The 134714-nt window shown below is 52.3% G+C and overlaps 1 protein-coding gene and 1 pseudogene across 1 annotated transcript; one reads left to right on the top strand and one right to left on the bottom strand.

The window, feature by feature from the left end:
- Nucleotides 1–51240: 51240 nt before the first annotated feature.
- On the bottom strand, nucleotides 51241–114380 carry UMODL1 (uromodulin like 1). Its single transcript, XM_059064248.2, has 23 exons — nucleotides 114305–114380; nucleotides 110345–110587; nucleotides 103062–103223; nucleotides 102150–102271; nucleotides 99345–99531; nucleotides 97507–97647; nucleotides 91108–91362; nucleotides 88225–88337; nucleotides 86287–86506; nucleotides 80319–80456; nucleotides 78980–79228; nucleotides 78632–78838; nucleotides 77294–77551; nucleotides 75357–75469; nucleotides 72560–72773; nucleotides 69814–69951; nucleotides 68350–68669; nucleotides 61548–61693; nucleotides 60809–61045; nucleotides 60377–60536; nucleotides 58506–58590; nucleotides 53681–53881; nucleotides 51241–52059 (listed from the first exon to the last, which is right to left on the bottom strand). Exons 1-22 carry the CDS (start codon nucleotides 114378–114380, stop codon nucleotides 53700–53702), a joined length of 3966 nt encoding a protein of 1321 aa, XP_058920231.1. The 3' UTR covers nucleotides 51241–52059; nucleotides 53681–53699.
- On the top strand, nucleotides 61854–63308 carry LOC136794306 (ubiquitin carboxyl-terminal hydrolase 1 pseudogene; annotated as a pseudogene).
- Nucleotides 114381–134714: the final 20334 nt, after the last annotated feature.

Below are 134714 nucleotides of genomic sequence, written 5' to 3'. Positions count from 1 at the left end.
GAGAAAAAAGGTCTAAACCTCATATCCAACAAAGAACTAGTATCTAGAATGTATAAAGCACTCTCAAAACTCAACAGTGAAAAAACCCAAACAATCCAATTTGGAAATGGGCAAAAGACGTGAATAGACTTTTCACCCCAAAAGATATACATATAGCAAATAAGCACATGAACAGAAGTTCAGCATCATTAACCATTAAAGAAATGCAAGTTAAAATCACAATTAGAGGACACGACACGCCTATAGGAATGGCTAAGATAAAAAATGGTGCAACACCACCAAATTGGAGTATGTAGATAAGCTGGATCACTAGTACCTTACGTTGGTGGGAACTTAAAATATACAGCCACTCTGGAAAGCAGTCTGGTAGTTTCTTCAAAAACTGAGCATGCAACTACCATTCGACCCAGCCATTGCACTACTGGACATTTATCCCAGAGACACAAAAACTTACATTCACACAAAAGTCTGTACACAGATGTTTACAGCAGTTTTATGTGTAATAACCAAAACCTGCCAACGACCCAGACGTCCTTCAACAGGTGAATAGTTAAACCAAGTGTGGTCCATCCACACCATGGAACATTACTCAGCCATAAAAAGGAATCAACTATTGATACATGCAACAACCCGGATGGCTCACCAGAGAATTCTCATGGAAAAGCCAATCCCAAGAGGTTATATGTGTGGGGTTCCACCGATGTAAGATTCTTGAAATGACAAAGTCATACAAATAGGGAAGAGGTTAGTGACTGTCAGAGGCTAAGGAGGGGATGGAGCGGAAGGACAGACGATGTGACTGTAAGGGGCCATAGGAGGCACCTTTGCGGGCACGGAATGTTCTGTATCTGGGCTGTGTATCAAGGTCAGCATCCCGGTTGTGAGAGAACTGTGCTACAGTATTACAAGTGTTAACCATTGGGGGAAACAAGGTAAAGGCTACATGGGATCTCTCTGTGTTCTTTCTTACAACTACAACTGTCTCAAAGAACAAACATTAATTTTTCAAGCCACAGGACCATCCTGAGTGAGGCCACTCTGGCAGCGGGGGGAGTTACATGGAGAGTCAGGAGCAAGAAAGTGCGCGGAGGAGCCTTGGAGATGAACAGGGAGAGCACCCAGAAGGAGAGGGCTTCAGCTCACCCCAGAGCCAGACAACTGGGCTGCAGGGCAAGGGCCTGTTTGCGACCATTCTTTGTCAACTGCCAACTTGAGAAGGTGAAGATCAGGGATGATGCTCTTCCCCTGACTAGAACTCTGAGTGTGCGTGTGTGCGTGCGTGTGTGCGTGCGTGTGTGTGTGTGTGTGTGTGTGCGTGTGTGTGTGCGTGCGTGTGTGCATGTGTGTGTGTGTGCGCGCGCACACCCACGCCCAGGCATCTGCAGGCAGGCAGTGGTGGGTGGGGTGGCAGCCCCATCACTGGCCGTCTGTGGTGCTGAGCTGGTCCCTAACCTCTCAAAGCCTTAAACTTCACCGGTAAAATGGGAATAAAAAGAGAACCACTGTGGTGGTTGAATAAGACAGGGTAGTTAAGGTGCCTGGGCGCCGAGAAGAGAGGCTGTTGTATGCGTCTAACATTTTCCACATCTTGAGACCCTGACCCTCTGTCTCCCCACCTCCTCCATTGCTTTCACTGCTCACCATCTGGCCAAGTGGCTTTATTCTTCTTTGCCTCCTCTGATGGACTGCTGTGCGGGATACCCTGCAAAGAAAGAATATGTGCATAAATGTACGAAGGAACATTGTCACCAACCTCAGAATGATGCATTTCAGTATTAAATATGAAGACATCGATATGGTGGACAAAGGTAAAACCTTCCAGTTGTAAGATAAATAAGTCCTGGGGATGTAGTGTACAGCATGGTGACTAGAGTTAATAATACTGTATATTGTATATTTGAAAATTGATAAGAGAATAAATCTTAAAAGGTCTCATCACAAGAAAAAAACATCTGTAACTGTGTGAGGTGACTGATGTTAACGAAACTTATTGTGGTGACCATATTGCAATCTATACCTGTATCAAATCATTATCTTGTTCACCTTAAACTAATATAATGTTATATATCAATGATTTCTCAATACAACTGGAAAAAAATACTTTTGCTGACTCTTAACTCATCTGAATTTACACATTTGTTCTGTCCCCCACTAGTCTCTGGATCCAGAGGATGGAGTCATCTGACTGGTTCTCACTGGTCCCCAACATCTAGCAGGTACCTGCCTCCTAGGAGGCTCTCCAATATTTGTTGACTGGCTGACTTAAGTCACAAACACTCTACATCAAAGTTTAAATTCCAAATTCCTGTTGGCTACGTGTACTAGGAGACATGACGTATTTTCCCTGATACGCATCTAGTTAGTTACATTTACTCCATTAATTTATATTAAAAATTTTTTCATAAAATGCATTTTGTCAGTGACTTACCCACAGCTTAGATATAAACACTTCCCAAGAAGCCCTTCTGCTGCAAAACAGACCCCTCTGAGGTGAAGTATATTTATTTTGCAACTAATAAAGGGAAGAAGTCCCTGCCTTATGTAGGGCAGGTTTCAGCTGTCACCACTGTAGACATGTGAAAAACCCCAAACCCCAAACCATGATTCAGTTTCTGTTTCATACTACAAGGAGAATTATTATAAAATAGGCATGATGCAATCATATGTGTAATAATATTGCCCAGTGTAACTGTTACTGTAGAAACCAGGAAGCGAGTGAGGTTACTAAAGGAGAGTTTTGCTCCCTCCCAGGTTACTGGCATAAAAAAGCACCCACTACCTGTATGTCTACAGACTGACCAGGTGTAAAATCTAGGTATTTCCCACGTTTAGTCAGATGATAGATTTTGCATTTGTGAACATGGTGGAATTTTTTATAACACTGAACACAATTGCAGCAAAAACTGTAATTCATCAAGGTCTACAGGATAATAATAAAAGTAAATGGAGTAAAGACACCTGGAGTAGCAATTCTCATACCAGACAAAATAGACTTTAAAATAGAGACTATTACAAGAGACAAAGAAGGACACTACATAGTGATCAAGGGATCAATCCAAGAAGAAGATATAGCGATTGTAAATATTTATGCACCCAACATAGGAGCACCTCAATACATAAGGCAAATGCTAACAGCCATAAAAGGGGAAATCGACAGCAACACAATCATAGTAGGGGACTTTAACACCCCACTTTCACCAATGGACAGATCATCCGAAATGAAAATAAATAAGGAAACACAAGCTTTAAATGATACATTACACAAGATGGACTTCATTGATATTTACAGGACATTCCATCCAAAAACAACAGAATACACATTTTTCTCAAGTGCTCATGGAACATTCTCCAGGATAGATCATATATTGGATCACAAATCAAGCCTTGGTAAATTTAAGAAAATTGAAATCATATCAAGTATCTTTTCCGACCACAATGCTATGAGACTACATGTCAATTACAGGGAAAAATAATCTGTAAAAAATACAAACTGTCCATCGAGAGATGAATGGATAAAGAAGACGTGGAACATGAATACAATGGAATATTACTCAGCCATAAAAAGAAAGGAAATTGAGTTATTTGTAGTTTGGTGGATGGACCTGAAGTCTGTCATACAGAGTGAAGTAAGTCAGAAAGAGAAAAACGAATACCGTATGCTAACACATATATATGGAATCTAAAAAAAAGAAAATGGTTCTGATGAACCTAGGGGCAGGACAGGAATAAAGACGCAGACATAGCGAATAGACTTGAGGACACGGGGAGGGGGAAGGGTAAGCTGGGACGAAGTGAGAGAGTGGCATGGACGTATATACACTACCAAACATAGAGTGGATAGCTAGTGGGAAGCAGCCGCATAGCACAGGGAGATCAGCTCCGTGTTTTGTGACCACCTAGAGGGGTGGGATAGGGAGGGTGGGATGGAGACGCAAGAGGGAGGAGATATGGGGATACATGTAAATGTATAGCTGATTCACTTTGTTATACAGCAGAAACTAACACACCATTGAAAAGCAATTATACTCCAATAAAGATGTTAAATAAAAAAGTAAATGGAGTATTTCCTAGTAGAAGGTCTAGAATAACTTATATAGTATCATATCATGATAGTTCTAGCCAATGATTATCGCTGCAAAGTGGAGAGAAAGTGAGCTGGGGAAGTATCTGAGACCCAGGAGCTTGAAAAGAGCTTAGCTGCCCCCTGGTAACAAGTACTACCAGCCTTGGAGGCCGTACTAGGTGCCTAGCACCATGTTTTGAAATTTAGAGCCATTAATTCACTTAATCCTCATCAAAACTTCATGAGCCAGACACTATTATTATTCACAATGGGGAAATAAGGCACAGAGAGCTTATGTAACTCGCCTGGGGTCACACAGCAAAAAAGTACCAATCTCAGACCCAAAATAGTCAGGTATGGTTCCAGAAATTGCACATTTTTTTTTCCTATAAGAAAGATTTTTTTCTTTTCTGTTTTTAAGTAAAGCACACAAATTTCAATGTAAACCTTGGTGAATTTTACATATCTATTGACTTGTATTCACATATCTATACACCTGTATACTCACCAACCACGAAATAGAACATTTCCAACCTATGAAAATGTTTCTTGTGCCCTTTCCCAATCAATTCCTGTCTTTGGAGGTAAACGGTATTCTGGCTTCGATCACCATAGATTAGATTTGTTTATTCTTGATCTTCGTATAATTGGAATACAGTACATACTACTAGGTGTACTCCTTTCACTCAACATTATGTTTTTGAAACTCACCTATGTTGTACGTACACATAGTTCATTCCTTTATGCCACAGTTTACTTTTCCATATTCCTACTGATGGACAGTCGTGTTGTTTCCAGTTTGGGGCTATTATAAATAAAGATGTTATCAACATTTTTGTAAATGTATCTTGGTGGACATAAATATTCATTTCTCTGGAGAATATACGTAGCAGTGAAATTGACAGGTTAGGGGACAAGAACACGGTTAACTTGCGTAGAGGTTACCAACCAGTTTTCCAAATGTATATACTAGTTTCTATTCCCACCAGCAATGTGAGAGCTCCAGCTGGTCCACGTCCTTGCCATCACTTTGCATTTTCAGGTTTTTTTTTTAAACGTGGCTATTCTCATGGGTGTTTTTTTCCTCTCTGTGATTCATTTTGTATATTTTCTCTTGATCTGTTTTCAGACATACTAATCTTGTGTCCAGCTGTATTCAGTCTGCTGTCAAAGCCATCTGAAATACCTTCATTTCACACATTTATTTGCACTTCCAAAAAGTCCATTTGATGATTTTTGTAGATTCTAATTCTCCAATGAAACGCTCGCTCTTTGCATCCAACCTTGTCTATGTTTTACTCTATTTTTTAACATATTTTTCAGAGTTATTTGGAAGTCCTTGACTGCTAACTCTCTTCTCTGGTCATCCTCTGAAGTTTGGCCTCTACACATACCAGCCGTTTCCACAGACAAGAAATGAAACGCGTCCCCTGACTTCTGTGCTCTGGCTGTTGCGTTTGTCACCTCTCACCTACCAGTTTGGGTGTCTGGGTTGGTTTGCCTAGAGTCTATGACCGCACCCCCAGGAACCAGGCCAGGGGTGCACACACTGCAGTAACACCACCAATGCAATAACCCAGACCATGTTGAGTCACCAGGCATCAGGAGGCATTTTTCCCTCCCCGAAACTATTGGGGAAGCTGTCTTGGGCAACACAGGGTCTAGAGACTAAAACCACTTTCACCATGTTCCTTGAACTGGCCCAGCCACACTGAGGACATTGTCACTGCACCCAGTTACAACCCACTATCTGAGTAAAATGTTCTTTTTCAAAAAGTCCTAAAATTGACGCTCATGGCAATTTAGTTAAAATAGCACGCTGTGCACGTTACAAACCCTGTTCTCTTAAAAACAGGGTTACCTCATGGTTCCCATAACTGGTTCACTGGGGTTTGGTCTGCTTCTGCTGATGGAGGATTTTGAGGGATTCTGTAAAGGCTCGTGATTAGTTAGAGACAAGCACCCACGTGGGCACTGAGATTTGTGTGATAAATATCTCACGTGGAAAACTCGAGGGTGTTTCGGTTTTTACGTCTCAGTTGCTGCACAGTTGAGAGTTTGACACAATGCAGATACTTTATCATTTCAGTTGTACCAAGTTTTCAACTCTTAACCACACAAGAGATTAGAAGCGCTATGTGGGCTGTCAGCCAGCAGTGCTTGGTAGGGAGTAGAGGGGGAAACCATGCCGGGCGAGGATTCAAACCTGCAACCGAGGCCATGAGCACTGTGCTGAGGGCGCCGGGGACCCGGGGACTGCCTGAGGTTTGCTCTGTGATATCCACTGTCCCTGGGGCCTTTCTGGCGCCATCTTACTCAGTCAACGCCATCCCCACCAGGCTGGCCCCCTGCTGGCCAGGCACCAGCATCCCGTCACCCTCGGGCCACCCTTCATGTCTCCAGCCTCAACACCCTTCGTCTGTCCCTCACCCGATACGGGCTCCAGATGTGCTGGGGTTCCGAGGCGTCTTGTAAGAAGTCGTGCCCACATCACGCCCCCTGCGAATATAGTGTCGTCGTGAATTCTGCCCCGGAGGTGAGCTTGCGGACGCCTTTCCCTGCTGTGTCATTGGTACATAAACCTCCAGCCTCCCCACTCCTCATAACCAGGATGACCAGGCCTCCTGTCCCCACTCACAGCGTACTGAGTCGCGCCCAAAACAGGCCGCCCAGAAGAATCTCCTGGAGGAGGGGCTGTTAGAAAACAGTAGTGCCTCCAGGTCGCCCCAGACTCGTGAATCAGGACCTCTGGCTGCGATTCAGGAAAGAGAGCTCTGATGGCCACACCTCAGAGCCCGTCCTGAGCCATGAGCGGCCCAGGCGGGCGGAGGGCTGGAGGCCCCCGACACCCCATCTTTCTCACAGCCCTTTGCCAGTTCCCCACTCACACCCCTGGTAGCTTTGCACCCCTGCTGGAGGTGGCTGTCCTCCTCCCCTCACCTGGTCAGTTGGCCTAAGTCTGTCCGGTTGCCTGTCCCACGTGGCCATGTGGTCTGTGGTCACTCACTCCAGGGCAGGACTGTGGTGTGTGGGCTCAGGCCCATGAGGACATGAGGATGAGGATGGTTCTTTTCCTGATGAACCACAGGATAAGAAATGAGAAGTAAAGCATGAGCCCCAGTCAACTGCCAGATTTGCAATTCCAAAAAAAAATGTCCGGAGTATGTCCTCTATGTACCAAAGGTTAAATGGCATAGAACTCCTGGCACCAGAATAAGAAGACAAAGAAAGTTGGGGGCAGGGCCTTTTACTCCCGACCTGGAACGAGGGATCCTAAGACGCTCCCGGGGCCGAGCAGCAGGTTCTTATAGCCACCTCTCTCCATGGAAGCACTCTGAACGTGGAAACTGGAAAACCACATAAGAATATCTCACACAGTTGGGATTGAAAAATAGACAGGTGATAGATAGCTAGATACATACAAACATACATACATACGTACACACATGCATGCCCAGGTTGGGGGCTGTGAGTTGATATAAATCACAAGCATGTTGGTCAAACCTCACATCCGCTCACCAGGACAGCCTGGGTCCTGCCCGCTTGGCCGGGACAATCCCGGGGGCCGTGGGGACGGCTGTCTGTGACCCTGGAGCCAAGAGGAAAGACAAAAGCAAAGCTAGCAAGTACCTCCCCCGGGCCAGAGGACTTTGAGGGCAGGAGGGTCGGGCGGCTGGGGTCTGCACAGCTGCGCTTCTCCTAACGCGCCGCCAGCCCCCGCGCGGTCGCCATCAAATGTGGGTGGGGTTTGCCGCAGTTGGGTCTCTGGGCGATGACAAAGGGGTCTGGCTGTGGGAAGCTGGGCCGGGTGGAGCAGGGGTGTGCCAGGTGACCTCGAGCATGGGCCGACTTGTGGACGGGGCCACAGAAGCATCACGCAATGTCTGGAGCCCGTGAGAACCAGCCCTGACCGCTGACCAGATGAGAAAATTCCATCCAGCAGTAAGCAGGCTTCTTCCGACAGAGCTGAAAGGGCAGCCGAGGGGTAACAGTGTGATTCAACGTCAGCCCCCCTGTGCCCCGGGCGTGCTCTTTACGTCACCCTGGACCCAGAACGAAAATGTGCCCTCGTTACCAGGACATCAACTTCCAAAGGCTTTTTGCCTTTTGGAATCATAGAAATCCCCACTTAAAGATTTTGAATCTTAGACTCTCTTTACAAAGTCCTGCTGCAGCCCGGAGTGCTGGCAGCCCCAGGCAGGGCGTGCCAGGGCTTTCTCCGGCTTATTGTTGAGCCTTGCAAACGCATTTTCCCATAGACAAGGGGTTAGGTTCCCAGGCCCGTCCATAAAAGCCCGTTTTTGTTTCATTTGTATATAAATTGCATCACTGCAATTCTTCACGGTACTGAAATGTGGAACCCTCCGTATAGAGAGCTCTACAACACTGCGTTCGTCAGAAAATGTCCCCAATTCAGCCTCAGCCTCCGGGAGGTGTGGTTCAGTGATGCAGGTCCTGGGGCACCCACCTGGTGCAGGTGGGGGTCAGTGCATGGGCACGGTGGCCAGCATTACCCAGAAGGTGGTCCAAGGCTATGGCGTCAACCCCAGGGCCAGGGAGGAGAACCGGGGAAGGAAAAGATGGGAAGAGCTGAGCCCCAGACTGAGGCAACCTTTCCTACATTAAGGATATCAGCTGGTCCAGCAATTTCTGCAGGGGGAGCCTTACATGTCCTGCTAAATTTTCTGATACCTCGCACAAGCAAGGGTGGATGAAGTGAATCCAGCCAGACCTCCCTATCAGGACAAAGGGTTTAACCTGGAGAAGGGCAGTTAGGGCTCATCCCACAGGTTGAGTTGGATCAATCAGTAAAGTTATCATTACCTTAATCCGCGTCATGCTATGTCCAGGTTCAGCAAGCCTGGTGCCCTGATCGATTAGTGATGTCTGCGAAGGCAAGGGGCAGGGACAGTCTACCATGAGGGCTACCCCCACCCTGGGAAAGTCAGTACCTGCCATATTTCTAGAATTCACCCTGGAAAGATGTGCTCTTACATACAAGCGGACACTTGGATCTTTTTCAGAAGTCCATAATAGAAGCATTACTTGTCAAAGATTATACACTTGGGCACAGAAATCGAAAAACGTTCTACACCAAATGATGTCTATGCAATGTAAAGAAAGTGGTCACGTTCTGGGGGAAAGGCGTTGCTTTTGGGTACACAAAATTTAGTGTAACCTGGATAACTGATATCAGTACTGTTGAAAATTGTATGTTTCTTTCTTCAGTATCCAGAAAAACTTAGTTATGTAGTGCATTTGTGGCCACTGTGTATTGTACCTGAATTTGTACTGTAATTTTACTTTACATACTTTATGCTCCTTCAAATGTGTATGTTAATATATTGGGGGAAGTAAAATACTATTTTATTGATTGTTCTGCAACATAATGTAAATGATGCCTTATCTCTAAAATGCTAAAATTCTATTACTGTGGCTTTAAAATGCTTTTCACCTGCAATCACCCCCTCATACGGTAGGTTTCCGTGTAGGCTCAGGACCTTCTCCCGATGTCGTGTTTACACTATGTAGGTGATTACAGGCCTCAAGGGGAGCATGGCATCAGTCGTGGGATAGCAGAGGCTCCTTGGGAGATTTCAATATTCATGATGCTCCACTGAGAGAGTTTGCTCCAGCACAGCCCAGGGACTGTTGACCTATGGGCAATCATATGGTCCGTGACCAGGCCCTCCAGCAGAGTTGCGCATGCTGGGCCCAGAGCTTCCTCCGGTGGGAAGTGCTGGCTAGTTCCCTGACCCTTGCAGAGGTCAGCGCTCCGCTGAAATCCACTGCAAATCTTTCATGCTTTTTAAATTAAAAAGATACCTTTTTATTAATGTAAGTGAGTGCAACTCATATGAAGCAATCACATTCAGGACACCTTTCTGAATGAATGAATGAAAGATATAGATAGACAGATAGATGATATAGATATGGATGTATGATAAAGGCAGAGATGATAGATAGATAGATAGATAGATACTTAGTTGCACAGAGGTAAATATGATAGTTGGAAGGTAAGACAAATATTTTTAAATGAGTAAACACACAGCTCAGTCCCTTTTGCCAATCTTTGTTTGACTTCTGCTCTGAGGTCTGAATTCTGGGCTGAAGACAAAGCTCTTCCTGGTCACAGATTTGTTCTGCATATTCTGGAGCCACTGATGCAGGACTGGCTGCCCTGCTCCTCCTCCTCGCTGCCAGGTTGTTAGGGCCTCAGCTGAGAGGGTTGATCGCAGTAAATACCCTGGTTTCTCTTTTTGGCCTTGTTGCTAAGGCTCCTGCAGCGCCTCTCTACCTGGGGGAGAAGGATGCAGGCAGTCAGGCCCCCGAGCCCTCCGGCAGCCCGGTGGTGTCAGACTGCAGATGACTGGGCAGGTGGTCCTCCTGGAGTATTGTCACCGCTGCATCGACCCCCGTTACAGCTGCTGTGTGTAAAATAGGCTTGGCGGTACTCACCCCGAAGGCGGGTGGGGGAGTGGGCCCTGGTCCCCAGCTGGACACTGGCCTGCAGAGTAAAGTAAACTATAAACATATAAACATGCACTTCTGATCAGCTGGCTTGTTTATAATCCCTAATCTGTTGGGTACACTCGACTTGAATATTTCACACTTTCCCTCAAGTAGAAGATGTTTGCTGTTTCCATTATTATGCAGATAATAATTTCTTTTTCCCAAGTGTCTTACACATGCCTGGCACTTCTTGGGCTGGTTCCATGTTTCCTGCACTTCACTCTTTAGGACAACCTACAGTTGGGGTATTATTTAGGGTGAGCAGCTGTCAGGTTTTTCCAGGACTGGGGGAGGACAGCAGAGGAGTTCCTGGGACGTGGGACTTTCAGTGCTAAAAACAGCATGACTTGATCGCCCTGTATTAGCCTCATTTTATGGACGCGGCAGCCGAGGCTCAGAGGAGCCCCTGGCTTGTGCAGGGCGCACAGCGTGTGGGGCAGCTGGGTCCTCACCCTGTTGCCCCCCGGGCCACGGCCTGTGTTCCTGGCCGCCCACCACAGGCATGTGCTTATTTATACAGAACCATCAAGACATCTTTCCTAACGACTTAGACTCAGAGTGGGCTGAGAATGTCTGTTTCCAAGCCTTAAATTAATCCTGAAGACACAGGAGCAGAAAGTGGGATGGACTTGCATGGAGCAAAGCTGCACGTGCAGCCTCCCACTCCGGGGACACTCCCACACCTGGCTCTGGCCCCCACGCCCCACGCCATATGCCTCCCACCCCGGGGACACTCCCGCACCTGGCTCTGGCCCCCACGCCCCACACCATGCCTCCCACCCCGGGGACACTCCCGCACCTGGCTCTGGCCCCCACGCCCCACACCATGCCTCCCACCCCGGGGATGGGGGCCCTTGTCCTGCTCAAGCCCCAGCCCCTCCTTCTGAACCCTGGCACTGTCCCCACTCCAGGGAGCCTGCCCTGCTCAGCCCACCGGAGGACTTTAGGACAGAATTTTTCAGAAGGGGAAAGGAAGAGGAAGACCTGCTTTTAAAACTAAGACAAAGTATACATACTTATTATAACAAAATAGCGATTGGTGAACAAATATTTATCCCCTCTTTACCTCCATCACACACACGAGACACCAGTGTAAAAAGGTTGGTGTATACCTGCTACGGGCTGAATTGTGTCCCCTCTACATTCGTATGTTGAAACCCTAACCCCCATGTGATGGTTTTGGAGGTGAGGGCTTTGGGAGGGAACTAGGTCATGGGGGCGGGGTGCCCATAGTAACATTAGTGCCCTTGTAAGAAAATACCCCAGAGAGGTTTTTCCTTTCTATCTGCCTCTCAGTCTCTCTCCCTCTCTCCTGGGGGGACACAGTGAGAAGATGCCATCTGCAAACCAGAAGAGGGCTCTCATCAGAACCCGACCATGCCAGCACCCTGGTCCTGGGTTTCCAGCCTCTAGAACTGTGAGAAATAAATTTCTCTTCTTTATAAGCCACTCAGTCTGTGGTATTTTGTTACAGCAGCCTGAGCAGACCAAGACAATATCCTTCCATAACTCTCTCTTTAGTCATAAAATAAGCAGTTGTCTGTGTGCACCTGTGTATATGATTTATGTAAAGTATTTGTTTGCTTTGAAATAGATATGGAACTATACTAGACACATTACTTTTTTCCTCACATGGAAGTATTCCATGGCAATATATAGATATCTCCTCAAAGCTTATGCTATAAAAAAAGGAGAGGCTAACATGATAATAAAGTGTTTCCAACATAAGAGATTAGAAAAAGAACAAGCAAATAAACCAAAGGAACACAGAAGGAAGGAACGAATAAATGCAGAACAGACATTAATAAATCAGAAGACAAATTGCATCAGATGCCTTACGCACAGCTCAGTTCAGCCTGGACTCTGTCTGATGCCAGCTGTGGCCTCAGCTTCCGGTTGACGGCCCTCACCTCATCCCTTCCCAGACCTACACCTCTTGTGTCTTCTCTGATGCCACCAGGATCCTACTCGGCACTCATCTTGGAAGCGCAGGAGGCTACCGCCCCATGGAGTAATTTCCCCCGTGGGAAGCAGGAGTCACAGGCCTTCATTTCTTGGGCAGAAAATGATGGGACTGGGAACAAGTAAGAGGTTCCCTCCCCGGCTGCATCTCTAAGGGGAGGTAAGCTGGGTTGAGGGTAGGGGTGTGTCCAGGTGGTCAGCCGGAGGGGTGGCTTAGGTGATTTGCCCACCTCTTTGGTGGTGTTGAGTGCAGTGGTGGCCATGCCCAGTACCTTGTTTTTGCTTCCTGCTCTTCAGAAGTGGCAGTTGGGGTTTTTTGGTCTTTTTGTATCTTTTATCCAGAATTTGCCCCCAACTGCACATTACACAGTTATTTTTAGTCCCATAATGTTTCTTTGTATTTTGTTGCTGGAGGAGACGTTTGTCCAGGTACAAGCATTGCAGCAAAGAGTCCCGGGTCCCAGCCTGTCTCAAAAAGTCTGGGAGAATTCTACAACAGGTCCCAGATGGGCCAAGCCCCAGTTGCCCATAGCAGTGGCCAGCAGAAAATGTTCATTCCTTCAAGTGCACATGGAACTAGGTTAATTAACAATAAGTGGTTTTTGTTTTTTCTTTAAGTTTCAACAGGTTTTTAACATTGCCATCATCCAGAGAACATTCTTAGACCTCAATGCAATTAAATTACAAATCAACAATGCAAACACTTCAAAAATGTTTAGAAAATTTCAGTGTTCTCCTAAATGACTCGAGTTAGGAAATTATAATAGACATTGTAAGACACTGGCTCCACTCGAATGGACGGCTAGCAAGAACACATGATTTCATCATGTTATCCAGTCCAAGCTCATACTGCTAACCAATAAATCTAGAGACGAGGTGTTGGGGCAGGAATAGTGACTTTGTTTGGAAAGCCAGCAGACCGAGAAGATGGTGGACTTGTGTCCCAAAGAGCCACCTTACCAGAGTGGAGTTAGAATTCAGGCCTCTTTTAAAATAAAATAGGAGAGAGTGTGGTTAATTGTTGCAGACTTCGCTGCGTCAGAATCCTCTGTTCTTGCAGCTGTTCAGGTAGCTCTGGTTGTGATGTTTCTATAAGCCTCCAAGGAGACCAGTGTTATTCTCTGCTCTGCAACTTTTCATCTCTATGTGAACAGAAAAGTGTTATACTCTTAAAGGTCAGATCCTTTAGAATGGTCTACCCTGTGTATTCCAGGCTCTAGGCAACATTCTTAACTTGTAGCAAAAGCAATAGAATACAAAGGTTAAAGTAAAAGAAACGTGTCCAGTATGGAGTCAGATTTGTTCTTGCCTATTACAATAACAGTCAAATAACCCTAGAAGCAACAACAGCAAATCAACAAACTTAAAAGTGAGTTCTTTGTAAAAACTAAGAAAACAGAGAAACCTATAGCCAGAATGCTATAGAAGAGGAGGTGAGGGAGGGAGGGGGGAGGAGAAGCAATTATGACTCATAAGAATTAAAAGTGGGATTTAATTGCAGTGCAAATTAAAAACACATTTAAGAGATACTATGAATAACTTTATCCCATGAATCTGAAAACAGCAATAAAATGGATAATCTTTAGAAAAGCAAAAATCACCAAAATTGAATCAAGAAGAAAACAAAAGCCTGAATAAACCTATAAACTCTTTCATAGATTTGAGGCAGTAGTTACATTTTCCCACCTTCCCAGGTGTCCCAGACAAATTTTTCAGGTGAATTTTATCAAATAGTCAAGAACTAGATCATCTTCACCTTATACAAATTGTTTCAAACAATAGAAAAAGAGGGAGTGCTATACAGTTCATTTTAAGATGCTGATACAAGTTTGATAAAAATCACACTAGGAAAATACATATGTGCAACTCAACCACAAAGCGCACGTGGACTAGATAAAGAAATCCTACAAACTAACAGCAAAAAAACTCCAAACAATCTAACATTTAAAATGTGCAAAGTAGATGAACAAGAAATTCACAGAAGAAACTCAAGCATCAGATAAACATACGAAAAGATGCTCAAATTTGACAGCCGACATGGAACTAGAAAGTAAAACAATGAAATACCATTTCACACTCGTCAGACTGGCAAATGTTTTAAGTCTTTAGATAACAAGTGTCCCTAAGCGTGTGGGAAAACAGGATTTCTAGCACATTTTCACGGGGGTATAAAATGCTACAACCACTTTGCAGGGCGAATTGGCAGCATTTGGTGAATTTGAAGATGCCTGTCCTCTACAACATGGCTCTTTTAAAGCTACAGGTCCAGGTACATGGTCAGCTCAGGGCAGGTCCAGGCTCTGTCCATCAGACCATCTGACTCTCACATCAGGCGGTTCCTCCTGTGTGGTGATCAATCAGTGTCTAATAGCACTTGGACATTTTAATAAGGTAAGGTTTTTGCTCACTCTAACCATGTCTCATAACTTTAAAAGAAACAATCAAACAAAAAACAACCACTTCCAAAGTGTTTAATCCAAACTGAAGATCTAACCATCAAATGCCATAGTGTGTCAATATAAAGGATGTCAAAATTGCAACTGGAGAAAAAAAAAAAACAACAGTGGGTGTAGTTTTAGCTTTAATGCTGACAGGAAGCATCCAGTGCAACCATGTGAAAATGTTTCCAAGAACATTTTAACCCCTTCAAAAAATGGCCTGTTTTCTCAAAGGAAACCAAGGCTGTTTTGCTGGAGGAGATCCATGTTTCTAAGAAACCGAATTGCATTTTGGGTGAAGGGCATCACATAAGGGGCAGCTTTTAGGAATCATCTTCCCAGATCCTGCGCTCTTGAGAGTCAGGCTTTTTAGCTGGACGGAAGGTGGGGCGCCTCTGGCCCGGGCTCTTTATCTTACAGACAAGGAACATCGCTGAGGCATCTCTCCTGCTTCACTGTGAGTTCCTGGGGAGACTTTGGAGAGCCTCCCCGGCTGCCTGGTCACCTTTCTCTACTTGGGGGGAGCATAGTGTCCCTGGGAGGAAAGGCACCAGTAACCCTGAGCTCTTCCAGAGACGCCTGGATACCCCACCGTCCTTGGGTTTTGTACGTTCAGATGTTGGACCTTGAAGTCGGCGCCACATCGAGGTTCCAGAAAGAATCACGAAAGCGGTTCCATCGTTGCCCCCCTGTGCCTGTGCGGCTCTGGGGGCTGAGAGGGCATGAGAGCAAACCTGATGAATGGGGCCTGCGGGCTCTGATCCGGCACGGTGACCCGCGGAGCGGGGAAACACAACCTGGGAAGGAAAAGACACATTAGTAAATGCTGAAATAGGTCTTGAGTTCGTTTAGAAGCACTTCTCAGGCACCGGCTCAGATGTAAGCTGTCTTCCAAGGCGGCACTGTGAGGGTACTGAGCTGCGGATGCTTGGTCCCCAGCCTGGGGTTTTACAAGCTCACTGACAGTTACCCTCCCCAAACGCGTGACAGATATGAAAACACACGCACAGGCGCCCACGTGCTTCCAAAACGTAACAAATCTTTAACTCGCCTTTGCTCACGCATCAGCGTTTTGTAGAGGCCCATAGAAGAAAGCGCTTGCTGTGCGGTAGAGCAGCAGGACGGCTTCCAGAAAGAAGTGGGAGTGTGTCAGGTGTGTATCGGAGTAAAATTCGCGGGGCGTTAGACAACCATCGTGTGCAGGGAAGCAGGCTCTGGGCGGAATCACCAAAGGACACAGGGTAGGGTCCCTGGCTTCGATGGTCTAGAGCAGCTCATCCCTGCTTTACAAAGCTAGCTTCCAAACCGCCACTGAGCTATGCGGCTGCTTCTGCTTCGCACTAGCTATCGATTTGATGCACAGCACAGGGAGATCAGCTGGGTGCTTTGTGGCCATCTAGAGGGGTGGGATGGGGAGGGGGGGGAGGGAGACGCAAGAGGGAGGGGATATGGGGACATATGTATATGTATAACTGATTCACTTTGTTGTAAAGGAGAAACTAACACACCATTGTAAAGCAACTCTACTCCAATAAAGATGTGAAAACACATCAGATTAAAATATCTAAATGGCAGCTAAGAGAAGGCATGAGGAGCTAAGAAGCTCTGAGAGGTTGTGATGGGGAGGTGCTCACGAGATCTCTGCAGCCTCTGCAGACGGCCCAGGATAAAGGGGTGCATATGCAAGGGCTTGACAGTTCTGAGAAAAACATAGACTTTTTAAGAACATTGCCAGTGGTGAAATAACATTTATATTTTAAAGCAGGACGAGAAAAATTAAACACACAATTCTCTCTCCGTGTTTGTTTGGGCCTCCCTCCCGCGCTCCCCAGTGTGTAGGATTCCTCTGCATTACACATTGACAGACCTCCTCCGCGGTGGGAAGGTCTGCTCACCTGTAAAGATCCACTTTTTTCCTTTCTTCTGACACCAGCAATGTAACTTCTTGAAAGAATAGAGCTCTTTCTCAACTCCATAGGGGGTCATGGTGACCTGCTTTTTTCTCGGTAGGGGTTTACCTGGGCTATGTAGCCTAGGTAAACTTGACGTAAAGTATCACTATGTCATTTTGATGGACGATCCTTTGACTCGAAAATGTTTATGACTGCGCCGTGACTTCTAACAGACACAACAGTCCTCAGAGATTATACTTCAGTCTGGCTAGAATAAAATCCCCTTTTTTCTTCTTTTTAACTTGTTAGTTAATTGAAATTTCACCAACACCAGTCAGAGCAGGAATACCCGTGAAGCTTCTCCTGCAGAAGGCCTTCCTGGCAGGATGGAGGTTGGTGTGTTAGGGAATTCAGGCAGCCAAGGGTAGCCGGGGGAAAAGTATATGTTGCAAAGACATTCCAGAGCTAAAGCTCCCTCCTTGGAGGTGTTGCTAAATCTCCCTGGGTTATCGAAATCAAGGCTGAGAGTATGTGGCCAGAACAAGGGGGCTCTACCTGCAACCAGACTGAAAGTGAAATAGGATTAAAGCACCGGCAGCAAAGACAGCAGGCAACAAAGTTCCTACCGGAAACACAATGTATATTTATATATATGTGCATGGGCACCCAGACTTGCTCCAGAAAGTGAACGGTGCTATTTGTGGGCCTGTTAAGATAATTTCAGAGACAAACCAGGCGCTGAAAACCAGGCTCTAACTCTGGCAGGCTGTATGTGTCCAGCACCCTTCCGGCCTCCCTTCAGGTTCCCAGCCCCTGTCCTGAAAGGAGTCCTTCCATCTGACTTCTCGCAAGCGTGTGGTCCAGCTCTGAGCAATCAGAGCCCCTACCTCTCGGCCACGGTGATTGGTTGGAACGTGCTCATGTGACTCGGCCCAGCCAATCAGAGTCCCTCCTGGGCCTCTACCACTGGAGCCAGTGGGAAAGCTGTCTGTGTGTGCCCTGATGATGAGCCCGGCCTCTGCCAGCCTTCACCCCAGCCTGGCCTTGAGAGAGGACATCATTAGATCCCTCCCGGGCCCTGCGTGCACCTGGACTTGCCACTTACGGGAGCCAGGAAGCGCCCTGTTTTGCTTAGGCTAGTGTGAGGTGGCTGCAGCTCAGAGAGAGCCCTGAGTAACACAGCCTTTTATGATAATGGCTTTTAATATGGCATTTTAAGGAAATTACAGCTAATAATTGACCAAAATAGAATCAGAGCTGGCTGTTAATTCAGACCATCGAGAGAGGAACGTTCTACATTTTAGACGTCCAAAAAACCTTTGCGTTATACATTATTTCCCCAAACACTCTCTCCTTCTCTCTCTCTCTTTCTCTCCCTGTCTCTCTCTCACACACCTAGAGTGTTATGAGATGAAATCAATTTTCCCAGGTGCTAGGATGTCATTAAGTACTAGAGAGTAGTAATTTACTAAATGGTACTGTCTCACTTGGGAAGAGTTGATGGAACTTCTAGAACAACACCTGGCTCACTTTGTCGGAGCAGGAGGAAAGCTCTGAGAACAAGGCAAGAGCGGCCCAGGAGTCACCAGACCCCACATCCAGACCAGCTCTGCCACAGGGGGCTGTGCAGCCTTGGACAAGTCACTGAGCCTCTCTGGGCCACAACTTCCCCATGGAGAAGTGAAAGAATTGGACTAGGTCAGTGCTTTTCAGTCACTGCCCAAGGCTGGGACCAGGTGGCAGGGCTGGAGGGCAGGGGGCAGAGCCGCAAGTCTCCTCCCTGCTCTGCAGCCAGGTGGCTCCTCTTCCACCAGCATCACTGGACAGTGGGCTCCTGGGCTAAAAGCAGTTTGAAATCCCTCGCAGTACATTATTCTCAAAGGGCTTTCCAGGCTGTGATGCAGTGAGTGGGGAAACTGACGGCTTAACCTTAAGTCAGTGCACCGGAAGACAGAATCAACCCAGAGAGAGTCGGTGATCAGCTGGGGGCTGTTGGCCCCTGCCTGTCTTTGGGCCTGATTCCACAGTGACATCATCGCCCCATCCGTGAGTGCTTCGTACATATGTGCTAAATAAAATACGCAACGGGAAGCCTGTTTTTTCTGTTGTTTTGTTTTGTTTTGTTTTGTTTTAGAAAGCTTGTGGAACTTAATTTCACATTTGAAAGAGAATTCTTTAGCTTTATAAAAAATTTTAGGTATGCATTAAAAATTCCTCTTGGGGATATGTTTTTTTCCTATAATAGAAGGTTAAAACTAGCTGGAAGGGAGAAATATTATTTCAGGGGTTTTATTTATTTATGTGGAAATTATTTTTAAGCACATTGTTAATATTTGTATAATTCTCCCAACATTTTAAGAATTAGAAAATTACAGAAAGGTCAGCAAACAGGGTAAAATCCGTAATGCTCTGATTGCTCTAAATTCAAAATGTGAGCAGAGAAATATTTCCACACCTTCATTTTCGGAAGAACTCCTGTAAGCCAGCTTTGTCTGTTCCTGGGTCACCCAGCCACTTCGGCGAGTGCTCAGGATACAACTTCAAATCTGCAGGCATGATTCCACATCCCAGACCACTATACAAACCGCACTGTTAAGCAGCCTCTGCTCTAGCTCAGCTGCAGAGAACTCTCTGCATTGATGCAGCTGCTCTGGGCCTCAGTTTCCCCAGTGAAGTTGGGAGCGTTCAGGGCCACCGAGACTTGCGCAGCAGGCATGGCCTCCAGGCCACTTCCCAGGCCGACTAGAGCTCATCGCAAAGTGACCCGCTCTCCCTTCCCATACCCACCCACAGGCACCTTTGCTCACAACACAAACACATCTGAGGCCTCCAGACACAATGACATATCCAAGGGGCTCCTGGAAGGTAGCCAAAGCCTGATTCCACCCTGAGTCCTGACCTGAGACCTGTTAAGATCATGTCTCTTTGTTTCTTGTCGTTTTCGTTTTTTGTTTTTTTTAACCAAGCCCAAATGGTTTCATTAGGGAATTCTACAAAATATTTAAGGAAGAAAGAATGCTGACTCTCCATAATCTCTTCCAAACAATAAAAGTGGACGGAAGACTTTCTTTGTTGTTTTATTTTTTTTTCCAGTTATACATATACATGTATCTATTCTTTTTCAAATTCTTTTCCCATTTAGGTTATTACAGAATATTGAGCATCGTTTCCTGTGCTAGACAGTAGGTCCTTGCTGGTGACCTATTTAAAATATAGCCGTGTGTGCATGTCAGTCGCAAACTCCTAGATTGGGAGTTTGGGAGCTCATGTCTTTTTGAAGCGAGCTTCGGAAATCCATGGTTTCCTCTTCCCGCCTGTCAAATTTTGAATGGGAGGCTGATGGTGAGAGTGAGGGCTGCGGGGTGAAGGTATCTGTATAAGTAGTTAGAAGGTGGCGTGCACACCTGTCTGCCTGCTAAAGTGTGTTCCGTCTCTGTTCAGTATCTGTATGTCAGCCACCTTGTCGATCCTCGGACCAGCAAGTCTGGTGGGAAATTAGCTAGTGGTAGAACTTTTGTTGAACTCCTCCGGAGCCGCAGGCACTGTGCTAAGGTTACCAGATGAAGAGATACTGTTTCAGCTCTCAAGGACTTAATTGCCTAAGGTGGGAGAAGGACAAATAAATAATAACGGTGTAAAAACTCTGCAGTCACAGCACAAACTGTACATTCTGGAAGCAAGAAAAGAAGCAATGCACTTGTGTTATTTTGCCATTTTGCACGAATGATATTTTTATTTGAAATGTATTTTTTTCTTTAAATTGTAATTTTAAAAGATCAGCTTTAGGGCTTCCCTGGTGGCACAGTGGTTGAGAGTCCGCCTGATGATGCAGGGGACACAGGTTTGTGAGCTGGTCCGGGAGGATCCCACGTGCCGCGGAGCGGCTGGGCCCGTGAGCCGTGGCCGCTGAACCTGCGCGTCCGGAGCCTGTGCTCTGCAACGGGAGAGGCCACGGCAGTGAGAGGCCCGCGTACCGCAAAAAAAAAAAAAAAAAAATCTGCTTTAAAAATTGATGACCACTTATTGTGGGATTCCTAATATGTATACAAGTTAAATGTATGAAAACAGTATTATTACAGAGGAAGAGACGTGGAAAGAAAAGCACACAGTTGTAGGTTTTCACACTCTGAGCAAAGTGGTGTAATGTTATCTGAAGGTTAGACAGTGACAGATTAGAGATACAAGAGAGTGTAACACTAAAAACAGTAGCGTGAACAAACAGGGGAGCACAAGTAAAAAGCTAGTAGAGGAGAGCAAATGGAATTCTAAATAGTACTCAGTTTAAAATGTTATGTATAATTTACCACAATTTTTAAAAAATACCCAATGCTTGGCTGATCAAATAAGGTAGGAAAAAAAAAGAAAAAGGAAAAAGATGATAGATTTAAACCCAACCGTATCCTAAATTATCTCAGCTATAAGTGGGCAAAACATTCCCGCTTAAAAAGGCAGGTATTGTCAAAGTGAATAAAAAAGCAGAACCTGAATATACATTTCTACAAGAAACCCGTTTTAAATATAACAATATAGATAGATTAAATGTAAAGGAACAGAAAAAGATATACCATGCACATGCTATACATGAGATTAGCTGAACTAGCCATACTCATATAAACAAACTAGACTTCAGAACAAGGACTATCACGAGACATGAAGGGTAAGTTTCAGAACGATAATGGAATAAGTTCATCATGAGGATATAACGATTCTAAATGTGTACATACCTCATTACAGAGCTTCAAAAATACATAAAGGAAAAGCTGACGGACCTAAAAGGAAACACAGACAAACCAACAATTATAGTTGGACATTTAAATGTTTCTCTCTCAATAATTGATAGAACAAGTAGAGAGAAAATTAGCAACAATTTCACCTTTGCTCTAGAACACAGTAACAATACACTTCCCTAATTTACAGTTTCAGACACTCCACCCAACGACTGCAATAGGCATTCTTTCCAAGTACACAGGGAACATTCACCCAGAGAGACCATGTGCCAGGCCGTAAGTCATAATAAGGGTAGTGGTTCAAATTAGGTAATGTCCATTCTTTGACCATGAAAGAATTAAACTAGAAATCGATAACAGAAAACTATGTAGAAACTCTCCTAATAAAAAAAGAAACTCTCCTAGATACTTGGAAATGAATAATGCATTCCTAAACAGCCCATGGGCCAAAGAAAACCTCACAGAGAAAATTAGGAAATATTTTAAATAGAATGAAAATAAAATTAGAGCATATCAAAATGTGTAGGATGCAGCCTAATTAGTGCCTAAAAGGAAATGTATAGTTTTCAAGGCTTTTATAAGAAAAGAATAAAGGCCTCAAATAAGTGATCTAAGCTTGCAAGTCAAGACACTAGAAAGACAACAGTGTATTAAACCCAAATTAAGAAGAAAGGAAATAATAGGTGGAAATCAATGAAACACAAATAGAAAAAGAATAGAAAATTCAATGAGAGCAAAAGTAAGGTTTTTGAAGACATCAGTGTAATTGATAAATCTCTAGCCAGAAAAATCAGAAATAGAAAAGGAGAAAAGACATAAATCACCAATATGAGGAATTATAAAGAGAACATCAGTATAAATACTACAAACACTAAAACAATAATATAGGAATGTTATGAACAACTTCTGCCAACACAACTGATAAGTTACTTTAACAGATTTCTTGAAAAATACAAGTTATCAAAGTCAATAAATAACCTGAATATTCTCGTATCTATTAAAGAACGTGAATTTGTAGTGAAAAAACTTTCCTTAAAGAAAACTCTAGGGCTTTCCTGGTGGCGCAGTGGTTGAGAATCTGCCTGCCGATGCAGGGGACACGGGTTCGTGCCCCGATCCGGGAAGATCCCACGTGCCGCGGAGCGGCTGGGCCCGTGAGCCATGGCCGCTGAGCCTGCGCGTCCGGAGCCTGTGCTCCGCAACGGGAGAGGCCACAACAGTGAGAGGTCCGCGTACCACAAAAACCAAAAAAAAAAAAAAAAAAAGAAAAAGAAAACTCTAATTCCAGATGGCTTCATTAGTGAAATCTACTAAACATTTTAGGAAGAAATAATATTAATTCTGTATAAACTCTTTCAAAAATTCTGAGCAGTCTTTTTTGAAGAAATTGGCAAGCTGATTATAAAATGTCATAAGGAAATGCAAAGCGCCTAGAACAGCCAAAAGAAATTTATTTTAATGAATGAAAGCAGAGGACTTAGACTACTTGATTGTAAACCTCACTAAAAAGCCACTGTGACCAGGACACTGTCGTTGTGTTGATATGAGGACAGGCATAGACTCACGGAACAGAATGCAGAGCCTATAATGTAACCTCACATATTCAGTCGATTAATTTTCAACAAAGATGCCAAGGAAATTCAATGGGGGATGGGATAGTCTTTCCAGCAAGTGATGATGGGACAACAGGATGTCCATATGAGGGAAAAAAATGAACCTCAAACCTTATCTTGACCCCTGTTTATCAGGTGTACTGTTGGCTATGTAAATCATACCTCAGTAAAGTTAAGTGTTTAAAGAGCTGTTTATTTGTAACTGATTGTGTCAGGATTAAAAAATGTCCACCCTACTGAATCCTTAGTCTTACGGACTAAACAAATAAATGTTGATACACAAATATTTACCTGGCAAAAAAAGTCCATCTTATTTTTTTAGTTGATATAGGAAGATATATAAAGGTCTAAAATGCACATGAAAAAATGTCATCAGTCACTAGCATGAGTCACTGGGAAAATCCAAATAAATCACGAGAGGTCCCTGCGCGCCCACCGGAACGGCTAAAATGTAAAAGGATGGCGACCCCAGTTGTCGGTAAAGATGCGGGACCACTGGCGCTTTCATGCATTGGGAGGTGAAACAGTACAACCGCTTTGGGAAAATGGGCAGTAGTGTCTCATAAAATGAAATGTACATCCACCCCATGAGCCAAACTCCCACTCTTAGATATTTACCCATAAGAAGCAAAGGCGTGAAAAGGATTATAGAGAAACAGTGGGTTTGTCCTAATGCTGGAATCAGCTTGGGATCCCATCGTCAGGCCCCTGCACAAGCAAATGGTGGCACCTTCATACAGTGGACTAATGCTCTTCAGGACAAAGGTCTGCATCACGAGTACACACGACAGAGCGGCTCTCAGAATATGATGTAGGAGGAAAGAACCCTTACACACAAGAGCACACACCATGCGGTCCTGTACATACATGACGGTCTAGAACGGGCAAAACTATCGATAGTGGAAAAAGTCAGAACGGGGTTGCCTCAGTTGGGGGGATGGGGCTGGGAAAGACCCTGAGATGTAGGGATTTTAAAATATTTTATTTTATTCAAGTATAGTTGATTTACAATGTTGTGTTAATTTCTACTGTAGAGCCAAGTGATTCAGTTATACATCTATATACATTCTTTTTCATATTCTTTCCCATGATGGTTTATCACAGGATATTGAACAGAGTTCCCTGTGCTCTACAGTAGGATCTTGTTGTTTATCCATCCTCTGTGTAATAGTTTACATCTATTAACCCCAAACTCCCAGTCCATCCCTTCCCCACCCCCCTCCCCCTTGGCGACCACAAGACTGGAACTTTATTTCGATAGAGGTTTGGATTAGGCTTAAATTGGATACATTTTGCTGTTTATAAATTTTATCTTAAAAACCCATAAACTAATAATGAACTCTAATTAATGATATACATGCTGAAGCACTTAACGAGTGAAATGTACTGATATCTACCACTTTAAAATGATCCCCAAACAGTCTGGATTAATGGAAGGATAAAGGGATGGACAGATGTGTGATAAAGCAATTATAGAAAAATGTTAATTTTAGAATCTAGGGCAAGGGTCGGTAAACTCTTTCTGTAAAGGGCCAGATAGTAAATATTTTAGACTTTATGGGCCGTACGGTATCTGACCCATCCACTCACCTCGTTCACTGGTGCAAGAAACCCGCCATAGACTATACGTAAATGAATGCATGAGCTTGTGTTTCATACAATTTTATTGAGATGCTGAAGTTGGACTTTCACATAATTTTCATGTGTCACAAGATAATTATATTTTTCTTCTTTTGATTGCTTTTCAGGCTTTTAAAAATGTAAAGCTCTTCTTAGCTTGCAGGTCCCACAAAAACAGGCAGTCGTGAGGTTGGGCCCCCAGACGGCAGGTGGCTGACCCCTGAGCTAAGGGGTGGGCGTATGAGCGTTCATTGTGGAATTCTTTCAACTTTTCTGTATATTTGGAACTTTTCCAGAGAAAAATGTTGGGGAAAATACAAAAAACAGGTAAAAAATAAACCACAACATGTATTTTCTTAGAGTATTAGCGCTGAGATCCTGTATATATGTCACCGTATCTCCTGTAGTTCTTACTCTGTACATGTTGAAACCTGGCATATGTTTCCTTGCCTGGGACACGTGGGTTGTGAACTGCATTCTTTATTATTCTCGAGCCCTTCTGGGTCTTACCTAATGCTTTGCTACCTAAACTCAACCTGGCCTGGCGTAACCTACCTGTCCATTCACAGCCACCCTCTGGGTTTAGGAGAGTCTCCTGGATAAGGCACAGAATTGGGTTCTTAATGGTTAAGTTTATTCCATTTATATTTAATGACCCGACATGCGTTTGCTCCTGGTCCTCTCGTATTTGTGTAGGTTACGCTTTCCCCATAAGCCACACACAGGGACTCCCACGCAGAGGCTCCTCATAGTGTGGGCTGCTGGGTAATTCCCTCACTCAGCCCCACTCGCTGTGCCTCTTGGAGCCAACGCGCGTTTGGGGAAGCTCCCCTGCCAGCGCGTGGACCTCCCTTCCCTGCCCCGCGAGAGACCTTACCTCTGCCACGTGTGCTTCCCCAGCCCTTTCGAAGACTTGCAGCTACTGGAGCCTCTCTCGTTTCTCCTGTACCATTGCTTTCAACAACCCTTCCACCTGCCATGGCCTGAGGCCTCGTGTGCAGCCTCGTCTCCTTAGACATGGAGTTTGTACTTTTGCCCTCTTTTCTCTTGTCCTTTGTGGCTCTCCCTGGACAGCAAGGTGGGGACTGGGGGGGGGCGGTTTGCTGACTTGGGCCACCATTTTTTTTTTTTTTTTTTTGTAAATTTATTTATTTTTGGATGCTTTTGGTCTTCATTGCTGTGCGCGGTCTCTAGTTGCGGTGAGCGGGTCTATTCTTGGTTGCCGTGTGCGGGCTTCTCATCGTAGTGGCTTCTCTTGTCGCGGAGCACGGGCTCTAGGCGCACAGGCTTCAGTAGTTGCGGCACGCGGGCTCAGTAGTTGCCGCGCACGGGCTTAGTTGCTCCGCGGCACGTGGGATCTTCCCGGACCAGGGCTTGAACCCGCGTCCCCTGCATTGGCAGGCGGATTCTTAACCACTGCGCCACCAGGGAAGTCCCTCAGGCCACTTTTCTTAAGCCGGAAGTCTGGCGGTGCATTTCGAAAGTATATGAGCTCTAATCACCATTTACATTTTCACTGCATTAAAAATTTTTTTTTACCTAAGAAGAAAGACAGTGTTTCCTTATTCTGAGACAATCTAAAACCACTTTTTCGTATTGCTGCTTGGGTTATTAAAAGAGGATGGTCTGTAGGTTAAATATAATAAGGTTAGTGAGTCAATCCAATTTTTGATAATGAACAAAATGTGAGTAAATATAATTTCTCAACACGAATAAGTAAAACAAACATCATAGTCTCCGAGTTAAGAGTGAGATAAAATAAACCATCGTAGTTTAAATAGCATTTCACAAGGAAGCTTCTCGCTCGAGTTTTACGACAGCAAGACACAGACTAAAAGTAGATTTAGTTTTAAGCACGACCTCAGAGAGCTACCGTTCTTTCTGTTCACAATTTGTACACGTTTCCTGCTGGTCTACCCAACACCAGATAGTGTCCATCTGGGACATTCTCGAAAACACATATGTCTACCACCTCTTCTCCCAAGAGTCTCATCAGTGTTGTGACCTGTGGCCTCTGGTTTCACCTGTAATTCTGCCCACACTAGACCAAGGTCTGGGGAGTCAAACTAGTCAGTTTCTTTCGCCTTCCTCTGGTCACAGCTCCTTGACTTTGGAGGGGTGCTCTTGACCACGGAATAAAGGGAATAAAGGGCCACATCCGTCAAGGAGCTCGGGCCCCTGGCCAGGGTGGGGCTTGGACACAAGCTGGCCAGTGGAACTCTCAAGCCTGGGACCCCGACCAGGGTGATGGAGGGGTGGGCACAGTTCCTCCCAGGGGCAGTGGCCTGGACCCCTGGCGCCGCCTGGAAACTGCCCCTTCTAAACTTTATTCTTTGCTGTTCCACCAGTTCTGTGAGTCCCTGTATCCTGACCAGCCTGGCTGATCGCTAGCTCCGTCCTTGTTCCCAGAGGCCCACAGCAAACACCAGGCCCGGCCATTAGGTGTCCTCCGTCCTTGTTCCCAGAGGCCCACAGCAAACACCAGGCCCGGCCATTAGGTGTCCTCCTGGGCGAGTCTGCAGATGGTGGCTGGGTTTCCTGCTGGGTTAAAGGTGGCTTAGACCCCAAGGACAGGAGGGTGGGCCGAGAAGGGGGCTGGCGGAGAGTACGGGATGCTAGCTGTAGGGGAAATGGGTGGGCACGTGTGAGATCTTTCTGAGTTACTTCTCATAACTGCAAGTGCCTCTACAGTTCAACGAAACATTTTTTAAATGACAGAAGGTCATCGGCCTCCATCACTAACTGCCCACCACGCTGTCCAGCCCCGCTCTGAGCTGTGGCCTCACCGCTACTGCGCGGGGCAGCGGGCGGGGGGCTCGGGCTGCAAGCCCTGCTTCCAGCCACACCCCCCTGAAGCCGCATGTCTCTCTCGGCCGCCTCTTCCTCCCTCCCCCCTCCCCGCCCCCCTTCTCAGCTCAGAAGCTGGCAGTGCCCCCTTGTTTTTGCCCCTCCCCAGGAGATGCCCCCACTACCCCCTCAGCACCCCTCCCCGCTCCCCGCTTCCCGCAGGCAAACCTGCACCTCGCCCCACAGGCTGAAACCAAACCTTCCTTCAGACTAAGGACATCTCTAGCAGCTGGTTTTCCTTTGTCTTTCAAGGCCAGACTCCCTAAGGAGCAACACCCCTGCCTCCGCTGGATCGAAGCCACAGCCACCTGAACCCGCGCCCTCAGCTCCAGGCCGCTTGCAGCGTCCCAGGTGCCCCTCTCTCCCACTTGCAGGGCAGCCTCCCCCTCTGGCCTCCCCTCCCCCTCCTCTGTGAACCCCTCCCTGCCCCTCCCGCCATCTCTTCTTCCTACCCCGTCCCCTCCTCCCAGGGGTGTCCTGAGTCTTTATTTTTTCATAGGAAAAACAAATGGGAATAACAGAGGCTTCCTCCAGAGACCGTTGGCGTGAGGACATTATAACCGCAAGTATTCTGAAAACTCAAAGGGGTTGCGTTTGGTAGTGTTTATGCAGATGGGGCAGCCTTGTGAGCACGGCGGCAGCTCAGCTGTCACGGCCACTGGGGGTGGTGTGTGTGCCTGCGTGTGTCTGTGTGTGTGAGAGGTACACCCCGCTGAAGAAACAGACAGCCCGGGTACCCTCTGCCCATGAGCTGGTGCTACCTCAAGGCCGTCCCGTCTCTGATTGGAAGCAAGTCGAATTCCATCTGCAGTCATGGAAAAACCTGGCGCTGTCTGCAGCCAGAGCTGCTCCAAGAATACTTCTTGCCCCTCTGCTTACTACCCTGAGTTTCTTGGGATTGTAAGAGAACGTAGCTCGTGTGGCCACGCGTGAGGGCGTCTGGGAGAATCCCGCAGCCACGCAGAGCGCGGGTGCGGAGGCTGCTGGGCCCACGACTGGCAGGCCTGTCCCTCTGCTGTCTCCCCATCTGTGTTTCTCCCCATGTCTCCTTCCTGCCTACCCCGGGTCAGCAAGGTTTCCCGGCCTAAGGAGAACTGCTCTCCCGCCGCTTCCCAAGTCCAGGAAGAAGCCCAGAGACCCGCTCGTCGTCAGTTACCTACATTGCCACCTGCCTCGCTGCGGGGCTGGCGTTTCACGGCTCCGTCCTGATGGGAGGACGGACAGATGGCAGGGAGGCCCACAGCTGGGAAGTGGGTCCTCAGGGACCCAGGGGCCCTGCTCCCCGCCCTGCCCTTTCCAGGTGGGTGCCTCCGCCTGGGTGCCCGGCAGGGACAGTAGAGGAGCCCCCAGTGAACGACAGGGACAGAGGAGGTTACAGGCATCCCTTGGGAGCTCTGCAGCCTCAAGCCAGGCGGTCTACGAGGCTGTCCTGGTGCTGACATCCACCAGAGACAAACCTCAGGCTCCCATCTGTAAAATGAGTGACCCTCAGGGTCGCCCGCGCGGGCGTGTGTACAGGGAAAGGGCCCGGCCCAGTGCCTGGCATGGCAGGGTGCCAGCCAGCGCAGCTGAGTCACCGCCACCTGACTTGGCTTCTCTCCTAGGATCCCATCTGGTCCCTCCTTCACCTCCACCCATCACCCCGCCCACCAGGAACTACACAACCTCGTGAATCAGGTGAGGCCCTGCTGTTTTCATCAGCGCTTCCCACCAGCTGTGCTGGTTGGGGAGGGAGGAGAGGTGGGGAAGGGAGGTGGGGAGGTGGGGAGGGGAGGGGAGGTGGGGAGGGGAGGGGAGGGGAGGTGGGGAGGGGAGGGGAGGGGAGGTGGGGAGGGGAGGGGAGGGGAGGGGAGGTGGGGAGGGGAGGGGAGGTGGGGAGGGGAGGAGGGGAGGGGAGGTGGGGAGGGGAGGAGGGGAGGGGAGGTGGGGAGGGGAGGAGGGGAGGGGAGGTGGGGAGGGGAGGAGGGGAGGGGAGGAGGGGAGGGGAGGTGGGGAGGGGAGGGGAGGGGAGGGGAGGTGGGGAGGGGAGGTGGGGAGGGGAGGGGAGGGGAGGTGGGGAGGGGAGGTGGGGAGGGGAGGTGGAGAGGGGAGGGGAGGTGGGGAGGGGAGGTGGGGAGCGGAGAGGAAAGGGCCCACTCGGAAGGATGGCGTCCCAGTCTGCGCTGGGGGCTCCTGGGAGCTGTCTCCCGGTTAACTGCCTCCCTTTTGTCCTGAGCACACCTGGCCCAGGATCTCAGCTCCCAGGATCCCCTGGGGAGGCCACTAATCTGCTCTAAGCCCCAGGCTCCCCAAACCCTGTGGATTCACACAAAGAAGCCCTTTGCTGGGGGCTGGAAGGCACGGAAGCAGCAGGCCCGGCTGCCTCCAGACACAAGGGGACAGACGGGGTGGGGCTCCGTTCTCTCATTCCCCCCAGTGCGCGCAGGAGACCCCATCCCCTAGGGACCGGCTCCCTCCACAGCTGTGTCTACATCAGGGCTTCCTCCTGCGTCCCGGGAGGAACTCCAAGGCCTCACCACGTCAAGAGCAGCCCCAGCCCCAGCTCCTTACAAGGATGTCTGTGGAGCACCTACTACATTGGGATGGTGCCGGGCTCTGCACAGCCAGGGCCAGTGGCAGAGACAGAGAAGCGAGCCCGGTTCTGGGTGGCGGGATGGGGGGGTGATGTGAGCCCACGGGACGGGCACCCCACCCAGCCCAGGGCCAGGACAGCCTCCCGGGCAAGGTGGCTCCTGCATACGGTGCCTGAAGGGCCAGCGGGATCCGCCGGGCAACGGGGCGGGGTGGAGCAGGCAGCGGTCATGCCACAGTGTGCGAACAGCCTGTGTACAGCAGGGAGGATTCTGGAAAATGTTAGAGGTTCAGGGGGCAAGGGCACAGAGCACAGGTGCGGCTCGGGGACGGAGGGGTAGGTGGCGAAGTGCTGATAAGCGACGAATGACCAGCTGCCAAGAGAAGCGCGAGCGCGAGCACAGCCACATCGGTTTATTCTCCATTTTACTGAGGTGAAGGAAGTGCAGTACATGCAGTTTACGGATAATAATAAAACAGACAGTACTTTTTACTGTGACGTCCCCATGGCCAACTGATGCCCACGGAATGCTTTGATCTTTGCCAAACTCTTGCATTTGTAGGCCACCTAGAGTTGCATTTCAATCCTGATGGGACAATTTTTTGCGCTGTTCACGATGTAACAGTTACAAACACCACAGCCTTCTAGGTCAGTCTGCATGACTGATATTTTCTCCACCACTTTCTAAAGACTAAACCATCAACAAAAATATCTCAAGCTCTGATTTGTAGCATATGCTGAATCCCGTGGTGTAACCGGCTGATTTCAAGCTGCTGCCACGCAAAGTTGGGAAGAATTGTGGGGTGGAGGTGTTGGCTAGCATTTCTGCCCCTCGGATGCAACAGGGGCAAATAACTGAAAAAGCAGAGATGATAGTAACATACAGTAATAGAATTAGGAAGTGATGAGTTTTGAGCATTTGTTACCTCTGTTTTAATATATTTCATTGCACGTTTATCTACATTAGTAATAACAACTGTTTAACACTCAGTTCTCAAAGGCCAGTATAAAGCAGCCCAGCGCCCCCTGCAGGTAGAGACGGGACCTTGGCGCTCGGCCAGTCCAAGCAACGGAGTGGAAGGTGGCCGCGGAGGGCACAGATCTGAATGTGCCGCCCTCCCGCTGAAGCCTCTCCAGGTCCTGGAACCCAGTAAATGTATTATCTTACATGGCAGAAGGGATTAAATGTAGCAGATGGAAATGAAGTTGGTAATCAGCTGGCCTTAAAATAAGGAGATTATTCTGGATTACCGGGGTGGGCCCGAGTAATCACCAGCATCCTTAAACGTGGCAGAGGAAGGCTCAGAGCGATATGATGGGGGGAAGACGTGACCTGCCCTTCTGCCCTCGCAGACAGAGTAAGAGCCACGCCGAGCCAAGAACCGACGGCGCCCCTCCAGCTGGAATATAGGCAGGAGACGGGGTCCAGCCCTGGAGCCTGCAGGAAGGACCAGCCCTGCCGACACCTTGATTTGAGCCCAGCGAGACTCGTGTCAGACTTTTAGTGCCCGACATGTCAGATGATCGATTTGTGGAGTTTTAAACCGCGAAGTTTGTGCTGATTTGTTAGAGCCACACGAAACTAGCGCACAACCTTCCGTATTTCTAGCTCCGGTTCTGTGACCTCTGTGAACGGCCTGGTGGGGCAACAGGTGGGGGTCTGGGCTGACCCCCCAGGGCCTTGGGTGGGACTTAGCTTCTGAAAGAGGACTACGGACAGCAGTCTTGATCTGCTTGGGTTGCTACGAGGATTAAGGAAGTTCATGCCGGGTGAAGCTCCGAGGGCCTGTCTGTGGTCCTTGATTATCTGCAGGGCTGCAGAAACCGGAGGCAGGAAGTCTTTATTAAGCCACAGCCCCTCGGGGCGAACTGTTCCTCTTTGTCCAGAAACAGCAGCAGCTGAAAGTCAGTCCTCCGGCTGTTCACTGTTTCCCAACAGAAGTGACTGGGAATGTGCGTAATTCTGACGGCGGCTTGGCCCCAGGCCGGCAAGGCCAGTGAAGTGTGTGTTTGCCTTAGTCCTTTAGTGACTTGGGAGAAAGCCGTCTTCGGGCAACACGTCCTGCAAACAGATCAACGGAGCAGAGAACGCTCCTTTTCTCGGCCACAGCTGGGTGGAGCGGGGTGGGGTGACGCGGGGTGGGATGGCGAGGGTGGGGTGGCACGGGGTGGGGTGGCGCAGGGTGGGTGACGCAGGGTGGGGTGGCGGGGGGTGGGGTGGTGGCGAGGGAGGGGTGATGCGGGGTGGGGTGGCGAGGGAGGGGTGACGCGGGGTGGGGTGGCGCAGGGTGGGGTGGCGAGGGGTGGGTGGCACAGGGTGGGGTGACGCGGGGTGGGTGGCGAGGGAGGGGTGACGCGGGGTGGGGTGGCGCAGGGTGGGGTGGCGGGTATCAGGCCTCCCCCACCCCAGCCTCCAAGCCCACATCTCGCGTGCCCGCGCACACCTCCAGCCCTGCGTGTGGCCTCACCTGAGAGCAGGTGGGGGAGGCGGGGCAGGTGTGCGGCTGGGATGTGGATGAGCGCGTCGCATGGTCGCCAGAGCACCTGCTGAGAGAACGAGGGGTAAAGGTCAGAAACCAGGACGGCTGTCTCATGTTTCCGAGGTTCCCCCTACACGGTGCCTCAACAGACTCTGGTCGAGGCCAAGGCAGAGTCCCTCCGGGTTCAAAGATAGAGGCCAAGGGGGAAGCGGGCGAGAGGGAGGGATGGGCTGGGAGTCTGAGCTTGGTAGATGCAAGCTGCAAGCTGTTATCTGTAGGATGGATAAACGACGAGGTCCTGCTGTAGAGCACAGGGAGCTCTATCCAGTCTCCTGGGATCAACCCTAACGGAAAAGAATATTGACAAAAGAATGGACGTACGTGCATAACGGAGCCCCTTGGCTTTACGGCAGAAACTGGCACACACAGCATCGTAAATCGACTGCACTTCAATTAAAAGAAAAAAGGACGCAGGCCTCCGGGCCTGGAAAAATCCACAGAACGGACCTGCTGCTGCAGCGCCAACTTAGGGCAAAGTGGGGAGTGGGGGGCAGCGTTCTGGGGCACGAGGCTCCCCCACCCGCCTGCTCGGGGGTCTCTGTCTGCTCTCCCTCCCGCTCCAGGCTGAGGAGCATCGCGACGGACGGGGAGAGGAGACAAGACCCTCGACCCTGGGCGCGGGGGGCTGGGGCCCTGGGGAACCGCTTTCCTCGGGGGACGCTTGCGCCTCGGGAGAAGACGAGGCCCCCCTTGGCAAGGCACCGGGACGGTCCCTGTGCTGAGGTCAGACCCTGGCAGCCGAGGGATGGACAGCGCCGCCAGGGCTTCGGGACCGTCGGCCACTTGCACAGGGTCTGAGGTGTGCTCGGGGACCCCAGGCCCAGTGCCCGTGTCACCCGGAACCACAGGGACCCCCTTGGCCTCCCATTTCTTCAGTCCTGCCGAGGGCGAGATGGCGGCTGCCAGACAGTGGGGAGACCCATGCCACCCCTCGGCCACGAGGAAGGCGGCCGCGCTGCCCTGGACCCTAGTCACAGGGCAGCCCGGGGAGGGCCCTCCCGTCCAGTTCTCACGGGGCCCTGCGCGCACGTGGGGGCCCAGGGAGAGAGAAGGGCCAGAGGCTCGCAGGACCTCAGGTCAGACTCGGGCAGGCGGGCCGGGCTGGGACATCGGCTGCCGCCGCTGGCTTAGGGGACAGGCCCTCGGCTGGGCAGGGAGCCCCCCCCCCCGCCCCGCCCGCAGGGCCGCCCGCCCTCTCTGCCCCCAGCCCCGCCCCTGGCAGTTTTCTGCTTCTGACCTGAGTTCTGGTTCCTCCGGCTCAGTGAGAAGACCTCAGGGGCGGGCCTGGGCCTTGGCAGTCTTTCCCTCGTCTGTCTGTCTTCGCTTCTGCATAGCAGGGGCTCAGCCAGGACTCACTGGATCAGCGGTTCCACGACTGACCCCACAGTGCCCTACAGAGTCTGCCTGAGGCTCAGGCCCTGGGCAGCATCTCCAGCCCCGCCTCACCGGAGCCCCCTGGAGCAATGAGGGTCCGCCTGGGGCTCGGAAATCTGCAGATTCCAGCTGTGCTTGGAGCACCTTGCAGGGACGCGCCGAAGCTTCTGAGAAGCGAGGATACAGGTGTGGCCTCCTCCCATCTATCGAGCCAGAAGCCCTGCGGATGGGGCCCCGGGAACCTGTAATGCAATCCCCACCCCGGGGAGGGGCTGGTTCCAGTGCCAGTGAAAGTCTGGGGAGACCCTTCTCAGATGCTGTCGTCCGCAGAGCGCTCCCGCGTCCCGGCGCGTCCCGGCCCGTTTACAGGTGAAGCCTGGCCAGACCCCTCGGCGAGGAGCCCCGCTCGGGTGCGGCCTGCGTGCTGCCACGCCCAGACCCGCCCCCCCGGAAAGGCTCCGTCCACCGAGGGCTGCCCGCCTCGCCTCCAGCCCAGCCAGGCTCCCTGCCCTGCACGCTGGTTCCAGCCCACACTCTCGCCAGTGTCTGTGACAGGGCTTCACGGCGGGAGGGGCTGCCAGGGCCCCCTTGGGCCCCAGGGACCACCAAGGTTGCTGATGCTGCGCGCCCAGCGGGCCGGCCCTCCCTCACCTTGGCCTCCGTGGCTGTGCCCTCCTGACGCCCAGCCTTTTGCTCATTTGAGGCCACAGAACGTTCTAGACTGCACTGGAAGGAGAGGCCAAAGCCACAGGGAGGAGGCTGTGGGCCTTGCTCTCTGCGTTTTCTAAGTATTCTGAGATAGTTTTCACAGAACGTTTCTTCTAAGGCTGCCAGCCCCAGGTGAGCCCACGCCAACAGTGTGTGCGCGCCCGGCCCTGAACCCTCGGAGCAGCCGCTGGCTGCGCCCTGGCCACTCTCTCCTCCCTCCCCGGCCTCTGTCGCGTTCCCTGTCCCCTGGCTTCTCTGCCCCGCCGTTGTTTAAGGCTCTCCTGCATCTGTCTCTCATTACAGGGTGCAGAGGACACACCGTTGCATCTTAATACAGACACGGTGGCCAAACTCAGAGTCACCCTGCAGGGGTGTCCTCTCTCTTACCTCAAATGGCGAGAATATGATGAGCTGAGAGCTAGTTAGAACTTTTCCAGACGGTGGTAATCAGAGCTCCGCAATTTGTGGAGATGCGTGCTGCCGATGATTTGGGGGTCATTTACCACTGAAAATTCTGCACGCTGATTATATTTTTCTCTCCCTCTTGGTTCCTTGGGGTTTTGTTGTTGCTCTTCTTTCTCTCAGTCTCTCTTTCGTCTTTAATCACAAAATCCACGGAGAGACTCTACCGGAGGGAGCTGGTCAATTTTGCAATACCTGGGCTTCCCGGCAGCAACTTTGTGAAAAAGAGACGCAAACAGGTCATCGGTTTGGGCCACAGGGAAGGAAGCCTGGCTGTGCCGTGTGCAGGGCTCTGGCCCCAGGTAGGCAAACCTGGTGCCCAGAGAGCCGGGTGTGGCCTCGGGGGACCAGCCTGGGGCTTCAAAGGTGGTGAAACGGGACAGACACCCTGCAGGAAGATGAGAAATACTGTGAAAGCTTCAATCTGATCGATTCCACCCGGAATCAAACCCCAGGATAAGCATATTAAATCCTGGGTCCGCCTGAGGGGCCTTCTACCCTGCACGGAGACACCCACGTCCCCATGGTTACCGACATGTTTATTTTGCTGAGCTGCTGGCAATTTCTGCTACGCTCAAAAGCGTGTTTGTAAACACTTTGTGAGACGCGTAAAATGCGACGCAGCCCCAAACGGCGGAGAGAACGCCTTCCTCTGCACACTTTTGTCGCCTTCACCGGCCGGTGCTGGTTCTTACACATGGCAGCGGGCAGGGGCCTCTGAGCTGAGGCCCCTGACCCCCTTAGCCCAGAGCTGCCTGGGTCCTGCGGTGATCTCCCTGCTTTGTAAGGAAATCAGAGCTGGAAGCAGGGAGGGGCCGGCCTCCCAGTAGCCTGGGCACCTCTTTAGGAGGACTCAGCCCTCAGAGGGGCCCACGCGTGCCCTCAGACATCTACTCCCTTTGGCACCCCTGGTCCCTGTGCAGTAGAGGGTTAGCTCAGCGGGGGTGGGGTGTTAAACCCTGCACCTTCCCAAAAAGGGCCCGTTTCTGCTGGGTCCTGGGAATGTCCAACCTGCTACGAGGGTGTCTGTGCACCTGGGGCCTGGGACCCTGCCTGGTATTTGTGCTAATGGTGTGATTGATGGGGGGTGGGGGTGGGGTGGGCTGAGCACATCAGTTTTTTTCTTTTTTAAAATAAATTTATTTATTTATTTATTTTTGGCTGTGTTGCGTCTTCCTTGCTGCATGCGGGCTTTCTCTAGTTGCTGTGCGCGGGGGCTACTCTTCGTTGCGGTGCGTGGGCTTCTCATTGCGGTGGCTTCTCTTGTTGCAGAGCACGGGCTCTAGGCGTGCGGGATTCAGAAGTTGTGGCTCGGGGGCTCAGTAGTTGTGGCTTGCGGGCTCAGTAGTTATGGCGCATGGGCTTAGTTGCTCTGCGGCATGTGGGATCTTCCCGGACCAGGGCTCGAACCCGTGTCCCCTGCATTGGCAGGTGGATTCTTAACCACTGCGCCACCGGGGAGGTCCCTGAGCACATAAGTTTGACCTGGAGGCGGGAGGAGGCTGCGGTCTGAGTAGCTCAGGTCGCCCACGTGGGTGCCTCACACCTACACAACTGACCTCCAGTAAAACCCTTGACGCCAAGGCCCATGAGCCTCCCTGGTTGGCAATGCCCCACGCGGGTTGTCACACGCGTTTGCCAGAGAATTAGCAGCGTCTGCAAGACTCCGCTGGGAGAGACAGGGCGAGCTCAGCCTGGTGTCTCCTGGCCTCCTCCCCGTCTTCCTCTCCCTTGTAGATTCTCATCTGCATCCTTTCACGATAATAAACTGTCACCTCTGTGTGCTGTGAGTCTTTCTAGAGGGTCATCAAACTTACAGGTGGTCTTGGGGACCCCGGCACATCCTTCTCCCCAGAAATGTCCCCCACTGGAGCCTCCATCCGAGCAAGATTAAGATGATTCCTGCCCTTTATGGGAGAAAGGGACCTTCTCATATTCTCATAACAGGAGGACGGGTGAGTAGCTGTGAAGGGGCGGAAAATGACATCACCTCCTTTTCCTGCCACTAAGACTTGAGGTCCGGCAGATCCAGCCCAGCCTTGGTCCCCAGCGTGAATCCCACGGGAGGGTGTTGGGCCTCTTGAGCAGCGCGGTGCCCGTCCTGTTAACAGCCTCGGCCTTGCTCTCAAGCCGGTTCCTACACCGAAGCCGCCGTGGAGGTCGGCCGCTCGGAAGCCTGACGTCACCACCACGCGTGGGCCTCGTGCGAGGTCCTTCCTCTCTCCGGGCTCAGTCTCTCCACGTGAAGAACCAGGAGCAGGGTTCCTGCCTCAAAGGGTAGATGGAACCGTTCGACCTACGCGAAGCACGTGGTTCAGCGGCCGGCGCGTCAGTGCCAGCGTTGGAGATGCTGTCGGGGGTACAGCCGCAGCCCTGAGCCCCAGTCAGCACGGCTGGCAGCTGTCACCCCCCCTCCCCCAGGTTACTCAGCCTCCACCGGCTTCCGTGCCACCCGTGAGACGGGGACGGCAACAGCTCCTGCACCGCGCTGCTGTTCGGGGCCGCGAACCCCGACACACACCTGAGACGAAGTGCGTCTCCGGTAAAAGCCAGCTGTCGTTATCCGAGTTCTAGGGGGGCACGAGTCACGTGACTTTGACCCCCTATCGCGTCTTAGCATCAGGTTCCTCCCCTAGGAAACCAGGAACACGCCCGCTGCTTACTTGGTCTTTGTGGGGCCGGGTGAAGCTTAGCCCACGCCGGCCTGGCTCCAGGACCCTGGTCCCCAGGGTGGGCCTGGGGGAGGGGTTGCCCCCTGGGATGATGCTCCGGGGGTGGCGACTACGGGTTGGAGCCCCCTGACAAGCGGGGCCATTGGAAGCCACCCTGCTGGCACCTTGTCCGCGACGGTGAAGGTCAAGGTGACAGCTTGGCCAGGCCTGGGTTGGAGGCCCAGTCCACCACGCAGTCGAGCAGTGGAGACGCCCCATTGTAAAAACATCCGTGTGGCCTCGCTGAGCCAGCCGTTCTCACATCTGCTTGAACACAAACCCTCTTCTCCGCGTGGTCCACACTTTGGGAAGTGGAGTAATGGCCCTGGCCGAGGGCAGCCCTGGGCTGACGTCCAGCTCCTGCACTTACCGCTTAATCAGGGGAACTTAGAATGTCTCAGGGCCTCTGCTGTCCTCCTACGGTCTGACGCTCGCCTCCCAAGACCTCAGGGCTCATGGTGAGCGTTCTGGAAGCATCGTCACCGCCAGACACGCTCAGAGGTTGAGTACCAGGGCCCTGACTCTAGAGGGTAAGTGGTTTCTCGGCATCTCCCTCAGCTGCCGCAGGCAGACTCAAAAGAGAACTCACTCCGGCCCACCCAGGCTCCCCCAGGGCCCCTGGGCGCACACCCCTCACTGCTGTCGGGGCCCCCGCCTTCCTCCTGGGGAGGGAGTCTAAGTGGGAACCGGGCCCTTCCTGTGGGAACTATCCAGTCAGAAGCCGTTGCTCGCCCACAAAGAACATTCTGGAAGAACGATTTGACGAGGCTGGGTTATTCTTCCTTGGCTCCCAGAAAACATCCTGGGAGATGGAGCTCATGGAACCCAAGGGAGAGAGGCAGACGTCCACACAAACTGATCTCAGCCATCTCCAGTCCTCTCCTCTTCACTGGTGCCAGGCCTGGGCTGCGTGAATCAGGAATGTGTGTGTTGATTTCCTGTGGCCTCGGACTGGCTGAAACCGACCAGCATGATGTCACCCCTCCACCTCTCGTGGAAATGGCTCCGAGGCCCAGGCCTCAGCGGTCAGCACAGGACGTCCTTCTGGCCAGAGCGATTGGCTCAGAGTTGGGACAGGACACAGGATGTTTCAATCAAGAGATAATCCCAGCCCCTTTGGCCAATAGTTGAGGAGACACTGTCTTTCTTTTGCTCGACACAAATGAGAATTTCGTTCTGATTACTGCTTACAGGTATTTGGGAACTAAGAGGGAACTTCTGGTTGAAGCTGGAGCTGTGGAAGAACAGCAAAAGGAGGAACAAAGCCTGGTCCTTGCTTGCTGCAGGAGAGAACTGCACCTGAAGTCCACCCTGCCCTGGACTTTTCACTTGCAAGAGGTCGTAAATTATCATCATCATTAAAGCCCGTTCGAGGCAATGCTGCTATTACTTGTAGCCCCAAACTCCCTGATTAATGCTACTACCATCCCCATTTCACAGGTGAGAAAACTGAGGCTCAGAGAGATCAGGTGACAGGCCCTGCAAGGCAGAGCAGGTGCCTTCAGCCTCAACAGCACCCTGACTCCCACAGTCCCTGCTGCCTTGTGAGGTGCAAACTCTATTGCCTGGGCTGAGGAACCCCGAGCCAAGTCCTTACGATCCATTTCTTTCCACCCGAATCGCTTGGGTGTCTGGGATCTCGACAAGCAAGAACCCACAGTCCCTGATGATGGAACGCCCTTTCCCTGCCCACAAGGGCCCAATGTGCAGGCCAGAAGCACTTTCACTTGTGACACAAACGCTTCCCTCCTCACGCCGGCTGGATCCCCAGCTTTGCTGGCGGCCCGAGAACCTGCTTTCCCCACCACACCCGAGTCCTGGTCCAGGGAAGCTCACTCACTCACCCCCGGTTCCACGGCACAGAGACACCGTTTCCTGCTGTGGCTGCCCTTTTCCTCCCAGAGACAAAGACGGATGAGAGAGAAGGCGTCCCCTCCCTCGGGAAGTCCAGGCAGGAAAGCAGAGTCCACACGGGCTCGGCACCTACAGTTGCCCAGACTGGCACCACTAGTGCCCCTGCTCCGAAGGCACCGGGTCTGTCCACCCTGAAAGACCAGTGATGACATAAAAATCTCCCCTTCTGAGGCAAGACAAGTAAACTTTAAATATAACCCTTTCTCTCTGCTGTTTGGCCTGTTCCCTCCCTTCCCTCCAATGGGCATGGTGTGTTAACCGGACCTCCGCAGAGCAGAAATAACTGCTCAGCCATAAAGACCAATTTCTCTTCTCCTGACACCTGACACCTGACACGTAACTCCTTAGAAGACAGCGCTCCTTTCTTAATCCTATAAGGGGTCACGATGACCCACCGCTCACCTTGTACACACAGACATCTCCGGTGACCTTTATGTAAAATGCCAATATATCATTTCCCTTAAAGATGGCGATTAGGGGCTTCCCTGGTGGCGCAGCGGTTGAGGGTCCGCCTGTCGATGCAGGGGACGCGGGTTCGTGCCCCGGTCCGGGAAGATCCCACGTGCCGCGGAGCGGCTGGGCCCGTGAGCCATGGCCGCTGAGCCTGCGCGTCCGGAGCCTGTGCTCCGCAACGGGAGGGGCCACGACAGTGAGAGGCCCGCGTACCGCAAAAAAAAAAAGATAGCGATTAGAATAGACTGCTCAGACGACCTGGGGAGATACTGGGCCGCACGTCATGGAAGTTCTGAGCTTAAGTACTTACTCATGACCTTATTAATGTTACTAGCTGTATTACTTGTATTCTGTCTGTTTTATAAGACTGTTGTTTCTTGCATCACCAAACGTGTGACTGAGCCTCAGATAAAATGACTGAGGACTAAGTGACCTAAAATGATTGCCCAAATGTATAGCCCTGTAAGATCAATGACGGTAATCGTGTAGCTCTAGATGTGGGAAGAAGCAGCAAGAGGGACTGTTTCCTGGACCATAACAGGCCAGTAAGACAGGTGGTCCAAAGGCTTTCGGCCCCTGTCAACAGGGCCTAGTTCCGGGAGAACACGTTGCAGGGCCGATCAACGAAGTCCTCGCCCGGCCTGGGAACGAGCGCTCCCAGCGCCGTGGGATAAATTGGTCCGGAAATGCCTCCCAAACTTTGGTTGAAATTAAGACCGAAAGGGAGGCGATTATAAAATAAAGAACGTTGCCCACCATCCAGTTCTACAAGAATCAAGTCCTCAGCCACTGCAGTCGCTAACCTACAAGGAATTCAGGGTGAAGATCAGGATGAGGCCCTCTGTGCTCTGAGAAAACTGGCCGAACCGGCCTTCGGAGAGATATTTCAGGAGAAATTTTGTATGATCCTGGATTCTTGCATCTTCCCGTACTTAGAAAAGCATCCGAACCATTAACTGAGGTGTCTGTTCCTGGTGACCGGCAGCAGCCCCTCTACCGACATGTGTGCTTGGTTGCACGTACCCCTTCCCCCAAATCACACATGCGCTGACCCCCCCGCCACCTCCTCGGAACGGTCCCCAGAGCTCCTGAAAGGCTGTGTCTCCTGGGTTATAATCCTCAGGTTGGCTGAAATAAACGTTTTCATTTCTTTCATGTATTTCTTAGAAAGACTGTTGATTGCTTTTTCTTGTTACCACCAGCGTGGTTATCTGAGCCTTACGCCAGCACACACGTGCGCTGGGAAGCTCCGTGGAATGATTTCGGATTCCCTTCGTCTGCAGGCAAGAGGCTGAAGTTGGGCGAAAAAGAACCAACCGGAGAAGCAGGGCTCTGGTTGCTGTGGAAACAACGGGACTCCCGCCCTGGTCTGCGGCGCCATCTCGTGGTGGCCCAGGGGTAGTGCAGCCCGGGCCGGAGAGTGCGCGGCGGGTCTCCATCGACCCTCCGCTTCCATCAGACCCTGCGCCACAGAGCAGATCACAGGGCTTTACAAGCAGGCAGGCCTGGTTTCAATTCCACTTATAAGCTCTTTGACTTCGGGAAAGTTGCATAACGTCCCCATTTACTCCATTTTAAAGTGAGAAGGCGCGTAATTAATATCTGCAAGGTAAGGGCACGGCGCGCACACAATCCCCGCCCCTCACTGGCGGCAGAGCCCACTCAGTCCGTGAAGGGGTCTTCTGGAGGGTCCACGGGTCCCAAGTCTGGCCTCACAGGTTTTGACTTGCACAGCCCTGGAAGTGACCTCTGCATTGGAGAGCAGTGAACAACCTCTACAGACGTCCAGGGCCACCCTGGATCCCTCCCTTCCTTCTTCTGTTTCAATGTGCTTTCAATCTAACTCTGGAGCCATGCCAGCAGAAAGAGTCTGGGATCAGAGGCAGTAAACTACAAGCAATATGCAGACTGAGTCTATTCCTACACAGCAGCCTTGACACAGCAGCATCCGGGAGCCCTCCTGTAGAAGTCTGTCTCCCTCCCTCCCTTCTTGGCCTCCCTGACTTTACTGCATGTAGTGTTCACAGGGGCTTTTCTTTAGCTGGATTTTGAGTTCCCCAGGGCAAGCACACGACCTCATTCTTTTTGTCTTCCTAATGGCAACCTAAGAACTGGAACTCAACAACATTCCTTGGTTGGATGGATGAATGGAAGGAAGGACAGATGGATGGGTGGGTAGATGGATGGATGATGGATGGATGGAAGGACAGATGGGTGGATGGATGGATGGATGGAAGGACAGATGAGTGGATGGATGGATGGATGGATGGATGGATGGATGGATGGATGAGTAGATGGATGGATGAATGGGTGGGTGGATGGATGGATGGATGGATGGATGGATGGGTGGGTGGATGGATGGATGGATGGATGGATGGACAGATGAGTGGATGGATGGATGGATGGATGGGTGGATGGATGGATGGATGGGTGGGTGGATAGATGGGTGGATGGGTGGGTGGATGGGTAGATGGATGGATGGTGGATGGATGATGGGTGGATGGGTAGATGGGTGGATGGATGGTGGATGGATGGATGGATGGATGGAAGGACAGATGAGTGGATGGATGGATGGATGGATGGATGGATGGGTGGGTGGATGGGTAGATGGTGGATGGATGGGTGGGTGGATGGATGGACAGATGGTGGATGGATGGATGGATGGATGGATGGACAGATGAGTGGATGGATGGATGGATGGATGGATGGATGGATGGGTGGGTGGATGGGTAGATGGATGGATGATGGATGGATGAGTGGATGGATGGATGGACAGATGGTGGATGGGTAGAGAGGAGAATGGTGGATGCTTAGATGAGTGGAGGGGTGGACCAGGTCAGAGTACCTCACAGCACACATGCACTTGTCCCTCTCAGCACATGACCCCCATCACCTGTTGATCTGAGTAGCTCTCTCTCCTCCACAAGACCACGTGCTCTGTGAGGGCAGAACCAAGCCTGCCTCTCTCACAGTCATCTGTAGTTCCGAGCCCAGGGCCTGGTGCATGGTGTGTGCTCAGAAAATATTTGTTGATAAAGAGATTGGGGCAGTGAAGGGAAAAGCGGGTGGGGGGGAGACCAAATTTTCATAATTACAGAAAACACAAACGAACGGACACAGTAGTTACTGAGATTACATGAACACTGTAGATCGAGTTTTTAAATGCACATCAACTACTTTACCTGAGATCCAAAGAGCCACACGGTGATGGGGCTCAAGCCTGGGTTTACTGAATACTTATTGTCTCTTCCTCAAGAAAGGTAAGTGAGAGGTACCAAGCTGATGTCAGAACAAGTGGATGCAGCTCAGGAAGAGCCAGAGATGGGCTCTTGGTCTCCCTGAAATGCACAGCACAGCGCCCGCCCTCCTGGATGCTGGGTGAGCACATGATGTGGATGGAACCAGCCAGAGCAGTCAGCACGGTCACTTTCCAGTGTCACAGCTGTTTATTCCACTTGTTCAGAATTGGTATCCATGGTATTACATATTGTAATTCTGTACTGACTGTGAGACTATCCAATAAATCAAAATAGTCACATTTCCCAAATGTTCTGTATTAATGGCAGTCAATTACATTTGACAAATTAATCTCATCAATCAAAAACTAAGACCAGGTGGAGGCGGAGTCCAGAAGGCAGTGAGGAAAGATGCGGAGTCGGCGCCTCCCCACAACTAGGGCGCCTGCCAGACGCTGGTGGGGGACTCTGATGCCCAAGGGGACGGGAGGAACCCCCAAGTGAACCGGTAGGATGTGGGGGGACAGAGGGGGGAGGAGAAGTGGAGGCCAGACAGGATCGGCGCCCCTGAGGCCGGGGAGATCAGGAGAGGCAGGCGGGAGGGACCATCCAGGAGGAGCAGGAGAGGAGAGGAGGGCGATTGCCCCGTCCACTTGGGCTGGGGAGTCTGCTGAGCTCCCAGGCTGGTCCCCCATCCTCCAAGGCCCCTCCCCCAGCCATACTGGTCCTGGAGGGGTGCATAGGAGGGAGGAGGCCGGGGTGATCAAGATAGGCAGGCTAGAGGGTCCCTCCCAGATTGGAGGAGCAGAAGAGGAGAGGAGGGCCTTTGCACCGCCCACTCGAGCCCAGGAAACTTGCTGGGCTTCCAGGTGAGGTCCCTACCCTCTGAGACCAGGGCTGGGGGGGACGCCTGGGCCCCGCCTGTTCTTTGAGCCTAAGCCCGACCCCCTACAGCCCCCCAGCACTTTTTCCAGCCCTGTGGCGGTCCTGAGTTGAGCATTGGCCTCATCCACCACCCAAACCTCACCCTTGCTTAGGCCCTGCCCTCCACAGCCAAGGCCTTTCCTCTCCTTTTTTTTCTTTTCCCTCCTTCTTTTTTTTACTATTGTGGTACTGATGTACCTTCTGGTTGTTGATTCATCTATATTTTTATTTTCATATTCTTTCTAACATATCTGTTAGTTTCCTAGTCTAATTTTATTTTTTACTTTGTTATTGTTCTTTTTTTTTTTTTTTTTGGCCACCCCACGTGGCTTGTGAGATCTTGGTTCATGAGCCCGGGGTTAGGCCAAAGCTCCTGTGGTGGGAGCTCCAAGTCCGAACCACTGGACTAACAGGGAACCTCAGACCCCAGGGAATATTCATCAGAGTGAGTTCTCATGGAGCTCCTCATCTCAGCGCCAAGACCCAGCTCTACCCAATAGCCTACAAACTCCAGTGTTGGAAGCCTCAGGCCAAACAACCAGTAAGACAGGAACACAATCCCACTCATTAAAAAAAAAAAAAAAAAAAAAAAATGAGACTGCAAAAAATTATGTCACAGATGAAGCAGCAAGGTAAAAACCTCCAAGACCAAATAAATGAAGAGGAAATAGGCAACCTACCTGAAAAAGAATTCAGAAGAATGATAGTAAAGATGATCCAGAATCTCAGAAATAGAATGGAGGCACGGATTGAGAAAATACAAGAAATGTTTAACAAAGATCTGGAAGAACTAAAGAACAAACAAACAGAGATTAACAACACAATAACTGAAATGAAAAATACACTAGACGGAATCAATAACAGAATAACGGAGGCAGAAGAACAGATAAGTGAGCTGGAATACAGAATGGTGGAAATAACTGCCAAGGAGCAGAATAAAGAAAAAAGAATGAGAAGAATTGAAGACAATCTCAGAGACCTCGGGGACAACACTAAACGCACCAACATTCGAATTATAGGGGTCCCAGAAAAAGAAGGGAAAAGAAAGGGTCTGAGAAAGTACTTGGAGAGATTACAGTTGAAAACTTCCCTAACATGGAAAAGGAATAGTCACCCAAGTCCAGGAAGCACAGAGAGTCCCATACAGGATAAACCCTAGGAAAAACACACCAAGACACATATTAATCAAACTAACAAAAATTAAATTCAAAGAAAAAAATATTAAAAGCAGCAAAGGGGGCTTCCCTGGTGGCTCAGTGGTTGAGAGTCTGCCTGCCAATGCAGGGGACACGGGTTTGTGCCCCGGTCCGGAAAGATCCCACATGCTGCGGAGCGGCTGGGCTCGTGAGCCATGGTCGCTGAGCCTGAGTGTCCGGAGCCTGTGCTCCGCAACGGGAGAGGCCACAACAGTGAGAGGCCCGCATACTGGAAAAAAAAAAAAAAAAAAAAAAGCAGCAAAGGAAAAACAAAAACTAATGTACAAAGGAATCCCCATAAGGTTATCAGCTGATTTTTCAGTGGAAACTCTGCAGGCCAGAAAGGAGTGGCAGCATATACTTAAAGTGATGAAAGAGAAAAACCTACAACCAAGATTACTCTACCCAAGTATCTCATTCAGATTTGATGGAGAAGTCAAAAGATTTTCAGACAAGCAAAAGCTAAGAGAATTCAGCACCAGCAAACCAGTTTTACAACAAATGCTAAAGAAACTTCTCTTGGCAGGAAACACAAGAGAAGGAAAAGACCCACAAAAACAAACCCAAAACAATTAAGAAAAAGGTAATAGGAACATACCTATCAATAATAACCTTGAATGTAAATGGATTAAATGCCCCAACCGAAAGGCACAGACAGGCTGAATGGATACAAAAACAAGACCCATATATATGCTGTCTACAAGAGACCCACTTCAGACCTAGGGTCACATACAGACTAAAAGTGAGGGGATGGAAAAAGATATTCCATGCAGATGGAAATCAAAAGAAAGCTGGAGTAGCAATTCTCATATCAGATAAAAGAGACTTTAAAATAAAGACTGTTACAAGAGATAAGGAGGGACACTACATAATGATCAAAGGATCAATGCAAGAAGAAGATGTAGCAATTATAAATGTTTATGCACCCAACATAGGAGCACCTCAATACATAACGTAAATGTTAACAACCATGAAAGGAGAAATCCACAGTAACACAATAATAGTGGGGGACTTTATCACCCCACTTACACCAATGGACAGATCATCCAAACAGAAAATAAATAAGGAAACACAAGCTTTAAATGACACAGTAGACCAGAAAGATTTAATTGATATTTATAGAGCATTCCACTCAAAAGTGGCAGACTACACTTTCTTCTCAAGTGCACATGGAACATTCTCCAGGATAGATCACATCTTGGGTCACAAATCAAGCCTTGGAAAATTTAAGAAAATTGAAATCATATCAAACATCTTTTCTGACCAGAACGCTATGAGATTAGATATCAATTACAGGAACAAAAATGTAAAACACAAATACATGGAGGCTAAACAGTGCACTACTAAATAAGCAACAGATCACTGAAGAAATCAAAGAAGAAATTAAAAAATACATAGAAACAAATGACAATGAAAACATGATGACCCAAAATCTATGGGACACAGCAAAAGCAGTTCTAAGAGCAAAGTTCATAGAAATTCAATCTCTCCTCAAGAAGCAAGAAAAATCTCAAATAAACAATCTAACCCTACACTTAAAGCAACTAGAGAAAGAAGAATAAAGAAAATAAAGTCAGTAGAAGGAAAGAAATCATAAAGATCAGATCAGAAATAAATGAAATAGAAATGAAGAAAACAGTAGCAAAGCTCAATAAAACTAAAAGCTGGTTCTTTGAGAAGATAAACAAAATTGACAAACCCTTAGCCAGACTCATCAAGAAAAAAAGGGAGAGGATGCAAATCAATAAAATCAGAAATGGAAAAGGAGAAATCACAACTGACACTGCAGAAATACAAAGAATTACAAGAGACTACTACAAACAACTATATGCCAATAAAATGGACAACCACAAAGAAATGGACAAACTCTTGGAAAGGTACAATTTTCCAAGACTGAACCAGGAAGAATTGGAAAATATAAACAGACCTATCACAAGTATGAAACTGAAACTGTAATTAAAAATCTTCCAACAGACAAAAGTCCAGGACCAGATGGCTTCACAGGTGAATTCTATCAAACATTTAGAGACGAGCTAACACCGATCCTTCTCAAACTCTTCCAAAAAATTGCAGAGGGAGATATACTCCCGAATTCATTCTATGAAGCCAAAATCACCCTGATACCAAAACCAGAAAAAGATATCACATAAAAAGAAAATTATAGACCAATATCACTGATGAACATAGATACAAAAATCCTGAATGAAGTACTAGCAAACAGAATCCAACGGCTCATTAAAAGGATCACACACCATGATCAAGTGGGATTTATCCCAGGGATGCAAGGGTTCTTCAATATACGCCAATCAATCAACATGATACATCACATTAACAAATTAAGGAATAAAAGCCATATGATCATCTCAATAGATGCAGAAAAAGCTTTTGACAAAATTCAACACCCATTTATGATAAAAACTCTCCAGAAAATGAGCATAGAAGGGACCTACCTCAACATAATAAAGGCCATATATGACAAACCCACAACAAGCATCATACTCAATGGTGAAAAACTGAAAGCATTTCTTTTTTTTTTTTTTGAGGTATGCGGACCTCTCATGTTGTGGCCTCCCCCATTGCGGGGCACAGGCTCTGGACGTGCAGGCTCAGCGGCCATGGCTCACGGGCCTAGCCGCTCCACGGCACATGGGATTTTCCCGGGCCGGGGCACGAACCCATTTCCCCTGCATCGGCAGGCGGACTCTCAACCACTGCGCCACCAGGGAAGCCCGAAAGCATTTCTACTAAGATCAAGAACAAGACAAGGATGTCCACTCTTGCCACTCTTATTCAACATAGTTTTGGAAGTCCTAGCCACAGCAGTCAGAGAAAAAAAAGAAATAAAAGGAATACAAATTGGAAAAGAAGAATTAAAACTGTCACTGTTTGCCAATGATATGATGTTACACATAGAAAATCCTAAAGATGCCACCAGAAAACTACTAGAACTAATCAGTGAATTTGGTAAGGTTGCAGGATACAAAATTAATGCACAGAAATCTCTGGCATTCCTATACACCAACAATGAAAAATCAGAAGAGAAATTAAGGAAACACTCCCATTTACCATTGCAAAAAAAAGAATAATATACCTAGGAATAAACCTGCCTAAGGAGGTGAAAGACTTGTACTCAGAAAACTATAAAACACTGATGAAAGAAATCAAAGATGACATAAACAGATGGAGAAATATACCATGTTCTTGGATTGGAAGAATAAATATTGTGAAAATCATTATACTACCCAAAGCAATCTACTGATTCAATGCAATCCCTATCAAACTACCAATGGCATTTTTCACAGAACTAGAACAAAAAATTTCACAATTTGTATGGAAACACAAAAGACCCCGAATAGCCAAAGCAATCTAGAGAAAGGAAAACAGAGTTGGAGGAATCAGGCTCCCCAACTTCAAACTATACCACAAAGTTACAGTAATCAAGACAGTATGGTACTGGCACAAAAACAGAAATATGGATCAATGGTACAGGATAGAAAGCCCAGAGATAAACCCACACACATATGGGTACCTAATTTATAACAAAGGAGGCAAGAACATACAATGGAGAATAGACAGCCTCTTCAATAAGTGGTGCTAGGATAACTGGACAGCTACATGTAAAAGAATGAAATGAGAACACTACCTAACACCATACACAAAAGTGAACTCCAAATAGATTAAAGACTTATATGTAAGACCAGACACTATAAAAGTCTTAGAGGAAAACAGGAAAAACACTATTTGACATAAACCACAGCAAGATCTTTTTTGACCCACCTCCTAGAGTAACAGAAATAAAAACAAAAATAAACAAATGGGACTTAATTAAACTTAAAAGCTTTTGCACAACAAAGGAAACCATAAACAAGACAAAAAGACAACCCTCAGAATGGGAGAAAATATTTGCAGATGAAATAACAGACCAAGGATTAATCTCCAAAATATGCAAACAGCTTATGCAGCTCAATATCAATAAATCAACCAATCCAGTGAAAAAATGGGCAGAAGACTTAAATAGACATTTCACCAAGGAAGACATACAGATTGCCAAGAGGCACATGAAAAGATGCTCAACATCACAAATTATTAGAGAAATGCAAATCAAAACTACAATGAGGTATCACCTGACACTGGTCAGAATGGCCATTATCAAAAAAAATCTAGAAACAGTAAATGCTGGAAAGAGTGTGGTGAAAAGGCAACCCTCCTGCAGTGTTGGTGGGAATGTAAATTGATACAGCCACTATGGAAAACAGTATAGAGGGTCCTTAAAAAACTAAAAATAGAACTACCATATGACCCAGCAATCCCACTACTGGGCATATACCCTGAGAAAACCATAATTCAAAAAGAGTCATGTAACGCAATGTTCACTGCAGCTCTATTTACAATAGCCAGGACATGGAACCAACCTAAATGTCCATCGATAGATGAAGAGATAAAGAAGATGTGGCACATGTATACGATGGAGTATTACTCAGACATAAAAAGAAACGAAACTGAGTTATTTGTAGTGAGGTGGATGGACCTAGAGTCTGTCATACAGAGTGAAGTAAGTCAGAAAGAGAAAAACAAATACCGTATGCTAACACATATATATGGAATCTAAAAAAAAAAAGTTCTGATGAACCTAGTTGCAGGGCAGGAAGAAAGAGATAGACATAGAGAATGGACTTGAGGACATTGGATTGGAGGGGGAAGCTGGGGCAAAGTGAGAGTAGCATCGACATATATACACTACCGAATTTAAAATAGGTAGCTAGTGGGAAGCAGCCACATAGCACAGGGAGATGAGCTTTGTGACCACCTAGAGGGGTGGGATAGGGAGGGTGGGAGGCAGACGCAAGAGGGAGGAGATATGGGGCCATGTGTATGCTTATGGCTGATTCTCTTTGTTGTGCAACAGAAACTAACACAGTATTGTGAAGCAATTATACTCCAACAAAGATCTATTTAAAAAATTCTTTTTAATAAAATAAAAGCTCGAGAAATGAAAAAAAAATACTAAAACCCTGTTATATATAATTCTGTCTAAGGAAAAACACTATCCTCCAGGTGTTAGGTATCAAATACAATTCCATTTGCTTTAAATAAAGTGAAAAGCATTATCAGTTAGCATGGTGTAATGAAGAAAATTCTAGACTAAAATACTTAGATTCCAGATCTATTTCCTCATGAACTCATTTTGCGAACTTATGTAAATAACTCACCCATTCCTTCTCCGGTTTCCCATTATGCAGAGTGGGTAAATAATGCCTCACCCCTGGTAAAATTATTTATTTTAATATCTGTGAAAGTGCTTGGAACAATATAAAATAAGGATGTATATAATGTTATTTCTACTTGCTGTAAAAATTTTCATATTAATAGAATGCCTTTTGAGTCACTGCTGTGTAAATAAAAACAATATCCTAGTAATGCAGGACAAAAGTTAGAGTCTATAAGTCTACTAAAAATCACATTGGCAGTATTTTTATGAGTCACCTATTTTTATTTTTTTATCTAATTGTATTTTTTTATACAGCAGGTTCTTATTCGTTATCTATTTTATACATATCAGTGTATACTTGTCAATCCCAATCGCCCAATTCACCCCACCACCACCGGCCCACCCCCGCTTTCCCCCCTTCGTGTCCATATGTTTATTCTCTACATCTGTGTCTCTATTTCTGCCTTGCAAACCAGTTCATCTGTACCATTTTTCTAGATTCCACATATACGCATTAATTTGCAATATTTGTTTTTCTCTTTCTGACTTACTCTGTATGACAGTCTCTAGGTCCATCCACGTCTCTACAAATGACCCAATTTCAATGACTCACCTATTTTTAAAAGAGCTTCAACTGAGCTGCCAAGTAGTTTTGGAAATGTGAAATGTTATGTATTTGACAGAGGGTCAAATGGATGGATGGATGGGTGGGTGGATGGGTGGTAGCTGATAGATGTCAATGGTGAGCAAAGCCAGGAAGGGCCGCCTGGACCACTTAGGGTGGTAAGGGGCCTGGGAGCTCTGTGTGGTGGAGGTGATTGCGTGACGGCAGAGCTGCGTTCGAGCTTGGTTCGAAGATCCCTGGGTCTGAGGCTCTGGGCCTCCAGCTCCTGGCCTGCTTCTCCACCAGCTCGGCTCGCCCACCCGGTGCTGCCTTGTCTGGGACCCAGGCAGAGGACGGGCCTCCTGGGGGCAGGCAGAGGCTGTGTCTTCACCACTTCTGGAGCTCCTCCAGGCTCTGGATGAGGGACAGAGCAGGCTGCCATCAACGCCTGAGCGAAGACTGGAGCTTGGTTCACGACTACCTGTGCGGGGAAGGAGATCACCTGTGTCAGTCTGCAGCAGGAAAGGCGGGGGTGATGCTGGAGAGCCCAGGGTGGGCCGCGGAGGTTACCACCAACCCCCAGGACACGACCTCTGTGCTTGCCGAATAGCGAGAGATTGAGCCCAAATGAAAGGTCAGCGAATCCCAGGAGGCACTGGAACCCCGGTCTCCGGTGAGCGCAGCTCCCGCTGGCCAGCAGTCAGATGAGACAGGTACACACACCTGAGCCGACGGCCACACCCTCGGGGCTTTGAGACTCTGCACTATCTGTGGACCACCCACCCGGACACGGGGCTCGTCACCGAGCGGGCCTGTATCGACTGCCAAGCTAGGGGATGTTTATTTGTTTGAGATCTTCAAACAGCAGGTTTTTTCAGGAACTTGAGAACCAGATATAGATGCTTTTTACTTTGGAAGACAGAAGTCCCAGCAGAATAAGAAAAGAGAAGGGGCCGATTTTCCCTCTAGTGTTTCAATTTCGAGGAGGGGGCCATCCAGCACAGCTGAGGCACCAACACACAAGATTTCCTTAGAAATTCTCCAGGACAGGTGTTGGCCTCCTTGTTGGAATTCATTTTCTAAACATTACGTAAAAGTTGCTGAAATTCCCTTGCGATTCTAGGCAGGGAGGTGATTGGCCCTGGTCCAGCCCTTCCCATCCAGGCTGTAAGGGCTCCGAGGCCCCCTGGAATCACGTGAGCTCTTGGGTCCTCGGAGCAAAGGGGGCTGAGACAGGGTGAAGACCTCACGTTTCCAGTGTCTGCAGGACCAGCCCCTGGAGGAGGTGACATTTTCTCTGACGATGCTGAAGTCACCCAGAAAGGGACGTTGCCTTGTGGGGAAGTGTGCTGTAACCCCGCCTCTGCTGTGTGACGGGGGTGATTCACTTGAGCTCTCTGAGCCCCCTTTCCTCATTGACGGGATGAGGCCAGGGGCTGCCACACTTGGAGGAGTTGTATCGAAGGTCCGTTATCTCGAGAGCGTGAAGAGCTGAATGTGGGGAAGGTGGCCCAGCTGGGGACGCTGCTGACCCAGGCAGGAAACGGGGACCTGGGCCGGCCACTGCGGGGCATGTCCACGTGATGGGACCCCCGACGGGGCCAGGATGGAATAGGATGGGGAAGTGGAACGGCCTTCGTGACCAAACCTTGCGGGCCCCCAGCCAGACTGGAAGGCACCCCGCCAAGGCAGCTGTTATCTTCATTATTAGAGGAAAGTTGAACTGAAGTTACCGCGGTTCGCCCCCTATCTGGAGCCTCAGCAGAGCACATCTCGCCCTCTAATCAGGCGGCAGAGTCTCTGCCCGCATCCGGCCCCCATCCTAAGGCACAGGCCAAAGGTCACCTCACTAATATAGCAAAAACACCTTTACCGCCCTCAGCACGCAGGAAATCCCAAGGGTTTCAGGAGCCCTGTGCCAGGAGCAGTGGGTGAAGACCAAGTATATATTTCTGATTATAAATCACAGTATCACAGGCACGAGATGCCGAAACCCACAGATCCGCCCTTTGCCAAAGCCCGCGGGACGCGCTGTGCAGGCGCCCCCGGTGGCAAAGGCAGGACTGGAGCGTCAGACGAGACGGGCCTCGCTCCTCACCCACCTGCGGGCAGCCGGGCTCCTTATTCGTGGAACACCTGGTAGCTGAAGTTGTCGGACTGGGTTTTGAAGTTGTATTTTCCGGTCATTCTCTGGTAGCGCGTGATGAGGAGGGCAGCAGGCCCCGCCACCAAGGCAAAGGCGGCCACCAGGATGAGGACCAGGTAACTGGTTCCCAGGCCCGGCTTTGCAGCTGGAGGTTCTCCTGCAGGGATGAAGCAAACACAGGTGCGAGGCCCGCCCAGAGCAGCTCGGCCTGGTCCCAGCGGGGCCCCAGCACGGCCCCTGGATGGAGGGCTCGGGACGGGACGGACCCGCGATGGAGCAAGCTCTCGCGCGTCAGACGTTCAGCACGCCGTGTACCCGTCCCAAGCCCAGGACAGCACAGCAGCCAGGACGGGTCTGCCTGCCCACGTCCTGGATGATCACTGGCCAAGAGGAGGAGGCCACGCCGGAGCCCAGGCTCTCTGGGTCGGGGCAGAGCCCTCAGCGTGCCCCGCACAGAGACACACCGTTCCCGCACACTGCACAGCACCGGGAAGCCGGCCTTGCCTGGACTGTGGGGCGAGAAAGCACAGGAGAGACTGGACCCCAAATTGCTGAAAACAGGGACTCAATAAACCTCATACACGCAGCCTCATAGAAGCATATCCAGAACAGCCGAAAGGGGGAAACAGCTCCCAGATCCATCAAAGGAGGAACGAATAGACAACATGTGGTCCATCCAGCCAGTGGAGTAATATTGGACCATAAAAGGAATGAGATTCGGCCACAGGTTACGACAAGGATGAGCCTTGAAAACATCCATCGTGCTGAGTGACAGGCAGCAGTCTCCAAGCACCACACGTCACTGTGTGACCCTGTTTCTAGGGAAACCAGAGACAGGAAGCCAACCTAGGTAGTCTCAGGGGCCGGCGAAGGGCTGGGGAGTCACTCCCTCCTGTGGGCACGGAGCTGCTTTGGGTGATGAAAATGTTTTGAAACTAGAGAAGGGCGGTGGATGTGCTGAATTCTCCCCAATTATTTATTTTAAAACAGTTAACTTTATATTAGGTGAATTTTATCTCAATTTTACCACAGGAGCTTATCAGAAAGGTCTGGGTAGGAAAGCTTTCCTGGACGATAAGGGACACTCGAGATCCCGTTTTCCATTTCTGGGGCTGTTTCCGGAAGTGGCCACTGCTCCGGGTCTCCCGGTCATGGCTCAGATGAGTGCAGACACCAAAGTGATCCAACAATGGCCTAGAAGAGGCTCCCACCAGACTGCCTGGACGGTGGGCCAGCTGGAACCGGGCAACCCCTTCCTCCAGAGGGAGGACCACACCGGGATAGGGATACTGGGGACAGTTGCTGGAGCGGCTGCAACCTCCCAAGGAACCTGAGGCCTCCAGACTCTGGGGCACCAGCTTCCTGACAACTCCATGGCCGGATCTTAAATCCGTCCTCCAGTGGGTGCTACAGTGGACCCTTCCCCCTCCTCCTGTGCCTCATGTAGGGGACCAACTTGTGAGCACAAGGGGGCTGTCTGTCCTGAGGATGCTGGAGCAGAAAGGCAGAAGCGGCCCCCTTGTTGGCCCCGTGGAGCCCAGCCCCAGCCCCAGACTGGCAGCTACAGAGACGACTGAACCTGTTTGGTCACTGCCTCTCTAGCTGGGTTTCTGTTCCCTGCAGCCGAGCACTCTTAACTGGTCACTGACTCAGAGCTGCTCCTAGTGGGGTCCACAGGCCGGTGCCGTCCACTGGTTACCATGGTCCAGGAATGGTTACTGGTCCAGGAGAGATGCTTACAAACAGAGAGGGCGCCTGTGTCGCAACGTGACCCGTGCCATCAGTGGGGGTATTTCCTTAATCGTAGTATCCACCTGTCAGTCCATGATGGACGAGATGCTTAAATAAAAGACACTGGTCCTCCCAGGATATAGCAAGAGCAGCCGGCACCACCCACAGGGCTGTAGGTATCACGGTGGTGGTGCACGTGATCAGTCTTCTTGCAAAGACACTAACCTATCGCTGCCCTTGTGAAGGGGACACGTCTCGGTGAGGGAAAGTGACGGAGGACCTCCCGGCATGCCAATGACCCAGGAGCAGGGTACACATGACCCCGGCCCCTTCCAGAGGGTCCGGGTCCTTCCAGAGGTCTGAGGTCCAGCTCCGCTCTTCTCTGGGGACACCCAGGCCCCTCATTTCTGAGCTGCCTCAATAATTGTTCCAGACCCTTCCCACTGGGACATTTCAGGACCCCACGGACAGGAATCTCAAACGTTCTCTACCTCTGCACACAAAAAAGCTCCAGTGAGTGAGAAATAATGCTCTCTATAAAGCAAATGGCCATGGATGATTTCCAAAAACGAGGTGCAAAAATTTCAGTGCCGATATATGATTTGTTGGTAGCACAGATTCAGGAACAATTACCAGTTGGATGCTGCCTGAAATTTGCCAGCACCCAGTGTCATGTGTTGAGTGTATCCCTCCAAAACATGCATGTTGAGTCCTAACGCCCAGTGCCTGAGAATGTGACCTTATCTGGAAATAGGGTCACTGCAGACATCTTTAGTTAAGTTATACGGAAGCAGAAGAGGCCCCTATTCAATGACTGGTGTCCCCGTAAGAAGACAGAGACCTTCAGGAGAAGCCGTGTGATACGGAGGCAGAGGCTGGCAGGATGCTGCCACAAGCCCAGGCTGCCAGAGCAGAGACACCAGAAGCTGCGAGAGAGGCCTAGAACGGATTCTCCCTCAGGCACTTTGGAAGGAACCAGCCCCGCCCACGCCATGATCTTGGACTTGGGTCTCCAGACCGTGAGAGAGTATTTTCTGTTATTTTAAGCCACTCCGTTTGCGGTTCTTAGCTTCCTGTGTCACTAACCCCAGAAAACTAACACCCTTGGTGTGAAGGCTGGGCTGGACTGACCCCCGGAAAGGAAGCCAGTGCAGCCCCTGGAGACCAAGGGTGGCTGGGTTAGGAAAAGCCTGGAACTGCCGGGAGAGGCCCAGCTTGTCCAGGTGACAGCTGTGTGAGCTTGGACACGCTCCCTGAGATCTCCCAGTGTTCTCACTCTTCCCCAGAGTAGAAGTGATGTGACAGCAGGGGACAGGTCGCGGGTGCCCAGTGGGAGGGGCAGAGATAAAACCCCAGAGGTACTTGTCTGCCGGCCTCTTTTCACTCTGTGTCTCCAACAGTATTTCTGTTACTACACACTATTGAAATGTAATCACCTGCCTACCAGCTGAGAGATTCCATGTTTCTAAATGATTTTCCTGTATCTTTGTATGACACAGTTATGAAGCCCAAAAGCTAATAATACAATGAGAAAGAATGATGAACAAAATGAGTAATTATAATCCTTGTTATTGAGCTTGACCGTCTATACCCTAGTGGTGTTTGGTGTTCTCGGCAATGGTTGTGTTAGTAAAGTGCCCTACCGGTTAGGAAGGACAATAAATAACACTTACCAGTAATTTCTATGGACCAGGCACTGTATGAACCGGGAATTACCGTCATCACTACTGCTGCCCCCGTTTTATAGAGGAGGGACATGAGGCAAATGCAGCATATGCCCCAAGTCAGACCCAAGTTTTGTCTCCAGGCAACCTAGCTCCAGCATCACAAATTTTAGCCTCACAGAGGATTTTTATTTACTGAAATCTTATTGGCCAGGTATGTAGGACTGTTGTAATAACTCCTATGATGCAGAGGAAAAGCACAGTGCCTGACATACAGTAGTTAGAGGACATAATGAATAAGTGGGTAGGTGAGTGGATGGATGGGACTCAGAAGACTCTGGAATATTCCTAAGACCACACAGCTCAGAAGTATGAGAGCCTATATTTAAACACAGGCCTCCTGACTCCAAACCCAGTGTTTTTTCCACTCTGGTTTTGACATTATCTGTAATATCTACGAATAAATAGAAGTTCTGTTTCTATAAATAAGGATGCAATTCACATACATTCTCCTTCATATTAGATCAATCAGTTCTCAGCCATTTAAGACAATGAAGAGGCTATAGGAAAAGCTCATTGTCCCAGGACCCAGGCCAGCGATTGTCCGAGGACCAGTGCCAACACCAGGGCCTGGAATCCAGCTCCAGGGACATTGTGTTGGTTGGCCTGGGGCATGGCCTGGGACCTGTGATTTTTTTTTAATTTCCCAATTCCTTTGGGTGAGAGCCAGAAGTTGAATGTCACTGGCCAGGAAGACCTCCCTTCCCAAGCCCTGGTTAGCACACCCATCCCGGCTTACACCCTGCATCCAAAAGTTCCTGTATGGGAAAAATAGAGAGGCGAGGAGGGCCATCAAAATTAGGGAGAAAAGCAATAAGAAAGGAAAGTCAACTAGGATTAGGTTTAGCTGTAAGGAAGAGAAAAACCCGAAATAGCAGCGACAAAGAAAATGGAAGCTTATTTCCTTCTGGCATAAAAATGGGAGGTCAGAGCCCAGGCCTGGCCCTGCAGCTTTGCTCCATGGCGTCCTGGGGCACCCGGTTCCTGCCCGCAGGGTGCGGATGGTCCCAGATGGCGGCTGGCTGCAGCCACCGCCCCTGAATGTCCGGCAGCCGGGTGGGTACCGGGTGTTTATAAGGCAGGCAGCCTTTAAAAGCTGTCACTTGACACTCTCTTTTGCATCTCATTAGCCAGAGCTCACGCATATGGCCACTCTTGCTGTGAGGTCAGTTGGGAATTATAGTTTTTATTCCTGGCAGCCACCTGTCCCCTAAAAACTGGGGGTTCTTTTACCATGGAAGGAGAAGAGAACAGATATCTGGGGACAGCTAGCAGTTTCTGAATCAGCACCCAGGTTTAGTTGTCTAAACCAAGTCACCAGCTCACCTTCGGACCGAATCAGGGGTCCCCAGGACATCTGGTGCGTTGCTGAGGGCTCACCATTTCTCAGCGACCGAAAGTCATCGCAGTTCTGTGATTTTAAAAGGAGAAGTACAAATTAGCTGAACAATGTTTATGAGGAATGTACCCACTATCAGGGTTGATACTCTGATTCATACATGTTCTTTCCTGCTGGAAACGTCAAGTCACGATGGATGAGTTCAGTCAGGGGAGAAGGAGGAGGGGGGAGGCCTGGACCTCGGGGCTGTGCAGGCGGGGTGCCCAGCTGGATGGGGGAGGGCTGGGCGGCAGGAGGGCTGGAGGAAGCAAGACGTAGCCCCCTGTGCTGTCTCCAGTTTCCAGCTCTGGCCCCTTGGCCCCTGGGGGCGTCGTCTCAGAGTCACCCTTTGTTCTCCACAGCCTGCGACACACACCTGCTCCTTTTAGCACCTTAGCCTGATGAAAAGTTTCAATGGCGTGATAGAATCTGTCTACCATACACACCTGCTATGGGGTGCGTTGTGTCCCCCAAAAGACGTTGCAGCCCTAACCTCAGTACCTGTGGACGTGACCTTATCTGGAAATAGGGTCCTTGCAGATGATCAAGTTAAGATGAGGTCAGTAGGGTGGGCCCTGATCCAATATGACCGTGTTCTTGCAGAAAGAGGACATGTGCACACAGACACAGATATGCACAGAGGGAAGACATGGGAAGACACAGGGAGAAGGTGACATCGATCAGTCAGGGAGCTGGACCTGGAAAAGTTTCTCCCACAGCCTCACAAGGAACGGCCCAGCCGACGACACCTTGATCTCGGACTTCCAGCCTCCAGACAGTGCGGGGATAGATTTGTGTTATTTAAGCTGCCCAGCCTGCGGTCCTTCGTTACAGCAGCCCCAGGAAACCAATACAAGACCTGTCCTAGAGGAGCTTGGAAAGAAATACGTGAAGCTCATACTGTAGAGAATTTGAGAACCGGCAGCTCCTTGCCAAAGCTGTCGTGGTCATTAACACCCTAGGGTTTCTAGGGGGCTGATACAGGCTCGGAGCCCCTCAGCGGGCAGGCACCAGGAGTCTATGTTCCTTACCTGCTGCTGTTCCAGAAGACCTACTGTTTGAGAAAAAGTGACAGCAAAATCAGGCCTCACTGGATTCCTTCTGCTGTGCATTCTGACTGATGTTTGGCCCCGATCACCCAGGAAAGCTGCCCAAGTTTTGTAAGGAGCCCAGGAACAAACGTGTCCCCAGAGGAGAGAGAAATATGCAGTTGCTGGACCAAAGGCCAACAGAGCCCTCCATGCCCTCCCCAGACACAGGTGACACATGACAGTCACTTCACATACTTGTCTGTGGAGGAAGAATAACTCTCCAACCCAGAAGTGCAAAGCACATTTCAAATTCAAAGTTCTGAGGAAATGAGAATGCAAAGTTATTCATAATCCCAGCATAAATGCTGAACGGGAAAGAACAAAAACCTGATTAAATAACGTAGTGGCTAGGATTCAGCTGTGTGCCACCGACTGGCTAAAAATAATTTCAAATTAAAATAACGTTTTTACACCTAAATAGGCATTCGATCACCTGGAGGAGAAGCATTACAGCACCATGACGAGGAAGGTCTGATGTCATGGCCAGTGGCATGTATGGTCTAAGGAAGGACTCAAGTAAGCCACCCAGCGACACTGGTCCTCCACCCAGGACTGCCCACCTTTAAAACCCCATTTCATGGCTTTTAAGGGCCAAGTCTGCAGGGCCCAGCACCTCCTCCCTGAAGTCTGGCCCCAGAAATGCCCAGGCCCTGGGCTTCTGATCACAGAGCAGCCCTCCTCATAACAGAGAGGATGAGTCCAGAGGTTTAGAACAGCAAAACACCTACTATTTTGCATGTGGTTCCAGGGGATTCCATGCAGATACGGAGTTTGCAGTGCAGATAGACTATGGAGTTGTTGATGAAGGAAAAGATTTTCAGCTTAAACTGGGCCTTGTTGGAGTTCCCGTTCTCAATCACATTCGTGTGTGTATTGGGGATAGGGCAGCTGGGAAGAGAGAAAGTGACTCATCAGTTCTAAACTGGCCCTCCTGTCCTCGTTCCCAGGTGAGTTTCCTTACCGTGCACCTGAGTGCAAATGGAGCATCCCTATTAGGCTCCAAGAAGGCAAGGATGGCTAGGTCTCCAGTTCCCAAGAGGAGGGTCTCCTGAGGGCACCACCTAAAACCCGGGTCTGCATCCATGCGTGTCTGGAAATTCAGAGGGTCCAAAGAAGGCTACACGGAGGGGGTGGGCGCCCAGTGTCCCCTGAGCCCCTACCTGTTGTTAATGAAACCAAACGTGACCGGGTCCCTGGCATTGCTGGATGGCGTCGCCCAGCACTCGGTCAGGACCACCTTGAGGTTGCTTTTCTGTTTATAGAGCCCGACTTCAATCTTGACGTCATCACTGGCAGACACGGTATAATTTTGAGGAATCGGAGAGTCTCCAATAAATAACTGCATTTCAGTGACAAAACTTCCAGCTCCATGGAGGTCCTCAATGACGGTGTAAACCCTGCAAGAGGGAGCGTTTGCGGGGGGAGCTGCTTCTGTGACCCTCCTGTTCCCCTTTCCCCCCCAATACTCCAGAGAAAGATGGAATTCAAAGAAGACCACCCAAATGAGAACAAGAAAAGAAAGGCTATTTTTTTTTTTTTCTTTTGAGCTGGCTAGAGCTGGGGTCAGCCCCGGTCACTAGAGTTTGGTGGAGACTCAAAGGCAGACAGAGGAGGGGTGAGCTTCACAGGGGAAAGGGGGAGAGAGGCGCGCCCCGATGGGGGCGTCCTATGGGACTGGCTAGGGGAGCAGATCTGGCTTTCCCTGGTTGGTTCTAAACTGGAAATGGGGACACATCTAGGGAAGCTGGCGGTTTACTGATCAAATCTTGGCCACTGCCTTTCGTACGTTCAGTCTCTCAGAAGGGTCCTCAAGTGATTAAAACCCTAAAGAAACCCCCAAGCGATGGCTCTGGGAGGAACGTGAGCTGCAGGGGATCGGGGAGAGAGCCCTGCGCTCACCCCCACTCCGGGGTGTAGCCCGACGACGTCAGGAGGTCGTTCTGGAAGGCGCAGTGGATGGGGCTCAGGATCTTCAGGTGGTGGATGACGCCCTCTGGGGACAGGTCGCTCCTCAGCGTGGTCCTCACCACGGTGTTTGTCATGTTCTGGACACAGACGGGAGGCGAGTGAGCCTCCGGGCCCCCGCAGGCCCCCAACATGTCTACGGACCGCACTTCTGGGTGCAGGGGTTGTTTAAAGCTTATCCCCCCCAAATGTGAAAACCTTGACAACTTTTTCCCAGTGTGAATTGCAAACGAGAACATAATGTCGTGACGTCTGGTTAAGCCTACTTCCTGTACCCGCTTTCTTCATTCAAAGAGAACCAGAGACAAACTGGATCAGATGATACCCCAAACAACAGATGAGATTCTTCCCCAAATAGTCCCCAAGTGCACTTCTGAAAAGCAGAGAGCAAAAGCCCTCAGCAAAGAACCCGAGTTAAAATAAATTGCTTAAAGTCTGCGACTAGTCAGACTGTATTCTTTCTAATTCTAGGGAGGCTAACACAGAACCAAAGGGGCCAGAGGGCAACCGACAGAAAATGAATGTGGTCTGTAAGCGGACTCAGGGGCGTGAAGGGATAACACAGCTCATGCCTGTGGACGCAAGTCTCCAGGGAGAATTGTGATGCCCCCTAGTGTTAACCAGGTTAAGGCCACTAGAAAAAAAGTGCAGGGCTCATCAGTTTCACGCTAGAGAAATGGTGCCAAGGTCAGCTGGTATTAAGGACTGCTTCCTCAGAATGTGAACGTGTATCAGGAAAACGAGAAGATTTTCAGGCAGTTGGATACCAGTACAAGAAGGTGGGCTTGCCGACATCAGAGAGAGCTCCCAAATTTCGCCAGAGCCAAAAATAGTGAAGAAGACCCCGGGATGCGCAATTTCCTCATTTGATTCAGTGGAGAGCATTTGCAGGAAGAGATTTAAATGCCTGTGAAAATTGCCACCATTATACTGAAGCTAAACATTTTGTTTGACAAAATGCCTGAACTTGTAACTATCCATTTGAAGTGCTTTACTTTGGCTTGGCGTTTGACTGTCATGGTGGTGGCCTCTCCAAGATCAACACCCCTTACTGACATCTCCAAAAGTGTCACTAGAAGAACAGAGCACAGGGCCAGTCAAGGACAGCCTAGATGACCTACGGTTGTAACGCTTACTATGCGTAACGACTGGGCATTGCCCTGCTTCTGTTAAAGTCCCTGGCCTTAACAGTTTAGAACTAGACAAGGGGAATTTTGTGTGAAATAGGTAAATCAGAGCCATCGAATGAAGAGGGAAAAAAGAGGCATGGTTGAAAATTATGCCAGTAAAGAAGTGTGGATTAGAGTTTGTAGGAATACACAGCCAAGGAAAGTAGAAGTTACTGGACTTCTTGGAGGATGAAAGAGCAAAGCAGAGTATGAGCTATATGACAAAGCGTCTAATCCTGGTAAGGTTGCCAGTAGAGCGTTTGCTGAAAATAGAAATTTTGACACTCACAATATGCTAATGGAACCTGTGCATGTCACAGACAAGAAATCTAATGGCCGAATAAGCCTTGACATGAGTGGGTCTGAGAACAGAACATCGTCTGTAGGGCAAAGCTTGGAGGAGCAGGACGGGAATTGTCTGCTCTCCAGTGATCTGAAAGTCCCTTAACAGAAGGACCTTTTGATTCTCTTTCCTTCTACAGCTGCTGCATCTACTCCTTACTTGCCGTTTTTAAAGAAATTATAGAACAAGTGCATTTTCCTTGTGTGCGTATTAAACAGACCTGGACAAACTGATAAAGTTGTTTACACCAAAGAGTCTCTGGCTCTTGAACATCATACTCAATGGTAAAAAGCTAAAAGCATTTCCTCTGAGATGAGGAACAAGACAAGGATGTCCATTCTCACCACTTTTATTCCACATAGTATTGGAAGTCCCAGGCACGGCAATCAGAAAAGAAAAAGAAATAAAAGGAATCCAAATTGGAAAGAAAGAAGTAAAACTGTCACTGTTCGAGAGGTAGACTCTGGCAGACACAGAGGTGTCCCATTCAGATCCCTCTTCAAGGAAAGACTCGCCGCCCAGCTGTGAGCAGCACGGTCAGCAGACGGTCTCCACCTGTCAGCTGCTTCCGGGTCAGCCTCACCTGAGATCGTGCCCTTCCCGGGGCAGCCTGCTTCAGGGCTAAAAGGATGAGGACATATAGAGGAATGGCTGTTTAGTCCTACGAGCTTCCTGCTGGGTTGACCCAAAGTGTGTGTCCCCGTAAAACCTGTGTCTGTTGAAACCTAATCTCCAGTGTGATAGTATTTGGAGGTAGGCCCTTTGGGGGTGATTAGTGCCCTTACAAAAGAGACCCCAGAGAACTCCCTTGTCCCTTCTGCCATGTGAGGTTATAGCAAGAAGACAGCTGTGTGATCCCGGGCTCTCATTAAAACAAACAAACAAACAAAACTGTCACTGTTTGAAGATGACATGATACCATCCATAGAAAATCCTAAAGACACCACCAAAAAAACTCCTCAGTTAATTTGGTAAAGTTGCAGAAACAAAATTAATATATAGAAATCTGTTGCATTTCTGTACACTAACAACAAACTATCAGAAAGAGAAAAGAGTCTCATTTACAATCGCATCAAAAAAATAAAATACCTAGGAATAAATCTAACTAAGGAGGTAAAAAGACTTGTACTCAGAAAACTGTAAGACACTGATGAAAGAAACTGAAGACAACACAAATAGATGGACAGATATACTGTATTAATGGATTGGAAGAATTAATATTGTTAAAAGGACCATGCTACCCAGGGCAATCTACAGATTCAGTGCAATCCTTATCAAAATACCAATGGCATTTTCCACAGAACTAGAACAAAACAATTCTAAAATCGGTATGGAAACACAAAAGACCTCATCTGAGGTCTATTTAGCCAAAACAATCTTTAGAAAGAAGAACAAACCTGGAAGTATCACACTTCCTGGCTTTAGACTATACTACAAAGCTTTGAAATGCATAGAAACATGAATCACTATGTTGTGTAACAGGAACTAACACAGTATTGCAGGTCAATTATACTTCAAAAACAAACAAACCAACCCACGGAAAGAGAGGTCAGACTTGTGGTCACCAGAGGAGGGAGTGAGGGAGGGGGAATTGGAGGAAGGTGGTCAAAAGGTACAAACTTCCAGTTACAAGATAAAGAAGTACGAGGGACGTCATGTACAACGTGATAAATATAATTACCACCGCTGTACTTTACATAGGAAAGTGGTGAAGAGGGTAAACCCTCAGAGTTCTTACCCCAAGGAAAAATTTTTTTTCTATTTCTTTAATTTTGTATCTATATGAGACGACAGGTGTTCATTTAAACGGTAATAATCATTTCATGAGGTATGTGAGGCAAATCATCACGCTGTACACCTGAAACGTATACAGTCTGTATGTCAATTACATCTCAATAAAACCGGAATTAAAACTTTTTTATAAAGAATCTTTAGCTCTTGGATATTATTAGTCCCTCTAAGTTTTTATACAAATGCTGAAATTAGAATGATTGAAAGTCATAATAATTTTTAGAATTCATTTTCCTTGGTAGAGACTCCTTATGCATTCGCTTCTGGGAACAAAGCTGAATAGGTTCTTAACTGAACGACCCAAAATGGAAACATTTAAACACTTTCGAATTGACGCTATCTTCTTTGTTTGCTTTTTAAAATAAAGTGCTTGTGTTCGTATCTCATGTTTTTAATGATCTGCAGGATGTTTACAGGTCCTGTGGTTTCTTCAGCTCAGAAGCTGACCCTCATTCAGCACATTTAGCTTTACAGCAGCCAGGAAGCCACACCTCGGATGGGCTGTATTAGAGGCACCAAGTTTAAAACATGTGTCCTCACAGTGGTGGACGTTATGTGCCTTGACTCACTTTGAAAAATGCCTCCGAAAACCTGGACAGTCCCCTGCTATGTTCACAAGAATTTTACACGTATTTATGAAGATGACTGTACTACGTGATTCTTTGGGGCACAGGCTGATTTCTCTCTTCCTAGTCATACTCTAAACCATCTGAAGACGGTACATCCAACTGAGAGGTGAGACCTTAAATTTAACTTTTTTTGAAAACAAGGAGGTCAATAAAATTTAACCCCCTTCCCCCCGAAACGGAGGAAGAACCCGCTAACGGAACGTCATCTGTTGTATTTGTGTAAGCAAGTCTCCAGGGGGAATCTTAGTTTTTGACAAGTTTCAAAACACAGAAGAGCTCCTGTGGTTTCCAGGGCCTGGATGACTCATAAGAGATGAATCTCCCTCTGCTCTGAAAGGACCCTGAATTTTACGGAATTTAATTGCTAAACCAGGTGTTTTGTCTAGCTTGGAAAAACAAGCAAGTGGGAGAGCCCACGCCCGCAGCCTTGGGTCTGTGCCTCCGTGTAGGAGGTGCTGACTCCCCCGAGGGCAGCCTGGCCAGCCCATCGCACCTGAGCACAGAGGGCAGGAGTGTCTTATTTTCTAGCATCTTTCGCTTGAGGTCTGTAGGTCCCGCGCCAACGTGGACCTGAGAACCACAGCGGCAGCTCTGCCCACACCTGCGCCCGCCCCCTGCCAGCCTGTGTGCGGACTCTGGCTCAGAACTGCAGTCGCCCGGAAGCTGCGGCCCCCCGCGCCCCGCACCTCCCACCATGGCTGCTCACGCCCTCTCCGTGCGCCCACCTCCAGGTGAGAGTCTTAGGAATCTTTAAGAAAGAGGAGCCAAACCCTGGTTATTTTTCAGCTGTGCTGGCTGGAGGGGCTGGAGGCGGACTGACGGAGGCCGTGGTCACTGCAAACATCCCAGCTGGTCCGTCAACCCCGTGGCCCCGTGCGTGGGTCTGAGGGCCGCCCCACTCCCGTCAAGGGGAAGGTGGAATCACGCCCGAGGACGGCCAGCCGGGCCCGCGGGTGAGCGTGGTCTTCCAGCCGCCTGGCCAGCCCTCACCCTGGGTCTGGCCTCCAGGCAGGTCGGTACCGTGGAGCAGCCTTTGCCCCAGTGCCCTGTGTCCCCTGCCTGCCCTCCCCGGGTCTCTTCTGTGAGAAGTCTCCCACCGTGTCTCCCCTGCCTTCCCTCCCCTGGGCCCTTCCTGCTGAAGCCCACGCCAGCTCTGACCCTTTCAGCCCGCGATGTCGCCTCTCCGTGCCCTTGACCTGGCGTCATCAGCAAGCCTAGCCCACCCAGTGCCTGGCCTACCTGCCCCACAAGGGAGCTCACCCAGGGCGCCAACCAGAGCCTCTGAGGGTGAGGGTCCCTTGCCCACCCCGTGCCATCGAGGCCCCTGGAGAGGCAGAGTCGCAGAGGCCTCAGGGCTGGTCCTCGGAGGCCAGGAGACCTTGACCTTGACCACCGCCCCCATAGACCTTGGTGAGTCTCCAGTTCCCACTGGTTAAACGTGGATGACAACACCTGGCCTGGGGGTGATGAGGGGGCTAGACACTCAGCCAGCAGGTCCTTGGGGTCCTCAAGGCCCGGTTCCCTCTCCACCCCTGTGCTAGGAAGCAAAGCCGAAGACCCGCAGCCCCACCCCCACCCAGCCCAGCAGCACAGCATCCCTGAGGACCACCTCCCCCCCAGTGCCATGGTTGGGCCCCTGCTGAGGCCCTCCCCCAGCCCACCTCCCACAGGAGACCCTTCCCCTTCGTGCCGCCATCCCACCCAGGGCCCAGCCGTCCCACTGGCCAGAGCCACTCAGACACCCTCCACCTTGTAAATCCTCCCCCATTTCTGGCCTCCCTCATCCGGCTATCTGCACTTGCCCCCTGGGGTCGTGGTCCAGCCCCCATACACCACCCCTTGGGACCACTTCAGCCTCCTTCCAGAAGGCCCCTCCCCGCCGCCCGGGCCCAGGAAGCCCAGCCCCACCCCGCTCTACTGGGTGATGGCACTGCCTGTGCCAGGACCTCCCGTCTCTCCAGGGACAACACCGCCCGATGCTGCTTCCACCCCCCGTGCCCGGCGCTGGCCGAACCCATGGAAGGCGCTGCCCGTCTGCCTGGCGTGGCCTTGAAAGCAGTGGGCAAGCGTGGGGAGCGGGAAGGATGGGGGGTGAGGGGTGCAGGGGCGTCACTGTGGCCTAGAGGCAGCATTTGAAGACGGAGGACCTGGAGCCATCAGCCCACCACGTGACGGACGCTGCAAACCAGAGATGCCGACACGGGCCCAGGACCCGCAGCCCAGACTCACCCCAGCACTCGGGGGAGGCGTCCCCACCAATGCACGGGCGCACACAACCATTCACACATTCTTCACACACACACTCCCACATGCACGCGCGCACACACACACACGCTCGCCGACATACATGCACACGGACACGTTCTTACACACATGCACACGTGCACACACACACGCTCGCCTATGCACAAGCACATACGCACACTCACCTGCACACACGAACATGTTTTCACGCGCGTGCACGCGTGTACACGGCCCACGCGTCCACGCAGAGGCTCCCGGCTTTCCTGCCCTTCCTCCTCCCCCACTGGCTCTCCATCCTGCCTGTGCGTCAGAATCACTGGGAGGCTTTTGTAAGCCCTGACTTTCCACCAGAATCCCTGCACCAGGGTGCAGCCTGGTCCCTGGAGAGAGCACGGTCCTACCCTAACCCTTGGCTGGGTCCTCCTGCACTTAGAGTCGGAGGCCTCGGGGTGCAGGGCCTTCCCGGCCCCCCGGGCCACACGCGGACCCTCCCCGGCTGGAGACCCAGACTCCCGGAGCCCCCTCCCCGCGCCCCACGGTGGGTCTGAGCCCGGCCTCACACTCTGCACGACGGTTCCGCACTCGCCCCACGCGGCCACCAGGATCACGTGCGTGCTGTTGTGGTCACTGACATTGCAGGACGGGTGTCCCAGGTACAGGGAGGATTCAGGGATGGACTCCTGCTGCAGGAAGCGCTTCTGGATGGCGATGGCCACCTTCTCGATCTCACAGAGCACCCTGACGGCCCCGGTCAGGTTCAGCCGCGGGGACAGGCCCTGGGGGGCCGGGCGGGCGCCCTGCACAGAGGCAGCCCCAGGTCCTGCCGGGCTAGGGGGCTGCTCCGGGCCGGGGGCCTGGGACGTGTTGCCAGGAGAGTCGCCTGCAAGGCACGAGGAGACAAAGGCGTAGGGTGGGTCTGTGCTTCCGGAAAGCCATGTGAGCCCGGCCAGCGACGTGGCACAGGGCGGGGGCGGGGCAGGGCGCAGACAGCAGACGGACCACTCCGCGCCCTGCAGCAGCGCACAGCGGGGTCGCACATGCCGGCAGAGCCACACACACGCATGTTGCGTGTTCCTGCCAGCCCAGGCAGCTGGGCCTGCCCTGGCTCACCGTGGCCCCCGTGGCGGGGGAACTGAGGGGTCCCCTTCACTCCCAGACCCTCCCAGGCTGACACTGGGCGTGTGCTGAACCCATGGGCTTGGGATCAGCCGTCACCCCTGGGGGCCCCTGAGTCTTATCTCTAAACTGGGTTAATGAAGTTTACTCTCTGCGTCCTTGCATCCCTCGCTCCTACGCCAGCTTCCTGCTTCCCTAAAGCACGCTGGGTTTCGACCTCTAGAAGCACACGAGGCTCTGTGAGCGCATCCACCATCCTCGGAGGGCAGACCCAGGGCACGCCTCAGCCCTCCCTGAGCCTCCTCTACGGCCCGGCTCTGCCGCCTGCCGCCCCGGCCCCTGCCCTCTCATCTCAAGGTGCTGCTCACCTGGCTCCCTGGCCCCAGGATGCAGTCCAAACCCCTGCTCGTGGCGTTCACAGCCTTCTCAACTGGCCTCATCCGGCCTTGCTGGGCGGGGTGCTCCCCCTCTTTCCCACCCGTCTCCTGTAGGCACCATGCTGCAGCCACAGCCCATGCTGCGTGCCTGGACCATGCCCGCCTTCAACAGCTCTGTTCTTACTGTTGCACCCACCCACCACACCCTGCCCCACCGCAGCCCCCTCTGCTGGTGCCGTCTGAGCCATCCTTTAAGACTAGCTCGAAGACACCTCTTCCAGGAAGCCTTCCATGACCACGCTCACGGGACTGAAACAACTTAGTCTCCTCGGGGCCTCCTGCTTCTGCCTCAAGTAGAGCATGTTCCATATTCCTTCAGACACTGTGTGCACGTGTGCACACACATGGAAACTTGCCCAAGACATAAAAAGACGCCAATCTCGTTTCGAAAAGACGCACTTTGGGGATGAATGTCCTTCAAAGGACAGACTATCTGAGCGTGTTCCGGACAAGGGATCCTGCGACCACTACCTTGGCAGGGTCTTCCAGAATACTCCACAGGGAGGCCGGGGGCGCCTCCCTCGCAGCTGCAGGTGAAGGAGCCCAGGCTGTTGCGGCAGGAAGAGCCCGGGGCGCAGTCGTCCTCCCCGCGCTCACACTCGTCGTAATCTGCGGCGTTTGGGAAACAAGACAGGAAACCCTCACAGGAGGCTTGAGCATGGTGGCTCTGCCCACTGTTTACAGGCAGCCTGCATCTCGGGAACCGAGGTTAAAATGACCAAATGATAGCAAAGATGGCCAGTTCTGCAGGGTTCGGGAGACAGGGAGGTACCCCGATTTTCTGCCGGGGACGGGGGTGGGAGGCGGGTGGCAGGAAGTCTGCAGGGGCTGTTCTGGAAGGAGGAGGATGGGGGCGGATGGAGGGCGGAGGGTGCAGGCAGCTCAGCAGCCCCTCAGCTCCCTGGAGACCAGGAGACCAACGGGCCCCACCTCGACCCTGGTATCAGGCAGAGGGACACCGGCACACACTTGCTTTCATCTCTAAGCGCAATTACTTACCTTATGAACCATAATGCAGCTTTACTGCAGAAAATGGATACAACCCAGGACAGATTAGCAAAGAACATAATAAAATCCCTCCGTGAGACCACCTCCCAGGTGTAAATGTTTGCATGTTGGTGTATATTCCTTTCCAGCCTTTTGAAAGGCAGACTGCAGTGCAGCTAAGATCACGTTTTATCCACAAATGTGAGTCCCGCTTCCATCCCATTTCCTTGGGTCAGGAATATTTTCTATCTCAGCAAACCTCATTTTTAATAATTGCCTGACAGTCCATGGCATGGATTACCAAAACTGACTTACTATCTTCCCTATTACGGGACTGTGGGTTATTTCCAATCTTCTGCTTTTAAAGAAACACTGAGATGAATGTCTTTGCATGTCAACTATAGTCCACACTGAGTTCTGTTTCCTTAGGGTGGAGTCTTGTAAGTGCTGGGATACATGTGCTACATGCAATAAGCAGGATAAAACATTAAGGGAGGAAGAGAAATATCATATGATATAGCTCATCAGTGGAATCTGAAAAATTGGTACCAGTGAACTTATTTACAAAACAGAAAGAGAGTCACAGATGTAAAAAACAAACTTACGGTTTCCCAGGGGGTGAGGAAGGGATAAATTGGGAGATTGGGACTGACATATACACACGACTAGATATAAAATAGGTAACTAATAAGGACCTGCTGTCTAGCAGAGAGAACTCTACTCAATGCTCTGTAATGACCTATGTGGGAAAAGAATCTAAAAAAGAGTGGATCTGTGTATATGTATAACTGATTCACTTTGCTGTACACCTGAAACTAGCACAACATTGTAAATCAACTGTACGCCACTAAAAATAAAAACAAAATAACAAAGTAAAAAAAAAAACCAAAACTACAAAGTGGAGGGGATATTTTTAAAGCTCTTGACAAATATCAGGAAGTGTGAGCAAATCCTATTCTCCCAGTGCTGTGTGCAGGGGCTGCTTTGCCATCAGCATTATCTTTAAAAAAAAAAAAAAAAACTCCTTGCAGATGGGCAAACAGAGTGACTCATGTTCATGGGAAATGCCTTTGGTTCTTCCATCTTTGTTAGGCGCCTGGGAGCCACCTTTCACATATGGTCTATTTGGGTCTTTTGTGCCTGTGTCTATCGGGTTCTTAGTATTTCATTACCAATGTGTGTGATTGCTCTTTATTTAGGATATAATTCTTCATCAGATTGTTGAACCTACTCTTTGGTTCACTGCTTGCTTTACAATGGTGACTGTTTTGTTTGACATGAGAGCTTTAACTTTTTATAGAGTCAATAGTCCAGGCTTTTCCTCTGCAGGCTTAACCCTTCTCATTCCAAAGATCAGAAAAATATTCATCTATATTATCTTTGATTTTATCCATACATATAACTAGAAGCCTTTTATCGCTTATTCGCAGGCATGCTGTGTGCTAGGGTCTGAACTGTGTGTCCTCAAAATCTGTGTGTTGAGGCCTTGACCCCCAGTGTGACTGCATTTACAGGTGGGCCCTTTAGGAGATAATTAAGGTTAACTGAGGTCATTAGGGAGGGGCCGTGATCCGATAGGACTGATGACCTTATGAAAAGAGGCAGCAGAGCGCTCCCCCTCTACACACACAGAGGAAAGGCCACGTGAGGACAAAGCGGGAGGGTGGCCGCCTACACGTCAGGAGCGGGCCCTCACCAAAATCAGCCGGCACCTTGATCTTGGACTCCCAGCCTCTAGAACTGTGAGAAAATAAATGTCTGTTGTTTCCGTCGTGGTATTTCGTTACAACTCCAGCTGACTAATACAATATGAGAAGAGACTCTAAATTGTCTTTTCTCCCTGCTTTTCTTTTCAATTATTTTTCCTAGGATCTCCTTGGAAACTGCACCTGGGAGGAAGTCTGACAGCAGAGAGGGACCTGTCTGCCCTCAGCCCATGAAAAGCAGCCAAGGAGGGAGGGACAGGATGCAGCCTGCAGAAAGGATGCAGCATCCCTGGGAAGCTTTGCAGGTTCACCCGAAGATTTTTCAACCCTTAAACCTTTCTTTAAAAAAAAAACAAAATATAGGAGCATTAAGAGAGATGAGGGTCCTATCTCTTTCACATTTTCATCTAACGCAGGGAAGCCCTCAAGAGGAGGTACATCTTTCAGAAGCAAAGCCATTGGCTAGGACTTCACTGCCTCTCCTCTGCAGAGTGAGCCTCCATCGGGGTCCAGCCTCTGCCTACCCACTATGAAGGGGTCACCTCCGACCACCTCCAGCAGAGAGGCGTTCTGAAAGGCGGCCAGGAACGTGGCAGACACCTCCCGGACATCCACGTCTGCGATGACCAGCAAGTTGAACTCCACCACGACGCTGCCGCTGGAGATGCGGGTCACCTCCACCTGCACCCCACCGGTGTCCAGGTGCTGGAGCATGGAGGCTGGCAAGGAATTCCGCACCTTTAGAGAAACAGGCCTGGTGAGAAGAACCGCGCGCTGAGAGAGGGAATGGGGTCCTCGTCCTAAGGTGGCTCCTCTGGGGACTGCAGCCAGTAGCGGCGCTGGCCTTGGGAAAGATGTCAAGGCCACGGGTCAGTTCTGCCGAGTCCCCAGGCCCAGCACGAATGCCGGTGGGGTCTGAGACACGGAGCCCTGTCCCCCAACCAGAGCCGGCCGGTCAACATGGGGCTAAGTGCCAAAGCCCCACCCTACGGGGCTTGTAACTTGGTAGGGGGCTCACAGTGGCATTGAGGACCTGCTGCTCTGAGCTCAGAGCCCCGGAGGGCAGGGCTGAGCAAGTGGTCCTAGGGAGGGACACCACCTCTCCGACTCCACTTTTTCCAGGACAGTCCTTGTGACCCACGTACTGCAGGGCATCTCCCCTTCTTTTCTTCCTGCTGCCTTTCCGGAAGCTGCTACCTCGTCAGCATCCTGGCGAGACAGATAGTTCCTGCCTCTAAAAGCCTCGTTCATTATTCCGTCAGTTTGCAAGGAATCCTACACCACACACCATATTATTCCACTCTAGCCCATCATGGCCAAAATGCCCAGAAAGGTACCCAATCTTGTAACGAGCTTTAAGTTGTGCGTATAATGCAAATGTGCTGTGGAAGAGCCCACCTCCACGGTTTGCCCTCACAGAGAAAACCTGGTCTGCATCTGAACTGCATGAGGTTCAAGGCACAGGCTCGTGGCACAGCCAGTGTGAACCAGTCTGTTGTCACCCATCAGAGGGTGCAGATGCCCAGGAGACCCTAGAGCCGCCTGCAGTCACACGGCTGCCACCTTTATCATTGGAAGAGTTGGTCTTCTCTCTCTCTGTCTCTCTTTCTCTCTGGGCTTTCCAGAGGGGGATCTGCCAGAGTCTTGGATTAAAATCACTTTTATCTGCATCTCAAGCCAGTCTCACAGCGAAGTTCCAGGCCCCTTGCTAGGAACTGACAAAGAACAAAGTGACACATTAACCTACAACCTCCCAAAATGTGTCCTAATGTCCTACGTAGGTGTTAAGTTGCATCATTATTTGCTATCCTGAAACTCTAGACGGACAAAAACTGTCCCTCTAAATAGGCAAAAGATGAAAAGTTTTAAAAAGGAGAGATTAATCAAGGAACTTGAGGTAGCAGTGAAGCTGTCTCATGTGACCACGAGAGCTATGTGAACTGGTTTCAGTGATTGTTGTTTAATGTGATGTGTATTAACCTAAGGAAGATTTGATATACATACGAATCAAACCATCAACAGCTCTTGAATCCACACCCTGGGCCAGAAGCTGGGGACCTCAGAATAAATCAAGCAGGATCCCAGATCCTCAGAGTAAATCAAGCAGGATCCCAGATCCTCAGAATAAATCAAGCAGGATCCCAGATCCAGAGGAGTCCCAGTGTGACAGTTCCTGGAGGCAGCATGACCTTTATCGGGAACGCTGAAGGGGCTGGACGGAATCACCAAACAGGCGGCCGCCGGCATCGCTAAGGCGCCACCATGTTATGATTCCACCAATAGGTGGCGCTGCCGAGCTCTCGCTAGTCTGCGTCTTAAACGCCCAGAACAAGGAAAAGCTAAAATGTATGAGACGTCCTCTGTGCAAACAAGATCATGACAAGTGCATTCTCTATTCATCAAAGGGTAACCTAACCGCCAGCAAAAAGAATACTGAGATCGCTCCTCTAACTAAACTGTAACAATATACCACCCCAAAGAATGCCAGTGGGTTGGCGGAGGGCACGCAAGGGAGAGAAGGAAAAAGAATTTTTTTAAGGTCGGATCATAGTGGCATTATTCACAATAGCCAAAAAGTGGAAGTAACCCAAACGTTCATCGGTGGATCATGGGTAAAGAGAATGTGGTCTGTCCATACAGCGGAGTACTATCCAGCCATAAAAAGGAATGAAGTTCTGATGTTGGTACAATATGGATGGACCTTGAAGACATTATACTCAGTGAAATAAGCCAGACACAAAAGTCACATATTGTATATGATTCCTTTTCTATGAAATACCCAGAACAGGCAAGTCCATAGAGACAGAAAGCGCATATCTGGTTCCAGGGGCAGAGAGAAGGGCAGATGATGAGCTAATGGGTTTCCTTCTGAGAGGATGAAAATTTTCTGGAATTAGCTGGTGGTGACGGTTGCACAATTCTGCAAATACAGTCTAAACCACTGAATCGTGCACTTTAAACGCGTGAGTTTTGCGGTATGTGAAATAGATCTCAATTTTAAAATTTTTTTCTTTTTGAGGCCGGGGCAGGCTTTCTGCTCTACGGGGTCCCGCATCAATAAAGAAGTTTCACTGAACAGGAAACAATGTGAAGTAAGGATACGGCAGAGGAAAAGGTGTGTCTCCCACCTGCTGATGTGTCTGTTTAATGGCAGATCCAGGACACAAAGGCACCACACCAGAGCTGGAAGTCCCAGCTCCCTTCAGAAATGAGAAGTCTATGGCACCTTCAGGTCTGGGTTCCATTTGGCTGCCACTAGGATGCTACCACCTCCCTCCATCACATCCCAAGAGAGAATAAGGACCGATTCCACCAACTTACCGTCCTAAAGAATAGCTCTAGGAAGGCCTGGTATTCCTTGCTGCTTGCGTTGCGGAAGGATTCTAAATACTTGACATTTGCTATTCTGACTTTTCCACTGAGCTTCTGGGCCGCTGCAGGATGGAGAATAAACACGTTTGCAATGGCATCAGGTAGCAGATTATCATCTCTATCTTTTTTTAAAAAATTATTATTTATTTATTTTTCCTGTGTTGGATCTTCGTTTCTGTGGGAGGGCTTTCTCTAGTTGTGGCAAGCGGGGGCCATTCTTCATCGCGACGCGCGGGCCTTTCACTATCGCAGCCTCTCTTGTTGTGGAGCACAAGCTCCAGACGCGCAGGCTCAGTAATTGTGGCTCATGGGCCTAGTTGCTCCGCGGCATGTGGGATCTTCCGAGACCAGGGCTCGAACCCTTGTCCCCTGCATTAGCAGGCAGATTCTCAACCACTATCATCTCTATCTTAATAATAGTATTTTTACGTTGGCCAGGAAGAACATCAAACTGAGGCTGATTTGCACTCTGTAAAGAAGGAACAAGCGCCTGGTACGCACAGACACAGCCCCCAGCTCCAGAGGACGACGGGACAGAGGCTGGGCGCAGAGGGAGACCCTTCCGGAGGCCGCGGGACCAGCTCGGCCCCTGCGTCTCTCTCCTGCCTGCCTGGAGAGAGGATGGCAACAGCTGGAGAGTGTGACCTGACCTAAAAGCCGTCAGGAGCAGGAAGGTGCACAGGTGAGAGCAGAGGTCGACCCATCTCAGGCTGGGGTCACACAGGCGCGCGGGCCCCTCCTCCCTCCAAGCACGGGTGAGACCTTCAGATGAGATGTACACGAAAGCCCAGCACCAGCTCTCCTCCGGGGCTGCCCTGCCTGACCGTCTGACCAGCAGCGACCTCCACTTCTCCAGCTTTTGGCATGAACTTACACTTGCCTTCATCACCCACATCTCCACTCTAATTTCCCAGTTCACAGCTAATTCGTATTTTCAAGCATATAAAAAGAAGTTCTAAACGTTTATGACTTAGGCACCCCCCACTGGGTCACCTTAGACAACGCCCAAGGGACGAGCACCCCATCTCGAAGAGCACTGTTATCAACTCTTAGACAGTCGCCCAAGATTTGAGGACTAATCTGCAATATCAGGTCTGCCCTTGGCTGTTCAGGTAAGCTGGACACTCAAGAAGATACGTGGATGACAAATGCTAATGAGGAGAAAAGAGGAATTTTATCCAAATAAGTAACTATCGACAAGGATCAGTTCCACCTTATCAGAGTCTATGTTTGACTTGCTCAGTTCTACTCCCCGCTCCCTTTTACTCTGCAGCCCCAGGCTCAGTGGGCGGGGAGGGGGGCACTCACAGATCTGTCCATCAACCTCCTTCCCGAAAGCCAACAGCACTGCACCCATTTCCCTGCCACGTACCCATGAGGACACAGATGAGCGAGCCTCTGCAACCTCTGCAGAGTCTGGAGCGCTTTGCAAAGCAGCCTCTTTGTCCACCGCCTGTCCCTGAAATAAGCCCCCTCCTGTGTGGCCTTTGAACACCAGCTGAGTATGAAGTGAGCCAGACATTCCTACACTGAGAGGAAAACGGAATCCCTACATCCACAAGTTCATGCAGCTTTGTTTGTTTGTTTGTTTGTTTGCGGTACGCGGGCCTCTCACCGTTGTAGCCTCTCCCGTTGCGGAGCACAGGCTCCGGACGCGCAGGCTCAGCGGCCACGGCTCACGGGCCCAGCCGCTCCGCGGCATGTGGGATCTTCCCGGACCGGGGCACGAACCCGCGTCCCCTGCATCGGCAGGCCGACCCTCAACCACTGCGCCACCAGGGAAGCCCCATGCAGCTATCTTAAACCTTAACCCACCAAAAATCTTTTTCATGCCTTTTCTCCTCCTTTTAAGAACCAATGGCAAAAGCGTTTCTGAAGGCTGTTACCTGTCCTCACTTTCAGATGGGCTCTGGCACTTTCTTTTCCACATGCTTTGGCCACGATCTCCACCAGGTACAAAACGCCAGGCTCTAGGCCAGACAGTGTCAGGCTTGCGTTCTGGCTCTCCAAGTGCACAGTGGGGGTCCGCGCAGAAATCAGGGTGAGCTGGAAAGTGGGGCGCAGGGTGAGATCCGCCACCCATGCCACGTGAAAGCCCGTGCTGGTCACATTGGAGACGGTGACCCTCCTGATGGGTATGTGAGCTGAGAAGTGGAATATAAGCGCCCTGATTAAAGTCAGTCCAACGTTCTCCCAGGAGACAGGAAGGAGAACCGAACCCCCCTTGAGGGACATGAGAGTCCTCAGGGGAGGCCAGCCCAGGGGAGTCACGTCCCCCAGCTGTCAGCTGCACGTGTGGATGCAGAGTCCCCGGACAGCCCGAGCCCTGGGCTCCCAGGGACGGCACCCCTGCCCCTTAGGTTTGCTCTGTGTCCACCCCTGAGGTCCCGGGACCTCTGGAAACAAAGTTTTCTTGAGCAGGTTCTGGGCGGCTCCTCCAGAGCGGCTGCCCCCCTCAACCCCTGGGCAGGCTTCCCAAGGAATCAGCATGGTGGGCTTTGCTGGCTACAGACCGTTCCTATGGGGGACTTGGGCGATTTACATGGGCTTAAGAGTTTAGTTTTGGATCTAGCCCTGGGCAGCAGAGGAAATGCATCCACAGAGCTGCATTTAACAGTTGGATGCAATCCAGGGCCGGGCTAGCTCAGTGAGCTCACACAGGGATGCCAAGGCCACCTCCCTCGGTGGGAGTCTCAGGCAGGGCCAGGCCCGTTCCCTGCACAGAGTGGCTGCCTGTCTCCTGGGGTGTCACCCAGGGGTCTTGGTGATGGCTCAAGCCTCTACAAGTAATGGGTAATGTGGAACTGCTGGGGGTCAGTACGGCCGGGAGGGTACAGAGCTGCTGGGGCAGCTGCAGCAGGCTTGGGGATGCAGAACTTCTGGGGAGGTCCAGAAAGGTTGGGGGCCCGACCCTGCCAGGGGGGTGCACCCCGTGCTCAGTGCACTTAATGCAACTTGTGCCCAACCTCCTGCTCCAGCGGCTGGCAACCGGGAGGCTTAGGAAGGGGGAGGACCGGGCTGGAGGGAAAGTGGAGGGACCGAGTTCTCACCCTCACTAGACCGGAAGCCGACCGCCAGGGGACAGAGCCGCACTGCACTGGGTTTGCCCCTCCCAGGGCTGCTGGACTGCCCTGGACTGGACGACTGCGTGAGCCTTTGCCAAAGGGAGCTCCCACACCAGCAGCTCCACACGGCCCCTGGGACGCACACTTCCTGCCACTCACCGCAGGCTGGGCTCTTCAGAGACGCAGGCGTGGTGGCCGAGGGCAGCTCTGGGGAGCCAGAGGGTCCGGGGCCTGAGTTTTGTGGCCACGCGGGGTCCAGAGGTACTGGCGGTGTGTCCCTCGTGCGGAGGCTGGCGTGCCACTCAACGTGGTCCGTGGGGCCCTGGGTAGGAGTGGGCCGGAAGAGCGGCTCCGTGGTGGAGTTCGGGGGCCACCATCCAGGGGAGCCTGGTAGGCTTTCCGTGGCCCCAAGAGGGGAGCTGTGGGTTGGCCCAGGAGCCCGGGAGGAGAAGGTGGTGCCAGCCACCCTGCTGGCCGTCCACTGGCTGGTCCCCAGGCCAGGGGCCACGCTGGCCTCCTCCTCCATGGCTTGCCCCGTGCCGTTCCTGCCGTGACCGAGCATGCCGCTGACCCCTCTCCTGGGTGGGAGCCCTGGGGTCCAGGCCTGGCCTGCTGCAGTGGTGCGCCGCGGGTATCCAGCGCTGGGGGACAAGGTGGGGGTCTCCAGGCCGAGGGCTGTTGTTTCTGTGCTGGGACCTGGGGCTGTTTCGCCTGTCACCAGAGATGGTACACCACCCGTGGGGCTCACCGCGTCACCTGCCGAGACACGTCCTCTCTCAGACGGGGCGTCTGGTCTACTCTGGTCAAGAGCCCCCCCAGGCGAACCTAAGAGGGGGCACAGGCTATCCCCACGGGTGGTTAAGAATGTCTGACGCGGCCCATGTTTGTGGCCTCCCAAGAGCTCTCTCGGAAGGCCATGGAGCCGCTCCATGTGGCCAGTGAGGATGTCGTGACCCCGAGATTAGGGGGTCCACCTGGGAGGCTGCAGAACCAGGACATAAATGCAAGGCTTGGTTCTTGCAGGCCTCAGATGAATCATGGATCCACGGGCCTTTGGGAAATTGGGATAATTTCCCCCAAATGTGTGCTCAGTGTGGGGCTAGGTTCTGGTCACTCTTATCAGCTCGCTGGGCGACAGAGGTATAAGAAAAAAGATGGGAGAAGAGAAGCTGTGTGGGTCTTAGGAAGCGGGACAATATACACAGTAGTGAAGGACTAGAGGCTTTCTCCCAGGGAACCATTCTCTGCTGCTTCTTCCAGCCAGAAAACCTTTGCAGGGATGGCAAACAGGTAGCTGAGCACCTATGCTGCCTACCCTGTGTCCAGAGCAGACATTGCTAGTCGATCACAGCATTTTAAGTCTGTATATGACCTCCTCCTGCTTCTGAACTCAGCACTCCAGGTGGCCCCAACAAGCTGATCAGAACTGGCCCCCAAAAACATTGGGGCAGAGACATGCCAAGAATGGGGCTCAGAGACCCCGCATCAAGGCCTTCTCCATGCTCACCTGGGCTCCTACACCATCTTGGGGTCCAGGCTGCCCAGGGAGGGACCCCTGCCCCCAGGGGTTCCATCATGACTTTCTCTGACCCTTTCATTCGTAAAAATAATTTAATCATACTTTAAAACTGTATTGGTATAAAGACTAGATTCGTAACTGACATTTACTGTTATCAGATTATTTTTTTCTTTTGATGTTTAAAGCAATTAAATCATTCTCCTGGGTCCCTAACGGTATGGTGGGCCCTGGGCACGGAGCCCACGCTGCCTGAGGGAAGCCAGCCCCGATCCACCCCAGGTCCTCGGGGCGGGGGCTCAACGCAGAGCTGGGGGCTTGGCGACGCACCGTCACAGGCCCGGCCCGGTCTGGAGGGGTGGGCGTCCCGGGCTGTCCGGCAGCGGCAGGTGTACGAGCCCTCGAGGTTGATGCACTGGGCGGCCGGCGAGCAGTCGTGCTCCAGGCTGTCCGCGCACTCGTCCCAGTCTGTGGGCGGGAAAGAGACAGGACACGAGCGGGTGAGAAAACAGCCAGAGGCTGCTCAAGCGGAGCCCGGTGGTGGCAACTTCTTGCTGACCGTCTTTCTTTTAAAACATCTCTATTGGAGTACAGTTGTTTTACATTGTTGCGTTAGTTTCTGCTGTATAACAAAGTGAATCATCTATACATATACATATGTCCCCATATCTCCTCCCTCTTGCGTCTCCCTCCCTCCCACCCTCCCTATCCCACCCCTCTAGGTGGTCACAGAGCACCGAGCTGATCTCCCTGTGCTATGCGGCTGCTTCCCACTAGCTGTCTATTTCACGTTTGGTATTGTGTATATATGTCCATGCCACTCTCTCACTTCGTCCCAGCTTACCCTTCCCCCTCCCCGTGTCCTCAAGTCCATTCTCCATGTCTGCATCTTTATTCCCGTCCTGTCCCTAGGTTCTTCAGAACCATTTATTTTTCTTAGATTCCATATATATGTGTTAGCATACGGTATTTGTTTTCCTCTTTCTGACTTACTTCACTCTGTATGACAGACTCCAGGTCCATCCACCGAACTACAAATAACTCAGTTTCATTTCTTCTTATGGCTGAGTAAGATGTTGCTGACCGAGTTTGCAGCGAACGACCAGAGGGACGGAGCAGGGCGTCAGTGAAGCCCTTGGCATCCAGCACCCAGGGCTGGCGGTGGGGTTCCCTGCACAGAGCCCTCCCTGAAGCTCCTATGTGGGCCAAGGCCACGAACCAAATGCGGGCCCTTGCTCACCTCCGCCGCTGGCTGATGTGCGGGCAGAGGTTAGGGAACACTGGGACTCCTGTGGAGGTATCAGCACCCACAGGTGTGACTATATTCCCCTCTTGTTTATTCTTTGTTCATAAGGTGCTTTCTCTTCCCTCTGATGTGCCAACATCCCCTCGTATTTAGTGTCTCAAGAAAGAAACAGAAAAGTAACTGAGCCAGGAGGTGTCCGGTTAGTATAACGTGAACTTTCCAAGACACAGATAGGACGGCTGTAAATAAGTCCTCCCCGAGTCTGGGAAATGACTGTGAGAGACCCCAAAGCCCTGTGCCCTTGGGAAGCCCTGACCCTTCTGATCTGGGCCAGGAAGGCTCAGTGAGCCCCCTGGCCCTATAAATCCCCCCAAACCCTCCCCTGCCACCGTCCTTTCTCGTCTTCTGAACTTGAACTTATTTACAAAACAGAAATAGAGTCACAGATGTAGAAAACAATCTTTCGGTTACTGGGGGGGAAGAGGGGAGAGGGATAAATTGGGAGATTGGGATTGACATATACACACTACTATATATAAAATAGATAGCTAATAAGGACCTACTGTAGAGCACAGGGAACTCTGCTCAATACTCCACAATGACCTGTACGGGAAAAGAATCTAATAAAAGAGTGGGTATATGTATATGTATAACTGAGTCACTCTGTTGTACACCTGAAACTAACACAACATGTACATCAACTCTACTCCAATAAAAAAATAAAGAAAGAAAAACAAACCCTTAAGGAATCAATACTCAAGCTGTATTTCAGGCTGGGAGGAGCCGGGGGTCGGGCAGCAGTCTTCCCACAGCTCTAGAAATCCATCCCTCAGCCCAGGTCCGGCTCTACGGGTCACTGCCTGTCCCATCCCCGCCCAGGAGAGCAGGTGGCTCTTAACAGAGTCACATCTGCCAGCTGGGGAGCCTGGGTGCCTCGACGGGGTGAGGTTACCCTTGAGGGGTGGCTTCCCGAGAGCTGCAGGCGGGGTCCCCGAGCCAGGCTCAGGGCACCAGCGCAGCCTGGACTTGGCTGGGCTTCAAGTCAAGATGAGGCATGAGTCCGGTTCTGTGCAGAGAGAATTCTGCCGCTGAGAGCTCAGAGGCCCATTTTGTGGTTTTCAGTTTTGCTTCACGTGCTCTTCACAGAAGCAGCTCCCCCCGAGACCAGCAGACTCATCAGCTGATGCAACAGTTACACCCCGACCCAGACCCCCCCGGAGCGCAGCCTGACCTCCAGGTGGCTCGAAAGTGCCAGGGGCTTAAGGCCGGGGCTGGAGCCAGGCCCTCCAGGCAGCAGGGCCGCGAGGAGAGCGGAAGCCCCCGTGGAGACCTGAGCTCAAACCGCAGAGCCCTGGAAGCTATCTTGGGGAGGTGACTCCCCAGCCCCTTCGCTCCGGCAGCACGTGGCTCAGGGGTAAGTCTGAGTAGGATGCAGGCAACTCTGTTTTGTCTTGTATAAAAGCCCGAGGCCTGGCAGTTCTTGGGTTCAGAGAGGAAGGCGGGTCTGCGAGCTGCGAGAGCTGCCAGGCGGCCTCTGCGCCTCCTGGGCCGCCAGACGGGGATGCAGACAAGTAGGTGCAGGACCTACTCTCTGCTGCTGCCGCCGGCCCTGAGGCTGGGACGAGGATGTAGCCCGCTTCCCGGAGGAGGGGCCGCCATGACAGAGCCAGCACTCTGGGCACAAGTAAAGCCCCAGGAATGAGGCAGGGAGGCCCGAGGATAAGCCGCCCCATCCCTGAAAAGGCGGCCTCCTCGGGAGGCCCCAAACTATCTGTGGGGCCCAGATGGCCTTCAGAAGTGAAGCCTGGCCAGAGCCCTCAGCCCTTCCTGGGGGCCAGAGTCAGATTCTCACTCAAGGAGGAAGGTGGACACAGAGAACTGGGTTCTACCAGCGGCAGGAACAGAGGCTGGACCAAAGGCAGTGCCACCGAGTCTGGAGAAAGCAAGCCCACCCCAGCAGGCCAGGTGGACAGAGATGGTCCCGGGGCCAGGCTCCCCTGCCCAGATGCTCCGTCTCCAGCAGCCCACAGAGGCGACAGGAGGGGCCACTGTGTCTACGATGCTGTCAGGGGTGCGCGGCCGACTGGAAGCTTCGGGGAGCACGGCTCGGCCAGTCCTGAGACCACGAGAGAGGGCGCTGCCCCCCACCCCGTACTGCGGTGACCCCAGGGGAACCCCTCACACAGAACAGTGCTGCCACCAGGCCTCGTTTGGCTGGTGTCTGCGCAGAGCTTTAGGGCACGAAGGGGCCATGCAGATGCACGTGGAGGCCCCGTGGCTTGTCTGCACTTGGAGCAAATGAGCAGGACGGCCCTTCCTGAGCAGATTTTAAGGCAGGGGAGGGGCGAGGGTGGGAGATCCCAGGGCAGCGAGGGGAAGGGAGGACGGACGGAAGGACTGGTGCGGGCTCGGGGGCACTGCAGGGCCTTCCGGGCCTGAGAGCTCACCCGAGATACGAGAGGGCATCCTAGAGAAGAGTTCAACCGAAATGCCGGCGGCGCTGTCAGACGTGCGCCGGGCTCCCCGCTATAACCCCACACCTGCAGGCGGGGGGGATGGGGCCACCTTCCTGCCTCTCAGCGGAGCACACAGGAGCCCAGCGGGCAGCATGCCTTGTACAGGCACCCACAGCGGCTGGGTGCCAGGGCTGGATTCCAGCCTGTCCAGTGAGGCCCCCTCCTGCCGGGCGATGCGAGCAGGGCCGGAGGACCGGGATGCAACTCAGCACCGGGCCTCCCCGCACGGGGCACGGCCCCCCTGGAGGAAGCCCGGGACACGTGGCCACCCAGGGACCCGGGTGGGGCCGGTACGGGCCTCGGGGAGAAGGTGAGGTCATGGCAACATGACCGCCATGATGCTGGGACATGTTGGTTCCCGGGAGCGGGAGCCCCCAGATAACCCGGGAAAGCCCAGCAGCGCCAACACCACCATTTCTGTGGGCGTCGCTGAGGAGAGGAGCTTTCTGCGCTGCTGCGGTGTGTTGAATTTTTGCAGAATAGCTATGAATGTGCTTCTCCAGTTCCCCGGCTGTGCCTGCGGGGCTGGGGGCTCTGGGCCGGCGGGGAAGGCGGGGGACCTCGGTTCGGGCGTCCCCGGGTGAGGGCTGCGGCCCGGGGCCTGCCCCTCGGGCTCCGGATCAGGGGACTCTGTGCAGGGCACAACCGTCTCGTCCGCCAGTAAACAGCCGAGGCCTCCTCACGGCCCTGGGAGACCCTCCCGCCATGGCCCTCCACTCCAAAATCTTAAGCAAACAGCCTACTGTTTTTCGGGGAAGCTGCAAGGTGAGAGCCTGCTCGGGGCTCCCAACTTCCAAGGGTACTTCCAGAACTTCGTGGTGGGGCGGGGGGGCTTCAGAAAGATGAACCCTGGGATATTAGCCATGCAGGGCACCTCTTCTTCCTTTGCATGAGTTTGCTGAGGCTGCCATCACAAACGGTCACAAGCTTTCAAGCTGGCTTAAAACAGAAGTCATTCTCTCACGGTTCTAGACGCCAAAGTCTAAAATCAAGGTGTTGGCAGGGCTGGGCGCCCCCTGGGGCTTTCGGGGAGGGTCCTTCTTGCCTCTTCCGGCTTCTGGTGGCCCTTGGGGCTCCTCGGCCTGTGGCTGCATCACTCCCGTCTCTGCCTGCATCTTCACGTGGTCTCCTCCGCCGTCCCTGGGTCATCTCCTTTTCTGTCTCTTCTAAGGGCACTGTCTTTGGACTTTGGGCCCCACCCTGATCCAGGAGGATCTCAGATCCTTAATTTCATCTGCAAAGACCTTTCTTCCAAATACTGACACGTCTGAAGTTGGGTGTGTTCTTATCTTTTGGGGTCACCATTCAACCCGCAGCATCACTTGACAAAGCTCTGGAATAACCTAAGCCCTGGTGCCAGGGGATCAGGCTGGGAAGGATGTCGAGGTTCGGGCTGGATCTCCAGAAGACGGCCCAGATCCGTCTCCGGTGGGCCTGGGGCTGCAGGCCGAGGATCCAGCCACAGGCTGCCCGGAGTCTGCCCAGCTCTTATCCCCTGAACCCAGGCAGGCGGGCCCACCAGGTGCAGAGGGCCGCCGTCATCTCCATCCCCGAGGGGGCGATGACAGAGGGACCCCAGGCTCAGCGGGCAGGTGTTTCCCAGGTGTGACTCCTGGTGTGACACTCCCGTGGCCCCTTCCCTGCATTCGTGGGCTGGGGGAGCTGGGGACGGCAAGCTGGCGGGTGAGGGAGCTCAAAGAAGTGGACAGCGGTCACTCTGGGACCTGCTCCAGTGGGGGGCCGTGCTTTCCATAGATTGAGCCCCAACAAGCAGGCTCTTTGACGTAGAGACTGCGGTGCCCTCACTGCACGAGGGAACTTCATCCCTGCTTTGACAGCAAAACCTTCCTGGCGTGACAGCTCACTGCCTCTGTCTGTCTCTCTGTCTGTCTCTCTCTGTCTCTCAGTGCCCCCTCTGCATCCCCTGCATCTCTCCCTCTCTCTGTCTCTTGATGTCTCTGTCTCTGTCTTACCTCTGACTCTGTCTCCCCCTCTCTCCCCATCTCTCTCTCTCTCTCTCACTGACCCCCTGCCCCCAACCCACTCTCCCCGCCTCTCTCTGTTTCTCCATCTCTCCTCCCTCTTCCCTAATCTGTGACTTCCTGTATCACCAAGTAAAATTACAAGCCTTTGGGCTAATGAAACAGATCTCCATGTTAACAAGGCGCACAGCAGCCAGGCTGTGCCGGGCCCCGATGCAGACACAGTAAGCTCCCGTCCTTGCGCCCCTCGTGGACCCTCCAGCCCGGTTCCACCCTGGGTTCTGGTGGCAGCTGAGAAACACCATCCAAGGGAATAAGCGTCCCTGAGCTCCGAGGTGCTTCTCCCATCAGGAATAGGAGGTGTGGGACACAGGCGGGCTCACTGTTTCGGGGCAGCAGCCCTAGGCCCCAGTTCCCACGGAAGAACACAGAATAAGGACTCAAATGTCATTGGCTTTATCTTTTGGAACAAAGCGAGTGTCGATCAGAACGAACGCGGCCTGGACTTTGGAGGCATCGGGGCGGCACAGCCGGGCACGGGGAGGGGGACCCACCTTGCACAAGCGTCTCCCGCGGGTCCACCTGGAACGCGGTGCTGGCCCACAGAGGCGGGAGCATGGGGGACAGCGTGGACACGCCCACCGGGAACTCGGGGTCCCGCACCGTCAGCCTGAGCCGCACCACCACGCTGCCGGCCCGGAGAGACACCACCTGCATCCTCAGCTTCCCTCTTCGGTACAAGTCAGAAAGCGCCGGCGGAAAGGAGGCTGCAACCTGGCCCAGAAGAGGCAACAGCTGCTCAGATGCAGCAGACTTTTCCGTCAAAGTCTTCAAAGCCAGTCAGCGGGGCCCCGGGTGTGGCACAGACATGGTGCACAGAATCCACGTGTCCTCGTCACGACCAAGAGGACGCGCCCAGCCTCCCTCCTCTGGGGACAGCAGAGTTACCCCCCAGCTCACCGCAGCCCTGGGACAGTCGGCCGGGCCTGCTCGGTCTTGGTAAGGACTCAGAGACCACGACAGTCAGACCCTCCGTCCTGCAGCCCTAGCTGCACGGCCCACTCTGGGTGCCCTGGAAACCGGTGCGAAGAGAACTTGTGCGTGAGAGACACGGCTGAATGGACCGATGGAGAAATCCCGGGGCTCTTCGGAGCTGCCCCCCCGCCCGCTGGGCTGTGTCCCCAGGAAACACTGGCACAGCCAGGTGATCAGGGCCACCTGCGCCCGAGCAAGGAGACCCAAGCCTCGCCCACATTCCTCCTACACCATTCCTGTACCCACAGGAGAATTACTGCTAGAAACAAGGGAGAATTCTCCAGGCAAGTTCAAAAACCAACTCTTCTCTGCAAGTGAACGTTGAGAGGCAACCCTCCTTAGGTCCCTCCCACGTCCACACATCCTGCAAGTAGAAGGCTGAACTGCCCTCTTGTTCCAGAATGTCTTTCCAAGACGTTTATATGATGAACAGCCTTGGGAGAGAGAGGATGGCCCCGTCCAGAGCACAGAGCAGATCTGTTCACCGTCTGATGTGGTAAAGATAACGTCTCTTTCTGGAGCAAGGTTTAGGCAGGTTTGCATGGGGGTCCTCAGCTGTGATGCAGATGAACTGCATGTGCGTCACCCACCGGGTTCCCTCTGCATCACCCCCGTGGGACTTGGGGGCCAGCAGGGCACCTGGCACCAACGAGATGCTTGTGCCTCCTGCCGTGCTGTGAGTGAGGGAGTCCTTTGTCTCTGACCCAGGCATCTCGTGTCCTCTGCCAGCATCCATGCAACAGGCTAACTTACTAGCTTTGCAAGAAGGGCCAAATCCTAGACCTTTCCTAGTTACTGACAGTTTGACAAGTCGCTTTTTTCTCCAACTCAGCATCCCAGGATAGATGATAGCTGCTACTGGCCTGGTTCTGCCAAGCCTCAGGCTGGTGCCTGCCTTCAGCCCCAGGGAGGAGCGGATGCTTTGATCCCTGGTAAATGCTTACTCAATGAAGCTGCCCCCAAGAAGGAGGGCAGAGGCCCCAGGTCCCCCAAACAGAAGGTTCGACAAAAACCCCAGCCAAGGGCTTCCCTGGTGGCGCAGTGGTTGGGAGCCCGCCTGCCGATGCAGGGGATGCGGGTTCGTGCCCCGGTCCGGGAAGATCCCACGTGCCGCGGAGCGGCTGGGCCCATGAGCCATGGCCGCTGAGCCTGCGTGTCCGGAGCCTGTGCTCCGCAACGGGACAGGCCACGACAGTGAGAGGCCCGCGTACCTCAAAAAACAAAACAAAACAAAACAAAAAACCCAGCCAAGCCATCAAGTGGTCCAGCCCATTTGAATCAAAGTTGGTTTGTCCCCAAACCTATTTTAAGTCATGCATAAAAGGGGGCATTTCGAGCAATGACTGTGGGATTTGAGTCTGGCCCCTCCCTAGCCCTGGTGAGGGGCACTTGTCTCACACCCGCCCAGGGCGGGTTTCTGGCTCCGGCTCTCGGAAAGCTCCCCTGCCGGGCTTTACCTCGTGCAGCAGCTGCTGGGAGAAGTTCTGGAACTCGGGGCTCCCGCGATCCAGCAGCCCCTCGGTCACGTTGCGGTTTAGGATCCTGACTGTGACTTCGAACACCCGGGCCTCTGAGACAGACGATAACACAAATTAGCTGAAATCCGGTGAGCAAGAATCACACGCCTTTCTGTCAGTGTTTTCCAGTTTCCCCTGCTCTTTGGAGCGGAATTTTTTAGAAAACAGTTTGAGGCATGAGTCTTAGATTTGGTAGCCAAATTGGGGGAAATCAGCACAAGGAATATATGCCTCTACGCTGGAGTGAAGGAAACTCAGACATAAACACACACTTTTAGAGCCAAAGCAGGGGAACAAGGTACAAACGTCACCTGGCTCACACCAGCGGGAACTGGGGTTCAACCAGCCATGTAGGGTACGAAGGCCCCTCCAGTAATTCCTCACCCAGTGTGGCCGCTGCTTTCCTTGGCCTCAGTCACAAGCACACGGGTGACAAGTTCATCCTGATTTCTCGGGGACTTTCCAGTGTTCCCACCAAAAGTTCCACCTCTCAAGAGCCTACTCTGTCCCGGACAAAATGATAGCATTGGTCGTCCTGTAAGCGACGTGTCCTTTTCTTTGGACATAAGTGAAGCTGGAGACGACTCAAGATGGGACATGAGGGCATGTCTCTTTCTTTACCAAGAATGCAACCCACATCCACGGCAGACCCTGCAGCAATGATCTAAATTCTAATGCTCTAAAGGCACTCACAGTTTGTCCCACCCTGGTTCTCCACCAGCCAGTGAGCTTCGGGCCGGCGGGGCAGAGTTTAGCACCGCTGCAGGCACACAGCCCCAGAAATGACACCAACGTTGTATAGTGTACGTTTCTAGGCGGAGGCCCCTCTGAACCTTTTCCCACCTTAGCAAGAGGAACGAGTATCCCTTAGGGCCCGGGATTCCCAGGCGCCGGTCCTGCCCACGTCACAGAGCCTCTCGGGAGGTCAGTATCCACCAGTGCTTCGGGAATCCAGACTTACCGTGAGGCCCTGGGTCTCCACTGCTACGATAATCTCTATGGCCTCCAACATAGCAAGCGTTTAATAATGTCAAATTAATTAGCTAAGACCTTTAAAGTGAATCGAGCTTCTTAAAAAAAAAATAAGGCTCTGCAGACATGAGGCATTTTTTACAATACAGAGAAGGAATGAGAATCCAGCTGGGGAAGGAATAAGCTGGTAATCAGGAGTCTTAAGGAATCTTCCAAAGAATCTACTCCGCACTGGAATGTAGGTATTTTTTCCTGAGGGCACAGGGTTCATGCGGTTGGGGCAGAGCTGCATCTTCTTACTGCATGTCCCAACTGAGATGAATTTGCGCTGGGATGTCGGTCCCATCAATGCTCACATCTGAGACGAGCTGGGAGGGGACAGAGGGTGGCAGTGATCTGTGCGGATGGAGGCCCTCACGGTCCCAGTTTCCTCAAAGGGAAAAGAGTGTCCCCCCCATTTTCTCGGTGGAGCAACTTGAAAATAAAACAAGAAGGTGAGATGGCACGAGTTAGGAAATTAGAGGCTTGTGCACAGTCAAGGGCTCGAGTTTTTGCATGGCTGGGGTTCTGGGGGCCCTCTGGGGGCCTGTTGTGTGTGTTTGCAATTTAGCATGGGTTCAGCCCCCAATCAGTGCACGAAGGGTGTAGGCCTGACCCTCCCTCGGTCATATTCACTGCCACCGTCACTGTCACTGGCGTTATCCCTACCCGTGAGACAGACCCCCCCCCACCGAGGGTCCTTTTTTAAAATTTTATATTGGAGTCTAGTTGACTAACAATGTTGTGTTAGTTTCAGGTGTGCAGCAAAGTGAATCAGTTATCCATATACATGTATCTATTCTTTTTCAGATTCTTTTCCCATTTAGGTTATTACAGAGCATCGAGCAGATTTCCCTATGCTGTACAGTAGGTCCTTGTTGGTTATGTCTTAAATATAGTAGCGTGTTTATGTCAATCCCAGACTCCCAATCTATCCCTCCGCCCCCCACCATAGCATCTTTCACACAGCAGTTTCTGCCCTCTACCTGCTCTGAACCCCCAGGCTGGGCCTCCCCACCCGCTCTGCTCCCCAGACCAGAAGGTCTCAGAGCCGCACTGTCCCTACGCACACCTCCACGTCCCGCCGCCAGAGGCCGGCCTAGGAGGGAAGTCCCCGGGCCGAGCCTGACGGAGGTCTGCACCACCAAGGTAGCAGCACGACCAGGCGGAGGGGAGGTGGCATATGATGGGGCCGGGCCAGCGTCGGCCACCCGGCAGAGTCCCGTGGGTCACGCCAGCTGACTCCTGGACACTGGAACCCCCCGCTCGTGCCTACGCTGGGCTTGTTTGGGGCAAAAATTTCTTCAGGGCTCCGACGCAGTGGGCATCGTGTTGGCTTTGCGAGTGCACGGCGTGGGAAATGAGGCGTACTTCGCGAAGGTCTTACAGACGCTCAGCTCTTGGGTTTGGGGAAGTTATACAGACTCAGCCGTGTGGAATTAAGTGCGGCAAAAGGTCCTCCGACGCACGCGAATCGCTACCCTCTTCTGCTTTACTCTACTTCGGGCTTCACTCTATCTGGCTGCGTTATGCATCCTTCAAACCGCAGCAAGACGGGATCTTCACAGAGCCCTCGTCACCCCAGGTGTCAGAAGAGCCCCCAGTCAGGATGAGACGCAGGGGAGCGAGGGGAACCGTGGCGCCGCTCCAGGACACAGAGCGCGCTCACCGCCCCCCGGGAGAGTTGGGGCCAGGTCAGTGACGGCCCCTGCCCTGCTCATAGGAAGCACAAGATTGGAATCACCGGGGCCAGCAGCCTAGGCTAGAGAGACAGACTCACAGGTGATGTGGATTTCAGACGCGTGGCCTTACCGGTCCTGACGGTGACCGTGGCGGTGACGTTGAGCCAGCATGCCCGGTAGCTGGTCCTCACCCCGTACAGCACGCCGGCCTCCAGCCCGGCCACCTCCAGGCTCGTGCGCCGGGTGCTGGTGTTCCTGAGCAGCTCCTCACCCTGGTAAACCTGCACCTGCAAAGTGCAGTTCTGGGTGGGATTCGAACTCCAAGACACTCGAAAGCTGCTGCTGGTGACGTTGAGGGCCAGGAGGTCTCTGATGGGAGGGCAGCCTACGAAAGGGCGGAATGGAGACGGCGCAGAAAACGTCAGAGAGGCAACGGGAGCAAAAGGCAACAAGCGGGCCGACGGCAAAGTGAAAAGCTTGTGTCCAGCTTGAAACCGTCCACGAAATGAAAAGGCAACCGGCAAACCGGGGGAGAAATCTGCAAATCACATATCTGATAAGGCGTTAATATCCAAAATGGACGAAAAGTATACAACTCATTAGCAAAAAGAATATAACAATAATCGTAATCCCATTTTAAAACGGGCAATGGACCCGAATAGACGTTTTTCCAGAGAAGACATACGGATGGCCACCAGGCACGTGGAAAAATGCCAACACCACTCATCATCTGGGAAATGCAAACCAGAACCACAAGGAGATATCATCTCACACCTGCTAGAACGGCTATGATCAAAAAGACAAGACAGGGCTTCCCTGGTGGCGCAGTGGTTGAGAATCCGCCTGCCGATGCAGGGGATACGGGTTCGTGCCCCGGTACGGGAAGATCCCACATGCCGCGGAGCGGCTGGGCCCGTGAGCCATGGCCGCTGAGCCTGCGCGTCCGGAGCCTGTGCCCCGCAACGGGAGAGGCCACAACAGTGAGAGGCCCGCGTACGACAAAAAAAAAAAAAAAAAAAAAAAAAAAAAAAAAAGACAAGACATAAGAAACGCTGGAGAGGGTGTGGAGAAAAGGGAACCCTCGTATGCATGGCTGGTGGGAATGTAAATTGGTGCAGCCACTATGGAGAACAGTATGGAGGTTCCTCGAGAAATGAAAAATAAAACTACCATGTGATCCAGCAATTCCTTTCCTTGTTAGTTGTATGAAGGAAACAAAATCACTGACTCAAAGAGGTACCTGCATCCCATGTTCATTACAGCATTCTTTACAATAGCCAAGCCATGAAAACCAGCAAGCTGTTTTGGTAGCCGTGGTCATTATGGTGTGTGATGGGCTGAACTGTGTTCCCCTAAAACTCGTGTGTGGGGTCCTGACCCCCAAGGCCTCAAAATGTGGCCGTATTTGGAGACAAAGTCATTAGAGAGCTTGTCAAGTTAAAGTGAGGTCATCAGGGTGGCCCTAATCCAGCCTGACTCGTGTCCTTATAGAAGAGATGAGGACACATGCAGGTGGAGAGATGCCCACGTGAGGACTCGGGGAGGAGACGGCCGTCCGCACGCCGAGAGGCCGCTGAAGGCGCCAGCCTGCCAGCACCTCGCGCTTGGACTTCCAGCCTCTGGACTGTGAGAGAGGGACTGCCTGTTGTTTAAGCCCCCAGCCTGCGGTGTGTGTTATGGCAGCCTGAGCAGATTAACACTTGGTGTGATGTGTCTGGGCTACGTTTATAAATACTATCTCAACACAGATTCAAAGGGCCTGCTCTTCTGAGTCACAAGTACTTGATCATTTGCCCGAGGTCTTCTGCTGGGCTAACTCATCACAAAACAAGGGCCCACGTGGGGAAGCAGGACTCCGGAGTCAGGCTGAGGTGTCCCGTGGGTTCATATCGACATTCGTGCTTTAGGGAGTAATACTCAAATATAACAACCAATGTGTATTTTAATGCTCAGATGGAATTAGATGTCTTTCGCGGGGAGAAAGATTCTGGCTTCACAGCAGGCACCTGGCCAATATGAATTATACAAAGCCTCGGGTGGCCCTCAGTCTAGAATACCATCATTTTTACAGCAGAATTTGATTTCTATAAGAAACAAGCGATGAGGAGATTTAAAAAAACTCTTTTGCAAAACCACAGTAAAGAAAAAAGAATTAAAATATATGTGAAGTTTCCAAAGCCTTTCCTGTAAGGATTCATAGCATATGTGCTTTCTAATATTACGAAAAAATTGTCTTTCCGACAAATGTGTACGCTTCCTTTCAGTAAAAAATAAAATTGGCGCAATTCAACCCATTTCCCTTTTTGCCTTGGCTGCCAGGAGGCTCAGGATCAAGACTGGTGACCCACCCTCATCCCACAACTCAGCCCTGCTGGGTCCTCCCCGATCTGCCCTTTAGAAATGGCAGAGCCCTGGGGCTGGGCTCCCCTACCGTGAGCCCCTGCAGGTCCCCGCAAAGCACGGGTATAAACTGGTGGATGCTGGAGAGACAGGTGAGCCCAACCCTCCTTCCATCTAAATTCTTGCAGCTTCCTGAGAACTCTCCTTGCACGCAGAGGTAGCGTGTACTTTGAAGAAGACGCATTTGTCCTTTTCACTGAATTGTGCAGTATTTTTCTGTGCCTTTGTCTCACAAGTGGTTTTCATTCTTTACGACACTGTCCTTTGTTGCAGCTGAGGGCTGGCCAGTGGCTCAGGCCCTGAGACCATGGGTCTCATCCCCACCTCCTGGCCACCGGGACCATGAAATCAAGACGATCACCTTCTGGGGGTCTAATAACCACGTAACTTTTCGGTCTGTCCCCCCCAGGAACGTGTCACTGAGAAAGTAAGGAAAAGCTACAACTTTTCTAAAAATCCGCTAAAAGCACTGAATGGTCTGATTCACGCAAACCACACAACACCCGACATTCTTTCCACCCCGCAGGTGACCACACGACGCCTGGCAAACAGGACGGTGGGGCTGAGACGGGGCCTGAGGCCTGGGCAGCAGCTCACAACGGGGCTGCGAGCCCACGTCCCGGTTGCCATTCAGGCATCACTCGATGTGGAACGGCAGACGAATCCGGATTACGGGCCTGTGTGTGGCCCTTTCCAAGCACGTGCTGTAGCAAGTGCCTCCAGGCTGAGGGGAATTAAAATAGAAAGGGTCCCCTAGGTGTTGCAAAGAACCCCGGGACTGGCATTTAGGAAGTCTGAGAGGGTATCACGCTGGCTGGAGACATAGTCACTGTTTCAATTAAGACGCCAGAAGGTCCCTAGATCACTGGGCTGAGGAACCACCAACAGGGTCGTTTCGATGTGGCTGCGAAACCCTCAGAAGCGTCTGCAGAAGCTGCCGTCCGCCCATGGTTCCCGCAGCTAAGGCGCTGTGGGCACGTGGCCCTCTCATCCACATAAATAAATCCTCCCTGCAGAGAATGCTACAGCTGAACATTTGTGTAGCTCTTTCTCCAATTTATTACCTTGAGACATTTACAGTTGTCCAGATTCAATCGTGTTTCACCAATCACAGTGGCAATTTCATATGGTTTGACATTTATTGAGCACCTACTATGTATCCAGCACAGTGATGGAAACAAGGATGGATTAAGGTCCACAGCGATGCCAGACACACACATGGGACGTCCAAGCCAGCGTGGCCAGTGTCATAGCAGCAGTGGGGACACAGGGCTGTGGGGACACCCACGGCGCTGTGGGCACCCCCCCCCCACTACAAGCACCACGCTGCCAGCCAGGCTATCAGTGACACACTTAGAGCTGCCGTCGGCTGAGCGCTGTGGCAGCGGGCATGTCATTCCACACAGCCCTTGTAACAACACCAGGGAATAGGTTCTATTGTACTATGATCCCATTTTACAGAGGACGAAACTGAGGCCTAGAAAGGTCAAGTAGAGAGTAAATGGCAAAGCCGTCCAATAACTAATGACAAAGTTCCCATGCTGTACTCCTAAACTATCCCACCACCGGCAATAGACTGGGTAGTGACCTCCAAAGAGAGCAGCTCCTAATCCCTGGAACCTGTAAATGTGACGTTATTTGGAAAAAGGGTCTTTGCAGGTGTGATGAAGTTCAGGATCTCAAGAAGAGATTGTCCTGGATTATCCAGGTGGGCCCTAAATGTGATCACAAGAGAGAGTCAGGAGAGTGGACACACACAGAAGAGAAGGACATACGAAGAGGGAGTAGAGAGAGGACTGAAGATGTTGGCCTTGAAGATGGGAGCCATGTGGCCGCAAGCCAAGGGATTCGTGCAGCCCTCAGAAGAAGGGTGAGGCAAAGAAGGGGTCTCCCCTAGAGCCTCCGCAGGGAAGCTGGCCCTGCCGACACCTGGACTTGAACCCAGTGATAATGATGGTGGGCTTCTGCCCTCCAGAACTGTGAGAGAATAAACTTCTGCTGCTTTAAAGCCCCAAGTTTGTACTGTTTTGTTACACAGGCCCAGGAAATGAATCCACCTACCCACGCTTCTTTAAGTAGTTTTCAAGGCAGCTATTGGTGAGACGGTACAACTTGTTGGAAAGTTCTTTGTGTTGCTGCAAAATCAGCCAACTTCTGACATACTAAGGCTAAGCCCTCTTCTGGAGGACAGAACTTGAGATACTTTAAACTGGGAATAATCCTTCTTTCCTGACCCTTCCTTCTTCCCTCTGACTTGGATTTCAGTTCATTGGCCACAGGACACTTTTCTGTCACGGCCCCTTGGCTTTGCAACGTCCCTCCCTCTGAAAATGTGGCCCCAGAAGATGAACCCAGTTCTTGACTGTGTGCGATCCCAGGGTACCACTGCCCTGTGGCCCTCCCCGGGCTACGGTTGTGAACCTGAGTTCAGGGGTCGACATTGATCTGGGTGAAGCACATCAGGTTCTGTGTGTCCACGGGTCTGGGCCTTTGCTCCTTCCAGGCAGCCCTGACCTGTGTCTGGTGGGGCAGGAAGGGTGCTGCTGGGGCAGCGGTCTTTCCTGTGATCTCCCGGGTCAGTCTCTGCTCCTCTTTAACCCCTGGACCTGTCGGCTGGACACCTGAACCTTGTACAGGTAGAAACGCTGGGCATTTGAGCCAAGGTGCTGAGCGGTCAGTTGTTGAAAAGCTGATTATAGATCAGGTTTGTGAACTTGAGCGTCAATCCTTGGCAGCCGAGCGGACTCTCCAGCGGCAGCCCTGCCCTCACCAAGCGGCCACCTCAGAAGATGGCTCTTTATGGAGCTGAATAGCTATCGGGCTTCAGCTGGGTAGGGGACCATGTCAGAGGGAGTTAAGATGACCCTTGAATACAATTCCACTCCATCCTAAAAGCAGAATGTGTTCCTGGAACATGAAGTGCAAACTGGGCAGTATTTCTTATGGGTTTTTTTGTGCAGGAATCCAGCTGCCCTGTGTGTCATTAACTGGGTGACTAATTTCACAAGAAAAGCATATGAAATTTGCGCTGTATTTTCCACGGGTCCGTACCTCTAACCCGTTCCAGCAGATAGCTCATTTATTATATTAGCTTCTAAATTTAAAACATGTGCTGTTTCCCTTAGCCATATGCAATTGGAATTCACTGTAACTTTCTGATCGGGAGACACCGGCTTTGTCTTTTCTGCCCTATTGGGAATGAGGCCGGGGCGGTGCGCTCTCCCTGTTTGTGCTCAGCTGTCAGCGTGGCAGTTTGGCAACGCTCCTACCTGTGAACGGGGTCTGATGCCTTTTCAGATAAACTGAGCAGTATTGTCAATAACTGTATTCCAAACTTCTGTTCGCATTGCAGGTCAGGATGCGTCCCCCTGAGGCCACAGCGCAGGAGATCTAGGGTGGTCTGCTAGGATTCTGTGCAAAGCTTTGTGGGCGCACCATGCACAGAGGAGATGCAGAGTTCTAATCGGACAAAGCCCCCAAGGCACAGGGGAGGGGAGTCTGGTTGCAGAGGTGGGGCTGGTAGGTGCGTTTTTAAAAATCCAGAGACCTTAGGATTAGCCACCACTCAACCACCCCTCTCCCCTTAAAGGGAAAAGAACATGAGGATTAAATCACTAATTTATTCAAACTCAGTTATAACAGTATTCTCCCCAACCACTTCACAATGCTAGCGAAAGTTGGAGTTTTCAGAGAGGAATGTTGGAGGTGACATAAAAGTCCCCCATGAGGGAAATGGCTAAGAGCATTGTATCACTGCTATAGCATACCACTGTTACTCAAGCATTGAAAATCGTAATTATGAAGAGAAGGTTGCTTCCTGGAAACCTTTACATGACCTAATGGGAAGTGAAGAAAGCAAAATACAAAATTGTATACGTGACAGGATTTAAATAAGGTTAAAAAGAAAAAAACACTGGAAGGAAACAGGAGAAAATAAAAACAATTTGCCAGGGTGCTGAGACAGGGGGCGTCTCTTCCTTGCACTCCTGTAACAATGTTGTTAAAGCCATAAATCAGGTTCCAGAAAGAAGAGAGGATTCTAGCGGCCAAAGGAGATAAGGTGTGTCTGCATCTCAACTGAGGCTTCCTTAAGGGCTTCCTTCCCCACCTGGAGAGCCCGGTCGCTCACCTTCACAGGTGCCATCCAGCTTGTGGGGGGACGAAGTGGGCGGCTCCGGGTGACCGAGGCACTGGTACGAGCCCTCCATGTTGAGACACTGTCCCCTCCCAGGGCAGGCGTTGAGTTCGTCATAGGAACATTCATCGACGTCTGTGGGAAAGGAGAACAGGTGAGAATGCCCATCGGGGCCATCGGCCCTTCCCATTAACCTCCAAATGTGTATCACACGAGCTGCGGAAGTGGTTTGGGCCGCGGACCCCAGGGGCCTCTTGATGCCCTGCCTTAGGGGCCCCATCGGTCACAGCCCTCTTCACCGGAGCAGCTGGCCCACGGCTCAAGGCGCACAGCTCCGTGTGCTTGGGTGGGCGCTGCGGCCCGAGCAGATCCCTCTGGGGCTGTGTTGAGTCTGAAATCATGAGGTCCAGACGTCCTCCCCAAGCATCTATCCTGTGGACGGCAGTGTATGGATGGAGAAATAGGGCAGAGCAGCCCCTGACCTGCAGAAGAGGCCTGGCCCTCTCCTGTCGGGCGGGAGCTCCTGCCCAGAACGGGCAGCGAGGCTTCTCCGCCAGCAGGACAGAGCAAGACAAGGCAAGGCCACGTCACCATTTTATCTAAGCCAGACGGAAAAGAGAGGCCACCGCCACCCACTAAGTACCAACCCCTCTCTTGGCCGCGGGGAGGGGCCGTTCGTTCTCGACTAATCCTAGTCCACCTTCATGCTGGTTGGCCCTCCCCGTGGATGAGATTGATCGAAATACCCAATCACAGAACTGCCTCTGCTTTCTGACAGCATCCAACCTAAAACAAGCCCCACTTCCTTAACCCTCCCTCTCCTAAGCCACCCAATCAGAGCTGCGCCCCGTAACAGATTTCTCTCTGACACCCTCCCGCGGACGTGCCCGCGGTCCCCGCCGCATGCCTTCTCCCTCGCTGCCTCGTGAGATAACCCCTCCTTGTTCACCTGCTGGGGAGTTCCTAGGGTCTCCAGACGGAAACCGGTCAGAACAGACGAGACAAGCACTTGGCTTATGGGCACCGCTCGGTTTGGTTTTCAAGAACATTTGTAGAGTTGAGGGGAATTAAATGCCATCAGTAGAGCTTTCCCTGGGCTTCAGGCCCTGGCATCTTTACGTGTGACCCTCAGCGTCATAGAAAGAGCTGCCTCGCAAGAGTGGCCGTCCTCCTAAGGATGCAGCAGACTCCAGCTGCCTTCTGTAGCGGGAAGGAAAGTGCTATTGGAGCCCAGCTGTCTACCCACGGACTGTCCGCGGTTACTTTCATGCCACTTGGCAAAGCTGAGCTGTTGAAACAGGCCATGTGGCCCACAGCCAAACATATTTACTATCTGGCCTTTTTCAGAAAGTTTGCCGAACCCTGACATGGACAGAAAAAAAAAAAAAAAAAAAAAAAAAAAGCCAGGCGATTTCTTCCAGAAACGCATCTATCTGCTGCACCAAACTCGGATTTGTGCAAACTCTGCTTTAAGAGCCTTCGAGATATAAGGATGTCCTTAGCGAGGGTGGCAAGGAGGTCAGAGGAGATTTGGGAACCCAAGAACTGAGGAAATGGGTTATTTGTGTGCTGTGTGTTCTGGGATTTGTTCTCCAGCCCCACCTGGAGGGAAGGAGAAACTGGGCGCGAGAGGCTTCGGAGGAGGCCGGGCGGAGGGAAGGGCAAGGGCATATGCCAGCACAGGACGCGCTCTCAGAGTCTCGGCTTCGGAGCTTGGAGCTTAAACGCCGGGCTGGCACGAGCGAAAGGTGAGCCCGACTGCCCCTCACCCGCAGCTTGACTCTCGCACTCCGGCGGCCCCGCCCCAAGGCGACAACAAAGGGAAGCCGCACCTTGCACCCGGATGCCGATCACTTCATAGACGCGTTTCACCGCGCCGTCCAGCACCGCCGAGATGCGGGCCACAGGCTCCCGCTGCGGCAGACCCAGCAGCAGCCAGGACACAGTGATCGAGGTGTCCCCCCCCGCCGAGTGCAAGTGGTGGACAGTGGTGTCCAGTGGCTGCAGGGCACTGGTGACCTGTGAAACCAGAGCCAGAGCATCAGGCGGTGGAAGGACGCGCCCATCGGACAGACAGGGAGTCGGAGGCACACACACACACACAACACACACACCACGCACACAATACACACACCACGCACACACACAACACACACCACACACAACACACACACAACACACACCACACACACCACACACACCACACACAACACACACATAACACACACAACACACCACACACACAACACACACAACACAACACACACACAACACACACACCACACACACCACACACACCACACACACAACACACACACACACACACACACACACACACACACACCATTCTCCTGTGAAGCAAAAAACTCTCTCTGATATTTTTATTTCTGTTGTCATTCCAATAAAAGTCCTGCAAACCAGATTATAAATACTTTGGGGTTGAACTGCGTACCCCCCAAAAAAAATCCTAATCCTAAAAAAATCCTAAAAGTCCTAATCCCCCAGAACCTCAGAATGTGACCTTATTTGGAGAGAGGGCCGTTGCGGACGTAGCTAGTTAAGATGAGCTCATTAGGGTGGGCCTCGGTCCAGGATGACTGGTGTCCTTCCACAGAGAAGATGTTTGGACACAGACAGACACTGGCAGAGGAAACAATGTGAGGACACAGGGAGAAGCTAAGGAGGGGCCTGGAGCGGACCTCTGCTGTGCGGTCTGCTACCGCAGCCCCAGGAAGAGACACCGCTCAACCAGGGTCCCCGCCCTTGTAGCTGACAACAGAGAATCAGGTCTGGAACTAGGGAACTGGACGTCAAACCACGTCTGATATTTTCTGAAGTTTAACGATCCCTTTTCTCATTTCATATGAATTCTTTTTGTTCCAGTCTAATAGCCCGAAATCTCAAGATAGCATATTGATATTTGCCTTGGGAAGCCAGGCAAACAGCGTGAGTACCAGCCAGAAGGACATCACCGAAGCAGAGGCTTTGCCAACAAACCCACAGGTCTCCCCTGGGAACCGGAAAGGGGTTTTGGAGGCCCGGGAGCCTGCGCCCTCCTCAGCAGACTTGAAACCCTTCACAGCGGGAGGCAGATCAGGACGTCAACACTGGCCTCATGCAAACCCCTTAGTTAGGGTGCCCAGCACCTGCTGCAGTCGGGAGCCCATGTGGACAGGCTCTCCTGAGGGGAGGAACAAAACCCACCCACATGAAGAGACAAAGGGTGACGGGAACAATAACATTCAAAAACCAACAATCACAGCAGCTCAGAACCTACCTGGATCAGCATCGTTTTAAGCTTTTTAATGTACTGTCTAAACCTCACAGCCACTGTCTCAGGTAGGATTATGATTATTCCTGTTTAACGGAGTAGGTATCTAAGGCACAGAGAGGTTAAGTAACTTGCGCAGGGTCACACAGCTGATGAGTGAGTGTTGGGAGTTGAATCCATGCAGTCTGGCTCCAGAGCCATGTTTTTACTGGCCAAAGGGGCACCCCCAACCCCCCAGTAAGCTAAGAGAAGACAAAACTCTCTTCTAGCTGGGGCAGTTAAAGAGGCTTCTGGGTCAAGGTGACATTTGGGAGTACCTCTCAAGCCGTTTTACTGGACGACCCAGAGCAAGGGAGGGTGTGTGCCACCTGCTTGGGGCTCACCCGGCCAACTCTGGGTGTGATATCATGACCCGGGGGCCACATCGATGGGACCTGACGGTCAGGAAGGACCAGCCACACAGAGTGAGGGGTCCAGCGCGGAAGGAAAATGTGCAGCCCCTTGTTCAAAAATCATTGAGCACTTCAAGAGGCAACAGCAGAGCATTATACAAATGCAGGGCCCTTCCCGGCATGGGGCGACTGCAGGTCACTCACCTGGGAAGCGGGTCCTGAGGTCAGACCACCCGGGCAGGCACCGTCAGGGGCCGGTGAGCAGTGCCTGCCCCAAGCTGGGCTCCCAGGACCTGGGCGGCGGGGCGGGGCGGGGGGGGCAGCTCCCAGCGCGTGAACACGTCCTGCTGCTTGGAAGGTGCTGCCGAGGCGTCAGCGAGCGTGAGCTGTGTCTAGGCTGGGGCTCCCCCGCCCCGAGGGTGGGGTGTGGGCGTTGCCCCTCAGGGGGCCTGTGGCCACATCTAGAGACAGTTTTGGTTGTCACAGCTGGGCACGTTTCTGGCCTCTTTTGTGTAGAGCCAGGCCTGCTGTGAAATCCTGTGGGGACAGGCGGCCCCATGACATAGCCTTCCAGCCCCAAACATCGACAGGGCCAAGGCAGAGGAGCCCAGTCTAGAGGTCCCCATCTCAGCACCTTCCAGAACTCCTGGGACTTCCCTAAAGCGGGAGCCAGAACTCGGGGATCCGTGAGGGAGGTGCTCAAGGGCACGGCTCTGGGGCCTGGGAAGGCTGCACCCGGGCCTTAAGCAACGGACCTTGAAAAGAGGAGGCGCTGCCTTCTTCACGTCGTGATAGGGTAGGGCTTGCGCACCATGTACCTCAAAACACACCAAACTGCACCCTTCCGAGAGTGCATTTGACTGCACAAAAATCATATCTCTTTCAAGCTGGTTTTTAAGTAAGAATCCACATTTGGTTCAGAGTCAGTCAGCGGAGGTCTCCTGTGGACCCCCTCCCGACACCCCGCCACCTACCATAGAGTGCAGGAGCCTCATGTGATCCAGGAGCCTGGGGTCCACCTGCTGGAGCTCCGTGAAGTCCATCTTCACCAGGACGGTCACGTTGTACCAGAAACTCTCCAGCTTCCTCTCTGGAGCTGCCCGAGGGCACAGGGGTGAGCCACGGGCCCACCACAGGCTGGGGCCACAGGAGGCCCCTGGGGAGTGGGGTGGCATGCTCCTGCCCCACTGCCCCCGCTTCTCTTATATTATATATGATCCTATCTATACCGTAGAATGTATTATTGTGCACAAGGTATACTAGGTAACACGACGTATATTACTTTATAACATATATACTATAATGTATACAGTATAATAGTATCATTATATATTACATATAACATAATATTCACATTACATATACTATTACTTTATACTATGCTAATAGTATATTATACTAATATATCATGTTTTATAATATATTGTATATTGCGCATTTTATATATATATATATATATATACACACACACACACACAACTTATATGTTTCCCTGGCTCTGAACCTTGACCACCTCTTCTCCTGTGGGCCTGCACTGACTTGCCAGACGGGGGCCTGGGAAGGATTTCGGGTCCCCGTGGGGCTGCACAAGCAGACAGCCCTAAACCTCCCAGCTCTGACACAGCTCAGCTCCCAGCAAGCTCACCACGAGCTCTAGGGCCTCCTCAGGCAATCTTGAGAAAGTGGGGCCGCTGCTCTTCCAGGAACATCTAACCCCCTCAGGGCAGCTGTGAGCACACACTTCTCCCCCCGAGGGGTCAGTGGCCGGATTCTGATGAGTGAAATGGGCCCGTGCACAGGCTGCAGGCTCCCCATACAACCCGGGCTCCTGCTACCAGAAACTCACTCCTCCCCCGACCTTCCCCCAGATCAGGCCTCAGCCCTACCTTGGGGAGCAGGGGCCGAGCAGCGGGGGCCCCCCGACGAAGGGCAGCACTTCTGAAGACCAGGACAGTCCGCATCCAGAGTGCACGGCGAGGTAGACGCTTCTGGCCTCACCACCGGGCAGATCCCGGGTCTGGAGGCGAACTCCTCAGACCGATTCAGGGCTGGGGGACAAGGGAGCAGCGATTAGTGCTATTGGCTGTAGGATCCCAGGTGGCCTGCGTGGCGCTGTGTCTGGATGCCTCCTGGCACTGGAATCTGTCTGCGGTTCCGAGGCGCAACGAACAAGCCCACTCGAGGGCCACCGCCAGGCCTGGGCAGGGCCTCACCCTGTCCTGCAGAGCAGCCATCGAGGCCGTTTGCTCTGACTCTAACGTAGCCTGACCGTCTTTCCTGGGAGGAGGGCAGCTTCTCCCAGGAAGCTGGGGGCCCGGGTGACCTGTTCCTCTAGGCCTCAGGAGTCCACGTACAGGGCTCTCTACCACCCCCGTAGAGGCCCCCTTGCTGCTCTGTGTCCCGACAGCTCACTCACTCACTCATTCAATATTTATTGAGCACCTACTATGTGCCAGACACAAAGCAAGGTGCCCGGGACCCAGCAGTGGGCCCGAGGCAAAGTCCCTGCCTCAGGGCACTTAGATGGTGGACAGAGACCAATATGCCAATAGGCCTGCAAGAGCTCAGATGGCTGAGAGCTGCGGGCAAGAAGGCAGGGCCCAGGGGCAGGTAGGCAGGGAAGGCCACCCTGAGCAGGGGGTCTCTGCGGGGGCCGGGGCACTGGGGGGACAGCCTGCTCGAGGCCCGGGAAGTGGGAATGCGCTGGGCCCCCCAAAGGTGAGAAGGAGGCCCCCAGGGCTGGTGAGGGCGCAGTGGGTGAGCAGGTGGGCTGGGCCACGGAAAGACCCCCGCGGTGTTGAGGTGGGTGCCCTGGGGGTTTGGGGCAGGTCCGTGGTGAAGGGGACACTGTGGTGCCCTCTGCCCAGACCCTCACGCTGCTCTGCTAAGCTCTACGTCCTCACCTCCTAGGGCCCTCCGGTGGCCCTTGGGGGCTGGAGCCGCCGCGCCCCGTATGCAAAGCCCCGGGTATCTGGGGTTTTACGGACCGCCTTCGGGCCCCATGGCCAAAGCCGCGAGATCGCCCCCTTCCTCTCCTCCTTCCCTTCCCTGTCGTGCGTCCACAGCTTCCCCGAGGGCCGCCTGACTTGCTCACCCCCGCTGTGCTCTGGCAGCTGGGGCAGACAGCCGCCTGTGAGAGCCTATTGTGAAGGTCCAGGCGGGAGCTGGTAGAGGCTGGACCAGGGTGATGGGGGTGGAAACGGCGGGAAGCCTCAGATCCCGAGTGTCTGTAGCCGGAAACGCCCGCAGGACGTGCTGACAGACAGGACGGGGTGTAAAAGAAAGGGAAGCTTCAAGATGGCGCCGAGGCTTCAGGCCTAGGCATCCGCTTGGCACCATCTCCGGGAGAAGCTGCAGGAACAGCGGCCTCGGGTGGAGACGGGATTTGGCCGTGCGGATGTGAAGTTCGGCCCGCTTTCTGGAGGCGCACGTGGAGATGGGGGGCAGCGAGGCCCAGTCCCCGCCCCCGGGTCGACCCCCGGGAGGCCCGCTGAGGTCAGTCAGTGGGGCTGTGGGCCGCACACCTGCAGGGCCAGCACTCGCAACGCGCCCGCTGGGACGCGGCTCCGGGCAGACGCTGCGGACGTGCAGACGCTGCGGACGTGCAGACGCTGCGGACGTGCAGACGGGAGCCTGCAGGGGCCAAAGACGACGGGGCATGCGCAGCCGGACGGGGTGAGGGCTGGCGAAGGCAAGGGCTTCGGAAGCAAAGAGATCTTAGAGATCTGAGAAAGGCGGGAGCTATCTGAGAATCCGGGGGCTCCTAGGGCGACTAGCCGGGAGCCAGGCTGCTGATATTCAGGGGACAGGAAAGCACAGAAGAGGGAGAGAACGGGAACCCGGGGGAAGCGGGTGCTGCTCTCTGCAGGGAGGTGGGCCAGGGCGCCAGCTGAGGCTGCCGGGCACTCAGTCGGCGGCAGGGCATCGGGGGCGGCAGGGCTGACCCCCCTGCCGGGTCTGTGCAGGCCTGGCGGTGGATGGAGCTCAGGGCAGCACGGGATGCAGGAAGCTGGGCAGCCGTGAGCCTCCGGGGGCTGCGGGCAGCAGGGTGGGGGCACAAGGAAGGCAAGACCCCAACATCAGCGTCCGAGGAAGGGCCACCGGACGGTGAGCCCCGGCCACCCACCCGGGGATGAGGGCTCCAGGCCCGACGGGGTGTCACTCAAACCCATCTGCCTCCTGCCCAGATCCACGTAAAGCTCTGTGTCCTACATGACATCTAGAAGTGCCACTCTGGGCTCCCCACGCTCCAGGAAAGTCAGAGAAGGCGTGACAGCCACGCTCTGGAAACACACCTACCCTCAGAGCTGGGGAGGGCCAGCCCCTTGGGAGGATGCGTGGGGTCGCCAGGTGGGAAGGAAGAGCCGAGGGGCCGGAGTCCTAAAGGTGGTCCTCTGGGGCTCCCCAGAGAGTCTGCAGGATGCTCCACAGCCAGAAAGAAGGTGGGGGCCCCTCCTGCTGGGAACACATCACCAAGGCAGCTGCCCTGGCCAAGGAGGAGAAGAGAAAAGACAAAGCTGCTGAAATGCATGCAGGGTCCCCGTCCGCTCTCTCCTTGCGGAAGCTGAGCCTGGGCTTGGCGGTCACTGTCAAGAGCGTTCTCCTCTCCACGCTGTCCTTGGCCCCCTCCTCTCTTCCTAGTTGTCCCGGTGGCTATGCCGATGTCTGACGTCCTGGAGAAGCGGCCATGCAGGGACAGCTTTGGGGGCATGAAGAACAGGCGTGTGGTGCAGCCCGAGAGAGGCTGTTCTGGGATGGAGATGCCGAGAGCCCTGGGGGGCCACCAGCCAAGGGTCCGGGAGCACTCTGCTTTCTCTCCCATCGTAAAAGCCAACCGCCTCAGTGCTTAAGAAGCGTGAGACGACATGTATCATGGGCTCCTGGGACTGAAAAATGACATTCGGGGAAAAAAAGGGAAATCCAAATAATGGAGTAGAATTAAACAGCAATGCACCCACGTTGGTCCTTATCGGGGGAAAATGCTCCCTGCTAATGTAAGAGCTAACATTAGGGGCACTGGGAGAGGGGTGAAGGGGCACTCTCTCTACTGTCTCTGCAAATCTTTGTCTGGAAATCGGAAACTATTCTCAACCAAGAGGTTTATCTAAATGAAAGGAAAATAGCCACCAGGAAAAACGGACTTCCAGAAACAGTGACCTGATCACAACAGAAGTGCTTTCGAGTTAAAGTTCGTCTTAATATGGAGGCCGCCGGGAGTCCCCCTCCATCCCTCAGGGCTGGCCGGCTTACGGAGAGCCAGCGAGAACAGTCAACAGTTCCAACTTGGTAGAAAGTCAAAAATCCTCTTCTTCCCTCACTCGACACAAACAATGACCCAGGATTGCCCAGCGCCTGGCAACCCCAGGCGAGTCAGAGTTCAATGAGATAAGGCGGTGATGTCTGTCTGAGCCGCAGCCCTGAGGACTCTCTAGGGCTGGGCAATCGGATCCGCTCTGCAATAATCAGATAATAATCCTTCCTCGGAATTCTCTTTCCTCAAAGGGGCCCTGGCCGTCAGCCTGGGAGAAGGGACGTTTGGGGCAGGCTCCGGGTCCAGCGGGGTCCCGGGCTTTGCCGCGCAGATGAGCGTGCAGACGAGAAGGGCCGTGCGGGAACCGGGGCATCGCAGCCGGTGGTGAGTGTCCACCGAGATGCTCAGTTCTGCTCTGAGCAATCCATCCTGACTAAATATTCCAGCTCTTGTGCAGCAGTGTTTGCACCAGATGACACTCATCGCAGCGTCATTTATAAGAACCCAAAGTTGGACCCCACTAGATGTTAAGTGGTAGGAGATGGCTTGCTGCGGATCCATCCCTGTGAAGTAGTGCCTTGTGGGCATTAAATCACGCCGGAGAACACGATTTGTTGACTCAGAAGATGTTCCAGGTAAATCGCCAAGGGGTACGAGCGTGCTACAGAACATCACCAACGGGGTGACCACCCTTCTGTAAAAGGTCTGCCCTGAACCAAACTAGAAGAGAATGTTAACAGTGCTTATTGTTGTGGGGGGCGGGGGGAGGGCAGACTGACGGGCAATTTCCCTTTTGTTTCCAAATTTTCTACGTTGCTTGTGTATTCGTTTTTGTATTGTAAAAATACACTTAACTAAAATCATAGATGACTTATCATGGCCTTCCAAATGTGGGACTTAAAAAAATGGAAAAAGTCATCGAGACTGAAAAAAAAAAAATCACGTGTTCTCGTAATGCTCTTCCCTTTTTGGGGGTTCTTGACTGTTGAGTGGGAGGAGAGAGAAGAAAGGAAAGCTGAGGTTTCACTGCTACCGGGGATGAGGCCGCTGAGCTGAGGAGGTTGCTGAGACATAAGAAACCCCACCCCCGGGGCGGCCCGGAGGCGAGTGCCTTCTGCCTGACTCCCCTCCCTAGGTGCCCAGGCTGCCACATCCAGGCCGTGGCCCCAGGCTCCTCTGTGCCAATCAACCAGTGGGTCTCAGCGCGTCACTTGCAGGGACCTCTCACTTCCGGTTCCAAAGAGCCAGGCCGTCATGAGGCACCTCTGCACCGGCTTTGATCCGAGGAACCAGGCAGGTGTGGAGGAAGCTGAGCTGCCGGTGCCCGTGGTGCAAATACTTCCCAGCGGGCACTTTCTAGCTGCCCACGTGGAGCCCCTGAGCTCGGAGGTGGGGGGAGACCGAGGCTCACTGGGGGCCTCCCAAGCCGCAGGAGCAAGCGCCGCAGCCCCCCGTGCCCTCCCCGGCGGTCACAGGGCAGCCCGGCAGCAGCTGCAGTGCCAAGCGGGGCCCAGGCAGCAAGCTGGGACCTCCCCGAGCAGGTGCCCTGTGGGCCGTGGGCCTCGACGTTCCTCCTCACTGAGCCCCTCCCACGCGCGCCAGAGCCCCTTCCTCAGACGTTGCCAACGTTTGCCCCCGAATCCGACGAGGGTCCAGGTCTGTGCCATCCTGGTCAAGTCACCCGCCTCCCCGGGTCTGTGTCCCCGTCTGCTCCCGTGCGGTAGCGACCAGGAATCTCCCGCAGGCCTTTACAGGCCCCTTTTCCTCTCTCTTCTCCTTCCTTCTGGGATCCTGCCGGCGTCCTCTCCACGCTGCTTCCAGAGTGACCCTTCCACAGCCCGGAGGGGACTGTGGACCCCACCACACCCCAATTCAGCCCCCTCTGCTGGGCCTGGGGGCCTTCAGGGTGAGCCCTCCTCCCCTCGCCCCCAGCGCCTCCCACCCCGTCCCCCCGCCCGACACCGGCCGCCCCATGACCTGCGCTTCCCCAGAGCAGATCTGCCCACGGGACTCTAGCTAGAATGTTCTGGGCCTCTGCTGCCTGGCGAGCTCCTAGTTAAAGGCGCGAACACTTTAAAAGTGGGGCTGAGTCCCACGGGAGGCTGGTTCGCTGGGAAGCAAGATGAGCTTGCTTCCCTGCTTCTAGAAGGCAGGTGCCTCCCGCCTTCTCTCCTGGGGGAGGGCAGCAGGCCGCACAGAAAGGTGACCGCTCGGGCTGGGCGGGGCTGGGGTCTCAGCCTCTCCTGGGGGCCCCTCCAACCCTCTAGACCTGTGACCTCACCGGCCCCATGACAGACCGACAGCAGGTGGGGAGAGTGTGGCCTCTGCGGGGGAAGGCGGGCGGGCTAGGGCGGCCCCCTCCTGCTACCGGGGTCTGAAGCTCTGAACCAAGTGCCGTGCGCCCCGCCTGAGCCCTCCCCGACCCGGGAGCCCCAGCCCCAGAAGAGCGCGCTCCCAGGGCAGGGGCAGCTCCGGCTGTGCGTGGGGCCCTTGGAGACAGGGATGGCAGACAGGGAGCCGTGGTCGCCATGGGAAGGGACTCCTCAGACCCAGCACCGCCCCTGCAAGTGTCCCTTCAGGGAACCAGCGGGAATACACAACAGGCACCCAGCTGCGGACCTGAGGCCCGCTGGCGCTTCCTGGTTTTTACTGGCGGTGGTGGCACTGGTGGCCGTGGTGTCGTTTGAACACTCCCAGAAGAGGTGTATTCCCGTGGCCTGCTCGACCCCGAGCTGCCCGGTCGTCTCTGGGCCTGGCCCTCTGAGCCGCGTGGGTGCACGTGTCAGCCATCCCGTCCTCCGCAGGCTTTGGGGGCTGGGGGAGGATGCGCTCAGGATAACTGCAGGCCCAGCCCGTCTGCAGGGTCCGAGGGACCCAAGACTCTACATCTGATAGCCCCTAGGGCTGGGGGGCTGCCACCCGCGGTGCGCGGTATCCACGCCCTAGCCTGCGGCCGTCCTGCTGCCCGGGACCCCGGGGATGGAGGGGTCACGGGAACCGCTCCCACAGCCCGCGAGCTGGTGCTTTCTGCGCTTTGGAGGCGGCAGCCTCACGTCTCAGGGCACCCTATTGCCCCCCCGACCCCCCGCACGGGGGTGGGTGTGGCAGGCCTCCTGCCTGTTCAGAAACTCAGCTCTGAAACTGATTCAAACGATCACCACCACCCCCCACACGCATTCACACGTGCCCACGCCGGCACCCTTGCCCCCCCGGAAGAGGCCTTCTGGAAAGTTCCCTCCGTGTCCAGAGGCTGAGCCCTGAACGCCACACAGTCCCGTCCGCCCGGCCTCAGACGAGCCTGGGCCAGCCTCAGCAGTGCTGGTCGCCGCCCCAAGCGTCTTTTGAACCACACAGAGGGAGTAAGAGGCCTTGGCGGCCTCCGGACAGTTGGGTGGGCCCCAGGGGACCCTTTCCATCTCTTTCACAGATTGGGGTTCAGACTAGGGTTTCACAGCCTTTAGAATGCAAAGGCTGGCTGCCAGTACAGAAGAGATTGCAGTACTGGTTCTCAAGCTCAGCTGCCTGTTAGGATTGCTGGGGGAGCTTTAAGAAATACCCCAGGGCCCACGCTACGCCCCAGAACGAATCCATCAGAGGGTCTGAAGGCGGACCCAGGCATCATCGTTTTTAAAGCTGCCCCGGGGACTTCGGGGTGCAGCCAGGTCTGAGAGCCACCACCCACCCAGAACAGAGGTTCCCAGAGTGGGGCTCGGGCCAGTAGCGCCCCCATCACTTGGGAGCTTGTACTTCACCCCTGCCCCACTGGACCTGAAATCCGGGGTGAGCCAGTGCCCGGGGCCTAGGCTGGCCCTCTGGATGACCCTGATGCACCCTTGAGGCTGGGCACCAGCGTTGCAGCCAGGTCAGGGCCCGGGGGGGCGTGAACGGTGACAGTCCCGGGCACCGGGCAGGACTCACGCAGGACGCAGTAGAGGCCCAGCTGCTGGTAGCCCTCGCAGCAGTCGATCACGTTCCTCTGCTTAGGAACCTCCACCACCAGGTACTGGGTCCGGTAGACGGTCTTGGGGCAGCGCCGCCAGGGGACCCACCAGCCGCAGGGAACGTAGGTCAGGCGGGACGTGTGCACGGCCTCCACGCTCTGGACATTCTGGCTCACACTGTAGTTGCACAGCTGGTAGCTCAGCAGGGAGAGGCCTTTTTCTATGAGGGAGGGAGGAGGATGGAGAAACAAGAGGGTAAGATGCCAGAATCAAGCCCATTTGAGGGGTCCTCTGCAAGTCCCCTGCTTCTGCAAGAGCAGGTGAAACGAGACGCCCGCACACGGCGGACCCCCTGAGATCTGCCCACCGGCCCGTGTCCGAGAAGGCGATACAGTAGCATAGACTCAAGGGATGCAGCATGACACCTGCTCGCTGAGCAATCCTCCTCCACGGAGCAGGAGATGCTACCCCAGCCCGAGCCCCGCTCCCTGCTCCCCGCACCCCGGGGTCTGATGGTACCCTGAAGGGGACACAGAGAAACCAAGCTTCTGGGGCTCACGTCCTGGGCTCTGCTGCGCGTTCTCTGACTCTGCGGGCTGGAGAGCCCTGCGCACACCTCGTATCTCTACCATAAGGGCTCTCACGTGCGACGTGAATACACAGCCGTTCCCTCCGTGAGTACATAGTGAAGGCCCACTAAATGCTGGGCGCCCTGGCAGTGACACCCCTTTTTGGAATGAGATGAAAGATAAACACACGGGTCAAACACACGTGAGAAGTTCACGGACGGTAAAGTTCAGTCCGACCGTTGGTGCGGTCAGTGGGAGATGAGGGCACAGTGCCCGAGGTGGGACATCCAGCTGGCCTTTTCAGGCCCTGGGTGTCCCTCACCTGGGGCCCGCTTCCTGGGCACAGGTGTCCATGGCCTCTATCAGCATTATCACTCGGTTCTCGAGACCCCACATCACCTACTACCTTCATCAGTCTCAGACCCCTATGTCGTGGACCACCTGCCACAGGGTCCTGGGGTGTCCCATCTGCACGGGGAGCCTCTATTGCCTCACAGAGCAGGGACCCTTTGAGGGCTGAAATATGTCCCGCCCCAAATTCATAAGTTGAGGTTCTAAACCCCCAGTACCGCAGGATGTGACTCCACGTGGCAAAAGGGGTTTTGCAGACATAATTAGTGAAGATGAGGTGATACCGGTGTGGTGTAGCGTGGCCCCTGATCCAGTATGGCCGGCATCCTTATAAGAGGGAAAGTGTGTACACCGAGACAGGAATGCACACGGGAGATGCAATAGGAGACGAAGGCAGAGATCGAGGTGATGCATCTACAAGCCAGGGATCACTAAAATCAGCAGCAACCCAAACCATCTGAAGCTGGGGAGAGGTGTGCTGGGGATAGAGTCTCCCTCCCAGCCTCAGGAGGAGCCAACCCCGCCAACACCTTGACCTTGAACCTCTGGCCTCCAGACTGTGAAGAAATAAATCTCTACCACTAAGCGCCCCCGCCCGCGGGGCTTTGCCGAGGCAGAGCCCCAGGGAACTGACAGGAGGGCCACGGGGTGCCTCCCGCGCCTGCGGCCAGCGTGGGACTTGCTGCGCTCCTCGGCTGTCAGTGAAGGATGAATGGATGCTTTGAATGCAATTCACGTTTTCAGATACTCAAGCTCTGAGCTCTAAACTCTACGAGACTGTCCAGCCGCTGGGTAGGGGCTCCACGTTGCAGTGTAAACCCTTCACTGAGCAGGTGGATTTCTGGGCTGCAACGTAGCGGGGGCAGGAGACATCATCTTCATCCCCACCCCCAGGGCAGCACCCCTGAAGATTTCCAACTTTGGCCTCAGGGTCACCCACAAGCATGCAGAAAGTGAGACTTGGGGGAATGAGAAATGAGGCCCAGCCAGCCCTCACGCCCAGGCTGCTGGGAGAGCCTGCAGCCTTACTCCGGGCAGAATTGGTGCCGAAGCCCACCGTCCCAGAGCAAGCCTGCTCCCAAGCCACAGGGTGGCCTCCCCCAGGGTGGCAGGGCCTCTGGGAGTAGAGCCGACCTGTATTCACCAAAGAGCGGGGCCCAGGAAGCTTTGGGAGGGAACAAGAGGCCTTTGGCTGGGTGGGGTGGGGCAGGAGAAGGCGGCTTCCGAGGTCAGAGCTTAGAGGTGACGAGGAAGAGGGGCTGGAGAAGATGCCACAGTGAAACGTGGTCACTAGTGGAGCGACGGCGCCCTGCGTGTGTTCGCGAGAACATGCACACGGGCGCGTACGCACACACACGCTCCTCCTTCCAAGTGAAACTGCACTTGGATCTCCGTGTTTCGTTTTTCACATTCTATTAGAGGCCACCAAGTCCTCCCTAGGCCTGGCTTCTTGGCAGAGCTCACAGTAGAAACCTCTTAGCAGATGCTGCTGTTCAACAAATCCTTTCAGGAGCACAGGAGGCAGGGGGCCTGGGTTCTCATCCCAGAGGTAGAAATTCTTAATGCTCTGGTGGGTTCTGGGGTCAGAACTGCATTCACACCAGCTTCACTAATACCAGCCGTGTGATTCAGAGCACGTTTCATGCCCTCTCGGTGCCCCAGCCTTGCCATTTGTAGAATCACAGCTGTGCCTGAGGTTGTAGGAGAATTAAAAGCAATCACGCCTGTACCAGGGCATGTGGTACCTGGGAGCAAACAGACGTGCAGCCCCGACAGACCACCTAGTGCTCCTGCCGGGATCCTCCTGCACGTGAAGTGCCTCCTAAGACCTCCTCTGGCTTCCAGAAGTCCCCATCCCTTCTGTCACTGAGCTGTATGGTTTGCAAAGTACACATTCCAAAGGAAATATCAAGGTTTTTTTAAATCACAATTCATTAAAAAAAAAAAATCACAGAATCCTGCCCATGGGTGAAAAATGTTTAAACTAGTACAAAAGTGAAGTCGAGGGCTTCCCTGGTGGCGCAGTGGTTGAGGGTCCGCCTGCCGATGCAAGGGACGCGGGTTCGAGCCCCGGTCCGGGAAGATCCCACGTGCCGCCGAGCAGCTGGGCCCGTGAGCCATGGCCACTGAGCCTGCGCATCCGGAGCCTGTGCTCCGCAATGGGAGAGGCCACAGCAGTGAGAGGCCCGCGTACCGTGCGCTCACACACACACACACACACACACCCAAGAAAAAAAGAAAACAACTGAAGTTGATGGTAGAAACAGAATGGCTCTGTTTGAATTCCCAATGGAATAAGATGGAGTTCTAGAGGAAAATGGTGTAAAAGCTTTGCAATCTCAGTTCTCTGAAATCTGCGGCTTCAGAAATCCAACATGTTTTTAGCAGCTGACGTGTGTCTCTCAAAGGCCTTGGACGTGTGCTTGGCCCCTCACGTCCCCATGGGCCGCTCGCATGCTCACTTGCTGCGGAAACGGGGCTGGCAGAGTCCAAGGTGAGCAGGAAGCCCCACTTCGTGATCCCCCCTCTCTGGCGGGCCAAGGAGGTCTGAGCCAGGGTCAAAGGCAGGGGTAGCCCTGGTGGAAATCTCGCCCTCGGCCGGCTCTGTGGCCCTGGCCACTCTGGGTCTCTCTCTCCTTATCTGCAAGTTGAAGACTAACGGGCCGTGGTTCCAGAGGGTTCGATTCTGACCCTCCAGGAATGTGTTACTCTCAGCGTGGCCAGCGGGCCTGTAACGGCTGCAAGCCCGGCAGAAGTGCAGAGTTCCGGGCCCCACCCAGCCCCACTGACTCAGAATCCACACTTGAACCCCACCAAGCCCCAGGTGATTCGGAAGCATTCCCACCGCTTCTTCTGTGGTTATGAAAAAGTATGGCCAAGAAGGGACAGACCCTACCTCTCAAAGCAGGTGCGTCTTTGCCTGCCCAGCTCTCGGCAGGGCTGCCGTCTTCAAGGGGCCCGCTCCCAGGGAGCCCATCGCCCCTCCAGCATCCCCGCACAGAGCCCGGACCCCTCACCTGTGAAGCCGCTGGCCTGGCTCGGGCCCACGGCGGTGCCCAGAGCCAGCAGCGCCAGCACGAGGGTCCTGAGCATGGTGGGGCGGTGGCAGTGGCTCTGGCCTCTCCCGAGCAGCAGCACGAAGGGGCCGGGGCCACTCGGACCCAGAGAAAGGGCCCTTCCCTCCCCTGCGCCGCCGACAGCGGCAGTGGCTTCCGAGGGTGTGCTCGCCGGAGCGTTCCCTTATGCCTGCTCGTAAACACCCGCCACTGCCGCAGCCGCGTGTCCCTCGGGGCACCTGCGTGTCACGGCCCATTCTCCCTCCAGGCAGATGGCATCTTTCAGGAAAGGTGAGTACCCAACTGCCGGGCTGCATCTCTGGGTCCCATCTCGTTGTTACGCAGAAAACACATTTCAGAGCCGAATCTGACTCCCTCCATCAAGTCCAAAGTATTCTCTTACCTTATCGTCCCAAACTGGCAGGAGAAAACAGCAGCAAATCAAAGTGGTACATCAGATTCAGACAAGCATCCTTCACACAATTGGACAAAACAGATCAAAAGCCATAAAAATGTTCCTGTGACCCAGTGATCCCTTCCCGAGGCTTGGTCTGAGGGCCATGAAGCTGCAGTCTCAGAGATGTTCATTACTTGCCAGAATTTAAACCGGCAAAGCGTGGAAGTGAGCCTTCGGGGGAGGAGGGGAGAGTAAGTTGTTATAGAGCATCTGGATGTAGCATCACCCAGATGCGCTCCCCATGAAGGCTTTTAGCGGCGTGGAAACGGCACCTCCTCGTGTGAAATCAAAACAGCACCTCATACAGTTCTGTCCCCCAAAAAACCACAACTCTATGATTCTATAAAATCAGGCCCAACCCAGAAAGGACCAGAGGACTAAAACACGGTGAGGAATGACAGAACGATAGCTGATTTATGTTTTATTTCCATAACCATCGTGTGTTGTGTGAACTGGATTTTTAAATTTCGTATCAAACACTTCCTAGTTGAGGACACGTCCTTATTCCTCTGTTGGGCTGTCTTTCATTGTTTGGTACAATTTTTAACATTAGACAAGGCACAGATATTAACATTAGATGAAGGTGTCATTCGTTCTACTGAGAAAACTTTCAAGTAGGGTAACAAAGATCCATCTTGGCTGCATGTTTCAGAAGGATAATTCTCTTGTGTTCACACTACAGAACAGCTCTGCCAGGAGGGCCCTTCTAGCCTAACTCCCAGAGGACATCCGGACGTCTTTTATTCTCGGGAGATTCATTTCTGAGATGATTAACTGCTGCATTTGCCTGGTTAATGACTAGATCACAGATGCCAGGACAAGAAGACAAAAAAAGGGGAGCTGGAAATAATCGCGCAGCTAAGGGGCTTCAGTGCAAGTCTCCTGGGAGACAGTACCCTTTATAGAAAAACAGTACTACAGGATTGACTCATAGAGTCTGCTGCTGTAAAGGAGGTTAAAAAAAAAAAGTGTCAATAAGAAAAGAAAACATGTTAAAGCTCTAATATAATATTCAAAAAAATAAAATTTAGGGCTTCCCTGGTGGCGCAGTGGTTGAGAATCCGCCTGCCGATGCAGGAGACACGGGTTCGTGCCCTGGTCCGGGAGGATCCCACATGCCGCGGAGCAACTAAGCCCGTGAGCCATGGCCGCTAGGCCTGCGCGTCCGGAGCCTGTGCTCCGCAACGGGAGAGGCCACAACAGTGAGAGGCCCGCATACCGCAAAAAAAAAAAAAATAAAAAAAAATAAATAAATAAATAAAAATAAAATAAAATAAAATTTAGCTAGCTCTAACAGAATAAATCGGAAAAGTATTATAATTAAGGGAAATATGAACATTTAAAATGTGAGATGAATCTGTATTACGGTATGCTATCGTCTCTCAGAGCTTTTGCTACTATAACATATGAGCGCTTCTATAAAATATGAAGGTGGAATCAAAGATAATGTTATATTTTAAAACTCAAAATTGGCCCTGTGCACGCACCATTTTTTCTCATCTTCAGAAACACCCTGCGAAGTCGGACCCCTTATCCCCCTGGTGCAGATAAAGAAACGGAGGGTCTGAGGGGCCCCACAGCCAATGAGTGGGATTCAGTCCCGAAGTCCGCACTCTCCACAGTCCGCTCCACTCTCTGGCCACAGCTCCAAGACAGGGGAGCAAAGTCAAGACATTTTACCAGCCGGGCGCTTCCGGCTATTTGGAAAGTGTCCGTAAAATGCTGTCACATCACGCTTTCTCTTTATATCGAAACTCATAGGATTTAAAAAAATAAACCCTCAAAATTGGCAGCCTATTCCTATAGCTCTGTCCTCTCTCACCCTCCCGTTCGTATCCTACGGACATAGAAAGGGTAAGCGTGCTGGTTGTTTCTAGTTCATCCGCAGCGAGGTGTTTCCCTCTGGCATATTTTTTCTGCATGGCGGCCGCAGGGGTTTTCCACATTTGACTTTTCCAGGCAAATGCTTTGAGGAGAAATAACCGTCCACTCTAACCAGCGGCGAGACGGATGTCCCTTCAGGACGTCACGTCTGGGTGCGTCTGGTCACGGGTCCATCCAGCAAAGAGCCCCCGGGTCCCTCTTTCGGGGCAGAAAATCCAGCGTCTTGCCTGCACCGTGTCCAAGAACTGGGGAGCTGGGGGAAGCCAGCACGGTGCCAGGCTAGACCTAAAGACACACACGCACTCACACTCACACTGATGTGTGCAGACACACTCACGCTTATATGTCTACACACATACAGACACACTCACACGTGGCCGCAGTCATATGTGCGCGCTCACACGCTCATCTATGCACAATCGCTCACACACATCTACACTCTCACACGCACACGTGAATGTATCCGTGAACTCACACGTCTGTGTGGAGACAGACGCACAACGCTTGCAGGCTCGCACAATCAGATGCTCACATGTGCATGTGTACGGACAGACCCACACCTTTGCACGCTCACACACACGCACAAACACGCAGGATGAGGTGGAGGTCCCAGACCCCTGCGGACCCGACCTACGCTCTCTGCCGTTGGTGACAGAGTCTGGGCCAATCTCTGCACACGTCCTCCTCTGGAAGAGGACGAGATTGAATTAGGTGACCTCCAAAGCGCCTTTCTCATCTCTGGTCCTGAGTTCTGTGGTCCTACGAGCAGTGGTTCAACAGACTCCACTACAAAATCACATCTGTCGTTACCCTGCAGGCCGAGGTGTATACGTGGCCAGCGCCGTCGTGAGATGTGGCGATGTGGCACTGTGTCCCCGGGGACAGACGTGCAGGGCCATTGCGGGGCTCCAGATATCGTCTGGGCCAGGGACGGCACGGGCAGCCTTGCTCACAGCCTGCTGCAGGGAAGCCGGCTCCATGCGCAGCCCAGGCGGCCACCATCCAAGAGGGGCGTGTGGGAGGGGCCGTGCGGGGCCTGCCTTACCTGGCCCGGGGCGGGGAGGGGGGCAGGGGAGGGTGCACGGGAGAGGCTTGGGTGCCGGAGGTGAGAACTGCCGTGGGGCACAGGGGGACCGGGTGGCTCTGGACGGGGACAGCGTGGAGTCTGGAGACTGCTCTGCTCTTTGCCAGCCGGTGAGGCCATGCTGGAGGCGGGGAGGCGCCCCCGTCTCTAAGGGGTTATGGCCAGCGACACTAGCCATGATGGATGGCCGCGATGAAGCTGTAAAACTGTTGCGTTTGGAAGACACCCTAAGCAACCTGGCCCGGCTTCTGACCCAGTCCAGGCCGCCCTCTGTCACACCGATTACCTAAAGCCACGTTTCCCGGGGCGCGGTGAGGACCACCCGCATATCCGAATCCTGCGGACGGGCTTAACGGGAGTGCAGGCGCCTCCTAGCCTCGCCCCAAACTTCTCGGGCTGTTGGGGGTGGGTCCCCAAGGGCTCAGGTCCCTCAGGGGCACACACAGCATCTGGAGCACGTTCTGCTCCCGCCGGCTGCCTCTAAACGGACAGCCAGCTTTAACTGCAGCACCTGGAGGAAGGTGCGCTACACACCATCTGCTTTGGGCAAAGCCGCCACTAAGGTGGAGGAAGGGACGAGCAAGTGGCAGGGGGGGTCACGTCCCCCGTGGCTGCCTCACTGCCCCTCCTCAGAGGGGACGGTGACGGCCCTGGTGGCTTTCACCCCTGCCTGCCCTAGGGATGGAGTCACCAACCGTCCTGGTTTGCCGGGGTTGAGGTTCTTCTCAGGATGTGGGACTTTCACTGAGAACCCCAGGAAAGCCCCGTGAAAACCAGGATGAGTTTGTCAGCTACTGGGAATCTCCTTAAGAAATACCAGTCCCAATTTAGGGCTTCCCTGGTGGCGCAGTGGTTGAGAGTCCGCCTGCCGATGCAGGGGACGCGGGTTCGTGCCCCGGCCGGGAGGATCCCACGTGCCGCGGAGCAGCTGGGCCCGTGAGCCGTGGCCGCTGAGCCTGCGCGTCCGGAGCCTGTGCTCCGCAACAGGAGAGGCCACAGCAGTGAGAGGCCCACGTACTGCAAAAAAACAAAAAAACAAAAAAAAGAAATACCAGTCCCCACCCTAGCTGAGGAAAGCGCTCAGGACCTCTGGGGGAGGGGCAGGACCCTCCCTCTCTCTTTAAGGCACCTGGTGCGGAGGGGAGCGCTCAAGGGGCGGCAAGGTGGACAACCTCTTGTCCAGTCCAGACCCAGCGCGGTTTGTCAACGAGGAAATGGAAGTGAGATGCCCTTGGACAAGGTGACCGCGTGTAATGGGCGGAATGGTATGTCAAAAGATATGTCCAAGTCCTGACCCCCAGTCCCTGTGAATCTGACCTCATTTGGAAATAGAGTCTTTGCAGATGTAACCAAGACAGAGACTGGAGTGATGCGTCCACAAGCTGAGGGACGCCAGGCGTCGGCGGCCACACCAGAAACTGGAAGAGACGAGGAAGGAGTCTCCATCCGAGCCTCCAGAAGGAACCATGCGGCTGCCACCTTGGTTTCAGACTTCTGGCCTCCAGGACTGTGAGAAAATAATGTTCGGTCGTTGTAGGGTGCCCCAGTCCCCCCAGGACGCTCACACACCAGAGGCGTAGCCTCCCCCACCTTTCCTTTGAACCCCCAGCTTGCACAATCTTCCCTCCAACCCCTGCCCTTTGCCCACCTCCCCTCTTCTTCACCCCCACGAGCCCCACCCCTCTTCCAGCAGAGTTTATTTGGGGTGAACAATGAGAGACGTCTGATACACGTGGGGTCTGTGAGCGACAGGTACATTCATTCTTTCAGGAAGTGTAGGCATCAACCTAAAATAACACAGCCGGGTTCTGTGCCTTCCAGCCATGGGGGCTTTCTGCAGCTTCGGGAAATGTCTCCAGAGGTGACTGATAAGTCCCATCCCCGGGCATTTCCCACTGACGGCCCAGCCCACAATCTTGCTCTGTCAGCCATGATCAAATGGGTCTATAACGCCTTCATCCCACGAGGAAAGCACCTTTTCCATCCTCTGGTGCAAGGGAGCTGTGCACGGGCTTGGGCTGTATCGTCTCAGCCACATCTGGGTGATTCCCCTGCAGGGATGACTCACTAGCGGCCCACCCTTTGCTGTCCACGCTCGGCACTGGCCCTGCCTGGTTTCTCTGCAAACCTTCCCTCACTTTCACTTGGAAATTCTCCCACATTGTCTGTTTCTCGTACTACCTGCAGTGAGTGGTTTTCAGAGAGTGCTGTTTTCATCCTGAGCCCTTTATCCTGCTGGATAGTCCTGGGATTCAGCACTGGGGCCTTAGCAGAGCTGCATCAGAACACCCAGCACCCAGCATCAGGGCATCCAGGGCCCCAGCCCAGATCTAGCCCTCTCTGCCTCTCTGCCTGTCAGGGCCTCAGCCAGTAGTACACGATAGCATTTCTCTTTGTGCTTCACAAGGAAAAGGGAGATTCGTCCTGAAAAAACTGGTGTGCATGTTGTGGACCGAATGTTTGTCTCCTCAAAATTCACAGGTTGAAGCCCACTGTGGCTCTATCTGAAGGAAGGAAGTATATAATTAAGGTTAAATGAGGTCAAAAGGATGGGGCCCTCATCTGACAGGGTTAGCGCCATTGTCAGAGGAGACCCCAGAGCCCTCTCCTTCTCTCTCTTCCTGCCACGCAAGGACACATTGAGAAGGGAGCAGTCTCCAAGCTAAGAAGAGCCCTCACCAGGCACCTACCCTGCTGGACCCTGATGGTGGACTTCCGGCCTCCAGAACTGTGAGAAAGTAAACGTCTGATGTTTAAGTCATGCAGTCTGCGGTCCTAGCTGACTAGGTGCATCAAGAAGCTAGCAACAGTGTTGTTGACGGTAGCCGCCCAGCACTATGGGTCTTGCTGGTTTTCTGAGGCGAGGTCAGAGATGAGCCCAGAGCCTCTTGGGGGAAGAGAAAGCCCCCAAGATCACAGCCTGAGGGGCCTTACGAGGCACCTTGGGTGGGATTTTGCCTGCAGACAAGTGGAAACAAGAGGACACGAGAAGGGTTTGCCTGGCCTCCGAGGGAGCAGGGCGGCTCTACATCACAACCAAGAGCCAGCCGTTTCCAAGGTGACAGAGGAAGCTGCTGGGGACAAGTGCGGGGCCAGATCCCAGGATAAAGCGCCGTTGCTGCTCTTGCTTCCATGGGCATGTCCAGCCCTGACGGTTTGATTCTGAAACAGCTCCAAGGAGGGGCAGGAAACAGGAAGTGAGAAAGGAGGAGGGGAGGCTTTGATACTGAGAATTCACATTTGAGAAGAATCAAACGTACAAGAAAGGAGAGGAAGAGAGAGAGAGCTTGCCTGCACAAATCAGACTCCTCTGGGATGTCCGTCCTTTTCATCCGCAAGCTGTTTGCAATCAGCTCCCTGCCTGTCCGTCCATTCATTCCACCCACGTCCCCGTGGTGCCTTGCAGGGCCACCTGGGGACTCAGCAGTGGACAGGGCTGACCCGGACCCAGAAAGCCCTCAAGTCTGCTGTGGGTTAAATCGCGTCCCCCAAAAATATATATTCAAGCCCTACCCCCAGTACGTGGGAAAAGAGGTCTTTGCAGTAGTAATTTAGTTACGATGAGGTTATCCTGGCTTAGGGTGGGCCCTAAATCCAACATGCTTGGTGTCTTCCGAGGAGGGAAATTTGGATACAGACTCACAGAGGCCGTGTGATGACGGCGACCAAGGTTGGCGGCAGCTGCAGGCCAAGGAACACTGGGGGCCACCGGCCACCGCAGAAGGGGACCCAGACCTGCCTACTCCTCGATTCTGGACTTCTGGCTCCTGAGCTGTGAGGGAACAAATTTCTGTTGCTTTAAGCCCCCCAGTTTGTGGTGCTTTGTTACGGTGGCCCTAGAAATCACACAAAATACAATGGAGAAGTCTGACATTAAATGTAATTTCACAACTAATTATGTCCCGACAACGGGGCCCGTGGAGAAAGCTGAGACCTGGAGGTTGAGGCCCTGCCTGCAGAGGCTCTGGGGCCGCGAGCTCGGTTCCTCCGAGGAACTGGTGGAGGGGAGGGCCCCGGGGCTCAGAGAGGCCAGATGCGGCCCCAGCCCATCACATCATGCCGTCTTTCAGGCCACAGCCCAGGACAGCGTGGCATCCGAGGGCCGTGTCTCTCTTGAAGTGGGTATTGAGGCAGAGTGCCAGGGAAAGCATCCCAGTGTCACCTCCACCTGGGAGCAAGGTGCTGACCTCCACGGGGTATGTGACAGGGCCTGGGTCCCTCAGGGCCAAGTCACAGGAGGTCGACGTCAGTTTCAGCGGGAGGTATGTGGGTCAGATAATGAGGGCTGTTAAGCCCTGGAATGCCGAATCTAGAGCACTGTGACAAGGAAGCGCTGGCGCTGGTGACCCTGCAGAGGCAGCTGGGGCTGCAGCACCGCACCCACATCCACCGCACCGGGGTCACACCCAGCAGCACCAGCTGCATGCCTCCAGCCTCTGCGTCTGAGGTTACGGCCGTGGGGCAAGGGTCCCTTCACGAGGGGGTAGCTTCAGCAGGGGGTGAACGGGGACTCAGCTCTGGGGAACATGATACAGAGCGAGAGGGACCCACTGGCCGCCAGGGAGGAAGAGGAGGAAGAGCTTGCCCTGGGCTTTCCGGCTCCATGGATACGGCTCCATCCCTCCGTCACCACTGCTTTCAGAGCAGCCTTGGAAGGCACAGGGACAGTGCACCTCCTCACGGGTGGCCCTGTGAGCTCGAGACCCTAGTATGTGACCAATGTGTCGTCAAGGCTCTCGTCCCTGCTAGCCCCTCGTGAAGCTGGAGACCAAGAGTGACCTTGAGATGACCTTGGGCCGGAAAGGGCAGTGCAATGTCAGCTGCAGTCACGTCCGTGCGTGAGACCCACTGGACACATGGACTCCTTGCCGCTGGTGGCCTGGGGACAGACAGGCAGGCAGCGAAGGCCCGGCCTGGAGGTGGACCCGATGGGAGCTGGCTCTGCTGGGGAAGCTGTCCCCGCTAGTGGCGCAGGTGTGGGTGCTTAGCCTGGCCCCGTCGGTAGCCGGTCAGGGTTAGGGCCAGCAGGTGACACTGTGGCAGCCAGGACAGCATGGATCATGGGCACACGGGTGCCACAGACAGGGAGCCAGGGCAGGGGTCAGCTGGCCGGCCTCAGGAAGGGCCACCAGTGGTGGCAGGGCTGGCCCTGGGCCACAAACTCCCGATCTCCAAAGGACAAAGCCCAGGGCCATCTTGGGATGGGGAGGGAGCCTGAACAGACCACAGGACCGAGGCACAAACAGAGGCTGAGCTGAGCAGCAAGAACTGGGTCCAGGGTCCAAGCCAGCCCGGGGCTGGAGGTCAAGATCAGGCACCACAGTTGGGGTCCGGCCTGAGGGGCTGATGCTCGGGAAGAACACCAGGGCTGTCAGGTCAGGGTTGGACCAACGAGGAAACAAATGTTGGTCCAATCAGCACCAGCTCCGGTACTAACTCCTCCTTGTAACCTCCTGCCTGCCCCCTCTCCCATCTCTCTTCCTTCTGAAGTTTTTGGCCCCTTTGTCCCTCATATCCATGTGAATAAAGGTCTCCTCTCCTGATGGACGGAGGGCAAACCAACGGGAGAGATCATGGCTAAGACCGCCTCCTCCTGGTACCCAGCCCAGTGCCTGGCATACAGTAGGTGCTCAATAAGTTCTTATTCCACGAACAGCCTTGGGTGAGCCCACATGCACAGTAGCGGATCCCCAAGACAAGCAACGGGACAGAGGTCCCCATGGCCAGCTCCCCCCACCCTCTGCCTCGAGGGCACCTTATTTTCGGGTCAACAGACTCTAACAGAACCACAGCCTTGCCCCCCAGAGGAACCCAGACCCCTCTGGTGTCCAGACCCTCAGGAACAGGCTGCATTCTGGTGATCGGGCTCAGGCTGGTTGGGTCCCCTTTCCCACGGAGATTACAAACGGGGAAAGATCATTTTTGGCAGCTTTCTTCACTTATTTCCTGGAGAAGGAGTCCAAGAGTGAGAGGAGGACCTTCCCAGATGAGAAACTGATGCCCAATCGTGCATGTGGTCTTAGAAATATATTTAAATTTAATATTATTACGTGTTTAAAATTCTCATAGCGGGGGAGGCTCCCTTTAAATCAGACCACTTCACAGATCACTGAGCAAGAAAAGACTCTGAGTATTGCACCACAGGACAAAGAAGACCCTCTGGAAACTCTTGGCCGGTATTTGAACCTGGAAGAGATAGATGCACAACCTAACGCAGAAATCTCTGCTGGACACTCAGCCCTGAGGCTGGATGATGCTTTCCTAAGGGCTGGACAGCCAGGCCAGCACAATCACCCTGAGGGTTTGGTAATGGGTTCTGAAACTGGAACCCATCACCAAACCAGAACTGGAACGGAAGTTCTGGAACCTCCTTCCAGATGAGTAGTTTCTTTTCTATTTTCCAAAAGTTAGGAGGTTTTCTTGTTGTTGTTGTTGTGAAGAGATACACTGGAAGTGATGTTAAGAAAAACATACCCTTTCTGAAAACCTCAAAGTATGGGAAGAAAGTCCACCAGTGTCCCAGTGCTTTGCTGAGGCTTTTCTGGGGGAGGGAGCCCAGCATTTGCAGAGTACATGAATGAGTGTTTGCCCCACAGCGATCGGTGGTTTGGGGCTTGTATAAATAAGCGACAGACAGATGAGAAAGCCCAAACGGAAAGACGGGGCCTGGAATGTCTCGCTGACTGGTGAGGGCATGGAGAGCAGTTTTCCATCCCAGAAGGAAACAGACAACACAGCGTTTCCAGCACGACACCCGGGGAATCTGCTGAACAAATTAGGGAGAAATGATACGTGCAATGTCTCGGGGGCAACCGTCTCTTGGATCTCAACAGTGTTGGAAGGGAAAAGAGCAAGTGGGGGGCACCTGAGAAGGCAAAAATGACAACCAAGGGTGGTAGATGTAGTGGGTAGAACAGTGTCCCCCCCCACACACACACAAAAAGATTCGTGTCCACTCAGAACATCAGAATGTGACCCTTTTGGAAATAGGGTCTTTGCAGATGGAAAGACAGAAAACGAGGTCATGCTGGATCGGGGTGGGCCCTGAATCCAATGAGCCTGTCCTTCTGAGAGACAGAAGAGGACACCCAAAGGAGACAGAGAGTGGAGTGATACATCTCCAGGCCCAGGAACACCAAGGACGGTAGCAACGCACGGACTGGAAGAGGCAGGTGGATTCTCCCCGCGAGCGTGCAGAGGGAACGCAGCCCTGCTGGTGATACTTTGATTTCAGACTTTTGGCCTCCAGCTGCAAGACAATACATTTCTGTTGTTTTAAGCCACAGACTGTGCTAATTTGTTGCAGCAGCCCAGGACACTATTACAAATGAAAGGGATTAAAGGCCCCCACAGGACTTAGGCAGGTCCCAACCTGCCTCTTTGCTTGCTGGTGTGTTCGTTTCTGCTTTATAACAGAGTGAATCAGCTATAAGTATACGGATATCCCCATATCTCCTCCTTCCCGCATCTCCCTCCCACCCTCCCTATCCCACCCCTCTAGGTGGTCGCAAAGCGCCGAGCTGATCTCCCTGTGCTGTGCGGCTGCTTCCCGCTAGCTATTGGTTTTACATTCGGTAGCGTATATCTGTCCAAGTAGATGCCTGTTTTAATGCTTGCTCAGAGGCAAACCACGAGGAAGGGAATGATTTTCCTGCTGAGAGACCTTTGCTCACAATAAATGATACCTCTGGACACAGAACCGGTGCAGAATTTTTAAGTGCTTTTTGCCCTCGAGGTTTCACAAACTCTTCTGAGAAAATTAGACAGAGAAACCGTTGGTCAGGCAGTGGTGGGAACAGAGGATGGAAGGAAGGATTCCGAAATCAAGCTCTGACTCTGCTTCCAGGCTGAGGTATCTCCTCTCCCCTGGCCTACGAGCCAAGAGAAGAACGGCGTTGTGTCCCTAAGCTCCCGAGAGAGGCAGGGTGGCCAGGTAGGGCGTGCAGGACCCCCCGGGATAGGTCTGGCCATGCACAGGCAAAGGGGTTTAAACCAGACCGAAAACCACGCAGGGCAGGACCTCACATCCATCTGTCTGCTGAGGGGCCCTGCAGAGCTGAAACCCAGCAAGGCACAATAATTTCAAATTCTCCTTTTCCCAACTTTTATAAACTAGAAGTAAAACGGCCTTTTGATCATCTGATTTTTCCTCTTGGAAATACTCTTTTTTAGAAGAACGGAAGGAAGGAAGAAAGAGTGGAAGGGAGGGAAGGAGGGAGAGAGGCGGGAAAAAAGTCCCAGTGAGACAGCTACGGCATCGGGGTCAGGGCCACCTTCCTTCACGTTCGCTCTGTTCCCCGCGGCGCTGCGCCTGCTGCCCTGGGTCAGGGAGTCCAGCCCTGGCCTTGGACTTGCAGTCATGTGCTTGGAGCTCCAGCAGGGACACCTGTGACTTTGCCCTTGGACCTTATCTCTGTCGGTGAGGAGGAACCCGAGTGAGACCCACCCACAGTCCAGTGACCCGAAACCCCAGAGGCTAAGGAGAGGTGGTGGTGGGGAAAGAGGCCCCTTCCACGCGGTGTCAGCCCCCTCGGCCCTGCTCCCTGCGTCCCCAGACGGGAGGTCCCGAGCAGGGAGACGTCCTGCCCCAGCTGCATTCTGGGTGGTTCCATCCTGTTCCAGGACGACTCTGGGATGCCCAGGGCAGGGCTGTGAGGCAGGCACTGAAGTCTCACTCTACCCTCTCTTGGGGGTCCTCCCCCCATTCTGAGCTCTCAGGCATCCTCCTGCCGGCCCAGGCTCACAACGCCTGCCCCCCGCCAATCATTCCACCCACGTGTTGCGGGGCAAGGGCACGGCCAGGCCGGGCCCACTTCACCCTGGACACCCAGCCCCGGCCTGTCTCCCCTCCAGCCAACACCAGCTGGAATCCAGACCTTCCTGGATGCATAGACCCCACCGCTAATTAACTGACATCTCTGCAGGAGAAGAAAAGACTGATGGAATATGGACTTGCTGGGGTGGGGGGGCGGTCAGGCGTGGGCAGAACAGGTGTGATGCCCACATGTGGAAATGGTTCCCCCAGTAAAGACCAAAGGCAGGCGTGATGGCTAAGGTCAAATGTTTGGACATCTGTCATGGAGAAGCAGCACATCTTTGTTTGGTAGAAAGCCAAATATTAAGACAAGGGCCAATGGCTAGAGGTTACCCCCAGGTGGGTTTCAGCTCAGTTCAGGCAGAGATTTCTCAGGGTTAGAGCTGGGCAGATGGCTGCCTGGCATGGGAATGAGCTCCCCGACACTGGGAGTATTCAAGCAGACTGCAGGCCATGTAAGGTCCTCTGAGCTGGAGCATCGCAGGCAGGCTCCGTGCTGCTGGGGTGGGCTGAGCCCTTTCCCCGGAGCAGCAGTGTTAGACACTGATCCACAGGAAAGTCCCTGAAAGGAGAAGTGGGTTTGTCACAGAGTAGGAGGGAGATTTGGGGAGAGAGAACAGCAACAGAATGACAATCTGAACTTGGGTCCCCTACGAACATCCAGAGGCCAAAGACATCCTCTGGGGCCGCTCTGGCTTTCAGGAAGGAGAGCTCCACCCTGGGCCTGGGAAAGGGACCATGCCTGCTGGGCGTGCCGGCCTGCACTGCTGCCTGGCTGGGCCCTGTGGGCTGAGATGTTCCCGTAGCACCATCGCATTCACGCCAGAGCCACAAAGAATGGAACAAGGGCCACGGGGCCAGCTGGGGCCCAAGTCAACACAGCAAGTGTTCTTCCCCTGAACCCAAGTCACCAGCCTACACACCAGCCACGGGGGTCTTCTGCCTGGACGTGGCTCACCAAGGTCAAGAGTAGCCCTGGGCACATCTTCTGCAGGACGTTACCACTCTGCCTGGAGGGGTGTTGAGGGCTGACTGATAGTGGGAGGTGGAGTTCTCTGTAAAGACCCCAACCCAGGGGGCTTCAAGGCCAGAGGACGTACAAGAATAGCTGGTGGAGGCTGCACGGTCCTGCGAGAGAAGCCGGGATCTGAAATCAGCTAAGCTGGAGCCTTTGCGGGGCTGCCCCGCAGCTCTGCCACCTGGGCCTCAGTTTCCTTCTGTGTCAAACGGAGAATTAACGAAGCACTGGCCGCTCTCCTCCGGAGAGAGATAAGCCGATGACAAACTCACTCACGTGGCGATATGAGCCCCTGGGCCCCGCCCCTTTCCTGGACCCTGTGGGAGAGGTGACAAGCCCAGCTGCCTGTGCCCAGCAGCAGAGCAGGGCCAGCCGGGGGTCTCGGAGGCAGGAGGCTCCACACAGTTTTGGAGAACCGGCTCCGGATCTAATAATCTGGATAAAATTGAGCAGGCCTTCAAAGATGGATGGAAACAAAATAGCATATGATGTTGGGGGCTTTGAAAGGTCCCTGAAGCTGCCCCCCAGAGCGGCTAACCCTTTAAAAACACAGCACAAAATGCTGACAAGGCTGTGGAGTGACCAGGCCTCACAAACCCGGTTGATAGAAGCCCCAAATGGCGACACCACTTAGGAAAAGTCTGGAAGTTTCCTCTACAACTAAACACCCTTACCCTAGACCCAGCAATGTCACACTAGACATTTACCCAAGATACACGAAAAACCAAGATATCCACACAGAGATGTATTCTTGCATGGTCCTAGCAGCTGAATTCATAATAGCCAAAAGAGCCAACCCAGGGGTCCATTAACAAGAAGATGGATAGTGTATTTGTATAATGGGACACTACTCAGTAACAAAAAGAAATGAAATTTAAAAAGAAAATTTTTTTTTTGATGTGGACCATTTTTAAAGTCTTTATTGAATTTGTTACAATATTGCTTCTGTACTATGTTTTGGTTTTTTGGCCGTGAGGCACGTGGGATCTCAGCTCGCTGACCGGGGATGGAACCTCCCAACCCCTGTGCTGGGAGGCGAAGTCTTAACCACTGGACCACCAGGGAAGTCCCCAGAAGTGAACTTCTGAGGTATCACAAACAACATGGAAGCATCACAAACAAACCTGATGCTGAATGGAAGGGGCCAGAAACAACCGAGCCCACACTGCATGATTCCGTTTATGTGAAGTTCTAGACCAGGCTAAACAAAGCTCTGATGGAAAATGTCAGAGCAGTGGTTGCTTCTGAAGGGTGAGCGTGCGGACCACTTGGGAAGGAGTGTTAGGGAACTTTCTGGAGTTCTGGTAACGTTCTATACCTTGATGATGTTGTACACGTTGATGGAGGTTTATACATTCATCAAAACTCAGTGGAGGCACATGTAACGTTTGTACGTATCAATTTATCTAAATTTTATTAAAAACATACACACTACTATATGTAAAATAGATAACTAATAAGAACCCACTGTATAGCACAGGGAATTCTATTCAGTGCTCTGTAATGACCTCTATGGGAAAAGAATCTCAAAGAAAAAGAGTGGGGAAGAGATACGGGAACATATGTATGTGTATCACCGATTCACTTTGTTGTAAAGCAGAAACTAACACACCATTGTAAAGCAATGACACTCCAATCAAGATGTTTAAAAAAAAAAAAAAAAAAAAAAGAATACCCAAACCATTTCTTCATAGCTGAAAGTGTCCAAATCTACTATCTTCATTTTGTAGTCAAGGCTTCTGGAAAAATATGCTAACAGATTCCTAATTACCCACATGCCCCATATCTGTTTCAGTAAGTATCAATATATATTATGGAAATTTTTCTCGGTGACAGAGAAAGACATCCCGGCAGAACATCCTCCTACGGGCGACACAGAGATGATGGTCTCAAGCTATCTTGAAGGCCTTGGAGCCCACTTTATCCATTACGAATATTAATGGAGGACAAAACTTCATATTCTGTTTGCTCTGTATTTGTCAAATCACTTCTTCCCTTCATTAAAATGGATGGCCCATAAAATAAAAAAAAAGAGTGGCTGTATGTATGTGTATAACTGATTCACTCTGCTGGACACCTGAAACCAACACAGCACTGTGAATCAACTCTACTCCAAAAAATTTAAAAAAAAAACTAATATAGATACTTTAAAAATAAATAAATAAAATACTTTAACAAAACAAAACAAAAAAGCAGTAAACAAATGTTGGACTCTAACGTTACCCACAGTGAAGTATTTAGGGTGAAAGTCCTGGATGTCTGCAAGTCACTTTGTATCAAAAACAAGACAGCACAGGCTTGGGGGTGAATAGCTAGTAGAGACGTGAGAAGGTGAGCGTGGCCGATGTTAACTGTAGAGTCGAGGGTGCTCTCACCATCACAGTTTGTTCCAACTTTTCTGTGTGCCTGAAAGTTTTCATAATAAAATGTTTAGGATAAAAAAGCCAGCTCCCAGGAAGCCCTTGCCCCCGATCCCTGACAAGGTGCAGAGACAGCGCTTGCAAGAGCCTGGCCAGGTCTCTTCTGTGTATTTGACTGTGTTGTTAAGATCCTGGCAACGATATTGCTGCTTTTGTGTGCGGGACCTCGTGGCGCGAGCGGAGAGGAAACGTGTTCATGTACTCGTTTCCAGACAGAAAATGAGGATTCAAACCCAGATCATCTGATTCCACCCCCTTTTCCTGCTTCAACAGGGAATCGGGTGCTTTTGACAGAAAAGTAGGCGGAAGGGAGGGTTGTTTTGGAAGCTGTCAGCTGTTCATCTTCAAAGGGACCAGAGTAGGACACGCCTGGAAGATCCGGGTGGAGGCGGTGCTGACCGGGTGTAGAAGGCTGTGGCCGCTCTCCGCTGCCCGAGAGCACCTGCCAGGCGACCTGCTCCTGGCTCACATGCAGGACGCCCGCGGACTCCGGCACCAGGTCGTACAGTGGTCCCCTCTGAGCTGGTGACCTCTGGGATGTTGATCTCTGTGGTGGTGACCTCTGAGCTGGGAACCTCCAAAGTGGTGACCTCGAAGGTAATAACCTCTGAGGCACCGACCTCTGAACCGGTGACCTCTGAAAATTTTAGCCTCTGAAACAGCCTGGCCCCTCACAGGCTGGGTCAGCTTGGACAAACTTCCCGCGCATAGTGAGCCCCGGCCTCCTCCCCTGCGAAGGAGGACAGGTGTCGTAGAGATGTCTGTTTCATTACTACCATCGAAGCACATCTGGGAAGATGAGAACACCTCCATACCCCACGTGTAAATCCAACGTGTGGCCCAAACCCGGTTTACTTTCCTTCTCAGCATCTTCCCTTCGCCCATAAAGCGTCCTGGACATTTTGCTGTTAGGGAAAACATTTAATAAACGTTAAAAAGAGTTGTTTTTAGGGGCTTCCCTGGTGGCGCAGTGGTTGGGAGCCCACCTGCCGATGCAGGGGACGCGGGTTCGTGCCCCGGTCCGGGAGGATCCCACGTGCCGCGGAGCGGCTGGGCCCGTGAGCCGTGGCCGCTGCGCCTGCGCGTCCGGAGCCTGTGCCCAGCAACGGGAGAGGCCACAGCAGTGAGAGGCCCGCGTACAAAAAAAAAAAAAAAAAGATTTGTTTTTAGGTAAAAGGCAGGCCAAAAACATATCTTCATTTTGTGGACGGCCCTCCACAGTCTCATCTGCTGGAGCCTGGGGTGCCGGCGGCCCTAGCGCGAGGTTGGTCAGCGGCTCTGGTCTAGATCCAGCCTTGCCTCGGGGCCTGAAGAGTGCGGCCGCCGTCGCCACCCCTGTCCTTCACGTGCACCACGCAGGCCCTCGGAGATAATGCCACCCCACAAAAGGGCTTTGAGGTTGGGGTGACCGACATCACTCTGGACAAAGAACTATTATTCAGAGGTGGGAAGACGGGCTGATGCAGTCGAAACCTGGTGCCTCGTGGCGTTAATTTAGCTATAGGAGGCTTTCATCCCTTCACTGCTATAGGGGAAAATGTGTAATCAAATTCACGATCCAACAGCGTGGTCAGAAATCTGCCTTTTAACACAAGAGCAGTGTCTAAAAGCAGGTTCAAGAGCAGAGCAACAGACACTGCCGTCTAAATAACAGACTCAGGCCAGGCCGGGGTCAGGACGGTGGTGAGTCATAAACTGAAACCGGAAACCAGGCTCTGGTACCCCCCGCTCCGCGATGTCCGTCACACGAGGCCTGCCCGTGTCGATGCCTTTTGGATCTTGTTCGCCAGTTGATGGAAAGGGTTTGTGGATTCCAAGTCTTTAAATAAAAGCCATGTTTATGCCACTGGCTCTAGTTTTATACTTCACTAAAGAAAGAGAAAATAATACTTTCCCTCCACGTCATTATGATCATGACAACTGAATATAGTGTGCGATTCTGGAGAGGGTTCTGGACCCCCCAAAAAAGTAGTCACGCAGGGCAAATATATTTTATTTTTTAAATTAATTTTTATTGGCGTGCAGTTGATGTACGATGTTGCGTCAGTTTCTGCTGTACAGCAAAGTGAACCACTTATACACATACACAGATCCACTCTTTGTTAGATTCTTTTCCCATACAGGTCATTACAGAGCATTGAGTAGAGTTCCCTGTGCTCTACGGTAAGTCCGTATTAGTGATCTGCTTTACATATAGTCGTGCGTGTATGTCCATCCCAATCTCCCAGTTTGTCCCTCCCCACTTCCCCCTCGGTCGCCATGAGTTTGTTTTCTATATCTGTGACTCTATGTCTGTTTTGTAATCCTGTATTTCATAAACGACAAAGAAGTTTAGCTCATTTGCTGGACCTCTTTATTTTTACTCATCTCCAGTGGCAACATCTTCCCCCCAAAAAGTATCCCTCTGTTCCCTAAAGGAGGTTATCTCTGGACAAGTAGTTATTGAAAGTTTTTCAAGCCCTCGAGACCTTTTCAGTGGAATGGAAACAGGCAAAGAGAGCCTCCCTTATTCGTCCTGGGGAAGGAACTTGTGAGGACAATGCCAGTGGGCCAGCGAACCAGCAGCTTTGACCCGCCGGGAAGAGGTCACAACAAAGCTGTTCCACTTCACGTCACCCTGCTCGCGGGAACATTTTAATTTGCTCGAATGCACTGCTGGTAGCGATGGTAACTGAACAGTATCAGACATTCGCGCTATTCACCAGATCTACTTCTTTTTTTTTTTTTTTTTTGAGGTACGCGGGCCTCTCACTGCTGTGGCCTCTCCCGCTGCGGAGCACAGACTCTGGACGCGCAGGCCCAGCGGCCATGGCTCACGGGCCCAGCCGCTCCGCGGCACGTGGGATCTTCCCGGATCGGGGCACGAACCCATGTCCCCTGCATCGGCAGGCGGACTCTCAACCGCTGCGCCACCAGGGAAGCCCTACTTCTTTTTTAACATAAAAGGGGCATGATATTTGAATATGGATGATGGATTAGAGATGAGGGTGTAGCGTTGTTAAGTCTCCTGATTTTAATAAATGTACTGTGGTGATGTAAGAGGGTGTATTACACACACACACACATGAAAACATAGATAAGAGGCAGAGAAATTATATGTATATCCAAAAAGACATATACATAGAGATTATAACATATATGAAAAGTATGAAAAGATATACGTATAGACAGAGTGTCTTAGTCCATTCAGGTTGCTACAACAGGATATCATAGACTGGGTGCGTGGCTTATAAACCATAGAAATTTGTTTCTCACAGTTCTGGAAGCTGGGAAGTCCAGATCAAGACTCCAGCAGATTCAGTGTCTGACGAGGAGCTACTTTCTGGTATGTAAAGGGCCATGCTCTCACTGTGTCCTCACATGGTGGAGGGTGAGGAAGCTCTGTGAGACCTTTTTTATGAGGGCACTGATCCCATCCATGAGGGCTCCATCCTCATGACCTCATCACCTCCCAAAGGCCCCACCTCCTAATACCATCACATTAGGGATTAAATTTCAACAGACGAATTTTGGGAGGACAAAAAACATTCAGACTATAGCACAGAGGTTATAACATATATATCAGTACACATATATGCATATATATATAAAAAGATAGACAGGTTATACTACATATATATATGAAAAGTATATACATAAACAGACTATTCTGTATGTATCAATATATATAAAAGGAAATAGAGAGAGACAGATTATACTATAAATATCTAAGAAAAGATATCTAGGCATAGATGGACATTATACAATACAGATGAAAAGATATAGAGAGATCATGCTATATATATATATATATATATATATAAGAAAAGATATATACATAGAGATTAAACTAGAGCGAATGAGCAGAATTCTACCAACTGGTGAATCAGTTGAAAGTACAGGAACGTCTTGTCCTATTCTTGCAACTTTTTTCTAAGGCTGAAATTATATATCACAATGAGAAGTTTATAAACCATTATGATGGCAACGCGCTGCCTTGATCCCTTAGGGTTGACCTGGGAAAGCAGAAAGGCGGTCTCTCGCCAGGCAGGACCTGTCTGAGCCGTCTGTCCTGAGGACTCTTCCAAGCCAAGGCAGCTGCCCGGCCTTCACAGGCGTGAGGGAGTTCAAAGGGCACTTACCGAGTCAACAGCCTAGAATGAGGCTTCACGGACTGCCGTCAGCTGGGCTTTGCAGGGACCTCGGTGACCACGATGAGCGGGGATGTGCAGGCCACGCACCTAGGCAGTGGAGGAGGGTCGAAGGGCCGGGGGCCCAACGCGAGTTCCCCCTCCAGGGCCCTCCCGGGGCCCTCAGGCCTGGCCTTGCTTCCAGCCCCTACACTCCCACCAGAGCAGACCACCCCGCTCTGTGATGGGGACACCCAGCCCCCAAGTCAACAAAAGCTCCGGGAGGGGCCGTGTCCTGGACCGTCCAAGTGGCAGCTCTGACCCAAGTATGCGGAGAGGGGTGCCCAGCTGGGCCACTGCCTGGTCCAGAGCCCAGTACAGTCCGGGCCCCCAAAGCCATGGTGGGTCCCCTGGGTCCCACCGCTGATGACCCCCGAGGGCTGCCTCAAGCCCCTGATGTCCCCCCTGGAGATGCAGACCCTGAGTGTGCATCCTCTCCCTGCCGGCCGCACAGTGACCCCGCGTGGGGACAGAGCGCCAGCAGGAGGAAAACCAGTCCTGAGCCACACGCTCGCCCCCCAGGT

This window comes from Kogia breviceps, chromosome 5 (assembly GCF_026419965.1).
Source record: "Kogia breviceps isolate mKogBre1 chromosome 5, mKogBre1 haplotype 1, whole genome shotgun sequence".
Classification (NCBI taxonomy): domain Eukaryota; kingdom Metazoa; phylum Chordata; class Mammalia; order Artiodactyla; family Physeteridae; genus Kogia; species Kogia breviceps.
This window is presented reverse-complemented; position numbering and strand designations above follow the sequence as displayed.

Bases quoted from the DNA above. Each gene is read 5' to 3' on its own strand.
- UMODL1 (XM_059064248.2), bottom strand. From the start codon at position 114,380: ATGCTCAGGACCCTCGTGCTGGCGCTGCTGGCTCTGGGCACCGCCGTG. The intron at 72,774-75,356 runs GTAAGTTGGTGG...GTTTCTCTAAAG, and splicing joins TAGAGCTATTCTTTAGGACG to GTGCGGAATTCCTTGCCAGC. The intron at 69,952-72,559 runs GTAGGCAGAGGC...CAAACGCCGCAG, and splicing joins AGGTGACCCCTTCATAGTGG to ATTACGACGAGTGTGAGCGC.